The sequence below is a fragment of the Rousettus aegyptiacus genome, unplaced genomic scaffold, assembly GCF_014176215.1.
Source record: "Rousettus aegyptiacus isolate mRouAeg1 unplaced genomic scaffold, mRouAeg1.p scaffold_m13_p_12, whole genome shotgun sequence".
NCBI lineage: Eukaryota > Metazoa > Chordata > Mammalia > Chiroptera > Pteropodidae > Rousettus > Rousettus aegyptiacus.
Window position 1 is genome coordinate 5,200,472 of NW_023416287.1, and position 144,179 is coordinate 5,344,650.

The 144,179-nt window shown below is 46.0% G+C and overlaps 1 protein-coding gene, 4 long non-coding RNA genes and 1 pseudogene across 13 annotated transcripts in view; 3 read left to right on the top strand and 3 right to left on the bottom strand.

The window, feature by feature from the left end:
- Nucleotides 1-8,329: 8,329 nt before the first annotated feature.
- BCAS1 (brain enriched myelin associated protein 1) lies at nt 8,330-85,836 on the top strand. Of its 5 annotated transcripts, XM_016120827.2 has the most exons (15): nt 8,332-8,529; nt 16,760-16,836; nt 18,980-19,052; nt 31,609-32,180; nt 48,056-48,214; nt 49,176-49,220; nt 51,574-51,708; nt 57,490-57,666; nt 62,194-62,235; nt 63,478-63,537; nt 68,404-68,580; nt 74,761-74,826; nt 77,534-77,797; nt 82,305-82,375; nt 85,497-85,836. In XM_016120827.2, exons 2-15 carry the CDS (start codon nt 16,765-16,767, stop codon nt 85,567-85,569), a joined length of 1,986 nt encoding a protein of 661 aa, XP_015976313.2. In that variant the 5' UTR covers nt 8,332-8,529; nt 16,760-16,764; the 3' UTR covers nt 85,570-85,836. The 5 variants fall into 5 exon arrangements, with proteins under 5 accessions (XP_015976314.2, XP_015976313.2, XP_036085151.1 ...); XM_016120828.2 differs by lacking the exon at nt 51,574-51,708 and having other exon boundaries at nt 8,330-8,529; XM_036229258.1 differs by lacking the exons at nt 51,574-51,708; nt 63,478-63,537; nt 85,497-85,836 and having other exon boundaries at nt 8,333-8,529; nt 82,305-83,710.
- Nucleotides 30,833-30,950, bottom strand: LOC118610517 (annotated as a pseudogene).
- A 15,981-nt stretch (nt 85,837-101,817) lies between the features above and the next one.
- On the top strand, nt 101,818-106,050 carry LOC118609965. Of its 2 annotated transcripts, none has more exons than XR_004953535.1 (2): nt 101,818-102,180; nt 103,056-106,050. It is a non-coding gene; the product is annotated as an uncharacterized LOC118609965 (long non-coding RNA). The 2 variants fall into 2 exon arrangements; XR_004953536.1 differs by having other exon boundaries at nt 103,236-106,050.
- Nucleotides 103,561-110,404, bottom strand: LOC118609966. The gene is made up of 3 exons (XR_004953537.1): nt 109,605-110,404; nt 104,035-104,162; nt 103,561-103,671 (listed from the first exon to the last, which is right to left on the bottom strand). It is a non-coding gene; the product is annotated as an uncharacterized LOC118609966 (long non-coding RNA).
- Nucleotides 110,405-128,582: 18,178 nt separating this feature from the next.
- LOC118609938 lies at nt 128,583-130,587 on the bottom strand. 4 transcript variants are annotated; one of them, XR_004953499.1, is made up of 3 exons: nt 130,059-130,587; nt 128,758-128,921; nt 128,583-128,667 (listed from the first exon to the last, which is right to left on the bottom strand). It is a non-coding gene; the product is annotated as an uncharacterized LOC118609938 (long non-coding RNA). The 4 variants fall into 4 exon arrangements; XR_004953500.1 differs by lacking the exon at nt 128,583-128,667 and having other exon boundaries at nt 128,709-128,921; nt 130,288-130,587; XR_004953498.1 differs by lacking the exon at nt 128,583-128,667 and having other exon boundaries at nt 128,709-128,921.
- Nucleotides 130,588-143,618: 13,031 nt separating this feature from the next.
- The window catches only part of LOC118609967, a 1,077-nt gene continuing 516 nt past the window's right edge, over nt 143,619-144,179 (top strand). The window contains exon 1 of the long non-coding RNA XR_004953538.1: nt 143,619-143,839. This is a non-coding gene — a long non-coding RNA (uncharacterized LOC118609967). The remainder of the gene's footprint in view (nt 143,840-144,179) is intronic.

Here is a 144,179-nt window from a genome sequence, read left to right on the forward strand (position 1 = left end):
TGTAACAGAAACAGGCGGGCGCTGCTGACAGCCTGGGCGGCACTCACACCCCTGGGTGTCTACAGAGGTCAGAAAGGCCCAGGGCACCTGAGACACACCTCTCGGAATAAATGCCACATGTAAAAAGAGCTTGATGCCTAGACAGTTTTTCAGAGTTTATGTGTTTAAAAAGATAATAATTATGTATCGGATTTAAAAATATATATATATACACTCTGTTTTAAATGCAGACAGACACACTTTGCATACTCATGACATGCAACTGTAGATAATGTTAGATGTTACGTTAACAGCGAACACCTGCTTTTAAACACATTCTTCCCTCTAACAACATCATGGAAGATTCGTCACTAAAATTATGCCCCTCACACTATTCCCCCCCGCCACTCTCCCCTAGTTGAGTAATGAAAACGGATAGGTAAGGAGCCCACGTGCCGGAAGATGAAAGGAACTGGCTGTCAAGAGTCGACCATTTTTGCAGTTGACAAGGAATAAAGACAATGTCCAATAAACACGTGGCAACAATTTCAACCTCATGTCACTGAGGGGGAAAAAACTGCAAGATGGAATCCTGGTGAGGGGCTTTTCTTTTTCTTCTACTAAGCAAATACAATATAATTGTTTAGCTGCTAACACTCAATTTCAACCCGGATACCAAGAAACTGTTCCTCTCACACAATGATGCATTTATTCATTCATCTACCCATCTGTAGAAATTCGGATCAGACTGATAGAGACCCAGCCCCTGGCCTCACTTGGAGAGGAATGTGGCCGCATGTGACATGTGCATTTAAACCGCGATGTCCCTTTGATCCGGCACGTTAACATCTGGGCAACGCTTCTAGGAGAAAAATCTAGGAAGTAACTGCAGTAATATTCCTGCAAAGATGTTTATCCCCATCGTGGCGAAAATAGCAGAATGTGTCAGACACGTAAGTGTACACCTTGACCAGGTAGCTCATTCGTCTGGGGCACGGCCACTCGAAGGAACTCCCGGCCCTATTTTAAACGACATATTTGTCATTGCAAATAATGGTTAATAAAAAGATGTCTTCACTTCAAAACAGTATTTCAGAATCACTAATATATGCATGATATAGGAAATGGAAGGAAATGCCAAAAGACAGTATTTCTCAGTGATAGAATTATAGATTATTATTCCTTTTATATATTGGCTCTGTGTATATTTTATTACACACATCTATTTCTTCTGTAATGAGAATAAAAAAGAAGTAATTTTTGAGGTTTTATTCAATGGAGACACACTGTTAGAAATTACTGAGGACCTCGAAAATGTTTTTATTTATGTTGGTTCGAGTTACCAATATTTGCCTTATTAGAAATTCAAATGAAGAACTTTTTAAATGTTCATAAATTTATTTTATAATAATTACAAACCTATTCCACATTACCAAAAATAACATTTTTATGAAAAAAAAAAACTTTTTCCAATAGTTTTCGACTAAATTATTTGGTTTGTTCCAAAACAGAAAAAAAAAAAAATAGCAAAAATATGGTATGGTATTACATTTTTGCGAATCTAGTTTCTGCCCTAATGGAAGACCAGATTCTCACGTCTGCTTCTGCATTCAATTTGTTTCCAATACCTTGTTTTGGTTCAAGTAGATAAAGGAAATCCAGCCCCACAGAGTTACCTGGTGGGAAAGGAAGTATTTGAACAGCATTTTCAAATAATAAGGCGTGCCATGATACTACGCCCAAATGTGACCAGTGACAGTTCCTTAAAGTTAGTGGCAGTGTGAATTCTCAAGCTATATCAATGCAGCTTTTATTCTCTCTACACCTATGAGAGGATGAGAGAAGAAAAAGGCGACCAGCAAGTCGGTGTTCTTAGGGAGAAGTGCGACCCCTCAGACTCCCTGCCAGGGGCAGGGACATCTCTGGATTCCTAGACCTCACTCTGAGAATCATGGTCTTAACCACCACACAAGAAGGCGTGTGACTCTAGGCAGTGGTAGCCCAGGGAGGCGGGCGGGACTGCGGGGTTTGCATTTGTTTGGATAACCTTTTGAATCATTTACTTCGCTTTTTCCCATGTGCATTTCAATTTAAAATGTCAGCTTCCCTAAGGCCATGGTCCTGTTCTGGCTCCAGGGGAAGCAGCCTCTGGAGACAGAGATTTGCTCAGGGAGTTTATCAGGGTGTGTTCTGGCAAACCCCTTGTGCAGGAGGGAAGGAAGTCGCTCAGGGTGGAGGGAGAAGGTGGACCCTGAGACAGGGCCTGGCCCGAGGCCTCCGTCCGTCAGACGTCAGACGGAGCTCTAGAGCAGGGGTGGGCTCCACAGGTGTCCGCATGAAGCGAGGCGGCCAGGTCTTTACCTCTCTGTATCCAGCAGCCGTGGCATAGGGACTGGCCAGGAGCCAGGCTAGATCGGGGGCAATGGCAAGTGGTAGCAAAAAACAGAGCCAGAGACAGCCAGCCCGGCCGGACCCTGGGGGCTGAGCCCTCGGCCAGCCACCCTGGCCTCCACAGCAGCCACATGGTTAGCCCGTGCCAGAGCGGGGATTGTAAACCCTCCAAACGCTTCTTCATCTCACACGGGCTCTATTCGAGACGTGGTGGGTGACGGTCACACTGGATCGATTCTGAGCTGATGGCGACAAGCCGATGGTCCTCACGCCACCCAGAACTGCACGAACACAGAGGCCCCTCTACTCCTCTGGCTGCGAGAATCGCACCCGCTCGTCGTTCGCAAATATGAGCATCGGGCTCAGGGGCGGTTCACGCTGGGCTCTCACGGGGTGTATTCTGGGAAAGTGGAGGACTTCTGAAGATTCATATGCTTTGCCCATGTGGACGGGAATACGCTCATTGACCAGAAAGGGGACAGCAAACTGTAGAAACCATGCCTTGAAAAAACCACCCTGATTCTGAAGAGCTGATAGTAATAAAGCGAAACATTTGACATCGAAATACCCATGCCCATCACGTAAGACTGGACGGATGGAGCTACCGGGGTTGCGAATGCCTCCGACGCCCACAGCACCTTAGTAAATACACGAACTGCCATGTGCCTCTGACTCCGTAACCTCTTCTCTGTTCCGGAAGCGCCCACATGAAGAGACCCCCAGTCGACGTCTGTCTTGAGCTCATGTTTGCTCTGACACAAAGAGGAAGAACCGAAGCTGTTTCCTGACACCCTGCTTAGACCACCCCACCTGCCTTCCTGCAAGCAGAAAAGAAAACAAAGCAACCCCCTGTCTGCCCTTAGTCCATGTTTCCTGCCTCTTATTTCATTCGCTATGAGAGGAAAAAAAAAAAAAAAAAAAAACTCACGAGAATTCGCCCGAGGGAAAATTATTAGCACCTCATAAAGCCATATTTCCAACTCTATTTGCAGAACTATCTACAGATGCTTCTAATTTACAGTGGCCTTCTGACTAAAGGCTCCCCGTGGCAGGGCATATGGACAGCATTGTGGCATTTACACAATCTCGTTTTCCCCCGCGTTCGCCGTCCCGAAGTCTGGGACACGCTAGAAAAATGACGGAAAACGGGTTCCTCTCCGTTTGCCATCCCCAAGGACAGAGTTTAGCAGGGAAGCCGTTGAGTCTTGTGATTAGAAGAAAGCACCAAATGACTAACACTGTGGGAGTCGCACAGGGTGTTTGATTTCCACACCGGTCCCTGCGGAATCGTCCCCTGTCTCGGAGCCTCCTCCTGGCCACGGAGGTGGGGAGACCCCCATGAAGCTGGGGTTGGAGCCCAGCCTTGCAAAATCTGGGGCTTAGAGTAGGTAAGCTCCCTCACCCTGTCCATGCTCTAAAAAACCATCTCGATCCTGAAGTGCTGATCTTTGCCCCCAGATCTAGACTGGGGTCTAGGAGGCCAAGGTCTCTCCTTCCTCATCACTGCTGCTGTGTGAAAGTTAACGTGGTCTCGCTCTCTTTCCAAACCCAGAACCCAAAGTGGCAGGAATTCTCTCTCTCAAAAGTGTTGGATTACATCAAAGTGAGCCACTCCTAATAAAAAAATATCTAATATTTATTGAGACTTTTTTCTAAAAGTCCGACGACAGTGAGTCTCGCAGACACTGCGGAGAGGCTGCGCCAGCCACGGCAGCACCTGCCTGTGGCTTTTCTGTCTGTTACATACAAATGTCCTTACATCGAGGAGTCAGGTTTCTTGCTCCTCGTGGCTGGTTTGTCTGCCACCATTCCCTTCCCCTCCGGTCCATCACTCTCGGAAATAACCCCAAAACGCGGTTACCAGATTGAGCAAATAAGAATACAAGACATCCGGTGAAAGCTGAATTTCAGAGAAACAATAAATAATTGTTTAGCATAGTACGTACAAAACAGAGCGCGGACGTGCTATTCCCGCTGCGCCTACGAAACAGTCGGAACGTGCTTATCCTAAAAAAAAATTATCCATTTGTTTTATCTGTGATTCAAATTTAATAGGCATCCTGTGTTTTCTAATTGCAATGAAGTGCACGGAACCTAAAAACGTTCACTTTAACCATCTTAAGCGTACGGTTCAGTGGCATCGCGCACATCTATCTTGCTCTCAGCCACCACCGCCATTCGTCCCCGGAACTGGTTTATTTTTCCGAACTTAACTCAGGCCCCATTAATCTCCTCCTCCCCGCTCCTGGTAACCAGCATCCCGCTTCCCGTCGCTGTGAACGCGACTCTCCTTGGTGTCTCGTATGAGGGAAACCGCACAACATGTGTCCCGCGGTGTCCGACTTCTTTCACTTCCCATGGCGTCTTCGGGGCTCATCCGTGTCGTAGCGCGTGTCAGAATTGCGTTATTCTATCTGGCGACGTTACCGCGGATTCTCACACAGCCTGCACGCCTCAGGCGGTCCTGCCGGGGAGAGCCCAGGCTGCTGGCGCGACCGGCAAACCCTTTCCCCGCCTTACTGTCTGGTGTGAACAGTGATGACCTGGTAACCCCAGAGCCCCGCTACGCACTTCTCCGCCTCCTTCCCCTCCTGGGACTTCTGTCCTCCACCCGCCAAAGCTTTTATCCTCAGTTTTCAGCGTTTTGAGGCAGTGCGCACCCTGCAACGCGGTCACCAATGCTCACCCACGCTTCCACCCCAGCGGTTCTCCCCTGGGGCGCTTTTGCCGCCAATGGATCGTATGGCAAAGTCCAGGGACCTTTGGGGTGGTCACGATTGGCAGAGGGAGATGCTACTGGCACCCAGTGAGGCCAGAGGTGCCGCTCGATGCAAGGACAGTCACACCTCAGAGGCTGACTCGGCCCCAATGTCAACAGTGCCAACGTCATCAAAGCCTGTTCTACCTTCCCACACCACGCTGACGCTGATCGCAGCAAAGGCCAGGACCAGCACGGTCACGTGCCAGGCAGCGTGCGGAACTTCTCATGCTCATCGGCGCTGGGTCCGACGTGACAGTGAGAACACTCGGTCCCCGGGAGTTGAAGCAACTTGCTCACACTCCCATGGCGAGTCTGAGGCAGAACCAGGATCCAAACCCAAGTGAGGCCTGTACCACCTTGTACCCAACGCAGCACGAACCAGAATCCAAACCGGGGTGTCTGCCGGGGCCCCGCCCCCAAACGCTCTGCTAAACCAGCGGCCCCTCACAGAGGTCAATAAAGAGCATTAAATGCTGGAAACCGCGGTTTGGGAGTCGGGGAAAACGGCAGACGGGGCCTTCGCAGGGGACAGTGCCATCCCTCAGGGGCCGGGACTGAGGTGAGCAAGAGACTGCTCTGAACTGAAGTCGTGTTTCCCTGGCCGGTACTTTGCGAGGGGCACCCTCGCTTCATGGAGAGCCGGGGGGCGGGGGACTGTCTCTCAGGGGGCACGAGAACACCCCCAGCACACTGCGTCAGTTAAACATGAAACTCAAAGGACCAGAGACTGCAAACAGACGAGAAGCCAAGGCATCGACGTGCAGTGCGGCCTGCGTGTGGTTTTCAGGTGGGAGTGTTGTTGCTCTGTTTTTTTCCCTTGTGTTTTTGTTTATTTATGCGTGCACATATGTGTTAATTTTCACATATGTATACTGCAAATTTAGTTAAGAGCGTAAGTCGTAAAGTCGGATGGCGTGTGTTTAAACCCCCAACCTCACCCCTTCGTGGCTCCGTCATTTTATTAAGCATACTCTGAGCTAAAGCACTGTGCTAGGTAATTTCTGTGAATTATCTCGTTTAATTCCCACCGAAACTTTATGACTCGGGTGCTGCCAATAGCCCCATTTTACGGATGATAAAACCGAAGCACAGACAGAGAAAGCCGCTGCCCGAGGCCGCGCCGCTGAGCAGCTGCTGCAACCAGGATTCTTCTTCAGACCACGTGTCTCCAGAGCCTGGCGTCCTGACCTAGGCCGGGCCCTGGGTTTGGGATGCAGCGTCAGGCCAGGGTGTGATTCGGGGCACGACGTTTGCCTTCTCTGAGCCTCCGTTTCTTCTTGACCCAAACAGATGCTTCTTGCGTCATGTGGTTATAAGGAGCACACAGGTTAACGCACGAGAAAGCGATCGGGAAAATGCTGAGCGGCAGCCGGGCACAACAAGACAAAGGTGCGTGCTAGACCTCCTCTCCCGGCCGACGCGGACCGGGCGTGCACATCCACCCTGCGATGTCTGGGCTGTGCCCGCCTCTGGCTCAGCGATCACAAACACGGAGTGACTGAGAGGCCTGCGTGTAGGCGGACTGTCTGCCAGGCTGGCCAGGAAGTGGCCTGGGAAAAGGTGCTGGAAAGACTTCGGGTTTTCCAGTTTGCAGTGACGCTTCGGCTCGGCGACCAGCGCCAGGCTGGGTTCCAGGAGGACAGGTTGCTGACAGGAGCCGACGACTTCGACTTCGTGAGTCTGTCAATATTTGAAGAAGGGCGGAGACCGTAAAGCGAGAAGATTAGGAAGCAAAGCAAGTCAGGAGACGGGACAATGAACTCCACCTAAGGTACGCGTGGCCGAGAGAAACCATCTTGAGTGAGACTCAAGGAAGCAAATTCTTCCACCGAGAAGTTTGACCGCCTCGGGGCTCACTGCTGCTTCCCATCAGGGCGTTGGCTGGGCTTGGTTCAATGCTCTGTGGTCACCGTCTTGAAATTCTCAATAATTTTATCTTTGAACTTGTGTCGTAGAAATAAAATCTGACCGGAGAGCGTGTTAGAATGTCCACATGCCGAACGCCGACCACACCAAGCGCTGGCGAGGATGGGGAGCCCCGGGAACGCTCACTCACGCTGGTGGGGACGTGAAATGCTTTGGATGCTTGGCAAGACCGTTATCCCGCAGTCACGCTCCTCGGTACTTACCCAAAGGAGCTGAAAGCTGGGTCCACGCAAACCCTTGCACATTGACGTTTGTAGCAGCTTTGTTCACATTTGCCACAATTTGGAAGGAACGCAGATGTCCTCCCTCAGCAGCCTCGGCTTTTATTCCGCACGCTGTGGCTCCGTGTGCATCTGCGGGACTCTGTGTTCGATTAAGATGAGCCCAGGGAGGGTGAATCAGGGCCTCTTTTCCTCGCCTCTCGAAACCCGGGCCTGTACACAGCCTGGTGCTCCACAAGCAGTCATGATGGGTGCGCGAATGAGCATGCTAATGAATAAAGCCACGATAATTACCGGTTTGCATTTCTCCTAAATATTTTCTCAAGAACACACACGAGCATAATTTGCCGTGTTCCCCTTTTTGCCCTGGCTGTTAGGAAGCTCAAAGCCACGTCTTCAGAGCAAGTCTGCAGACCGACAAGCACACTGGTTTATGATGATCCTGGCCCCATTGATGGGACCCTTATTTTTCCATCTTCTTTTGCTATTTTTAATTTCTACCCCCAGACTGTGTTGCACATGACCTTTCAAGACACTTTAATAAATGTCCTTGCTGGACTGAAATGGTCTGTCTTAAATTTCTAGCCTGCAGTTAAAAGGAGTGCCCTTTCCAAAGCCATGCTGTCTCCAGGACAATGAGCCGCCCTGAGGCCACCTGCCTTCCAGCGACCAAAGCCCTCTGGAGCGAACTTTATGTGCGTGGGGGCTGTCCGAGGGTGAGATGCTATTCCCTTCCAGTTAGGTGGCTAGGTGGTGGAGGAGGCGGTGTTCTGGGCTACACAAAGGGGAAAGGCGGAGGCAACTGCAAAACCTTACAGAACGTGTTTGGCCTGCTCTGACCAGGACCCGTGGTTACTGGGGAAAGGAGTTAGCCACCCAGGTCAGCCTGAGCGGCCACAGTGGATGAGGGGCACTGGGCAGGACGTTTGGAGTGCCGGGGAGGCAGCAGCATGAAAGGGACCAAGTGCTTGGCGTTTACTGGGGAGAGGGGGACAGCCCCCCGAGTCTGGGAGGCTCGCCTGCCTCTACAGGGCGCTCGGGGGAGTGGAGGGCCCCGCCCAGACTTGTGTTGGCCCCGCCCTGTGTACTCAGCCGGCGGGCTCTGGGCGGGCGAGGGCGCAAAGGGCAGGGAGCCAGGCTCAGCCGACAGCCTGCTACGGGGCAGCACCAGCTGGAGGCGAGGTACTCTGCACAGGAACAGCTCCAGGTGACACCAGGGGACTGAAGACACTCCCGCCAGGAGCTCAGCAGGTAACCTCTTCCAGCTCCTTCAAGCCCGGAACGAGGGTTTATTGTTTGTGGCAAGCAGTGACATACAGAAACTGGGGGTCAGACCCCAGCTCTGCCGTTGATTCCCTGTGTGGCCTTGGGTGGGTATCTGTGAGCCTCAGTTTCACCATCTGTAAGAGGGGTCCAAAGACAGCCAGCCTCACCTGAAAGGCAACAGAGATAGCACCTATTTGCTCAGAACCACTGCAGGCCATTTAAAGCATCAAACCTGGGAGGGAGATTCAGCAGAAGCTATGCGATTTCGGCCCCACTGTCAGGACAGGAAGGTCCACGGCAAAGCTAACTCTGAGCCTGAGCCTCGGGGCCTGGTAAAGGCAGCGGAGACAGGGAGGCCTCCCTGCCTGCCTTTTGGGGATCGGGGTCTCCGTGAACGTTCAGCACCACCCTTTGAGGCCGTGCCAGATTCACACCCCAGCTGGACGACTCCGGAAATTCCCGCTGCCCTCTGAAATGCCTACGCCTGCCTTGCAGAGTCGCAGAGATTACAGGGTGGGTGCCCTGGAGCCCTGCTTTCCTCGTCCATAAAACAGGAATAATAATAGCACCAAGGTCAAAGAGGTCAAAGCGAAGTTCGTGAGGGCTGAGAGGGCCCGGCGCCCCGGGACACCTGTGCACGGCGTAAATGTCAGCTGCTGTTTCTGGGGCGGTCATTATCATCTCCAGTTTACCATTAGGGAGAGGAGGCTAGGGGTCTGGGGGCGGGAGGAGGACCGTCTTCCGGGTCTCACAGAAAGGAGGCCGTGGACCTGGGATCCGGTCGGGGTCCGGATTTGAGTGACATGAGTGAGACACTCACCTCCAGTGCAGAATTCACGAGACGCCCAGTCTCGTGACTCAGTCATCGAGATAAATTATATTTTCAGACAATATTTAAGAAATTGTGAAGCGATGCCAAATAGATCTGTGAACTTGACACCGAGTCCAGTAAAGACGGGATCACTAACCGCGCTCATTCGGGCGGCTTAAATGTTGTGTCAAAATGTTATTCATCTTGAAGGCTGATTTTTCTGGCTCCTCCTTAAACTTTGCATGGAGGTCGGGAGGGAGCGCATTGCTCACCCCACCCTCGTCCCAACCCTGCGGTGGTGATAGCGCTGGCTTTGGGCCTCGGGTGTGTACACCCTGCTTTCTCCCTAAATAAAAGCCAAGAGAGGGAGCATTCGAAGATAGTTTTCAAATTAAGCAGACCGGGTCAACAAGCCAATGACCCAAATCATGGAAGATTCTTTTTTCCCAAGAGTTCTGAAACTCGGGAGGGTCTTTTGAGGAAGAAGGCATGCACTTTGGGAGAGCCGTGGGCCCGCAGAGCCATCATGGCTGGTTTCTGATGACAGGAGATGCCCAGGGAGATGTCGGGAAGGCCCAGGGGGGCTAGAGGGCACCAGTCCACACAGGCACACCTGTCCCACTCGAGGGTCGAGCGTTACCCAGTGTCACAGTGTCCTCAGCCTCTTTCCCTCTGCCCAGAGCTGGGCCGGAAGTGGTTAAGGATTTGAGCGTCTAAGTCACACGGAAACTAGCTCTGCCCATTCATAGCTTCCTGACCTGGGGATGGACAGTCTCTCTGCTCTAGCCACTTAATCACAAATGTGAGTTGGGGGCACACTAGCTCAAGCAGGGCAAGCAAGGTGCCCGTCCTAGGGGTGACAGGATTACATCGCTGGCCTTGGTTTCTTTATCTGTGTAGTGGGGGCGTAATGGGCCACCATCAGGAGGACCAGAGACAAAGGAAGTCAGGTGCTTGGTCCCAAGGCCAGGACGAGTGTGAGGCAAGTGAGGCTCCTTGGGGGCCAGACGCAGGGGGATACTCACCCTCAGGTGTGGATTCGGCACCTGCCCACCCGCAGGAGGATACCTGCCTGCATGCTGCACCTGAGTACCTCTTCTGCCTTCCCCTAGTCCTGGCCCTTATAACCTGGCTCGGATAACCTTCACTTACTGCTACCTGCTGTCCTTCTCAGCTTTCAATGTTTGGTGCAACACTGAACATAAGACAGCGAGTTCTAAGCCTTCCACGAACATCCACTGTCGATATACTCTGAATTGAGCGTTTCTGCAGCAAGACATCAGTTACCGGGTGCTCCGAAAACACCCAGCTCGATCCTGACAAAGGCACCGCTTCCCCTGGGCCCACACAGTTCCATACCGGGGTGCAGAGCTTGGGGAGCACCATGAGGGGTGGATTTGAGTCCTCACTGGCCCCCCTGTGCAGGAGGCAGGCTGCAGCCCTCACAGTTTCTACCACGTCCCCAGCTCTGTGCTGGGGACAGGGGAGATGCAGGACCACGAGGCCTGGCAGAGCAGGTCCGCTGGTCATCCTCATTCACACTGACCTTGCCTTTGGAGCTGGGGCGGAGCGGAAGGCTGGTTCTGCTGGGCAGGCCGGCCTGGCCCTGTTGGCAAAGTCCTCAACTGGGCCGCAAGGAGGGCTCACAGTTTGCCTACATTCCACTGCACTGATCAAAGGTGTTTCTGTTCACCCGGTGACTAACTCTGCCACCATCCCACCCTTCGAGGGCCTCCCCCCTCCATTGGACAATCATTTAGCTGCCAGCTGGCAAGGCCACCTCGGGCCGGCTCTCCGTCCGGGGCAGCCCGTGGGGCTTGGTCTTTCATCTGTTTCCAGGAGGGGCTTATTATTAACCTATAAGTGAAACGAGATGATAAGAACACGGTCACTGGTGCGAAAGAGCCACCGGGCTGAACACCACTCGGACTGTACCCCGTCGTCCTCACGGGGGTCACGAGGATGGCTGTGGGCGGGGCCTCTCTCAGCCCCTCGCCTGACAGACCGCGAGTGGGGGCTTCTGCACACAGCTGGTGTGAGCTGGGGATGAGCCCGGGCCGGAGGGTTTGCTCTGTTCCGCCACCGTGGACTAGTTCTCTGACCACTGAGGGACCCTGGGGAAATTCACCAAGCTCATCCCCTGGAACAGGGTCCCTCATCCTCGGCACTAGTGGCATTTAGGGCCAGGCCATTCTCTGCTGGGGGCCTGTCCTGTGCAGGGTAGGATGATAAGCAGCATCTCAAGCCTCCACCCCCACAATGCCCCCCACCCTGAATCATGACAATCAAAAATGTCTCCAGACATTTCTAAATGACCCCCGAGGGTCAAAATCACCCCAGTCTGAGAAACACTGATTTTCAGTTGTCTGTCTGTCTGTCTGTCGGTCTATTGCTACCACTTGTCCAGTGCTCGGTCCATACCACACATACCCACCTCAGTCCACCTTCTCCGTAAACACTGTGATGTATGAAGACTCTTGGGTAAGTGCCACGACCTCTCTGTGCCTCAGTTTCTCATCAGCGCATTGGGAAAATAGGATCCAACCCAGAGGGTTGTCGCAAGGGCCGGGGAAGTCGACGCCTGCAAATCAGAACCCAGATGCGTGTTCTCGTCATCGTTATGAACACGGCCATTGTCCACAGGAAGCGTGCGTTCAGAGGGCTCACAGTGCCTGGCCCAAGGTCTTACAATCATGGGGTTCACAGGGGCCTGTCTCGCTCCAGAGCTCTTTTTCTCGGAGGAAAGAGGGATGCCCAGCCAAGGAGGGGAGGGTGATCTCTCCGATCCAAGTCGCCCCTCTGCCCTCCTCCCGTGGGGCACACAGTCTTGCATCTCCATAGCCAATGAGAAGGCGAGGCCGTCCACAAGCACACACACCCCACACACCCATTCTCAGGGCAAGAAGTTGGAGACCCAGGTTTCTCTTGAGTTGCCGACTGACAGAATGGAAGACCCACAAGCAGTCCCTGAAAGGGCTGGGAATCTTTTCGGATGCTAGGCCGACCATGATTTGTGGGCCCCAAAGGCCAAGGCCTGCCTAGCCTGTGCCTGAGAACTTCCAGCCTGGTCGTCTGTGTCAGAGCTTAAATCCTCACTGGTGACTCTAATGTGAAGCCTGGTGTGAAACCTGGCCTCAAGAACACAGCTGGGCAGCGGAGAAATAAAGAAATTTTCTCATCTGAATGACCCCCCGACACGGCGAAAGACATAACCCACGTTCTCAAAATGCTAGAACCACAAACACAAGTCTGACTTCACAAACAAAACCCTCTGCCACATGGCAGCTGGTGCTGAATGTCAGGTAAGGCCATAAAAACACAACGACTAACACCATCGGCTCATGAAAGAGAGGACACTTTGACATCGCCTTCGAACTTTGTCCCTTTCGACACGAAAGATGGCTTTTTCAAACGAATTGGGTTTTTTCGGATGAAAAAAACTCTATAGCTGATGTGTTTCTCTCATTCGCTGGAGGCTGGAGAAGACACCGCAGGAATTGTTGCCTGAGCCTCGGCTTTGCCATCCACGAAGTGGGCAGAAAGAGCTCTTGCCTGACTGAGCCATGGATCGGCCCGTCCCGGTTTGCTCAGGACTTGCGCTGTTTTCACACAGAAGTCAAGTCCTGCGCCCCGAACACCCTCATCCCAGGGCGGCCTGGACAGCAATAGCAATGACAATAATGACGATTATCCTAATCACACCTAACACTCACGTGCCAGGCCCTGCCCACGGCACCTTGCGTATGCTCATTTAATTCTCGAGACAACCTCTTAAGGTGGATGCGTCCTATGATTATCATCTCTGTTTTACAGAAGAGGAAACAGAGGCCCAGCGAAGCTCAGGAACTTGCCCAGTTCGAGACCCAGCGTGTGTCCCCAGAGCCCACACTCTTGTCCTACACGCCAGACTACTCCATCCTGCAATAGCTCAGCCCAGAGGTGGCACGTGGCCAGCTCTTCCTACACGTCAGATGTGACGATCGTTCCTGTTTTATTAGTTGTGCCGTCTTTGGGGCATTAAAAGACTTGCCTTCCTGTTGTTAACTTTTAATTGCTAAACGTTTAAGGTTTAATTAAGGTTTCATTCCTAAGCATTCCCTCGGACCCCAGACATTTCACCTCCCCCTGTAAGGGCTGGATGCATTCATTTCTGCCTATACCGATATCGGCCAGTAGGTGGCAGTAATCTTTGGGATTTTTTTTTTTTTTGGTTTTTTTTTTTTGGTCCCCTCTAAATCCTCCTGCTCTTCACAAAATCTGAAGGGCAGGAGCAATTTTACAACACATGTGTCATCACTCCGGCAGAAAGCAATGCTATCTGAATCCAGGTCGTCACAGCCAAAGATGCTCAAATGGCTTTTTCTTTATTTCAGTCCCCTCGGCCCTGGAGTCCTGAGAGGCGACTTAAAACGTGCGAAGGGCAGGGTCATGTAACCCCCACTGTGTGGGATAAAAAACTTGCTCTTACGCCTGCACACGGCCCACTTCTCCCAGCCCAAGGATTTTACAGAAATGCCGACACTTTTATTGGAAGCAGACCCCAACTTGGACTGATTTAAATGGAATAACGGGAGCTGTAAACGTTTGTAAACCCATCGGTAAATAAGTTTTAGCTGTGGAAAAAGCTGGCTGTAGGTAGAGACCTAGTCCAGAATGGGTACATTTGTGCATGTGGCCTTGGTCAAGGCATTTAACCTATGAACCTCAGTTTTACCATCTGTAAAATTAGGATGATGGTACCATTATCTTGTTGGTTTGCTCTAAGACATAAATTATACGACAAGCAAAACTTTCTGAAGTTTTTCCACATGTGGTAAGCACTCACCAAATTTGTTGTTGCGTTGTTGTTGTTGTTGTTGTTGTTATTTTATCATTACTATTAATATGAGTTATTTTTACACACAGAAGGTTCAACTCCTGGTCAGTCTTACTATGGGCAACATTTTATTCCTCAGCTCCCTCAGTCCTCTTACTGGCAAAATGGGTATATGTCACCCAGGGTGATCCTGAGCAGGGACTGATAAACTTCCTGGAAAGGGTCAGACAGTAAATCTCTCAGGCACTGTAGGCCATATGGTCTCTGCTGTAACTACTCGGCTTGGCCCCTGTAAATGAAAACAGCCATATGTAGACGATATAGAAACGAATGTCCAAGGCTGTCTCCTAATAAAACTTTATTCGTGGATACCAATATTTAAATTTTATAAAATGTTCATGTGTCACAATCCACGATTCTTCTGATTTTTTTATTGTTGTTGTTGCTGTTTCACTGCTCATACATGTGAAAGCCATTCTTAGCTCACCGGCCATCCTAAGGCAGGTGGCGGGCTGGATTTGCCCCGCGGCTCTCATTTGCTGACCTTGGTCTTGAAGATTCAGTATTACATTCATAATGTCCCATTGGTAGATGAAGTGAACAGAAAATATTGCAAACCATCTAGGGTCAGGTAGGTTTCCGCACTGCTCAGCTTTATTATGTAGTGTGGTTAGAAAACATGTAAAATTCCCAGATCCTGTTATCGACTAAATTCTTCCCAGAGAACAAGTGACCCTTTTTGACCTCCATAATTTCTGATTACTCAATGTGTCGATTACCAGAGCATAAAAACTCCTACTGTGGGCGAGAGGCCCAGGGGGATCCTTGGAGATGCACCGGCTGCTTTCAGCCGAAAGTCCTGGCTTTTATCCTGAAAGCCCCCAGAGCAGGGGAGCCAGCGGCCAGGTCTCTGGAGCGGGGTGACACTGGAATCGTCATGTGAGAGGCAGCAAGGCAGCAAGTCTTGGCATCGCCGAGAGAGCTTCTGGAACCAGATGGACCCTGGGTCAGGTCCTTGCTCGGCCACTTGCTGGATCTGTGTGTCCTGGGTGAGTGTGGGAGACGCGCATCCCTCCTGAGGGGAGGTAACAATATCTGGAACGTTCGAGTCATCGGGAGCACAGCAGCCTGTGTTTGAATCTTGCCTCTGCCATCACCACGTGGGTGACCTTGGGAAAGTGATCGAACACCCGTGACTCAGCTTCCTCACGTGCGGAACGGCATGATGATGACATGCATGTTACAGGGTGCCGTCGGGCTCCGTGAGATGACAGCGGTAACGCACCCGGAAGACAGTGCTTGGAAGGAGAACGTGCTACATAATTGCTTACTATCATCGTTATGATTGCAGCCAGGCTCTCGGGAGGGTCAGTGATGACGTGGGCACATGCCCAGCTCGGTGCCTGCCAGATGAAGGGTGCTTACCAATGGTTAGTCCCTCGGTTCGACCGATAAACATTAATTAGCACGTGATAAATGCACATGCAGCACTGAGAACAGGAGATGCAGCGGTGGACAAAGACAGTCCTGCCCTCGTGGTATTGGCAACTTCTCGGGTAAGGGAGACCGAAGTTAAATATTCTGTTTCTCCCTCCAAGTCTGGCCAATTGTTACTTCATTCCAAAACCATCTGCCTCGTGCTCCCTACCACGGCCCGCTCTTGTTATGCTACCAATTTACTTTTATTCACAGCATCGAACCCTATGTGTTTTGTTTAACAAACATTATGTGTCGCTTATTAGGAGCTAGACATGATTCTCATCACTCTACAAGCGTGAACTCATCGAGTCCCTGTAGGAGTCCTGGGAGGCACAGAGAGGCTAATGAACTCATCCGAGGGCACACGGCAATGAGAGGCAGAGAAGGTTCAAGTCCAGGTGGTCCCGCCCCATCCCGACTTTGTATTGATAACCACTGCATCGTACTGTCTTCGTTGGAAATGGCCTCGTTCATGGATTTCTTGTCTGTCTGTCTGTTTGCCCGCCCCCCAGACTGCAGCTCGGGGAGGTCAGGGGGCCTGGTCTCTTTCCTTCACAGTTGTGACCTGAGTACCTGGCCCAGCATGAGGTGCAGAGTTAGTGTTCAATATATAGTTGTTGAATCGATGAATGAATGAAAATATAGCCAAATAAAGTTATCGTTACAAGTAGTACTGAGTGTTTTGGGGGGGTGGGGAGCCAGTGCTATGAAAAGGTTTTAACAGACCTAATTCTGTCTGAGGCTCAGAGAATACTAAACACTGTGTTATTTTAATGATCCTCATTCTAATATCTCCTGGATATAATAGCTGTGACTGGCTGGGAGGGAAGAAAATGCTACACACACTGAATACTTTTCATGATGATAAATATTTACTCCCCAGCAATGAACTGCAGTTGAAAATTGGAGCTGTATTTGCCTTTAATTCTGTTGAATAATGAGTCCAAATTCTCCTCTCACTCCCCAAAATAAATCTAAGCAGTTGGTCTACCCTGGGCTTGTGATGACACATAGCAGTAACTTGTCGCCTTAGTTACACAGACAGGAGTATTTGTCTTGGGTTTTAATTTCTCTCTCTCTCTCTCTCTCTCATTTTTTCTCTATTGCAGGAACAATGGGTAACCAAATGAGTGTCCCACAGAGGGTTGAAGACCAAGAGAATGATTCGGAAAGAGACACTTACAAGGTAATGCGGTTAACGGCCTCTGGTAGGCAGAGTCGGGGACGACGGCAGAATAAATGGCCGGCTTAGTGCTCATCACACACACATGATTGACGATGAGGCGCCCTTCCCGGGGGTTGTTCACTTGTATTCACGCAGCCCGTTTAAAATGCAGGCTCCAGCTCCCCACCTAAGATGCGCTGAATCAGTAATTGCAGGGCTGGGAGCCTATGGATCCCGTGTCTTTAAAGACGTCTCAGGTGATTCCTCTGGAGCCGATTTGGTACCTGGACCCAGATGGGTTTGGACCAGTGGTTCTCAACTGTCGGTGATTTTGCCTGTCCCCTCCAGGGGACACCCTGCAATGTCTGGAAACATTTTTGGTTGTCACACCTCAGGTAGTGCTACTGGTCAAGTAGGTAGATACCAGAGTTACTGCTAAGCATCCCACAATGCACAGAACGGTCCCACGATAAAGAATGACCTGGCCCAAAAAGTGGGCATGGCAACGATGAGAAACCCAGATGTAGCTCGGTAGTTCACAGCCTCGGCTGTACACGAGAATCATCTAGGAAACGTTAGAATATTGCAATGCTAGAGTTGTACCCTAGACCAGTTATGTCAGACTCGGCGTGTGCAAAGGAGGGCAGGCATCCACATTTTCCAGGCTTCTCCTTGGATCGTCTACGACCAGGTAGCAGAAGGCCTGACTTTGCACCCTCAGCATTTCTGAGATCAATTCAGTTTAAAACCTGGAACCCAGTTAAACATGGAAATCCCTACAGGAGGAAGATAATACCCATGAACAAACATTGATCATGTCATGGAGGGAATTCCTGCTCCGAATGGAAGGCTGGATCTGATCAAATGGGCTTAAAACGCCTTGTGGGTTTCAAGCCTGAGTGCATGTTAGCATTATCCAGGCTACTTTTCAAACTCCTGCTGGCTAGCCTCCCAGACCAACACACACACACCTTCCGGGAAGGGGCCCAGGTGTCAGCAGTTCCTCATACTCGCCAGACGACTCCAGGTCTGGGAGCTGCTGGTCTCCAGGGGACAGACAGTCACAGCAACGAGCAGAGCAGTGGGGTGAAGCCCACTCCCAGGGACCGTCAAGCTGCTCCCAGGGTCTCCTAGTTCATCGGGAGGTGCAAAACAGCATTAACACTGGCGGTCGATTCCAAAACGCTTTTAAAAATCCTGTGAGCCAAACGGATCAAACGTGCACACCCAGGATCGGCTTGGGAAAGCCAGACAGCCGTAACCTCAGGACGGAGTGGTCACGTGCGTTCGATGTTTAGAGTCTGAGACTTCTTGGTAGAGTTCGTGATGATGCGAGAACACGGGCTTATTTCTAACAACGAAAACCGGCAAAAGAATAGAAAGAAAAGTCTTCTGTTCCCCGCCAAGAGGTCCCACCTTTAGGGAGTCGCTATTTAGTCTTTTAGTGTTTGTTTTTCTCTGTACTTATTAACGTATATTATACTACTAATAGAATTAGCAAAATAAGACAATATGCGAAGGCCTTAGCACATGATTAATATTCCATTCATGTCAACTATTAGTGGTCTAATTTAAAGTTTTATGTTAAAGAGGACATTATACGACATACACTCTTTGGCAACATTTTTCTTTCCGTGTGAGTGCGTGTGTATGTACATAATACATGTGTGTACATATATATATATCTTTTTTAATATCTGCAATAAATAACAGAAGAGAAAAAAAAGAACAGGATAGAGCTGGTAACAGCGAAGGCGGAGGGAGCAGGTGTGGAGCAGATGAAAAGCAACCGGGAACTTCCCGTGTGTGACCAGGTTGTTGACTAAAGGCGGGCTGCGGACGGTCCGTGCGCGGGACCGGGGAATGAGGTGACCCTCACAGGGTGGGAATGGGCGTGCTAAGTCCTTGCTCCCCACCGGTCAGACAGGTAGCCCGGGGTGGCGTCCCTACGGCGGGGAGATGAAGCCTAGACAAGGGAGTGTTCTCACGATCACAGGAATCCGGCCCTCGGGTGAGATTTCGTTTCTCTGCGGCGTGATAGAACACTGGGCAGTTTCTAAAAACGCAGCCTTTACATTAAGCTCAGTTTCGTGAGGCACCCGTGGGGCCTCGGCTTCTGATTTCCCCAAAGACTCGACTTTTATGGGCTCGTGCTCTGTTCCAGGCGGCATCCGGGAGTGAGTGCGCTCAGAACGGGATGATCGTGTCGACCCGCACGGCTCAGCACTGCGATCAAGGTCGGTGCCACGGGGGTGGCTGCTCCGCTCCGGGCGGGGAAGGGGCTGCTGACCCCGCCTGTGGTCAGACAACACGGAGGGACTCACTTTGAAAACACTTGCGTTAGTTTCCTGGGGCTGCCCTAACGACCTCTCACACACTGGGTGGCTTAAATAGCACACGTTCACTGACGCGCCGTGCGGGGGACCAGGAGTCTGACACGAAGACGGCAGCCGGGTTGGTGCCTTCCGAGAACCGTGAGGGGAACCCGTCAGAGCTTCCGGTGGCCTCGGGTGTTCCTCGGCTTCTAGATGGTTCTCCCTGTGTCCCACAGCGTCTTCCTTTCTACACATGTCTGTCTCTGTGTCCACGTTTCCCTTTCTAATAAGGACACGGCCTCACGGGATCGGGGCCCACCTCAATCGACCTCGTTTTAACTTGGTCGTCTGCAAAGACCTTATTTCCAACAGAGGGCACAGGCCCTGGGCATTAGGACTTCCCCTTCGGGACGGAGAGGGGACATAACTCAACTCTCGACAACACTCCTCTCTCCTGAGTAGCTATGACAGCTGGGAGAGGCCGAGGATTTACAGCTGATAAGATGAAAGCAACGGGTAAAAACACTCGGAGTTCGGCATCTGGCATCGGCATCTGGCGTCACACAAACCTAGGCGAAAGCCTGCGGCAGCTCACCAGCCGTGTGGCCTGGAGCAAGTCATTTTAGTTTCTAAGCCTCAGTTTTCTCGTCCCAATGCGAGGATGAGAATACTTCCCTCACAGAAATTGCTGAGAGGATTCAAGGAGATCCTTTAGGAAGCATTTTGCATATTACCCAGCACTCAGGGATTCCTCAGACACTGATAAACTAAACAAGAGAATTCTCCCTCTATGAGGGAAGTTTTAACACTGGACAATATACTTATTTGATTGTCCCCTGGAGGATGGGACTATAAATTCAACGCGTCAAATGTGGCTGGCCTCTATTAGGTGAAGAATATACATAAATTATAAGTTATATAAGCAGCAGCAGCATAGCCCAGGGGTTGAAGGTAAGAACTCCAGAATCTGACTGCTTGCTTCGCCACTACCAGCTGTGTGCCCTTGAGCAAGTAACTTAACCTCTCTGAGCCTCAGCCTTCTTATCTGTAAAGCGGGATCATAAAAGTACCTACGGCGTAGTATGAGGTGCGATAAACGCACAGATTTCAGCGCCTGGCGCATCGTAAGTGCTCTGAATGCATTAGCTTCGTTATTCTAGGACGGTTGCTGTCACTGACATGTAAGTTTCTGGGCGTCCGTTTCGAGTCCCCGAACGATGAGGAGCTGAATCACTTCAGAGATTTTAGAATTTCCTAGTGTAAGGAAAAGAGGCCTTTCTGTCTCCCTTCTCCACGCTCTCCCACTCACAGCGCTTCTGAGGCCAGACGTGTGGGTTTCCCACCGCACGCAGTTCTGCACCGCTGGCTGGAGTCCTACGGTCACCGGTTGCCGGGGGCGGGGGATGGAGCGGGGCTATTAAAAGAGGCACAAGGGAATTTGGGGGATAATGAAGAGGTTTTAGGTTTTTTTTTTTTCACTCAATAGAGAGGTTTTATATCTTGATTATGGCAGTGGTTACATGCCTATACCTTTGTCGAAACCCTTTAAACTGTGCTCTTAAAGTTGGTGAATTTTATTGTATGGAAATACCCCGACCAGATAAATCTGATTCGAAAGTACTATCAAGGTACGAAGGAGTCTTTTAAAAAATCAGCATCGTCAAAAGAAACATCAACGAAAGACAGGAAAAATTAAACTCGAAAATGTATCTTTTCAATGAAAAAAAAAATCAGCTGCTACTTCGGAGGGGTGTGTTTTGCTCACTCGGTTCCGTCGCGTCGTCTGAATTCAGTGCGGGTAGGAGGGGGAAGCCACAAGAAGGCATTCTGGGAAGACACGGCGTCGCTTAGCTATTGTCATCCTGTCCCCTGGCTTCCGTACCCAGCCCACGAGAGGGAGACCTCGGGAGACAGTCGCCCGGCACCCCCTGACCTCCCACCCGCCGTGGGACGTGTGACCACACTGCCTGTCATCGAATCGGACAACCTGTGAGGGGGACCAGGCCTCACAGCCTACTTCACGCCTCATCCCTCCAGCCGAAGGTCTGGACCCCTGAGCGTTTCGCGCACACGCATCACTGCAAAGCGCAAAAGAGAAACTGAACCTCCAGTGGTTCAGAGACCGTGAGGTTACGAGGGACAGGGCAGCGGTCCTGCACGCCACCCCCAGGCCAGACCAAACTGACCCTCCTAGAGAGAGAACTTGCTGTTCCCTGCGGCAGGACCCTGGCGGAGCTGAGGCCACGACCCCTGTTAGTGCTCAACAATCGCTTTTCCAACGCGTAAGGTGAGATTGTGGCGGCCGCCGCGCACCTTCTTCGCTCAAAAGCTGAAAGGAGAAGGTAAAATCTAAGCCTGGAGATTCTGGGAAGGAAGGACCTGGAAAGGCTTTTAACCACCAGGACCGAAATTGTTTCCTAAGTTTAGTTTTTCACCAAAGACCCTTAAGGAGACGTGTGGCAATGATTGACATAAAACTGAGCTCGTGAGAGCACAGATAATGCTGTGATGATTTAACTGATATTTTCTTCTTCTACAACAAAAACATGGTTAAAAGGACAGATCGGCCATTGAGGAAGACCCCAGAATCACCCCCCACTGAGGAAGGGCTGAGGCTCTGGAGTGAGGCCAGAGGAAAGGGCAAGCTACGGACACCTGGAGGCGCATTTTAACCAGATCTTGAAGTGGAGTAAACACTTCTCCCCACGGTTCTAATCCTAGAGTGCATTTATTTTTTAATTCCTGCTTTTCACATCTTTATACCAAACGTGGAAGAATTTAGCAACACTTCTCACTTAATGAAAAGTAATAAATCAACGAGACCAAACCCATGATAAGATGCCATCCGAATTTCTGGAAGTTTAACAATTAAAGCAACATATTAGTGAGCAAGATCTGATACATGCGAAACACACCTCAAATATCGTGTATTTCTGGGGACAAGAGAGAGAACACATAAGCCGACTCTGCCTCCATTTGTAGCTACAAAAGCTGCGGTGTGTACCGGTGATTCTGAGTAGTGCTGGACCAGCAGCACCCCATCACCAGGAACTAGTTACACCTACAGAGCCTAGGGCCCCAGCTGAAAGCTCCTCAATCAGAACTGGGGGCGAGGCCTGCCGTCTGCCCTTGTGAGTTCTCTAGGAGATCAGACTCTCTCTCTCAGGCATGAGGACCCCCAGTATGAGGTCCCCTGGGAGGCGTGGAGAATTGGAAAGTCTCTGTGTCTAGAAGCCTCCACACCCTCCAGGCATGGCTGCCCTGTGGGAATCCCTCAGGAGACAGGAAGACATTTCAATGAAAACCCAATTTAGAGCTTTCAAATGAAATTTTCCAATTTGAAAAATGTCTAAACACTTTATTGGCCAAACACCATGCTGGCTACGTCAGCAGACTACATGATCGCCAAACTCTGATACTGTGTTTTTCCTTACTTCACATCTCTTAACACAGATACCTTGATATATTGTTTTTTAGCATCATCATCACCATCAGGTTATCACAGCTCAAAGCAGGAAACGTGTAAATCCCAAAGCCAACGCGAAGTGTGCTCACGGGGCACCCCGCCCATGTGCCCGTGCGGGCGGGAGGCCACCAGTGGCCGGTCCCCTTTGCAGCCCCACCGTTTCCTCTCAAACCAATAAACTGCCCTTGTGGTCGATTTATGAATTCTTTAAAAATGACCCCTGAGAGGTACACTGACTCCAGGTGACTTCAAAATCTCAAGTTTCTGACTTCCGGTCAAGATGGCGGAGCAAGTAAACATGGTGTTCTCCTCCTCTCATGACTGTATGGAAATCACAACTAACCGACAGAGCAACCATCGCAAACCAGCCAAGATCTGGCTGAATGGAAGCCCTACAGCTGGGGACACACGGAAGAGGCCACAGCGAGACTGGACACGGGGCGGAGACGCGGAACCGGGAGGTCCCGCACCCGCGTGCGGCGGTTAAAAACCGGGAGGGGTTTCTCGGCTCGGGGTCCCGACCCCACACCGGGCTCCCAGCCCCGGGTTCCAGTGCCAGGGACAGAAGTCCCCGTGACTGGTGGCTGTGGAAACCAGCGGAGACGGTGGCCGAGCGGGACGCAGGGCAGCGGGAGTCCCAGGCCCCGTTTAGAAGCCCCGCGCGCAGACTCACCGCTGAGCGACTCGCCCGGCCGCTCCGGCGCCGAGGCCGCAGCTGCGGGTGCCAGGGACACACGGGAGGAGCCGAGGTGTCGGGCTGCAGGGCGAGGGCCGGGGGGCGGCTTCCTCCCAGGCAGAAGTGCTGGCAGAGGCCTCGTTCCTTCGTCGGGCCCTCCCCGCCCAGCGTGCAGGCCGGGCCCAGGCCGCCGCCATATCTGAGTCTCCGCCGCCGGGCTGACCCAGGGCGCCCCGCCCAGGCGGCTCCCTGAGGCCCCGCCCCCAGCGTGCGGCCGCCCAAGCCGCTGCCTGCGGCTTTCCCATACACGCTGCCTGTCTTGGCGCATGCTGCAGACTTTCCTAAAACCTCTCAAAGATGCACAAACCCCAAACGAGCATCATTGGCCTCGGCGTGTCCTGTACCTCTTGCTGAGCAGCCCCAACCCAGCTCCATTTGGGGCTTGGCCTCTCGACCCACCTCTAAATCCAGCAGAAGTAGCAGCCATCTGCATATTGCTTGGTGGCTCATGCCAGGTGGCCCCGGGCAGGACACAGACTGCAGCTGAACTTGGCCTGTGGCAGGGCCTCTCCCAGGAGGTCCCACGCTTAGCGGCTGGCTTCAGGCTAGAGTCAGAGCTGGAGCACACCCCACCTCATTCAAGGACAACATCCCACAGAGCAGACACGGCAGGCACCAGAGCCCTGCTAAAGTGAATCCTGCTCTATAGGGTCAGCCTCTGCACAGCAGCTCCTCCACTGTACTCAGAGCTGGTCCTGCTAATCCATCTGCCTGAGGCTCATCCCTCCCACTGATGTGCAAACAGCAACCAAAGCTCATCTACAGCAGGAGGGCACACACAACCATACAAGGGACACACCTGGAGCACCTGGCCCAGGTGACCAGAAAGACTGTGCCACTGTGTCCCACAGGACACTTACTACATAAAGCCTCCCTAACAAGACCAGGAGACATAGCAGCCCTGCCTAATACATAGAAACAAACACCGGGAGGCAGCCAAAACGGGGAGACAAAGAAACGTGTCCCAAATGAAGGAATAGAACAAAGCTCCAGAAAAGGAACAAGACAAAATGGAGACAAGCAATCTGCCAGATGCAGAATTCAAAACACTGGTTATAAGGATGCTCAATGAACTTAGGGGAAGAGTAGATGAACTCGGAACTTTCACAAAGAGATGGGAAACATAAAAATGGAGATAGAAAACATAAAGAACCAGTAAGAAATGAAGACTACGGTTACTGAAATGAAAAGTTCATTAGAGGAAATCAACAGTAGATTAGATGAAGCAGAGGATCGAATCAGTGATTCTAAAGATAAGGTACCAGAAAACACCCAATCAGAACAGCAACAAAAAAAAAGAATCCAAAAAAAAAAATGAGGATCGTTTAAGGGCCCTCTGGACAACAACAAGTGTACCAACATTCTCATTATAAGAATACCAGAAGAAAAGAGAGAGACCAGAGAAGTGAAAACCTATTTGAAGAAATAATGATGGAAAACTCCCCTAACCTGGGGAGAGAAATAAACATACGAGCCCAGGAAACCCAGAGAAGCCCACACCAAGACACATCGTAATTAAAATGCCGAAGGTTAAAGACAAAGAGAGAATCTTAAAAGCAGCAAGAGAAAAGCAGTTAGTTATCCACAAGGGAGCTTCCTCAAGACCATCAGCTGATTTCTCAACAGAAATGTTGTAGCCAGAGGCATTGACAGAACATATTCCAAGCTATGAAAAGCAAGGACCTACAACCAAGATGACTCTACCCAGCAAAGTTATCACTTAGGATTGAAGGACAGATAAAGAGCTTCCCAGACAAGAAAAAGGTAAAGGAATTCATCAACACCAAGTCATTATTACAATAAATGTTGGAGGGACTTCTTTAAAAAGAAGAAAAAGAAAAGAATAAGACCAAAAATATGAATAATAAAATGTCAATAACTACATATCTATCAACGGTTTAAATGTAAATGGATTGCATGCTCCAATCAAAAGATAGCGTGGCTGAATAGATAACAAAACAAGACCCTTACAAATGCTGCCTACAAGAGACTCACTTCAGATCGAAAAACACACCCAGACTGAAAGTAAAGGGATGGGAAAAGATATTTCATGGAAATGGAACGAAAAAAGAAAAGTTAGGGTGGCAATACTTAACGCCAGATAAAATAGACTTTAAAACAAAGGCTATAACAAGAGACAAAGAAGGACCCAGCAATCTCACTTCTGGGTATTTATCTGAAGAGACCCAAAACAGGACTTCGAAAGGACACGTGCCTCCATTTGTTCATTTATGACAGCCAAGATATAGGGGTGTTGTGGGTGTCCAACAGAGGAATGGATAAGGAAGAGGTGGTGCATATAGACAATGGAACATTACTCAGTCGTAAAAAAGAATGAAATCATGCTATCTACCACGACACGATAGACTTGGAGGGTGTTGTGCTGAGCGAAATACGTCAGAGAAAGACAAATGCCGTGCGATTTTACTTACATGTGGAATCTAAAGAACAAAACAAACAAAACAGAAACAAACTCATCGACACAGAGAACATTTCGATGGTTGCCAGATGGGAGGGTATTGTCGGGGGGAGGCAATTGGTGAAAACAGGGCAAGAAATCAGGAAGTAAGATTGTTACAAAATAGTCATGGGGATGTAAAGAATAGCATAAGAATATAGTCAATAATATTGTAATAACTATGTATGGTGTCAGGTGGGTACTAGATTGATTGGGGTGATCACTTTGTAAGTTATATAACTAATCACTATGTTGTACGCCTGAAACTGATATAATATTATATGCCAAGTGTAATTGAAAAAATAATTATTACTTTTAAAAAACTCAATCAAACAAAAAAAAAATGTGAGTTTCTGAATTTGCTGAGCAGAGGGTCAGACTCTGGAATACGGAGATGCCCCCAAGTCACACCATTCACTCCAGGATGCAGGGTCCACATGGCCTGGCGAACCCCTCCACTCGGAGCTGCACGCCCATTGGTTACAGAGGTTGCCATGGATGCTGGGCCCGCCCCCAGAGTAACAGGAAATAGGTCAAATGTTCCCTAAATCCCACCTCTCAGTTCTAAACCTCTCCTTTCTCTTTATTTTTTCTTTTCATTATGTGTGCATTTTTAAGTCACATAAGACAGGATGGGGCTGAGTACAACACAGTAAACAGTCTCAATGGTATATATAATAAGGCAGGGCAGGGCAAACAGACCCAGCTGACGCTCATGCTCCCCGACCCACATCCCCAAATTTCCTTCCTTAGAGGCAAGCTTTCTGGACAGTTTCTTGTGGCCAGAGATATCCCAAGTGTGGATATTTTTAAATCCTCTCTACCCCTTGACACCATTTTTTAAAAATAAATGGGAACATAGTATGCATACAGTTGGATGAATCTTTTGTTTGTTTGTTTGTCACTTCCTATATGTCTTGGAGAATGTTAACACCTGTGGAATATTTCATTGTATGGACAAATGATTATGTATTTCACCAGGCCCCTACTGATGAGAGGCGAGCTTGTGTCTAGTCTTTTGCCACAGTAACAGGTAGTCAAGAAAATGATGGGATTCATATGTATTTTTGTGCCCTTATGCAATTATATTTATAGAGTGACATTCTAGAAGTAGAAATTAGAGCTCACAGTTTGTTGATTTTAAGTGTATGTGCGTGTGCGTGCGCGCGTGTATGTGTGTGTGTAACTGAATTATCCTCCCAACTGCAGGTCACCAAATCTCTCTCTTTTTACCAGTTTGATAGGTAGAAAGCTAAGCCTCCTTGTAATTTTGTTTCGCTTGCGTTTTCCTATTCGTGAGATTGAACATCTTTTCACATGTTTAAGAGCCAGCCGTGTTTCTCTTTCCGTGAACTGTTCGTTCATGTTTAGTGTTCACTGTCCCCTCCCCGCCACCTCTAATATGTTGATGTTTGATTATATAATGTCTCCTTTTTCAAAATTGAGATATAATTCACATACCATAAAATTTACCTTTTAAAATGTACAATTCAGAGCTTTGACGTATATTCATTCACGAGGTGGTCCAATAATTCCCAATTATGACGATGGTCTCTCTTCTCGGAGCCTCAGTCTCCCCACCCGTAGAAGCAGAGTGATGGCGGTGCCCATAATACCTAAACGAAATGCTTCCTGCTACATACAGCACTTACGTAATGCTTAGCGCGTGGGAAGCACACAATGAGTATCAGGCATTGTCTGTACGGTGACACCGAGTGAAAATTTTAGCTTTGGCACATGACAGAAAACAAAAGATAATCCTTCCTCAGAAGTTCCGGATATTGTAATACAAACTCTGTGTGTGTGTTTTAACATATCATTAGAATTCTGACGAAGCGGCTTGCTTTGACTAATACTTGGTGCTTGGAAAATGGTAAGCATTCCTGAAACTTCCCTGGCCTAGATTCTTAGCTTCCTGAAGATAAATTCATTCATATCGTGACTATTTTTAAAGTCTTTCCAGAGCACTCGAGTTTGTGGGTTAAACCTCTGGAATAGTCCCCCATCTTAGGACTGATATTTAGAAATATAAAACAGTAATTGTAGTAATAATATAAATATTACAAAACAACTAATGTTTACTCAATACCACTTGCCAGCTGCTGTGTTAAACACCTTATAGGAAAAATATCACTTAATCCTCACAATCGCCCTTTGAAGAAAGGACCGTTATTTTCTTGCCCATTTTATCATCAGACTGAGGCGCACAGACGTGAAGAAACCTGACCGGTCACTCACTTAATAAATGAGGAGTTAGAGGTAAACCTAGGTCTTTCTGATCCACTAAGGGTTTTTTCTTTTTTTCTTTTTTTTCTCTTTCTTTCTTTTATTTATCAATTACACTGAGATGCCACTGGAAATAAGTTCTCAATCACATGTCTAGATAAAATGACTTTCTTAAAAAAGAAAAGCACACACTCAATATGAAATGTGTTTTCTGTACTCAAAATGTTCAGCTCCCCTCACTCTTTGGGAACTGCCATCTGTATTCTTACTCGATTTCTTTTTATCTTCCTTAAACTCTTACACATTTTTTTTTTTCATGGAAAGTAAAACTCTTTGAATATGTCATCTGTTTGTCTGCTTTATGAGAAAACATTTTATTGAAACCAGATTCAAGACAAGCTTCTTCCAAGAGTTTTTATAGGAACTGAAAGCTTAGTTCTGGTCATCTAGAAGGAACTTTTTAGTCTTTTCAAAACAACATGAGGAAAGCGTGTAAACTATCCCCATCTTTGCAAGAGTACAAAATCTATAATCGGTTTCTTTCCCACTCATTCAGACTAGACTTGTGTATGTGTGTGTGTGTGTGTGTGTGTGTGTGTGTTACTGTTTTAGAACATATTTTATTTGTTTTTAATGTTTATCTAAGTCCTCAACTATAATCTCTTTTCCCCAAGTAGATTTTTTTCCTTCTCTTTTAATGAAAAGATAAAGCCTTCGTGGGTGATTTTTTCTGTCCAGCTCCTTCCAACTCACTTCCTCCCATTTCATTCTCTTTACCTTCCTTCCTCAAATATCAAACGCCTACCAGAAGAGCCTGGAGACAACCTCCCAAGGAGAGGAGGGGTTGTTACTAATTGACAGGTGAAAAAGGCATCGATCCAGTCCCTGAAATTCTCTCCAAGTCGCTGAGTGTGCACTTAATTTAAACTGGCATAAGTGAAATAAATTGGAAATGTTGTGGGCTTCAGGCACAGCTTGATCCAGGTGTCCAAACACTACCATCAGGTATCTGCTCACTAGATGTCTCGGCTCTGCTTTCCTCTGTGTTGGTTCCCAGGCAAGCACTCCCAGACGTGATGGCGAAGGCCACCACCTCCAGACATGCCCCCTACTGGCTCGCGAACCCAAACACAGGGAGTACAACTCGGTCCTAACAGAGTCAGCGAAAGTCACAGGATTTCTTTTTATTAGTCTTGCTTCGGTCGTGTGCCCAGCTGGGAGGTGAGCAAGGGCAATAGAAGCTCCAGGTGATGGAGTGATGGACTTGGGTATGCACTCACCCAGGTTTGGGGGGGCAGAGTTTCGCTGTCACGGAATGCCCCATCTAAGAAGTCCTAGTTCGTCCAAGTTACCAAAAGCACTTCACCCATTCTCCAATACCAAGAACTGTGGTTTGCATCTGTCGTAACCTCTCCATGTAATGAAGTCCAATCTAGCTACGAGGATGTAAGGGATTTATCCTTTCTTAAAGCAATATGGTGGCACTTTTTGAAAAGTATGTCCACGGGAAGATTTTTGTCAAAGGTGTTTCCTGTGGCCGTACCTCTCTCAGTAACCACTGCTCCTTTGGTTTCCAGCCAGAAAGTAAAGAAAAGAGGAAAAAGTCTGAAAAAGATCGATCGGTGCTCTTGGCATTTCGAAAAGCTCTTCCCTGGTTCGACTCTTAGTCTCTCCCTTTTCGTCAACTGCGTCCTCTTCGCGCGGCCTGGGGCACACACGCAGTTCCTTCGTACTCGCTCAGACACTTCAGTTGTTCACGTGGCACCCCGACACGTCCGTCCACCCCATCGCTTCCTTATTCTCAGGCTCTCCCTCCTTCCTTTCCTACCCAAGCATAATATTTACTGCGATTGAGAATTCCTGGAACACAGAAAAAAGCTTCAGAAGAACTAGGCGATGCAGCTAATGTTTTGCAGGGCGATTTCCTTGTGGTCCGAGTTTCTGTGTGTCCCGTACGGTCAGTCTCTGCCCCTCAGCACGTGATGGGGAGCAATCAGCTCTCTCTCCCTTCCCGTTTGTTTGTTTGTTTGTATGTTTCTGACTCTAGACCCCGGGAGATACTCGAGTCTGGCAGAAACGATGGTTAATGGATGTGGCGAGTGTGTGTTTTTCTCATGACTAATATCAGCAGACCGAAAGAGTCTTCCCTTTCTCTTTCTGTCTTCCTGCAAACAGATATTTAGAAGTAGCTGTCTACCACTGTGTAAAGCAGGATGTGATATTGACAAAGGCATAGCGGAGAAACCTTAAAAATGATCACGGTATCTCTCAATTATTAATCACCTACCGTGGAAAGGTGGTACGCCAGATGCTCGGCAGGACCGTTCTGCACACAAAGCAACGCCCCTGCACGGAGCTGCCGTTATTCCCGTTTTACGTACGAAGAAATTCAGAGACTCTTAGTGACTTGCGCAAGGTCACACAGCTTATCCCTAGAAAATCTTGATCTTTAACTGTGATTCCAACATTAGTGGAATATCTTTTTTTTTTTTTTCCCTGAATCTCGTACCACTTTATAAAGGGGACCTAGAAAAGAAGGCAATTGAATGAGGTCGGTGCAGAGGTCAAGGCGAAACAAGGCGGGTGCTAGGGGCAGCGCCCACCCACAGCTCAGTCTCGGCCAGCTAAGCTCTGCTTCTGGCCCTAATCTGCGTTCTTGTGTGGGTATCTGCTTTTCAGCCTTCAAAAGGGAGACTTTCTGAGTATTTTTTTAAATTTAATTTAATTTATTTTTTTTTAGGCAAGGCAACCCTTGGTTGACCTCACAGATTACTAGGAGCTTGTCAGCTTACGATCCTTTATTTTTTTATTTTTTACGCCTACAGCACATGGTCTTCCTAGGCGGTCTCCCATCCAAGTACTAACCAGGCCCGACCCTGCTGAGCTTCGAGATCAGACAGGATCGGGCTCGTTCAGGGTGGCGTGGCCGCAGACTCTGAGTGTCACTTTTTAAAGTCTTTCAGTGTTCTCAACACATCAGCGACCACACCAGGCTGTGCCCCGTACCTCCTGGGCAGCTGTGGGAAGTCCCCAACCTGTCTGGCTGCCAGTTTCCTCGCTCGTGACTAATGACAGTTGCTAACGTTCATGACATTCGCTGAGCACCGACTACATTCAGACACTGTTTATGCGTCCTAGGAATATTAACTCACGTAATCGTAACAGAATGAGGTAGTTGGTTCTACAGTTTGCCTCATTTTACCAGACAAGTGGAGCACAGAAAAAATAAGTAACTTGCATTCCAACAGACATTCTGACTCAGTGGTTCTCAAATACGAGTGATTTTTGCACACAGCCTCCCCCTCCACCTCTCAAGGGGCAGGTGGCAATGTCCGGAGACATATTTGGTTGCCAGAACTCGGGGTTGCTACCGGTGTGTGCTTTCCAGTAACTGGCCTTCCCTTCCCCTCTCTCAAGAAGAGCAGGGTCAGGGGACAGGGAGGGGACCAACTTGTGCCCTGCAGGGTGACTGGAGCGCGGCCGAGCGCCAGTCTGCATCACGGCCTTTGTATATAAAGCATTCGGAGTCCATTATCCGTCCTCGAGTTTCCTGGCGCGGTTGAATAACTGCTGTTTGTGTTTGTGTTTACAGTCGATTTGGGAATGAGTGTCAAGGAGGATAATGTGGCCGCTTCTTCCCTCAAGACAGTGGAGACGAGCCCTGTGACAAATGCCAACGGAAAGGATCTTGGGAAAGAGGCCAAACCCGAGGCACCAGCTGCTAAATCCCGTTTTTTCTTGACACTCTCTCGGCCTGTACCAGGGCGTACCGAAGACTCAGCCACGGATTCATCCGCTGGATCAGTGAAGCTTGGTGTCACCTCCAGTAACGCTCCAGGGAACAAAGAACCGAGTGACAGTATGGCCCTTCCGGCAGCAGCTGCACCAGGGCACAACCCAGATAAAACCCCGGGCCAGACCCCGGCCCAACACGAAGGCTTCTCTGCCACTTGGGGACCAGCACTTCTGCCCCCTGAATCAGCGGGAGCAGCCCCCTCCAAGCCTAAGGACTCCAGCTTTTTCGACAAACTCTTCAAACTGGACAAGGGACAGGAAGAGGCGCCCGTCGACAGCCAGCAGGAAGCCAACGGCGTGGAGCATCAGCGCCAGGCTGACGAGATTCCCGGGTCGCCGAGGCCGTCTGATGATGTCCCTGCGGAGGGGGTAAGTGCCGGAAAAAGCGCAGTCCGTGTCGTGCTTCAGGCCAGCTCAGGGGGACCCGGCCACGGTAAGACGATGGCACGCATCTCGCTCTGCGATCACGGGGACCCTGACAAGCTAGCAGGCCCTCGACCCCTCTAGAACAAATGGTGCGCTGTAGCATAGTGTCTCCCCGCATTGGTGGGGCTGGAAGCATCTGGCTGCAGAGCAGTAACAGCTGTGGCGTCTGTTTTGCGTGAAAGGCGAGAGGAGGCGAGTTAACATGTAGATGAATCTGTCCTGCCGTTTATCAAAGGTGAAGCTGGACAGGTTGCCTCTGTGATCAGTGGCGTCTGGAGAGAAAGGCATTAGCAGAATGAAAATGGGTCCTGAAAGACTTCGGGACCCCGCCTGGCCTCGGGAGTTTGTTTCGCATACGGTGTGCGTTTCCAGGCTTTCTTTGGACTCCATTTCATGCCTTACCTTTAATAGCCTGAATTGATCTTTAACTATCTTTTGCACTGACGTGTGGGTTTAAATAAAGACCTTCTATAGCTCTGAGCAGACTCTTTGAATGCACTAATTACTTTCCAACAACCTAGAGTAATACCTTTGTAAGACCTAGATATATTTTATAGAGGTTGCCAGAATCAGTTGCTGCCCAAAAAAAAAAAAAAAATAGGCAAGTTCTTTTGATCTTAACAAGAGCATTTTCTTTTAACCTTGAAAGAGTGTGTTTGTATTCGAGGCAAAGAATAGAGCTCCTTGAATGAAGAAGGATATAAAAGTTAATACATTGTATTTTAAGGCCCTCATTTCCTTAGTTAATGGACTTTTAAATAAAAATATTTTTTTCAAAATTTGAGGATAAAATCGAGAGTCTCTAGTTGCGGTTAGAACCAGGAAAAAATTAGATAGCCCAGTCTTTTATTATATAGTTGTGTATCATGGCTGTCAATATATTTACCTTAATAACAACTAACTATCCTACAAAGTTGCTAATGACGACACTGACTGTCATTTACTGAGCTTTTACAACCTGCCTGGCTCTGTTCGAAATACTGCACATCCACTGTTTTCCCTAAAGAAAATGACTATCCCATTAATCTCTGGTTTTAATGCATCCAGGGTGGTGTCAAGAATTATATGGTAAATACTAGACGCCAGCTAAAAATTCTGGACAGTTAAAATTGGCTCATGTGTTTAGGCTCTTACCATCAGGATTCTGGCTGTTTTTGTAAGCGTTGACTCCAAGAACTGATTTTCAAATTTTCTTTCCAAAGTTTCAAAAATCTGCCCTTCGAACACCCACTTCTCCGAAGGAACCAGTTCAGGAGCCAGTTGAATGGCTTTCTGTATAATTCAAAGTCTTCAAAGGCATCCAGGCATCAAGTCTTTACTGAGTGTGGCACTGCCAGCCATAGGTAAGGCGAGGCCACCGTGGCGGGCAGCACAGAGCACCCCCATCCTCAGGGAGTTTGCGCTCCCGCAGAGGAGAGGTGCAAAACCCCACAATCATTATGCCAGGTGCCAGGTGTTCTGCTGAGGGAGACCAAGGGCTGGAGAGGGTCCCCGGGCCCGGGAGAATTAGCCTGGCTGGCCCAGGGAACGGTCCATCAGTGCCTAAACCTGGAGCAGAAAGTCGCTTGTCTTGGGGCTATAAAATGGTCATTGATATTTATGGATATTTGCGAAACTATGTACCACTTTACTCTGAGTGGAGAAACTCTGGTTGAGTCCTCATTATGGGTCATGGGCTCCTAAGGCTATTCTGAGGTTGTGACTTATTGAATAGTCGCAAGTTTTATTTACACAGGTAGCCAAAGCCCACCCATTGCCTGAGTCAGGGAGGGATCGAGTTATTTGCGTGAAGAGGATGAAGGACCGCCGTTTGCCCATCTTTGGATAGGTGTCTAGTGACTCATCCAAATCTCCACCTTAATTAAGAAAACCAGTTCAGCGTCCGATAACCATGTATTTAACAGGTATTTAACCATGAAACCCCGAAACGCTCAGTCTGATCCTATTTTAAGACAAGTGTAGAAAAATTTAAGTTGTGTTTTATCAACTTAGCTTTTTTTTTTTTTTTTTTTTTATGGAAGACTCTTAGGGAGAGCCCCTCAATTTCAGTGGAATGAGTTTCAAAATGAGATTGGGGTCAGTCAGATGAGGACTTATACGGGGAAACCGACAGTTATCTCACAGAGTCAAGCCCGTGGGCGATGTTTTCGTCACAGGACCCTCTCAGAAGACCCCAAACCGTGACTCGTCGTCCTTCCTAAGTTGGCTTCCTTGGGATTCCCTGTCGAAATTGGCACCTGCCCCTGTTCCAAGACCAGTTTCTGTTTTCCGTTGGCGGCGTCGTTGGAACTTGAAATGCCGAGTCTCCACTCGGCAATATCTATGTGTCGCACACGAACAAGTTATAAAATAGCCGTGCGTGTCCCCTCTCATCTGTGAATTTGTGGATATTCGAATACATATGTCTACGAAGATTATTGACAAAAAAAAAAAATGGCCAAATACATATGTCTATGAAGATTATTTACAAAAAAAAAAAAAAGAAAAAGAAAATGGCCTTCTGATTGTTAACGTTTCTCATCTGATTTCTGGCTACACAGCTCTGTAATTGGGGCAAAATATAAATATATATATATATATGTATGTATGTTAATTGTTCTATTAGTGTAATGGGACAATCCAGCCCTCAGAACGTAACAGGAATAAAACTTCCCGATCCCCGATCCATGGCCTTGCTGGTGAGAGTGGCGCATTATGCATAAATGGCCCCCAAAGTCTCGATTCGGAATTCTTAGGGTCAATGGTGCCTCGGGCTCAGCGGTGGCAGCTGCCCTTCTTGCCATCCACGCAAGCGCTTCCCCCCGGTTTCTCAGCGGGCTCCCGACTGGATTGGAATTCCAGCCACAAACCCACCGAGCTGTGAATTGGGAGAGAGATGCCACCATTTCATTCTGGGGGGGGAAACACACAAATCTTCTGTGTTTTCGGAACGACAATCTTATTTTTGTGCCTTATAAAACTGCATTCAGAGCATAGCATAATTAAAACAAGGCCAGAATTCACGAACAAATGAAGCCTTTACTACGTAGGCCAAAGAAAAGATAAATTATATGCCTGAAAGGTTTCACTGAGCTGTGTGATTCACACAAACCAACGCGTTGGCAAGGATAAGATTTTTTTTTTTTTTTTTAATTTTTCTCTTCTCTCAACAACTGAACCAGAGCTATAAGATATGCATTAAAGGTTCATCGGGGGGAAAAAAATGAGTCACATAATGAAAATTTGACCTTTACTGGTAAACAAAAAAACAAAACAAAACAAAACACGAGATTTCTGCCGTCAACCAGTACCTCAGAATTGTCTTTGTGTGGGGAAGACGAGGTGTGTAAAGAGTTGCTGGCATGGATTCGTGAGATCTAAACAGGAACGTTCCTTTTCTTTTAAAAGTTTAATTAAATTCTGCAATCGTGCAAGCCATTTAAAATATAAATCACGGTCTCAGTCCTTTAAAGATCACGTAGTTTAGTAAGAGACTTCACTTTTAAAAGGAAGGTTATGATAAGTGGGTTGATCTGCGAATTCCTTCAGGCTTCAGATATCAAGAAAAATAGTCAGCGTTTTTCACTTTCTCCTCCTCTCTGCTCTCCCGAGCGCGCTCCATTCAGCCCTTTGTCCTACACAAAAGCTGCTCTTGTCAAAGTTGCTAGGACGTCGTACCTCCCCCCACCCCTCGCCGCAGCTGCCAGGTCAGATATGACCGGGTCCTTATCCTCTTGGACTTGCCGGTCACATTGGACACAGTGGACCGTCCCCTTCCTTGTTGATGCATCCTCCTCACTTGGTCCCCAGGCCCTTCCGCCTTCATCCTGTTTGCCGGATCTTACCCTCTAAATGCTAGGGATCCCCAGAGTTTAGTTCTCGGACGTCTTCTCTCACCGTCCTTACTTCCTTGGAAAGCTTCTCCGGTCCCAAGGGTTGAAATAGAGCCACCTGCTGACAAGTCACAAGTTTATATCTCTAACCTAGATCAACCCCTGAAGTCCAGACTTAAACATGGGGCTGCCTCTTGCATACATCTACTGGAACAATGCGCCTCGCCATTTGAATGCCCACGGAGCATCTCCGCCTCAGTTATGTCCAAAGCTGAGCTCTTTTATTCACACCTAACAACAACAACAGCAACAAACACCTGCCTGTTTAGGGCGCAGGTTGCCTCATCTCAGAGCAACCACTGCCGTTTAGTGGTAGAATTGGAATCGAAGAATCGAGATCTTCAGAGGCCTTTTCTACATCATATAAGGTAGTCGGTTAAAACATAAGCAGTACCGTCAAGTAGCCTAGGTTTCAACTCTGCCTCTCTCAGTTACTGGCTGTGTGACCTTGTGCAATTTGCTTAACCTCTCTGGGCCTCAGTGTATTCATCTGAAAAATGGGGCTAATAATAGCAATAAGCACATTTACACATTATTCACGCTTGTGAAAATTGAATAAGATATGCCAAGTAAAGTTTGTAACAGAGAGATTGCACTTTGAGAAAAAAACAATGAGCTATTATTAGTATCATGGTTTTTTCCCTGTCTATAGCCACATTTTAGTCTTTTGTTTTTTCCCTTCAAGAGTCATCAACCAAAACTCATAGAGATAGAACAACTGAATCTAATTTAAAAGCTACATAACCAAAAGCATAAGTCCTAATTTGGGTTAAAAAAAAAAAAAGTATCGAGTTATAAAATAATTTTAGAAGCTATTGCATTTAAACGCCCTTGCATACCCACAAGCCCTAGTTTCTTAGTCTGACTTTTAATGGTCTCTACAAACTTCCCTCTATTTTTCCAACTGTATTTTCCACTACTCTCTTAAATTTCTCTGGTCAAAATGGCTGATATACGACCTGCGCAGATGCTGTTCGCTTCCCAGGATTTCCTCTGCCTGTATCTCTTTCTCTCTGTGTTTATTAAAAATTTACCTCACTTTCGAGGGCCAAGTTCATGAAGCTGACCAGGTGTCCTCGCTTCTGGTGGTTTCCGATGACACGAATCCCCCTAGTGTTTTCTGTGTGTTACACATTGAGTCAGATTCTGTGATAAAAAACACTTTGAAGAAATCATCTCATTGAAACATCAAAACGTTCAAGGGAATTCCTATACTTTTATCATTTTACAGATGACGAAGTCAAAGCTTCAGAGAAACCAAGGCACTTATTGTAAGTTTCACAGCTACGAAACAATGGTCTGTCCCCACAGCCCATACTTTACATGCTCAACGCTACGGTTTAACCAAGTATTTGAAACTTGTGCGACAAAGTTGCAACTATGCAAAATGGAGGCTGGTGATCTGACGAAGTGCTATTCAGAAATGTTAGTAGAAGATCGGCAAGGCCAAGTTAATCTCGAATTAAAAATTACAAAGAGAATCACCTAATTCCAACGTTCGAGGGCCAAGTGAATTATAATCTGTGTTTTTTAAATTTTATTTTGAATACTTTGGGGCCACAAAGCCATTACCATCTCAACCGGCAAAGACTTTGTCAGCACAAAGGGAAAATCCATCTTAAATGACGCAAGTTAAGGAGTAAGCAAAGTTTTCAGCTATACCGCTACAATTTTTATGAATCTCATGAATTTAGCACTAAAAAACGTTTGATATGAAGTGTTCGCAGCCGCAGAGGCGACATGCAAGTGTTAGCAGCCTGAGTGACTTGGGTACAAGTTCAAATTCTACCACTTACTAGCTTCATGGCAGAGTCAAATCTTAATAATTGCCCCCGCTTTTAAAATATTTATTATTCCTAGGCTGTGTAGTAAGCATTTTGCATACCGTAACTGCTCTGATTCTTATAACAGCAGAACAAGGCTGATATTTTCATTGCCATTTAACAGATGAGGAAACTAGGGCTCAGAGAAGTTCATTCATCTGCTCAAAGCCACACAGCTAAATCACCGATAGCAGCAGGATCAAGATCTATCAGTGGCCAAAACCTATTACACTCGGTCATTTCAAAACCTTGTGTTTTCATCCACAAAAGGACGATATTACCTGCCCAAGGAGCTATTATTAGAATAGAAGATGATGCAGGCCGTCGGTAGTAGTTGTACCAAATAAATATTTTCTAAATGGTCAGAAACTTAGAAATAAAGACTTAGGAAACAGATAAATGACCTTCCAGCACAATGAAGTTTGAGTAGTATATCATTTAGCGTGCCTTTGACTACAAGTAGGGGAAAAAAAACTAATCAACAGCAGCTTTGTTAATAAAGAGAACGTAGCATTTCTTGGACGTAACAAGAATTCCAGAGGTAGGACGATTTAGGTTGGTTCAGTACCTTCACAGCCCCACGTCCGTGTTGACATGGCAGGGGAGCTCGGAATTTCTTCAGTGGAAAGCAGGCTCCGCCGGCAGAGATGATGTGCCACAGATAAGAACCTGACACATTTTTTCCACCCAACTTCGTATCAGGAAGTCATTCAGTGAATGAAGCTAGCGGAGGCTGCTACAGTATAATTTATTTACATATATTCATTGCACGAGCTTTTTAACTTGACTATGACCCAAGTAAGAAATAGATGTTACATCTTGACCTGATACATATGTACGTACATAAAACAAAGAATTCACGAAATAACACTCTTCTTACAGCATGTATTGCAAGCTAATATTTTCTATTCTGTTTGATGTTTAATGCTGGTTTCGACCCACTAAATTACTTTCCAATCCAATAATAGTCACAATCCGAACTTTGAAAAACTCTATTCTAGCATAATCACCTTTTTCATATGCAGAGACAGTGCTCCTAGGGGATGTGGCAGTTTCTTATGCAGCTGGGTATTCACAATGCCTGGCACACGCTGGCATGCATGCACTGATGTTTCTCTGATGAACCTGGTAAAAATAAAGCTGGTACACATCATGCTATGACTTTCCAAAGAATGTTAGAAGGTATTATTGCAATCTCGTTACCAGCTCTGCCTAACACAACTTCAAAATAAAAAACGTCAAAACGTATGTCTAGATAAACTACATAGAATCATACTTACACATTTTATTTGGTATTTTTAAGTCAGACTTTTACATGCAGTGGCGCTAATCATGTTGGAATATCAAGCGACCTGCATTTTGCAATGAGTCTGCAGAATAAATTTCTATGTTACCCAATCCTTTGGTATTATTATCCAATCCGATCCACTCCTCCCTAGGTTACCATAACAGCCCTAATTTTATGAGAGTTTGCTAACTCACAGAGGAGTGAAGCAACTTGCATAAAATTATATGGCTAAAAAGCAACAGAGCTGGAATTCGTCACCAGGGTCCCCATGCTGAGCCACTCTGCCTGTAAGATCAAACAGAGGGAACACTCTGAACCTTTGGAGATATTTTATACTTCCCAAACTGCTGTGGAACATCTGCGCGATGAGATCAGCCTACGGACAGGGCTCCACTATCAAATGGTTTGGGAAAACACCACTCACTTTATACTGTGTCTTGAAGATTCCCAATGGACACCAGCCTGCTAAAGGTTCTGAGACGTCCGACCTACATACAGCAAGCGCGCCTGCTTCCCGGTGTTTAGCGGAATGTTTCTCAGGCGCCATTATTCAGATCACTATCAGCTGTCTAACTAGTTGGGCTTACCTGTCTCTTAAAGAACCATTCGTCCTCCTAAGAAATACCGAGGCAAGCGCGTAGGCCAAAGGCGAGCAATGGCTTCTCGTGGGACGCATCAAACCACAGATAGGTTTTATCTGACCTATGCCATGTTTTAAATATTATAATCAATGAATAATATTTTTACATTGACAATGTCAATGATATTTTAAAATCGTAAGATATAGAGACAACTCTGTATTTCAGACATTTCCGAAAAATAGGAAGTTTTGTCCTATACTCCCACGTGGAATGTGAGTGATGGGTGCTCTCGAAGACGGGGCACTCACCCCCCAGTTCGCCCAATCTCCACCCCAACATCGACTCCCGGAAGGGCACCCCTGTCAGCTGTCCTTCGTGATGACACTTGCATTGTACTTTTCCTGTGGCAGAGTTAAGAGGAAAGTCAATATTTCCATTACGGAGACTTAATTTCCTTCACAGCACTTATCAAAATTTGAAGCTACTTAGGTGGCGATCTGATTAATAAGCTGTAAATCCAGCCTGAGAGCCCATCTGTTGGCAGGTGTCGGACAAGACATAGGAGACATGAATACTTTCATTTATTCATTCGACAAACATCCAAGTGGTTTCTTTGTGCCGGGAAAGATTTTAGGTTCTAGGGTGGATGGAATGAGGTACCTCATGGGAACTTTCATTCTATAAATAATAAACAAGAAAATTAACAAACAGTTCTGGGGTATAGAAAAGGATATGCAAGAAATAAGCAGTTTTGAAATAGAAAGTGTAGATGAAACTGATCATGAAAATTGGGTAGAGAGTAAGATCATGAAGGAATTTGGTCTAATCAAAAAATTTAGGGAAAAGGATATATTTTGTTCTTTTTCCGCACAAGGCTAAACCATTCTTAGAAAGTCTGCAGCCTAATTTTGCCGGCATTCAAAACAGTTTTCTCACTGTTGAGACGTGTTTGTTAAACAAATAACAAACACATTCTAGGCTATGGTTTATTAGCTTTTGAATTTGAAGCCTTTTTTTTTTTTTAATGTTGGATAGTTTTCCTCTAATAAATGCGGAATGTCATTATCAATACACGTTGGAACTAGTCACAGACCAGAAGACTCTCCCACAAATCCCTTTGTCCTGATGTGACTAAACCTGAGAATCATTCTTTGCTCTCCGCGAATGAATTTTTCCATTTCCTATCGTACGTAGTGGCCTTGGTTTAAGAGTGTGCCAATTTGCGTGTCCTTAGGAATATCCCAAAAGTAACAACCGCTGCCAAAAAAAAAAAAAAAAAGGCAAGAAAAGAACATTTTGTTGCTTAATTCTCTACCCATGTTTCACTTGCCATTGGAAATCAAATTGACAAATTCACTTACCCCTCAAGTGGAAGTGTTGCTGAGAGAGAAAATGGAAACCCCTTATTTATAAGAAGCAAGTGCGAATTGCCTTCTTTGATAGATTCCTTCCCACCCTCCATCGATGGGAGCAATGAACAACTGGTTCATTTAATCTTATAAGTGCAACACCTCTGCATCGGTCAGTACCATAGATTGATGAGGCTCTACTGTGCAAAGGTGCTGTGTGAGACTCCTGCTGAGATGGGAGTTTGTAGCATCCTGAGATTACGTCTGCAGAGTATTGAAACAGGTGTTGATCTTACGGTTTACACCAAAGAGCATCATGCTAGATAACGGGTCCAGCCTAGCTTGACTCCATTAGGATAAGCACATAAAAGAACAATGATGACTCTTTCCTGAGAAGAGGCGCGAAAATGGGCAGGCGGAACATTTTTAGAACTGCGTCATGCGGCTCAAATTCCCCTCTGAGAAAATACGCCACAAGACAATGAAAATTTAGATTTCATGTTTCAATATGTTCACATTCTTTCGATTGCCTGCCCAAGTCTCTGATAATTTCTTAATCGACTACCTAGATCACTAGGAAGCTTGTTTCAAGCATGGCACTTGGGCAGTACACAATTTTAAAGTCCTAAAACATGCATGTTTTTGCACAATTCGACATATAGGAATTTATTGAGAAAATAAGCAAAATCGCGTAAATAAGACTTGGTGTTTTTTTTTTTTTTTTTGAATTCCAGCTTTGCAAGAGAAAAAGCTGGGAAGATCAAAAAGACCCAATAGGATGACTTTTGATACTGATTATGGTACACCTTGACACTGGCCATCAGAAGCAAAGACGACAAAGAAATAGAATCATTGACATGTGGATTGACAGTCATGATATAATATTATTCAAGAAGAGCAGGTGTTAAAATGGTATATACAGAATGATCTTTTTTGAGTAAAAGTGATACCCACCTGCCCACATGTATCCCTCCTTCTACCCAAAGGAGTACAGAAAGAAAAACTGCAAATCGTTGTCTATAGTTTCTTTCGGTAATGGGATAATGGATGCATTTTATATTTTTACTCTTTGCTCATCTATATTTTCTCTTTTTAATAAAAAAAAAAAAAGAAAGTACAGCATACCGCCTAGCTAAGTTAAAAAAAAAACTACTACAATCTAGGTTATTTCCTGCTTTGTCCACAAGGTTGTGCTACGAGGCTTGAGGCAACCTGATTTTTTTTTTTAGTAATGGCAACAGGCAGCTAGGAACAGCTTCGACAAGATGTTATTTTTTTGCTTACAATAATTCTCAACTGTGCAGTCCGGAGCGTGGGTGCCGATTCCTTGGTCCGAAATAACACGGACGTTTAAAAACACACTTATAGCTAGTGTGCAATAAGGAGCTAGAAAGAGAAATTTTGATATGCATGGGCAGTTTTGGGAGCCCTGTCGTAATTGGCATTTCTTACGCTATTGGTATTCATTCCCTGTTTTCGCCACGGGGTTGAAAGATGTGAGTGCATTTTTATCGGTTGATGTAAACTAGGCAGTAACAGTGGGGAAAGGAAAATACAAAATGAGCTACAGTGATAGACCCTCCTTAGGTGAATTTCAATTTGGTAGGAAAGCAACGTTTAAAAAATAAAAAAAAATTCCAATTTGTTTAGGAAATTTTCAAGTTCCACAAAATGTTTTTTGTAGACTTTGGTTTTAGAGTTCCTTCCTGCTTATTTATTAATTCGCTTTCCCTTCGAGGTAAACTGAAGGGAATTCTATCTTCGAGAATTAACCAAATGCCATTTTTCTTCCCAAATTTGACAATGGCTCTATGCAGAGGATGACGCTTCCGGAAGGAGAAAGTAAACACTTAATGATTGTCTGGAGACCACTGTTGCCTGGCAAATGATGCCCGTATGCTGTTGGGGCACCCAAGTAGGACAGGAAACAGCCTTCCTCTTTATTTCAGGCAGCATGTGGCTCAAATTTCTAACAGATGGAAAGGAGCAGAGTAATGGGTTTTCGTACCGTTCAATGTTTTTCAGACAAATTTTCCCGTGTTCAGCTGTACACTAGGCACTGATTCTCGGTGCAAAGATTCAAAATGAAACCAGTGATGTATGATCCGTGGGTACTCTAGATGATGTGACGTGCATCACAAATCATTCCAGACAAGGCTTTGTTAGCCTCGATCGTCCTGCCTTAACTTACATTTTCACTTTGACAATGTAGACTTTGCTTAAAGGGAGCTGGAATCCAGTTTGTCATTGAAGGAAGGTGCCAGAAGTCCCATATGGGTTTCATTGTAGACAATCAAATTATGCTAAGGTGGCATTATTTTTCATCATGACAAATTGTGATGACTAGTGCTCTTGTCTGTTTGCCCTTTGAAGCTAATAGAAAGGGAAAAATACAGGCTGCTTCTGCACGGATGAAAAACAACCTGACACCGTGAACACCTGTTTGCTTAAAAGAAGTTTCCTGGAGAATGTCTGTGTGTCTGTCTAAAATTTCTGCTTGCCGAGAATGATCTGGAGGCCTGATGAGAACAGCGAAAATGTAAAATGGCTTCCTTGTCTCCTGTCGTCTCCCCTGATAGATCATTGCCGTTGGCATTTTTAAATATATCCTTCTAGGGTTTCTTTGGGCATTCGAAATCAAATACAAGTATAAGTTCTTCTCTCTCTTTTTTTTTTTTTTACATGAAAATGATATAACATACACTCTGCTCTATTCTGTACTTTTTGGTCAGTGAACACTGCTTTTCATATCTGTATAGCTTCCTCATCTGTAACACTTGTGTAGTCTCCCACTGAACGGATGTACCATAATTTATTTACCCACACCCTATTAATGACATTTGGCTGGCTTCCAGATATTTGGTATCGCCTCATTTCAGTGAATAACCTCATGTATTTGTGATTTCGCACATGTGTGGATTGAGGTTTGGCATTAACTCTTAGACGTGAAATTACTGCGTAAAAGAATATATTCTTTTTTAAATGTTGGTAGATAATGCCAAAATTTCCGCGCTCTGTCAAAACTGAATTAATTTACACTCCGATCAGCAATGTCTGAGAGAGTGCCTGCTTCTTACCCTAGCCTCCCAACCAAATTTTCTTCAACGTTTGGATTTCTTCACTTTCAATCTGTCTTTTCACAACTTCTGCATTTTGAGTCAAAGTTACAAAAAAACCTCTCAATCCAAAATTATCAAATGTTGTTCTGTGTTTTCTTCTAGTATTCTTATCTATAAGGTTGAATTATGACAAGTTAATTTTTTTCCAGATAGTAACCCTGTTGTCCTACATCTTTTATGAAAAATTTCTTCTTCACTTTGATAGATCTGAGGCATTATCTTTATCACACACTAAATTTCCATATGTCTTTGTGTAAAATGCGTCATATGAAGATGGCGACAAAAATGGACTCTCTCTCTTTCTCTCTCTTTAGAGAGTCTACACACATACACACACCAGGGAACAAGAAAAGAGAGACAAGGGAAATTTAAAGAAGAAAATCTTTGGCGAGAAGATAATATTTGAGTAAACACCTGAAAAAAAAGGAAGATGATCAAGACAATGCAACACGGTGCTTCAAAAAAGCTTCTTTCCTCTGAAATCATTGGGGCCTGGGGTCAAATCCAAGCTCCACTCTATGACCATAAAGCAAGTTATTTATTCCTTTCACACATCAATTTATTCGTCAGTAAAAATTAGATCTTTTTAACCAGCTTAGCATTGAGCCTGACACATAAAGCTTAGTCATTTTTATTATTACCATGGTTATTTTTCCTTCTCATGACACATTCTCCAAAGAATTCATTTCATGGCTGTGAAATAGTCCATCATGCGGTCATAGATAAATGTTCCATGTTAATACCACATGCTGCTTTATTTATCTATTCCAGACTTTTTAATAATTATTCATTCTTACTCTTCCAGCACCACCCTATAATGCTTTTTTAGAACTTTTTAATCTTATAATTATTGTACATTCGCATAGTTGGCATTTGCTGAGAAGAGCAGTTATTGTCTGAAAGTTTCATATTGCCAGACTGGCTCTTTTTGGGTCCCTTGGTTGGGAAAACGGGCTTCATGAGAAGTTTGTTTTTTTTTTTTCCCCCCCGGCACCTGTTGGTATTTTCGGGTTGCCGGCCTTTTTAGCTCCAAGTCTAGGACATGTGTGATGAAAAAGAAAAGCCAGGAACTTTACCACCGTGTTTTCCTCTGGGCCCCCAGCTGGTCCGCCTCCTCCTCTCCTCCTTGCAGAGTCTTCTGCGTTTGCTTCCTACAGGATGTTGGGGATTTTCCATTGCGCTTAGTGAAGGAATAAAGAAGAGTATGTCTTTTCCATCTTCCTGGAAGTGGACATCTTATGTTGTAGTTGTTGTTTTTTAAAGCCAATCTAAGGACAAAAATGTATTTCCAGGAAAGGGTTCAAGTCCAAGCTGTGGATTTCAATTTGAAAAAAAATAATAAAACTCTCACTCAGACCACCTGCTTGCACGGGGCCAGCAGGTCTCATCATCCCTCATCAGCTGTCCAGGTCTTGAGACATTGCCACCTCTGCGAGATCGTGGAAGTGGAGGGCCCATCTTCACGTGGCTGGGCAAGGTGCCGCAGGGCAGAGGGGGAGGCTGGAGTCTGTCAGACCGTGTCTCCCCCAGTGAGAGTGCTCACCCCGGGCGAAGAAGGCCGCCTGGCCGGTTCGCTTTCCCCATCTACGTGGCCACGTGACGTTCTAGCAGCTCGTTTCCTTGTCAGTTGACGTCACCGTATTCCGTGTCATTCCCAGGAACTTCGATCAACGTGCTCTGTGTGTTTAGCCCCGGGATCTCAGAGGAGAGTCAGTGCCTCTCGCTCCCGTTAGGAAACACCCAGTCTGGGCACAGGGGGGCGTAGACGCAGACCCTTCCAGCCACTGCGGTGAGCGCTGGGGCTCCAGCCCACAGCCTGTGAGAGCAGACTGGCTCAGAGCAGCGGACGCAGCGTAGGGCTCAGGGGGCCCCCCAGAATAGATGCTGCCCTGCACCCCACTCCCACACACAGTCTTAGAGGACTTGGCCCACCGTCTGAAGCAGCAGCACCCTGGTCACCCTGTTTCGTTCCCTCATCTTCAGTGTCTCCCTTGCAGCCTTCACCGCCTGGGTCACATGTCGCGTTTACTGGTTTATTCGTATCTGAGGGGAGTGGGCAGATCGGCTCTCTCTCCTCTGCCTGCCCCCAGAGCAAGCTCTGCGCTGCGAACCCACAGCCCCCGGAGGTGTTCCGCGTATCACCTGCCACCCCGACCACTGAACCGAACAGCTTTTCAGATCCCAAGAGGGCCTTCCTAATGAGAGCTTCCATGTTTTTGCAGGGATATTTATGACGTTATAAAATTTGCCTACTTCTTGACCCAGAAATTTCACTTCAGGGAATCTACCCCAAGGAAATATAGAGACGCATAGTGGATTAAAAATATAAGTGTGGGGTGTCCATTTTATACCGCTTATAACATCCTAGATGTAAAACCGTAATCACTATAAATGCCCATCAATAAGGATATTAGATAATAAATAACGTTACACACGGACAACAGAATACTGCTTGAGACATGAAGAATGATGCAGATGTAGCTGTGTGGAGAGGAAAAGATGTCTGAGCTATTTTGTTATGTGAAAAAAAAAAATGAGTTGACACAGATATCGCCATCCCACTTGTATAAAATTTATTTACATCCATGCATCTTTTAAGCAGTCAAATGGTACATATTTATTGAATGGCTGCCGTGGGCCTCCCTGCCCTAGAGAAAAAGCAGTGAGCAAAGTCAAGGTAACCTCTGCCTTTGTCAAGCTTACAGTCCAGTGCAAGCATGAGGAAAGGAGCGGATACTGAGCATGTAAAGAAAAAGGATGTAATAGCAAAGATGGGAAAGGACAAGGGACAACGGCAGAGACGATAATGAGGGCGGGAGAGGTGACTCCTAAGACTCGAGTGATGAATGGAAATTACCTACGGGCAGACAGAGGGGAAGAATGTTCCAGACGAAGCCTCGAGGTTGAAACTGGCTTGTGGCGTGTGTTTGAGAGACTCAAAGAAAGCTGACCAGAGAGAACGGAGGGAAGGAGAGCGTGCCACGCAGAGGTTAGGGACGGAGACGTGTGCCTGACCCTGTATCAGAGTTTGGACCTGACCCCTCAGGCCATCATAGGAAGGTCTTTGGAGAGCGGAACAAATGGAAGAATGGAGTCTGCTGAGTAAGGAATGGCTCGAAGGGACCAAGGGCGCTGGCAGACAGGGCAAGGGGGACGTTGAAGTCACGAGGTGGAGAGATGGCCATGGCTGGTCCAGGGAGGTGGCAGTGGAGGTGGGAAAATGGAGACAGGTTCAGAATGCGTTCTACACCTGGGTCAGTGAGAGGAGAAAAATCAGTCCCTATACTGCCTTCTTTGTACTGATAAACAACCAGATCCTAACAAAACCATTATTATCTTAAAACATAAATGCGTTTTATTTAGTTGGTATGTGTCACCACTGTGGAGATTGTGGAGAATCTAATGGACACATCTCTGTGGACCACGTACGAACCATTATTAGCCTAGGAGACCACGAAGATGAAGACCCGCCGGCATTATAACACCCTCTTCGCAGAATTGGTAGAAAAGGGTTTTTGTTTGGCTTGCAACGCGCACTGCTGTGTTTGTTACCCTCCGGCTCCAAACAATGTCTCTCCAACTGACCGCAAATGCTGAATATGTTAGAAAGAGGGTGGAGGGGAGGAAGGCCGACTCTCATAAGCGCCTGGTTGTTCTACAGACCCGTGGGCAGAAGAAGTATGGCTGGAATGAAGGGGCAAGGGAGAAAGGGACGGGAAGCAAAAATATTGCTCCGAGAGTCTACATTCAACAAGTTGCAACTGTGAAAAACTCTTTTGCTCCTAGGACATAGTTGCAGGCAAGGGCGAAGAAGGACAGGAAGTCACACCCGTGAGTTGCTCCATCCCCGGGAACTCTGAAGAACTGGACAGTGCAAAGGAGGACTCCCAGACGACAGATATAACCGAGAACAATAACTCCATCATGAGCTTCTTTAAAACGCTGGTGAGTAGTTACCTTCGTGTTTTTCCTCGGTTCTATTGCTCAAATGTTTTGTTATTCTAAGAATAATGCGTACGTTAGTGTCGTTGTTCTGAATGGATGTCGTCGTGATGCAGCTGGGACACTGGAGGACAGCGACAAGATATGTTTGGTAAGGGGATTGCGGCACCCCAGGCTTTCGGTGAGGGCGACGCCAGAGATGGGAACTGTGAAATGAACGGTGTGGGCCCGAACCGTGTAACGTGAGCTGTGTCCTGACGGAGCTCTACTGCAATTGAATGGTCATTGATCACAAAGCTGATTGGACAACACCTCCTCTAGCTGTCGACCTATCGAAGCAGCTTTGCCATTCACGTGGCAAATGAAGCCGTAGCAGCCACTTTCTATCTGGTTGCATCGAAGTCTCCCATTTGAACTGGACGGAGGCCAAGACCCATGTCTTGCACGGCCCGTTCATCTCCGACTCCTCGGCACAGAGCCCGCGGCCGGGCACGTGCCAGACACTCGGAAAGGGGCTGGTGAAGGAACGTGTCATGAACCAGGTGGCTCCAAGTGCGTTCGGGCTTTTCCAAAGACCGAGACTAACTTCAAAAGATAAAACCGAAAAAGACCATAGAATGTGCCACAAAGAGCAAAGGTTTGTTCGTTTGTTTGGGTTAGCGGCAGAATTGACGGAAGGTCCGTGGCCTTCCAGGAGACAATTTTGAGTGTGGCGAAACTCTTGGTGAATATAAGATCTGAAGAATTTCATTATAAAATATTCATTTTTTGTTAACTTTTGTATACCTGAGTATACCAGAAGTCTGTGAGTTTCTACTGTACTAAACGGACTTCTCAAGATATTTTTTACATTTATAGTGAACTGGGCCACCCTAAAAAAAAAAAAAAAAAACTATGTATCTATGAAATAAAATCATCCTAAAGAGCTATGATTTTTAACATTTATTTTTCTCAAATTTTTAAGGTTTCACCTAACAAAGCTGAAACGAAAAAAGATCTGGAAGATACGGTAAGTAGTTTGAAGTGTGTTTATATTTGGGTTTATGTAGAGAATTGAATTTGGATTTGTGTCTGCTCCATTGTTTCTTGAATTTTTATGCATGTGTATATATATGTACACATATCCATATTTAGCAATTCGATCGTGCTGTTAGCTTGTCTTTAAAATGTGTCATTTATGTCAATGGTATTTTGGTGAAAATGTTAGAGGGAAGCTTAAAACATTTGCCAATGCTGGCTAAATAATGTCACGATAATCAATTTCATATGCAGAATAAGAACAGAACAGTAATAATTATATGTCATCCTAGTCTTTTTACTTGCATAGAGAGAGACGAGGGAATATAGTAAAAATTAGCTCCTGGAAATGAGGAAGAGGTAAGACTCAATTTAAAGTAGAAGTAAAGGCTGCTGTATTTTTGGTTTTTTAAAAATATGTTCTTTGTGTTTCACGTAATTTGAAAAAAAAATAAATAAACCTTCATTTCAAAGGCGATTATTTGATGAAGCGAAAGGGTCTCCCGTGGACACACGCCAAGTGGAGAAACATGTAGAGGAGTCAGGCTGCCCTAGAGAGAGAGCCTCATGCCTCCTCTGTCATCTTGGAAATTCGGCCAATTCCCTTCAAATTAAGTTTTGTTTGGAATGACTGATTTCTAGAGATGGTTTCCCTTTACACTTGACAGACTGATTGCCTCTGGTAGAACACATAGTTTAAGTTTCACAGGAATTGTGAGGGAAGTTTAACTTGCTGACAGATAAGTGTCTTGTGTTCTTCTTTCGTTAACTCAAAGTGCTTTGAAAGACGTGGGGACCAAATTAATGGCTTGGCCAGCCTCATGCACCTGCTACCCATATTTAAAGGGGCTAAGGTGTGAAAAGGATCCTGGAATTTGTCTCAGAAGACCTGCTCTTGAGCTCTGGTCCTACTACGTGATAGCCGTGTAATCCTAACCAGTCTGAAACCAACGTCCACATCTCTAATATTTGAACATAGAGCTCCCTATTCAGGGCTCCTTATTTCCATACGCACTGCAAGAAAGACTGAACACCATCATTACATTTGTATCGGGTTGATTGGTTCCCCTAGCATTTTTCTCTATTATTGAAGAAACCTATGTCTGAGGCATCTACGTGCATTTTCTTATAAATTATTTGTTTGCTACAAGGCAGTTAGGGTCAAGTTCAGTGAGTGGTCGGGTCCGGTGGTTTTTCGTTTTGGTGTTGTGTTTTGCATTGTTTGAGGCCAAATAGTCAGCACAATAGGTTATAAATAACGGAATAGGTGGGTGTGCTGGGCGGCCCCCCAAGTGACCTGATGCTCTCACGCCCTTCAGCTGCTCATACATCAGGACTCCACCCAGAATGTGGTCCCAGTTGAATGGGCCGAGGTGATAAAATCTCATTGCTCAGAGAGCTGAGGGGTCAGCGCTGGGGGAGCTAGGTCTCAGAGGAGGGTTTTGCGAATGTGGGTCGTGCATGATACCCACAAACAGACCCCTTTCTGCAAACGTGGTTCTCATACTTCACCGTTTAACATCTTTTCTGCCGAAGTTCTTAGAGTCACGCTTTTGAAACTTCTGTACCGTTTGTCCCTCTTCCCATTTGGCCCTGGGCAATTTTTAGCCACTACGCATTCCTCACAAAATTCCCTGCCATTTGTAACTTGAGTCAACAATTCTGAATGGCTGTGGCCGGGCTATTTCTGTTCCAATCTCGCCCTACTTTGGCTCAGTGGACTGGCTCATACTAGAAATTTCTTTTGCCTGGGAGATCTGCCCATCTAGAAGTCAGTTGAAATTTTTGTGGATGAAGTGAATAAATATTTGCTTCCCCGAAGTTTCTAAAATTGAATAAAAGGCGATCAGTTTGAGAATTAAAGTCACTCAGCGGCAGTATATGCTTTGACTCCAGGGTACAAAAATAAATCTTTTGTCTTCAGGTATTTTTTTCTTTCCCATGTGGCAATACCATTTAGGTATTTACAAGTATCAAGTAGGGACTGTGTTATCATTTTGATTGTTTTATATTTCTCACCTGGCTTTTTTGTGTCATATAGACAGAGTTCGAATGTTTTGTCATTGTCTTTACAAATGGATTTGTGTTAATCTGGGTGATTTAAATCGGTCGCCGTGTTGAAAATCCACGTGTACTTGAAATGGACCGTGAAAATGCTCCTTAGCAAATCATCTTTGAGAGTTTACAAAAGATAAACATTCATGTGCTGCCTTGTAGTTGGGGGATGGGGTGATATACCAACGGTTAATTGCCGAAGTGTTTTAAGGCACTTTAAAACAACTGGAAAAAAAAATGGATTTCGTTTAAAAACAACGTTCTAAGCTGTGACTGCTGTTGCCCGCAAGGCATCCAAAACAGAAAGTGTGTGTGATGGACAAGCTGGGCAGAAGACCTCCGAGGTCCAGAATAAAGGAACCAAGAAAAAGCCCCTGCATAGCCCCAGGCTAGGGCTCACCTTTAGGAAATTCTTTAGGCATAAGGTCTGTATCTTGCCAAACTAGGGGGCAGGGGAGTCGGGAAGAACCCTGGTCTTCACCACGTGATGTATGTATGGTTCCACACCCACCCAACTGAGCTTCTGTGAACACAGAGCCTTGGGTGGCGGGATCCTTAAATGGGCGTGAATGATTCTGTGACACATTTCAGTAATTTTTTAAAAAGCTCTTTATAGTTATAAACATCTCAGATTAGTTTCCTCCTAGTGTGGACCAGGGTTCTGAAATTACTCTTCTAACCCGGTGTTTCCCAAATGTTGAAAATATACATACCACCTTCATCATTTTTGTCATATATTTTGATTATTTGCTTGATATTCTTATATTGGAGTGAACCCATTTCCTACTTAAAATTATCTTTAATATCTTCAAAATAAATTTTAATATTACATCCTACATCGAAAATCAGAGTCGACATAAGAGGAAGGTAACTATTAATATGGCTAATAAAAAATATATATTACATTCTAGTTACCTATTTGTTAAGCTCTGAATCTAATGCCTTTTCTAGCTTTATGAAGAGGCAATTAGATAGCAGTAGAGAAATGTTAAAGATATACCAGAGGCTGACCAAGATTCCCCCCGAATATTCTTAGAAGGATGAAATGAGAGTTAAAAAAGAAAAAGGATTGTCACTATTTGATTGTGATTTAATGTCATATCTCTGTACAATGTGAAATCATCCCTGAATCCATCAATGGTATGCTTTCTACACTTTGGGAAATACTAGTCTAACCTCAAGATAACAATTTTATCTTTCTGTGGTCTGTTACATTCATTCCCAGTATTAACTAAGCTTATACTGAACCCATATAAAAACCCGTGCAGAACAAAACAATGAATAATGGCAGAGAGAGTCCTATCTCCATGTCTCTGGAGAAGAGAACACATTCTTCTAATTTCTAAGAAGACACCAGTGTTTGTCTGAAGCCATCAATTAAAAAGACCCCTGCCTTGGGCCAGTATGCTTGGAAATTTGTCTAAAATATCAACCATTCTTCACTAAGTTGAATGAACTTATTAAAAAGATTTCCCCAGCTGGATGTGATAGTCCCAGGATTGTGAATGCAAATAAAAGCTCCCTAGAAATCTCCCATTGGTGAATCTACATTTGCATAAACAAATTATGTTATGAAGCCACGCTTCAATTTCCATACAAGCTTCTTTTGTTCTGTAAAGAGAGAAAGGGGTCGATATTGCAATCGGGAGAGAGAACATTAAAAAGCGAAACCACTGTAGTGGAAGACAATTTGATAACTGCTCGTGAAACATGGCATGGACCTCATAGAAAGGAACCTCGCTGAACTCCCTCTTGGCGCTTCTGTGAGCAGGAGGCCTTGAGAGTTTAAGTAGTGCGTGACTCTCCGCAGCCCTGGATCTGCATTTCGTTACGACGTTCATTTCACGCACAGAATCTCTCCCCACCCCCACCTGAAGTGGACCACCCGAGTTCAATATTCCTAAGGCACCCCAAATCATTGGCCTCACGTCCTGCCACTGAGTTACATTTGGGGTAGGATAGGATTCTAGAACTACAGGGAAGATGGGGAGGATCTGTCTCTTTCTGGGGTTCTGTGATACAGACACAGGACTTGTGGGTTTTGCCCTGAGTTTCATTCAGTCTACTTTTCACACAAAAATAGAGTAAGGGGACAATTCCCATATGTTCTTGGTTCTCATTTATGCAACAGTTTGGACCTCGTTGGCTCTTACCCCTCTGCCTAAAACAGATGCTGTCAATGAACCTTGTGGCATGATTGTGGGAGGTGCGATTCTTCTCCTCTTTGGCTTCATTGTAACCTAGGACAGAGAAGAAATCCAAGCAAATATAAGGATAAAATATCATCTTCTAGTTTTACTCTAAAAAAAAAAAAAAAAGCACACGCACACAATGGTTATCGATTCTGGCTAATACCTAGATTTATTTCTCTACGTCTCAGGTTTCCTCCCTATAAAGAGAATTTTCTTAGTCTAAAGACGTGGAAAAGCCTGGAGTTAATAAACGAAATGAGTTAATTGTCGTAAATAATAAGGGTGTCAGCTTTCCTTGGCTGAATCCGAACCCTTTTTTCTTGGCTGCCTCACAGGCAATGCCTCTGAATCAAATTTTTTCACACGTGCTTCCAACATTGGCCATGATGACACATACACAAGGCAGGGCATTGTTTTTAGAACCTTTCCGCCATGCCCAGAAACGTCCCCTCCGCACGGAGGTTTTCCTGATGCCCACCCTCGCTGTAAGGCAGCCGAAGTGTTAGCAGCTGGCTCACGAGATTCATAAACCTGCCACACGTTCATTGTTTTTTGGTTCTTGGTGTGATGTTTGCATCTTACTAACACCTTTCCTCTCCCACATCCAAATGTGAAAACAAGATGAATGCGTATTGTGGAGAAGGTAAGGAAGGTCATTTGAAAGGCAATCTCCAAATCTAATACGTTAGACTCTCACAGGTAGGGTGGCCATATAAAATGCAGGCATGCCCAGTTAAATTCAAATTTCAGATAAATAGCAAATAATTTTTACTGTAACTATAACTATATCCCAGGCAATATTTAGGACCTATTTATGCTATATATATATGTGTGTATATATATATATATATATAAAATGTTATTCTTTGTTGATCTGAAATTCAAATTTAACAGAGCATCCTGTATTCTCATTGTTATTTGCTAAATCTAGCAACCCGATCCATGAGACAAACTCCAAAAGATACCAAGAGAATTTATATTTTTGGTTTCCTTGGTTATGCAGACGAAGAATATTAACTCAGTAGATGCTGGCAGAACACCTTGTGGAACACTTTGGGGAGAGAGGAGACAGGTAGGCAGAGAGAGAAAAGACTAATGGTCTACGACATTTAATACAGCAGATAGACCTGAGCATGTACCGTGGCCGTTTGGGAGGGTCATAAATCATGGTAATGTCTGATTCTTTTCCGTAACAGCCCCCGAATTCAGATCTCAGCTCTGCCCCCCTGTGAGTGTGACTGAGGGCAAGTTATTTAACCACCCGGGACCAAAATTTCCCTAACTGTAAAATGGACATGACAATTAGTTTCTTCCTCATAGGACTGTAATTAGAACGTACGGTTGCTCAGAACAGTGCCTGGCACTGCTACCTTTTACTGTTATTATTAAGTCAATAATTAAAAGTCAGAAATTATGTCTTGACGAGGTGACCGTGGTCCAAAGGGCTAAGCAGGGTGAGATGCGGCAGAGAGGGAACCAAGGGAAGTCACAAAATCAGCCAGGCCTGAGGTGCGTTAGGGATGAAGTAACCCGGATCTGTCCCAGAGAAATTCGAGAACTCCGGAATCTGGGGGGCTTTTCTTGTAACCCCGATGTGGCTTTGGCTGAGTAGGCTGAGCACGTGTGAAGGGACAGCCATGAGCTGAGCAGATGCACAGGCGTCTAACGTGTAGAAAGGCAAGCGACAGATTTTAAAGCAAAACGGCATGGGGTCGTTAAGCAAGGGAGCAGCTACAGGACTGACTCTGCAGGATCCATGATGGGCTCAAACCAGCCCCTTTCTTGGAAATGGAAATGAGGCCAGCCCCACTTCTCCAGGTTCCTCAGCTGAAATGGATCCCTGAGCAATGCGGGTTCTCCCAGGAAAGCAGGAGGGCAGGTCCATGCTGGGGAGGTGGCCACACCTGGCCAGCCCCTGATCTTTCTGCTTCCGACCCCTTCCTCACGAGCTTGCCCAGGGCCTTTAGAGCACGCTGTAGCCTGTGCGTGGAGCATCCTTCCTCCTTCTCCAACTAATTTCCGGTCACCCTCAGACGGTAACACATCACCTCTTTGTCAGTAAAGCCTTCCCCGATTGTCATGACCAGATCTAATTTTCTGGTCCAGCTTTTTCTTTTAAATACAATTCCTCCTCTCCTTCCCCCACACCCCATAGCACTTATCACAGTTTAAATTATACAATTTTTGTGGAATTATTTGTTTAGTATCTTTCTCTCCATGAGGACACATAACTTAGTCCTCATCAAGGAAGGGACTCGATGCATTTTTTATGAATAGATGAATAAATAATACTTTCTCATATTTTCTGAAGAAGAAAGCCAACTACTTGCTGGAGGCTACTTCCCCTTTAATTGGTCCTCTTTAATTTAATTACTATTTAAAGCTAAGACCCAAGACCAATTAAACACAGATCTTCATGAGCTCAGCTTTTTTGAGTTCACTGTTTATAAAATGCAGAGGTTATTTTAAATCAAGCCATTTGTACCCTTTTAAATGGAACCGGGGTTATCCCAGGATCGACTACCACAAAAGTAATTTCTATATTTTGGCCCTTTAGCTCACGATTTAAATGTAGAATATGTTTGATAAATGACTCCCCTTAGTATCAGAAAACTCAGCACAGAAAATATTGTTTCTTTCACCAAATAGTATAATAGCTTATGTTATTTGCCAGCACCCTTCGGAGAGGTGACACACTGTGTGGCAAGAACACTAGGTAGAAGCCGGAAGACCCGAGGCCACACTGTGGCCCTTGATTGACGTTAGGCCCCAGTTTCCCCATCTGAGAAAATTCAGGCGTTGGACTAGGTGGTTGCTAAGACGCTTTCCGACATAAAAAAAAAAAAATACTATGACACTTCCTATATTTTTTCACACCCCATTTTTACTGCTAGGTTTTTTGTTTTTTGTTTTTTGTTTTCAGAAAATGTAGTCAAAGATCTGATGTCCCTGGAACTTAAAGGGTTACTGTCATAAGTTCCTGGAGCAAAAACCATAACACGAAGACACTTCAGATGAAGGGGTTAGGTCAGATGAACCATGTGGAAAAATTTTAATACCAATATTCACTCATGTTGAGATAAATGTAGACTATAATTCTCCTGACTTCCCCTTCATCCCATGACTCAGGAGGTGGCAGAGCCAGGGAAGAAACGGCCCAGCCGTCGAAGAAGTCACCTATCCCAGAATGAGACCTCGAAGTGGCCACTCAGAAGGAAAGGGGAAGAGAGAGAGGAGGCAGGAGAGAGGGAAAGGGAGGGCGGAGAAAGAGAGCGTGAAAAAGAGAGCGGGAGAAAAGGGGGAGGGAGGAGGAGAGAGAGAGAAGGAGGGAAAGAGAAAGAGAATGAGGCCGAATGCACAACATTCGAACTTTTAAGTCAATGGCAATCTACCAATTACAGCTAAGTGAGATGTAGGGGCTGCTTCTAAAAGTAAAGGACGGGGCGTGTAGGGGCTCTTCTGACTAGATAGCCCCTCGCTGAACTCCAGCCTAGGTGAGCTTTATCGCCAAGGTAGAGCGTGGGAAGAAAGTGTGAGAACTCTGTTTTAACTTATGTTTCTTTTAACCCTTGTTTAATTTTGAATTTGGAGTAGTAACACAATACATCTTTATAACATAAGCAAATACACATATATTGGAGATTCGTATTCAAGATGTTTTACTGATGAGACCATGACCAAAATCATTGAAGACTAATGACCTTAGGATGAATTAACATTCTAATAGCAAAGTACCTCTCATGATCACCTTGATTCCTAATGAGTTACTTACATAAATATAAGTCATGGTTCTATAGATCTTTTCATTTTTCCAAAAGGAAAAATATCTTGATTTTTTTCCCCAAGATTTTAACACAAAGCTATATTTATAATAGAATATTTGGAAAGTACAGAAAATTATGAAGAAGAAAATTAACATGCATAACCCCAGCCCATGTTTATACATTTTTAAAAACTGAGAGAACTTTCGCTTCTGAAATCCAGAGATCATTTTGAATTTGTTTAACTCTGTAGGGTGCTGAAAAGTCACCTGTCACTTCAACAGACCTCAAGTCAGACAAAGGCAACTTCGTACCCCAGGAGACCCAAGGGGCAGCCAAGAATCCTGCGGCCACAGAAACAGCAAAAGAAGGAGCCAAGGAAAAGGGAGGACCCACCTCTCTGCCTCTGAGCAAACTATTCTGGAAGAAGGTAAGACAAGATATGGAGAGGATGGGGGGTGGGGCTAGATGGCTTAAGAAATGATCTCTACTAGGCCAACCGATGTACCCAACAATGTGTAGAGTTGTTTTCTTTTTTTCTTCTCCAAAATGACTCAACCAGCTATTGAGTGGAAGGCTTCTAATTTACTCCTGGGAAGAATGAAATGCCTAACATGTTACAAACATGTGTTTCGTGGGAAAGAAAAGGAAATGAACAGCTAGAATTTCTCATTCTTGGACTTGCTCCGGTCCATGACAGAGCCTTGTGGCATTTCGCGATTTCATTTTCTTTCCTAAATCATTTATTATTTATTCCTCCCAGTTTCCCTTGAGCGTCCTCACCCCGGAGTGATGACCCACCACCAGGCTATCTCTGTTTCCCCAGCCAGATATGATCAGTCACTAGAACTACTAAATTTCGCTCTCCTTTTGGAAAACCAAGGTATTCACCCCTTTGCCACCCCGGGCAAGCATATAACGTGCTCTACAATAGGAAAATTCAAACTGCCATCTGACTTTTTCCCCTCTAGAATTAAGGTGGGGTGCAAGGAAATGGTTTGGGTGGGGCTGAGTGTTTCTGAGAACCATTCCTTGATCATCATTGCTGAGTAAACCCCTGTTCGGCTGCCACCCATGTTCAAAACTCTCGCCTGTATTAAATGTGGCCAAAAAATGAACAAGGAGTCAGCGGTGAGGCAGCGCGGGGTCATTTTACAGAGCCGGAAAAAAACCAATGTAGAAATTTCATCGAAATCCATGCCACTTGGCACACAAAGCCAGGCAGGTGATAACTAACTGTTGCTGGATTTCTGGAACTCTTTCCCGTGTGTTTCTTGCTGTACGAAGATCTTCTCTCTGGATTCTACCCAGAGCCACAAACTCCAATACTTAATGAAAACTTTGGGTGATGTCATTTGACTTTCTGTCTGAATTCTCTTTTGTCGCCAACCACTGTTTACTTATCTTTAAAAAGTCTTTGCCAACGACATAATGTATAAAACAGTTCACTGTCAAGGGAGTGACATTCGTTTGTGGGTGATCGTGGAGATGATGAGTTAGGTGACCATGGAGATGAGTTAGGTGACTCATATTCAAACATCTTTATTTAAATCATCAAGTATATAAATTTTTTAAAAAGTATATTAGGAAAAATAGAACGGGCACATTAAATTCAGTTTAATATATGTTTTGCTCAAGGTGAGACTACATGCATTTAGTTGGAAAAATAATCTGATTGAAAGGAAAGTGTTACATCAATAACGGTACTGATGTTAAGTAAATAAGGGTAAATTTGGGTCCTCCCAGAAGCAGACGCCAGAGTGAATTGATGCGCAAGAGCTTTATTGGAGGAAAGTGAGCGTGAAGGATGCGGGGGAGGGGGCAAGAGGGGGAAAGAGCCCGCCCACCACAGGGAGGGCCTGACACCTGAGAGGGAAGGGAGGGGAGGACGGAGGGAGGGAGGAGAGGGTCAGAGGGCGGACCGAGCTCTGGGGAAGCCCAGAGCGGAGCCCCACTTTGGGCAGAAATGGCCTAGCGCTCAGCCATTAGCTCAGGGCAGCCAGGAGGAGCACGCCCTCAGCATGCACACCGCGGTGGGTGCCGGAGGAGGCGTGACCGTCGGGGACTGTCCCGGCAGGGAGCTCTGAGTGGCACGCCGCCGTGGCAGCCCCAGAGGGCGCACACCATATGGCAAAAGCCCTGTCGGAGGTCGGCCGATGGCTGCGGTTCGAGGGACACGTCCATGAGGGTTAACGGCTGGGCGTCAGAGCCGACTCTGAGCCCCAGTCCGCCTTGACGTGCCTCAGTTTCCCAATGTGTAAAGTGCAAATAATAACAGGACCTACGTCATGGTAAGCCTCCGCTACGGTGTCTCTTTTAACCTTTGGATCTCGTCAGGGTTACGTTGATTCCTCTTAGAAATTCAAGCTATTCCCATCGAAAATAAAGGGCGGGACCACTTGGCGCCTCCCTCTCCGATGACAGCATTTCATTTGTTTCATTTTCACTGTTTTATTTTGTCGTTGTTGTTGTTTTTACCATTATCCAGCTTTATTTCTTTAGTAGCATATAAAAAATAATGTAGCTAAGAGAATTTTAAAACCGAACCACTTGTAAATCGTGTTTTTCTTTCGCCTGATCAGAAAGAATAGGTCTATATGGAAGTAAAAATCACTTATTTGATACTGTTTTTAAATCACTTTCTTTGTACTGATTTTTTTTTTTTAATGCTGTATACTTCGTGTTAAGTACTAGGCATTGAAAGGACAGCAGTGACCTCTTGCAGTTCAAAATCTCATGGGGGAACTTACGTTCTGGTAGCAAACAAAACGGAAACCTTTGGGTTTTTTTTTTTTTTTAATTAGAATAAGTTTGGGTTATAAAATCATTCTCGTAAAAATTTTGAAAAATAGAAACAGTAGAACGGTCTGATATATTCACTAACTCGCTCACCATCCAAGATGCTCTGTACTCGCGTTCTGACCAGGTTTTCTCTTATACGTGCTAAAGGGGACAGGAGACTGGCCTCTCGTTATCCACTTTTAGGTCCTTAGACCAGCTGGTTTTTCAGCCACTGCTGACATAAAGGCTATACCCATAGGCCAGTGTGCAAATGTACAAAACCGTGCAAAACGGTTTTGCATGGTTCTCGAACACAGCCCTAAAAATGCAATCAGTCACGTAGTATAAAATTATCTCCTTTTCCATTCTATTCCAATTCCTCTGGTGACATTAAGAAGAGAGTCTCTTTCTGATTGTAATAGGCATTTCTCACTGTGCTAATACTTGCTGACCTTTTTAATAAAGACTGAAAATAATTAGGATCTAATGGGCATTTTCGTTTAATTCATTGCAGTCGTTTTAACACATCTATTTACAGCAAGGGTGTTGAGATTACATTCATTATAATGACAAGATGCTTTCTTTTAAAATATATCCACTTGAGTAAAAAAGGTGATCAATTGAAAGAAAAAATTCACGTAAATACAGGTGGTCCATGGACGGGTCAAGAATTGTGAAAATAGAAATAAATTTTTAAAAATTAAAACAAAAAGAATTGCACAGGTGGTGTGCGGATTGTAGAAGTTTGAGAAATGCTCAATCGGACCGATTCCCCAAACGAGGAATGTTTTACCGAGTGGGTTAACTTTAAAATATGAAACTGCAATTTCTCTCGAATGCCAATTTCTTAAACATCGGAAAGATCTGGAAGTTTAAAACCACAACGAAGATGACAGAAACACCAGTCTCCCTCTTTCTGCTCCTTGCTATCAGATCAAGTTCCCACTTTCCTCTGAAAAACAGTGAACCCATGGCCAAGAACTTTCCAGACACAGGAAACTAAAGACATAATCTAATCTTGTTATAACCAAATGGGACTTGGTTGTAAGAGGCTTTGAAAAACTAAAATTGCTGTTCTTCAATGGTGGGAGGGTTTTATCAGCCTAATGTAGACAGTAAATTGACCCTTGAAACTTTTGTGGGTCAGGTTTGAGAGGTCTGGCTTTTAAAAATATTGTTTAATTCTTTACCTGTTCATAACATTAAATAGCCTACAGCTGGTCTCAGGGAGAAGGGGTATCATCCCTTCCTAATGCTCTATGATTTCTTGACAATCTGAAGCTTCTAGAAAACTCACAATTCTTTTCAAGGTTATGTTTGTGCACAGGTGAGCTTCACTTTGATAAGAAGGTAAATAAACAATCCATGTTGGAAACCTCATCTAGAGAGACAGCAAGTCTAGTAGTAGAGAAGGAAGTTCACACAGTCACAAAAAAAAAAAAAAAAAAAAATGTGTTTCTGATCCTTGAAGTCATCATGGCAGGGGCTCTTGACAAATGGATGATGGCGGCCGCGGCACTGACTTCTGATAGAATTGGGGTAACTCCTCTCCCATTTGGGGCGCGACGGTAACAGTGTTTGAAGTGGGACATGTTGGACTCCAGCCATCCGGCCCTCCATAGACGCATCTGAACTGAACTGAACTTTGACACGATGAAATCGGTCCCTAGAGAGAACAGCTTCTGATGCCAGCTACCGCGCCACAGTCAGGAGAGGGCGACGGACCCTGCCAATCACAGAGCGCCTGCTCGCTTCCTCGGGACCACGGGGTGAATTTCTCCGGACCCGCGACCAGAATGTTCCTACGCAGCTCCTTTGTTTTTACCTAACGGTGTTTGCGTCCCGTGTGATCGATCACGCTTCCCTCTTTTCATCAGCTTCCTGAAGATGTCAAGGTAAAACGTGCTGCTTAGGACCAAGGCTGGTTCGTGTTTTCTGCAGTAACTCCTCCATTTCCATCCCGGCTGCATCTGTAGGTTAATTTTCCCTTCGCCGCATTTTCAACTGCACAATTTATATTGTCTCGCTGTGCCGTTTACCTTTGCGTGAGCCTCCTTCATGTTCTTTTTGGAAAAAGGTACTCGCGAGCACTATCCAGGGATTTCACGAGAAGGCTGTTGGCTCTAGGATTGGTAACATTCTGACTCTTGCTTTTGTTTTTTTATTTTTCCTTTAGTCAGTTAAAGAGGATTCGGTCCCCACAGGTGCAGAGGAGAATGTAAGTTACACATTAATCGACAGAATCCATTCTCGTCTTCTGCATGTTGGACCCCTGGGTATCTCCGCTCTGGAGTCCTGTGTTCTTGCATGCTCCGAGTGTTATTCACCTGCTGTAGACTCTTTCACCCTTATGCATGATTAGGGACCACTGGGGAATAACTTTGGATGAACGTTCGTGATGCCCATTGAATCAGGGCCAACAAAACGCAAAATCACAGCACACACTTTAATCATTTGTTTTCGTTTGGAGGCTGAAAGAGTCTACTAAACATAAGAACATCTCTGGATTTCCTTAAGGGACAAGGATGCTACACTCCTCCATCATTCTCCTTTGATTGCTTCCTTCACCTCTACTTCCATGACAACCCGGATTCTCTACTAACTGCGGGTGGTACCCAGGGCAGGTAGCTGCATCAGACATGGGAGCATCTTACTGCAATATATACTGAGATTGCCATTCTCAGGCCAGAGAGCTGACTCTGTGAGTCAACAAAAGCTGATAGAGATATGAAAGAAAGCAAATATTTCCTCAGAAAAATACAGAAGCATTATAAAAATTGATTTAAATTGCCTAGCCTTACAAAAAATGTTTTTATTTTTAAGCTTCTTCATTTCATCGTCTGCCAGCCTATTAGTTGGAGGGAATGAGGCTAAATAAAAAATTGTGGTCTTGGCCCCATCCTCCCCAGGCTGTGCGACATCTTGGACCCCAGTGCGCTCATCTCTTAAGTGGTCGTAATAATTTTACCTACCCCTTGGGTTTCTTGTGAGAATTAAACAGCTAATACATGTAATGTCCGCATTTCAGTGCCTGAAGCATAGGAAGAAAACGGTAATTTTGGGGGATCGGCAAATGACAGTTCATGAGACACTTCCAACCAATCACCTGCGTTTGTGTGGCCCGAGAGCTAAGGATAGTTTTTACATTTTTAAATGTTTTTTTAAAAAATCGAAAGAGGGATACTATTTCATGACGCATAAAAATTATACGAAATTCAAATTTCAGTGTTTATGAATGAAGTTTGATTAGAATACAGCCACACTCATTCTTTTATATATCGTCTAAGGCTAGGGTCATAGGGCTACGATGACAGAGTTGAGTAGGTGTGACAGGACCCTTTGCAGGAAAAATTTGCTGCCCCCTACAGTCACCGTTAGTGCACGGGAGTTGTAACAATATGGCTGAGGGCTTCCCAGTCGTCACTGATCATTTGTCTTTGTGAAATTACACATCTCACAGCTGACTCAGTGCCCACGTGGAGTGAACGCATATGGGACACAGGTGATTTCCTCCTCCCAGGTAAGAGAGACAGCAGCAGTCAAAACCTTCCAAACAGGACAATGAGCTGTTTTTAACAATATCACAAGGTTTCGTTAACTAACAACGTCTGGCTGAAATATGGTTGAGTTTGTTTCGTTAGATTTTTCTACCACAGGTTTCCAAAACCAATCTATCAACCAATGCCCAGCAAAGGACAGAGAGATTTTGGTATTTTTCCATGTTTTTTTGTGAAAAGAAAAGTAAGGCTTTTGAAGCCAATGGGAGTTTAGTGCTTTCTAGAATGAGCTTCTGGTTTCATCAAAGGCAAAATCTGTCTCTTTTGACTATAGAAGTTTCAGATCATCAGTTGTAATCTGAAAATGTTTCATCTGTTGGTAAATTGAGTTAATATTCTAACTAATGAAAAAAAAAATCATTCTCTCCTCATGACCTATAAGACCCAGGAAACAGGTACTTTTGTTGTTAGCCTCTCTTAGTAAGTAACCTCTAGATTGCAAGCGAAAGAGAACCCAACTCAACCTGGATTAAAAAGAAAATAATATTTATTGGCCACCATTACTAGGAAGTAGAATTGGTTTCAAATAAATCTTTATTCAGGCCCCCGGATTTGGCTGTATGTTCAGCTTTCCAGCATTGCTTCTCCCGGTGCAGAACAAAGGGGAGATTTGTTGAGTAGCCCCCTAGATGTCCTGGAATTTGTTCTCTTTCATTGGCCTCACTGGAGCCACATGTTCCGTTAGTCAGCTTTCACCAGGTTATGCTGCGGTAACAACCAAGCCCCAAGTTTCACTGGCTTTCGACAACAAAGATTCTTTTTGGTCCTCACTCATGCTGCCTGTCAGCTGTAAGTTGGCAATGGGTGATCCTAATAGCCTCTTTCAGCTGAGACCTAGACTGAGATCTTTGACAAGGACGTGCAGTTGGAGTGGCGGAGAGAAAATATCGCCATAGGCGAATAGCGCAAAGGCTCCAAAAACGTTCACTCGATCATAGTTTCCATCATGTCTACTCACATTCCATTTGCCAAAGCAAGCCACGCAGCGGTGGGCGTGGATGTTTAATTCTTTTACAGGAAGGTAGAGTGAATAATCAGGAAGATAATATAATCCACCACATACTGCCACCCCCCAAACCCATATGGTCAAGGAGTTAGGTCATGTTAATTGGCTTCTACCCACTCAACTGGCTTCATCCAAATACATAATCTGAAAATTAGGGAGAGAAACTGGGGTGCTGTGAAGAGAATAGGGGAGAGGAGCCACTGGGTAGAAAAATAAAACCTCTGTAAGGTCTTTGTAAGTAAATAACCATATTATAAGTGAATTCAGAAAGAATATAAAATATTAAAATGATTTTTAAATAAAAACTTTTAATATCATTATTATGTGTTTGTGAAGTTTAAGCGGAGGAAATCTATCTTACTGTAAGTCAATTGGCAAGCTCACAGCTCTAGTGAAAACTGTAGAAACCAAATTTCAAAAGTCAGTATGGTATAATATTTGAGGCAAAAAGTGAAAATACCTTTTGCCAAAACGTGTATCTTCCTGCAGTATCTAATATCCCCTACTGAAATCAAGCGAGGGGAATTTAATTCTAAGTTATAGCACAAATCTGATTTTAATTATGTCCATTAAAATGTGCAGATGCAATCATGTATTCTAAATAAGGAACGACTTTTTCCAAAGCTATAGCCTGGAAGGAAATTGGAAAACTGTCCAAATAAAAATCAAATTCTTATGTCTGTATATGCAAATCAGCTCCTAACTTAGCTCAGTTCCTCCGGGTTTACATACTAGAGTCCATGCGTTTTCCTTGGCTTCTGAAAGCCAGCTTCATGGCCTGACTGCATGGAGGGGAGTGTATGGGAGTCTCTGGGAGTCCTTTTTTATTCTGAAGAGTGAACTCTGGCCTAGAATTTATGAGTTGACACCTGTCCACATTTGGAAGGGCCCAGCAGGAGAACCAGTGGCAATCAAATAAAGTTGATTTACAAAGGTATTACCATATAACCTGATCATTTCATTATGTGAGTAATTTTCCCTCCTGACCCTTACACACACACACAAAAAGAACTTGCTGCTTGGAAGACAGAATAATTCTAAGCCCAAGAGTCATTGATTCAGACTCCGTTCATTACCTACCTAAGGGCTATGTCTCATTTCTCCACCTTTCTTCCCGTGATCTTAGGCAAGATCGGCAACTAATACTCTCCCAAAGTATTTGATCATAATCAGTCTAAACCAGTAATCCCATTTTATTTGCCAACAATTAGTCTAGGGGTAAGAATGTAACCTACTTTGGCCAATGAAATGTACCCTGAGGTAGAGGATCGAAATACAAAAGTTCATTTGGAGCAAATCTTTTGCTATGACCTTCCTTCTTTAAGACATGGGTTTGAGGATATGATGCCTGGACCTGTGGCAGCTACTTTATATCCATGAGGTAGCAAATAAAAGGATGAAAATCAAGCATGCCCTGGAAGGCAGAGCCAAAGGACAGAAAGAGCCTGACTTCTTAGAGCCACTGAACCAATCCCAGAACTTCCTCCTTCCAACCCTTTGATTCTACATCAATCACTATTGGTTGAGTCACCATCAGCCATTCAGTTATGGATGGACAACTCCAACCTCATAGCAACAGCTACTTACCTGCACTGTACTGTTGGCCAAGCATTCAATCGTTCAGACTCTTCCTCTGCAGATAGGGACAACGGTGTCTCCCCTGAGCTGTCTCGGAAACTATTTACTGAGGTACTATATTTAAATAAACACCTCGCACAATGTCAGGCATAGAAAGAGGTAGTTATCTTTGTCATCTCTCAATAGTGGACGTGTGCACGGTGGCTGATCCCACATAATCCATGCCCGTGAAGTAAAGAGCTCTTGACGTGCCTGGCCTGGTTTGGTTCTGATGTGTGTGCTGTTCCCATTGAGAAAGAATGAAACCCAGGCACAGAGGTGTCGCATGGGGACCTTGATTGACAGTCCCCGTTAGAGGCAGAGTCGAGAGTGAGACCCAGGCAGGGCTGGTGCCACAAGCTGCACTCACAGTCACTCTGTGGTGGACTGCCCACAGTTCAAGCTGAGCCCAGGGTGCTGGTGGCAGAAGCTTATTCTCTCAGAAGTGCCATCGAATTAAATCAGGCCTCGATGTGGAAACCCATCCACACTGGTCGGCTAATCTCAGTCTCTTATTTGGCTCCAGTCACATCCTGGTTCCCTAAGGACAGGCCTGAGTCACACAGCCCAGCAGCAGAAGCTGGGCTAGTTCTTCTACTCTTTGAGAGTCTTTGGATGGGACAACTTGACTTTTGTCCCCGCAGTCCCCATCACTCCTTTTCGTTGGTCAATTCATGCTGGTATTACCTGCCTTGGCTCCTGGGAGCTTTGAGTTTGCCACGCCCCAACCCAGTTCTTTGTTTGCAGAGGGAAAGGGCTAGAGGTCATGTCAATATTTTAAGAAAGGGAAGGTAGGGAGAGACAACTTAGATGGAATTGCCTTACTGGAGGGGGAGGGGGTTTCCCGCAGGCTGATCTGTTGATGGGCAGGTACCTTCCTGCTTCGGCTGACAATAGAGAGATTAAGGGTCCTTCTCAATTCGGATCATTTGGCTCATTTGCAAACCAATGGTTTGTTCTGTTTGAAAGAAAGGCAAATGGCTTCTCCGCAAGCATACTGTGTTTTTGGAAATAAGTAAGTTCCCTCGAACTTCTGAAGAAGTTGGGTCTGGCACCAGGAAAAAGGCATGCAGACACGCCTTTGGCCCCGGCCTGCTTTTCTCTGAGGCGGAGGACCGCAAGCTCGTGACGTCACTGTCAGCCTCTGATGGATATTTTTCGTCTTTTAAAACCTTTTTTGTATAACGCTTGAAATACGTTAAATCCATTCTTAGCTCAGGGGCCACACCTAAACAGATTGCGGGATGGATTTGGTTGCGGCTTGCCAGTCTCTGCCCGAGGAAATGAAAAGGAAACTATAAAACCCTCCCCAGGCCAGTTAACTCCTACCCGTTGCAGGGACCGAGAAACTGTCCCAGAAGTGACTGGGACACAGCACAGATTCAGGGAGGCAATAAAAAAAAGAACAGGTTTGGGAATCATAACGAGGATGGATCAGATTTTACATCTGTGCCCACACAGCTGGCCTTCCTTACCCACCACAGACATTCGGGGACACTGAGGTCACTAGTTGCCTTGCTGGGGGCCGTAGCAACTTAGCTAGAGTTCCCCCTCCCAAGTTCATTTTTCTTCTGAAAGCGTAAAACTTCAGTTAAGCAGCGATAGCAAATGACCGGAGCGGAGTGAGTTGGAAAGAAAATGACTTAACGGGGAAGTGGAGTCTATTAAATCAAGTGACTTTCATTTCACCCTGTCCTTTCAGCATAGAGGACAATTTCTCCACAGTTGCAGGGGAACGAGGGTGTGGATTGGAAGGCGTCATGGTTACCATCTCCAAAGCTGGCATCTTGAGGGAGTGATTACTCCTTATTTTTAACCCAGGCCAGGTGTAATCCGCCTTTATGGCAGACCAAAGAGGTGGGCCTGCTAGAATGGAGTGGGTTTGGGGTGTACTCTGAGGGGCAGTCCCCAAAAGGGACTTCCTGCCTAAGCATTGTACCTTCACGGCACAGAAACTTTGCCACGTGCAAGTCCATCTATTTGACAGTTGTTCAGAAACGGGCTGTTTGAGAGCAAGCACATCACAGAACACCAATGTTCCTTCTTGAAGATGCGCCTATGTGGAAATTGTCATAGATTCAAACCTACAGCTCCGAGGTGGTCTAAGGAAGAATCAGGACCCCGCTTTATAAAACACGGTTTGGGGAATGTTTTTTTTTTCTTCTTCTTCTTCTTCGCTGTCTTATAACCTGGCCAAATAATCCAGGTGGTGTGCGAATCACCAGTAGAGATGACAAAGCCCGAGGAAGCAGACTCGGCCTTGCAAACGGTGGATCTCAGCGACGAAGGGGATGCTACCACCCCAGAAGCCGCAGAAGTAAAACTCAGAAGAGAAGAACGCAAACCACCGAGAGCCTCCCTGATGGCCTTTCTCAGACAAATGGTAAGCCGCTCGCATCCAGCAGGAGAACACGGCCAAACCCAGATCAGCTCCCGAGAATAGAGACGCAGGTCACGGGTGGCATGACATGTAGTTGCGGGTGGTGCAGATGGCATGTGCACTGTGCGGTGGGGAAAGTCCCTTTCATGCTTCTGATTCGAGCACAGAGAACGTCTTGGTCCATTGCTGATGTTCCTTAACCTTTCCTTAACCCTGACTAATGCCCTTTTTAACAAAGAAAGAGCTGGCCTTGGGTCCTGAGTTTTTGGAGACAACTGTATCTACCTAGAAGTTAGTATTATTGTTTACTTTTAATTTTATTCATTTTTTAAGGTTCCTTATATTTATGACAACTGATGTTGCTTTTCTTATTATAGTAATTATATGCAGTTTCCTTGAAAATACATTTATTTACATAATGAGCATAGGCATTTATTAAAGAATTAAGTAATAGTCGGTCCTATATTGATGATGGAAAAATTCCGAAGGTGACACGTGAGTGTCACAAACTTGAACGAAGCTGATTTGTAAATAATTCAAATAAGGAAATGAAAACATAATATTCTAATAATGAATATGTATAACTTAGTTGGTGAATTTGCCATCCCTTTAGTTTGTACAGAATGGAAAAAAATATGGGTAGACATCTTTTGTTATCTATGAAGAGTCATGTGCATTTAATATCTAAACATCCAGGAACTTAAGTAATAGAACAAAATAAAACCCAAATCAGTTGGAAGACAAAAAACAAAAACTCATGCGAAAGGTCATCGGTTTAATTCTCTTTTAATGAACGACAGGAATTTCATTATAGTGTGCCTTTATTTTCAGAAGTATTTGGGAATTTAATCCTTTAAGAAAGAAACCCTGTTTGCACAGGCCCAACCTGTTAAGGAATTCTTTCTAGTTCACAAAACAAAACAAAACCCTTACCAGTGGGAGCTGAGGCATATTACAAACAACTCTGTCAGAAATTGTTGACAGGCATCATTTTCTTTTTGTGGCTGGGTTCTCATGGACTGAGACGCATAGCGTAGGTAGTGGGCAGCCGGCGTGGCTGGGACCCCCCTCTATAATCCTCGGCATTTACTCTGCAGTTTGGTGTAAAAAATGGAGATCAAGATTTGAGATTTTTAAACTAATTTTTGACACAATGTCAGGAAAGAAAAGAACATTTGGCCCGTTGCTGGCAAACCATCTTCACTACAAATGGGACCCCCAAATAGTTCGTCATAACATTGAGGGTGATCCAGCTCCCCTGTTTTTGAACACAGTTGAGAGATTTTAAAAAAACAAAAACAAAAAACAAAAAAGCAAACAGAATGACTTTCCTTTTCAAATAAATGACATCAGACTTCTCCGTTTAAAAGAGAGGAAATATGAGACTCCAAATAAAGAAAGAAAGACATCTAAACCACCCAATGCATTCATTCAAAACAAAGCCTTAAATTCTGATGAGGTCCCATATGATAAACTCATCCTCCAGAGCTATCCATTAGATGTTTCTTGGGAATGTTTTCTAAGAGTAAAAACTGGGCAAGTCCAAACTCTTAGGGGCATAAACTTGGAAAGAAAAGAATCCTTTGGAATCGGTTTTCCATAAGATAGGGATAGAGGTGGGAGGGGACTCATTTCCTAAGCAATCCTCTGGACGCATAGCATCAGTATTTTCTTTTTACCTATTGGAAGGGTGATGCCCAGCAGCTTGACCATTTTTCCTTTTCATATTTAAATTCTAAAGCTTCCATGATTGTTGGCATTTCTCCTAAAATTCCAGATATTTTAATAATTATTGTCTTGTATCCTGTTTTGTTTCCCTTAGAACATAACAGTACCGTTGTGATTAATTCAAATACACAAAAGGCATGGGTTTCCAGTTTACCGCAATCCCCAACACTCCCTATTGTCATACCCAGCCCAGATCACTCATTTATGTTGTTGGCTCTATCCCTGTGGGTATCTGAGTTTGCAACCCCTGGTATAGAGCCTCCTCCTCATTCTTTGTAATGACTTTATGGTATCACATTGCCTGGATTTATCACACTCTGCTTAATCATTGCTCTGTTGGTGGACATCTGGCGTGTTTCCAACCTGTTGCCTGTCATTCATTCACGTCGTCAACAAATAATTAGTGAGCACCCACTGCGTTCCAGGCACGGGGGGTAAAACAGTGAGCAGAAATAGACATGGTTCTTGTCTTCATGGAGCGTGAAGCCCAAAGAGGAAAACGGACATTAAAGTTCAACTCTGTGCCGTATTCAGTGGGCGCACACCAATGTCTTACACATGTGATCTCGGCTGCTCCGCTAACCTGTGTGGGCATTCTTGTACCCTACGTTTATGCAAGTGCGTTAGTACCCCATGGCGCAGGCTCCTGGACTTTAGCGTCAGTGATTATTTTCAGGAAACGATTTTAGGTAACATTTCATGGCTTCTCTACGAATTTAAAGTCTTTGTGTATTTATGCAGGAAGAAAAAAAGCAAAAAGCAAAACTCTGTTCTAAGGGCTTGAAAATAGAGAGGACATCTGGCCCATCACTATAGGATTTTTTTTTTTTTTTGAGCCAAATAAAGAATGTTACAACTGAGTTTAGATGTTCTTAGCAAAATATAGTTTTTATAAAAAATAATTGATGAAATAGAAGAGAAAACTCGATTTCAAATGTGTCATCTTTGTTTTGTGACCTATGCCTCTGTCCCTCAGATTATAGATTTTCTACCTTCTCGTGTCTGCCTCTCTGAAGTTTCCCCCAGACTGTGTATTTACTGTCCCACAGCAAAGTAACTCCTGGTTGAGGTTTTGTTTTGTTTTGTTTTGTTTTGTTTTGTTTTGTTTTAAGAAACGGATTGTCCAGTTTACTTCTAAGAGATCTTTTTATTTCCAGAAATTAAAACAGTAAAAATAGAAAGAGTATTGTTTTTTGAATAATTTCAGAGAGATCTTTTTATCTCCAGAAATCAAAATACTAAAAATAGAAAGAATATTGTTTTTCGAATCATTTCAGAGGAAATAAAATAGAGTCGTGTAAGTCCTTACATTGCATCCTGCACGTGTAGATATGTTACTTCACAAAAACTCTATGGGCACCTACAGATTTTTAAAATAAGTACAAGAAACAGCTAAGACATCTGTCATGCCCTAAATAAAAAAAAAAAAATGTTTTTAAAGATTCTTCTATGCATTAATTCAACTGTATGTCAAGAAATTGGGTAGTTGAAATGCTAGCGTATTTTTATGAAGTGAGTGGGTAGAGAGCTATATTCATGTACCCACAAGCCAGGTAGGCAGATAGGACCATAAAGGTGGAAAATAGAAATATAGGTTTATGATTTGTCAATATTAATAACACCTTGTACTTGAAAAGTACTTTCCTCCTCCAAACTATTGTCACCTACATTGTTTCATTTAACCGTCCTCTAGTCTCTTTAGACTGTTAGTTTCATAAGAAACTGTTAGAATGACATTCTCAAGCTTAGAGGAGAAAGACTGTGAGCTCCAATACTGAACAAATTAAAGACCCAAATGAGGAGGCAGCCAAGAAACCGGAGTTTTTTTTATTGATTACATTCAATCTAATAAGTCTAAGAAAACATATTAAAATTTACTCTCTGAAGGGGGGGCTTATAGACAGTGGTTTGTAATGGTAATTTAAAAAATAAATAAGCAAACAAACAGAAACAGTAGTTTTCTAGCCAAAGTTCCTGATCTCAAATTCTTCCCTGGGTATTTAAACATGAATACTGAACTACTCTTTAAGGAAAGGTGGCATTTGTTGGGGTGATTGCTGTCTTCACCAATGACTTACATTTTTTTCCTACCCTTAAAGGGGATTCTGTGGAAACACCATTTTTATTTGTTGGGCTTACCTGAAATTACAAGGCAAAAGAGCGGAGAATTAGTACATGAGTTACATAAAGCTGGGACGTAGTTTTATGAATACTTATCACAAAAGTGAAATTGACCTCTGTTATGGCATTTTGTGTGACTTGAGTTCAAGTCCATTTCAAATGAGCATCCTGATAAAACACAAAGCTCTGACTCAAAGGCTTTGTCTGTCCTGGAAATTTCTAGCAGGTCCTGTTCCTCGAATAGCGATGAGGCTGATCTAGTAAACGATCTCGCTGATACACACACACTAAATGTCATCCCAATTCTTCTTTTAAATCTCAACTTCGGTTGGATTTAGATCCCCATCAAAATACCTTGCATTTCTTTCAAAGGCATGTGCCCTGACCAGCAAACGTTTCCACTAAAGCTTTGAGTATCTAAGAAATATATATTGGAGATGGTTTAAACATTCCTCAGAGTATAAGTTATAGGATTGCAGACACAACAAAAGAAATAGGCAATGACTTTATCAATGTGCAAGGTGTGGCTGTCACAACCTGATCCTATCTCCGCACTGCAGGCTGATGTCCTGACGCGCTTCCCCTGTGCCTCTCGTAAATAAAAATAAACTCCGTGGAGAAAGATGCTCAGTATCACACTGGGAAAATCTCTGAAATGGCTTAATAGTCTTCAGATTGTTCTTTAAAATATTAAATAGCCTCTGAAAGAATTTTAGTCTCCTTAACAGTAATCCTGCTATTTTTCACAGCTGGAAAAAATAAGCCTTTGTGGTTATGGTCCTTTGAATACAGACCGAGCCCAACACGAACTACCCTAATTTGTTTCTGAAAGAGGACTCTGCCAAGAGGAACGGAGAGGGATGCAGAGAACACACAGTGGGCAGGGAGGAAGAAGGGAGTTGGGGAGAGATTATTAATAGCCTCCATCGCTGAAGAGACCTCAGAGGGACTTAATAAAACCCTTAGTCTCACCTCGGCATGCAGTCACCTTTGCATAAATGCAGCTTAATATGCCTCAAAATGAACAGCAGAGAAAAGTCATAGACAAGCTTGAGATATTCCTCCTTTCTTTTTTTTTTTAAGAGGTTGAACTTTTTGCAATGATCTCTCTATAGCCCCAGTGTCTGTTTTCAGGATGCTAACCTAGGACCATTCACGATGAGAGCGCCTTCCGATTTGATCCCAACTCTCCTCCCAGGGCGAGCAAAGAAAGGGACGGGGAAGAAATGAATGTACCGTTGGTCCGCATTCGCCCGTGGCCAGTCAGCTTACAGCAGTGACACTTCAACTCACGTGTGCCTCGGCATTGCGAACTCGAGCCGTACCCCACAGGGTGTCTGATTCAGCAGATCTAGAACCCTTCTGCTAACAAGTTCCCAGGGGATGCTCCAGATGCTGCTCCCCGCCCCGCCCCTCGCCACCTCCCACCCGCCGTAGAACTGTTTTGAGGGTGGGTTTAAGGAGCCAAAGTTGTGAATTCAACCCCATCCAGCCCTGTCACTGATGCCACTGGCCACAGGGGGCATTAAAGGATGGAAACGAAGTGCTGAACATAACTCATTCCTCTACTGGGGGAAAACGTACAATAAAACAGTCGCCACTGAATGTCACCAATGGAAGGCTACCAATGGTTTAATCGTTCGTTCATCTATTTTACTTTTCTCCAGCTTTATTGAGAGGTAACTGGCATATTTCATTGTATGAGTTTCAGGTGTACAGCGTAAAGGTTTGATTTACATATATCGCAAAATGATAACCACACCTACGTTTAGTTAACGTGCACCTTCTCGGACAGACGCAGTAACAAGAAATGAAAGGGAAAAAAAATTCTCCTTGTAATGAGAACCTTGGTAATGACTCTCTTAACTACTTTCACATTTGTCATGTGACCACAGTAACTACAGTCACCTTGCTGTATATTACATGCCTGGTACTTACTTATCTTACAGCTGGAGGTTTGTACCTTTCGACCCCCCGTTCATGCATTGATTCATTCATTCAACGTGTTCAATGACTTTCTGGTTCCAACATTACTATTTTCATCGTCATTGATTTATCCCAGAATCATCTAACCTCAGGGTTTTGGACTTTTGTTGTTGTTATTGTTAGTTTTGGAGGTCAACACTTGTGTTTGTTTAACTAGACGCTGGGTACAGACCACATGGACATGGGAGATCTCACGAGTAATATGATTTCGGTTGGTCTTCCATTGGTCGTGATCCCAAATCTCAGTAACGAATGACTGCGTGGCCATCCATTTCAGACCTTCTTTCGCGTTCTCCATTTCGTTGTGCTCACGGTAGCTGAAAGGCCGTTGTCTGTTTGTTATTTTAGTCAGTGAAAGGGAATGGAGGGATCACCCACTCGGAAGAAATAAATGGGAAAGACTCCAGCAGCCAAGTAAGTGACCCGTGAACTCGGTTCGGTGGCGGGTTTAGCTGGTGTGTTCTCGCTTCTTTCCAGCCTCATTTCCAATGCAGTTCTAAACCACAGCCAATTCGTTGAACATCTGTAGGTTAAGCACCTACTTACTGTTCATTGGGCATGAACTTGGGCTCTACAGAGACGAGCACGAACAAGCCAGAACTCTGCAGCCAGTTCCTATTGCAAGGCTTTTTACGTTCCCTCTTCTTCACATGGGAAATTCCTTTTTTATCCTACAAGTCTTGACTGTAATGTCACTGGGCAGGAGGGACGGTGGGGGGGGGCGGAGTGGGGGGACTCAATTCAGCAAGTATTTCCAGAGCACCTCATCTGCACCCAGCGCTAGAATCGAACCTCTCACAATCTCTCAGAAAGCGTCAGCTCTGGATGTGTTAAACCAGGATGATCGGCACGCCCAGGACTTTTCCAGTTTTCAAACTGTAAGTCCCATGTCCTAGAACCCCCTCATTCGCAGACAAACCAAGATGACTGGTCCCCTTATGTTTGGCATTTCACATGGGCCAGACCGCGTCACACAGGTGTTCCAATTACTATCTAATTTAATCCCCCCAATGCCATGGGGTATGATTTTTTTATTACCCCCATCCAGGTAAGGATGCTGAGAGAGTAAACAATTTATTTCAGACCCCACAGCAAAGATGGGATGGAACTAGACCCACACCAGGTCCCTTTGACTCCAGATGTTAAGCCACTCACTCTATCTTAAAATCTGTGTGGCAAAGACAGTTCGTGGGGTGTGTAAATGGAGACACTGGTTTCTGGCCTTCTAAAGAGCATCATGGTGGGAGTATCTGGCTCATCCTAAGGCAAATATCTGCTTGGGGCCTTCTCTTAGAGTCAGACATCTATATCTCAGTATTCACTACAACTTTGGCAGCTGGGATGTTATTCAGGGCGTGTGGTGACAGAATGGCTTTGTGGGGCTCACTGGATGTCAAACGCTTCTTTCTCCGAGGAAGTCAGCCCCCCCAGGTGCTGCGACCTGGGGAGACCCTGCACCTGTGATTCTTCTCACGTGTTTCTAGGGGGTAGGCTTCATCCACCGGTGCAGAATGACAGTTCTCTGGTTGCTGCTTTCTCAATCAGACTGCCACTTGGTCATAAAATTTCTGGACCTGGGGACAGTACAAAACTTGATGAATCGGAAATGGTAAACGTGTCTCCAGGAGGTCGAATGTGGCCCTCAGGGGTACTTGGGTGGTAGTTATTTGCCGTGAATAGGGCTTTAAAACTTTCGAAGTCAACCTCTAAAAATGGACATATGTTGCATTTTAAAAATTCCATTTTAAATGTCCATTGGAAAACCAGCAGATCTGGCAGCGCTGGGGCTGTAATCCTGTCCACGATGGCTCGCCTGGGTCTGAGCGGCCGTTGCCTCGTTCGACGGGGCATTCCGTCCACCACGGCGCCCCCGGCCCCACGCTCCGACTTGTGTCCCCGACATCGAAAACAGCATCGCTGGAACTGCCGCTCTTCTGACACCAGAGAAACGGTCCGCTGTCCTTACGTTGGCTTCACGACCGGAGACACAAAGTCTCCACGCGATTTTTCGTTCTCTCTGTCTGGGCCCCAGAGGCATTGCAGTTCAAGTGAATCACGGGGAAAAGCTTTTCACTTTCTCATAGATTCTTTCATTGTGGTGAGCTGTAATTCGCCCAGCGTTTTCTAGAATTTTGGATTTTATAGGCTCGTCCCTCCAAATCGCAGGACCCGAGTATTATGCCGAACATTTTGCTTTAGCAAGAAAGGGTATAAGTTCGACACCAAAAAATAAAAATAATAATAATAAAAAAAAACAGTTGTTTTTTTAAAATCACTGTTTCATGAAGCAACGGGGAAGTTTCACGCCAGAAATCAAGACAGACATAAAGAAAATAGGCATCCCCAAGGAACGTGTCACATGCAGTCATAAGCAGAGAAGCTCTCTCGAAGGAGCCTGCACATGAGAGGACTTCAGGAACGGCTGGATCCAGGGGCACACACAGAGCCAGCAGTATGCGGCCTCCTCCTGCCTCTCTCTCTTCCTCTCTCAGCTCTGCTGTCCTCTGTGTCGGCTTCCTTTTCAAGCACTTTTTGTTGAAAATGACGGTGGCTCTGAAAACTCCAGGCTTTTATCTTCAAACCCAACGAAAAGAGAGCAGGACTCTCTCTCTCTCTCTCTCTCTCTCTCTCTCTCAGTCGTTTTAGCAAAGCCCTGAGCTCAGCTCGGTGTTGATCTGTTTGGTCATCCTGAACCAATCGTAGCAGCCCAGTCACGTGCAATGCTCTGATTGGCCAGGCCTGAGTCACATGCCCTTGTCCAGGTATGGACTTAGTTTGCCTAAATCCCAAGGAATACACAAGAGAAAAAAGAGGTTTCCCAAGGCAAACCCAGGTTCCCGTACCAGAGGAAGAAGGAATGCTTGCCGGGAAAGCATAGCATTAATTAACGAATTATCAGATAAATAAGCAAATGTCCCTAACTGTGACCTTGCACCATAATTAGGTATTGGTGCATTTTTCCTTTTCTTTCTTTCTTTTTTTTTTTTTTGTTTTGCCTAGGACTCACGAAAACGTAGACACCATCCAACATTTGCCCATCTCCGCTTTAACATATTTATTCCCCTGCCACTGAGAGGCGTCCCGCGGCCTCTAACATGCACTTTGTGTGACCTCTCTGTAGATATCGGACTCCACGGACAAGGCCCCCACGCCGCCGGAGCCGGAGCCGGCGGGAGCCGCCCAGAAGTGCAAAGAGGGCCCCTCGAAGGACAAGAAGGCCACAGCCGAGGTGGACAAGCAGAAGAGCAGCAAGCAGGACACCAGGGAACCGGCCCCGTGCGCGGAGCCGGCCGCGGCGGAGGCCACCTCGCCACCCAGCACGGACAAGCCCCAGAAGAGACCCGAGCGGGGGCGGCAGTCCCTCGGCGGCTTCTTCAAGGGCCTGGTGAGTGGACCCTTCACCTCTCCCTCCTGGGGTCTCCGGCCGGGGGCACGGTTCCCGCCTTCGAAGGGCACCGATTGGCCGGCCGGACATTTGTCAAACAGTATTTACTGATCACCTGCTGGGTGCCAGGCGCTGTGCTAGGTGGACGATGGCCTTGCTGTCTGGGGCTGGCGGTCAGGTTCAAGATTGACACGTGGGGCTGCAGAGTCTGGGAAGGGCCAGGAGGCAGAAGGCCGGCATGTGAGGGGCCCCTGAGGGCCAGGAGGTGGCCTGGCCTTGCGTTTGCGGGGAGCCTCCGGGAAGGCTTCTCAGAGGAGACGTGGGACCTCCAATTAGCTGCTGGTGGAAGGGGGTGACCAGGCGGGGGCCGATGACAGAGCGTGTCCCAGGCGGTGAGACAGAGGTTTGAAGGTATGCCAGAGAGGCAGCCCGGGGCTGAAGTCCGGCCCGGCTGGAGGAGAGAATGGAGCCAGGGACAGGTGGTGACAGGAAGCACTGATGCTCGCTGGTGGCCAAAGGGAGCCTCGAAGAATGTAAATCCGGGAAATTGCTCTAAGCTCAACCCCGGGGTCTGGGAATACAGGGGTGACTAAACTTTACCTCTTCCCTCCCAGAGAAGCTCGGGAGCCTATAGAGGCCGGACATTAAATAATTAATCATTCTTTTACGTTCATTTGCCCGTTTGGTCCTTCTTTGTCTCTTCTACACGGTTGGCTTTGGGAGGACAGTGACCCTCCCTGCCACAGGCAGATGTGCCGTCCTCCCTAGCGTGGTGACCAGGACATAGTAGACACTCCCTAATTGTTTGCTGAGTGGATGAATAGATAGATGCATGGTGTAGAATAGGACACTAGAAAATGTTTATTATAGTTGAGATCATGTGACTCCTGGCAAGCGAGGAGTACCTGCCGGGTCGTTACTCAGATGATAAATCAGCAAGGTGACCGAGCACAAACCAGGAGTCGGGACACGTGAAATCGGCCCTGGACCCAGGGAATGTGGCCGGAGCCAAGAGAGCCAGCCCGGCCGATAACGCCGATGCCCGTCGCAGGGCCAGGAAACCGAACCTAACCTCCACGTTGCACTCGAGACGGGGTGCTGCGCGGGGCACCCTGCCCCGGGCCTCCTTGGTCAGCCGTCATGTTCCGTCCCATGGCCTTCTGTAGGTTTTGGTGGCCTGATAGACGGAGGTAGGTGAGGGCAGTGGTTCCTCGGCCTGTGTTGGGTCTTTGGAGCGGTGTCTTACACTCCTAAGTTTAAAGTCTTGGGATAAATGTCTCACACTACTATCTGGTCTGTGTCCTTGAGTAAGAGCGTAGAACCTCAATTTAAGATAGTATTGAAGGTCACGATTTGAGGCTGTTCGCAAACGTGAAGCCATCTTGGTTCCCTCCGGTGAAAGGCCCTTCTCCAGTTCCAAAGAGGTGAAAAAGGAAAGAGAGTGAGCCTCGGCAGGGAGGATGTGTAAAGATGGGTCACCCTTCGGGAGGTGTCATTGGGGTATTTTTCTCCGTTCTCAGCTCTAGCTCCTTGGAGAGGACTGAGAACCCTCATCACACTTTCCTCGGTCAGTTTTAAGCCAACTACACATTCTTCTGCCCAAAGTTCCGGTCGAAACGTTACCTGCCACGCGGCGTGTGCTGGGTGGTGTATGGTACAGAGGGGGTTGTGTTCTGGAAGGGTCCCGAGCTTGTGGCCCTGGCGCCTCTCGTCCTTGGTGGCTCTTGGTTTCTTTTGCCAGAGGGTGTTCTCTGCGGATTCCTTGCCCACGACATCCGGGGATCTGGTGGGCTGGGTCTGACCAGTGGTTCCAAACTGGGGGAGATCTCAGACACAGGGGACATTTGGCGACGTCCAAAACAACTTTGATTGCCACGACTTTGGGGCATTGAGAGTAGAGACCCAGGAAGTCGCTAAATGTCCTGCAGTGAACAGGACAGCCCTCCATGAAGACGAGGGATCCAGCCCTAAGTGTCCATAGTGTCGAGGCTGGACCCGGGCTTTGCAAACTGAAACCCGTGGGCCAAATTGGCTCGCTGCGTGTTTTTGTAAATACAGTTTGGAACACAATCACGTACGTTCATTTACATATCATCTGTGGGGCCTTTCCTAGTAAAACAGCAGCCTGAGTCCAAGCCCTAGAAACTCGGAAGCTTGTTCCTGGGTTTGAACCCAGCTTTGCCACGTAATGGTTGTGTGATCTTGGACGAGTCACCTCTCTGCGTTTCAAGTATTGTGTCAATGGGGCGAATAGTACTGAGGTCACAGGGTTAGCCCGAAGATGAGAGGGGGTCCCTGGGATCGCGAGAGTTTCCTGGGCACAAAGCCTGGCTCGTTTTAATTCATCCGGAAGGAATTACTATTGTGTGAGCACTTCAGTCGGCCCCTCCCTAGGTTGTAAGGCACAGAGATGAGTAAGGCACTGTCCTGCGTGGAGGAGTTTGTGGTCCAATCGCCGCATCGGGTATTTACGATGCAATGTGAACGGGTGGCTGGGAATCGCGTAGCGCCAGAGACAGCAGCTCAGGACCCAGGCACGTGGGAGAAGCAGCCGGATCCGCCACTTACCAGTGGGGAGCTGGACCTTAGTGACTGGCCCGCACGGAGCCTCCTCCTCTGCCGTGCGAGTGAGAATGGGGTCAGCTTCACGGCGTGCGGTGAGGACCAGGTGTGAGTGAGCACAGCTGGAGGCCCCCAGGGCAAGGCACTGATCAGAGGTCACGATGTCCGACCGGGACGGAGCGGTCCTCCAACCCAGCTGCGGCTGACCCCTGAGCCCGGGCTTTCGATACACCACGTTGTCCCAGCCATGTTCGTGCTCCCAAAGACTGACACAGCACATTGCGTACAGTCTGTGCTTGATATATGTGCGTGCTATACTACGTATTAGCCTGTGCTCTACCGTATGCATGCTGCTACATCACATCACATGACACTGTGTGTGTATACCATACCATACATCCTTCGCCATAGTAGAGTCTGTCTGCCACCCTGCTCACACCGTACACTACTGCGTATACCACGCACTACACTACATTCACTACACCGTGCTACCCTATATATGAGGTATGCTATATGATATATCCTGCGGTGCCCTGTACTGTACTTACTACATACTATGCTATATTTACCATACTAGACCTCATTATATATGTATATATAATATACTATACAATATACACTAGTCTACATTCTACCATTTTATACCACGTTAGACTATACTCTATTATCTATATAAACTATATATTATACCACTCTGTACTGTATGAATAGTACTTTAGTATATATACTTCATGATATATACAGTAAAGTACACTATACTATAATTTATACTTTAGTGTACTGTATATACTATCTCGTATTATACTAGATTATATTTACTATATACTATACTATGTTTACTATGCTAGACTTTGCTATATATGTAGATCCGTGATATACTATGTAATATATACTATCCTATATTAAACTATCCTATACTACGTTACACTACACTATACTATCTGTATAAACTGTAGTTCTTTACTATAGTACTTTACATATACTATCTACACTATATATGTGCTGTACTATATGTACCATCTTGCATTACGTTATACTGTACTTACCATGCTGTGAAATAGGGCCGACGGTAACAGTACGCCCTGATACGTTCAGCAAGGTGGATGAATCCATTACGCTACCTGAATGCAGCTAGACTCAAAAGCTACAAGCCCTGTGATTCCATGATACCACATCCCGGAAAAGACAGCAGTCTAGGGATGGAGAACAGATCAGTGGCTGTCAGGGTCTGGGGGTGGGGGGTAGGGGGATTGAGTGCATAGGGGCACAAGGGGGATTTGGGGTGATCGAAGAGCCCTGTATTCTGATTTTGGTGGTGGTTACAGGACTATTTGTGTTGGTCAAAGATCATAGAACTGTACACAGGAAGGGTTAATTTTATTGTATGTAAATCATACTCGACAGCAAATGTAAACTAATAACAACAGGTATAATAGGACTCGACTCACAGAGTTTATTCGACTGCAGTCGGTCAGTGCAAAGGACCACCTACTATGTGCCAGGCACAGCAGACAACCGCAGAGCTTCCATTCCGGGGGAGACAGACAGTAGACAAATAGCTTCACCTCAGATGGTGACGCGCTTTGTCAGAAAATTAAACAGGGCAGTTAGAAAGTGATTAGAGAGGGTGACAGAAGTGACCCGTAATTGTCGAGCGCCCCCTACTCCCCAGGGACTACGTGCATGCGTTACAAGTACGAACTCCCTTTCTCTCAGAACGACTCCCTGAGACACGTCGATCACCCCCATTTCAAAGGTGAAGGAACCAAAGCACAGAGTTAAGCTACTTGTCGCAGGTTTCAGAGATCTGGAAAGTCATATATAACTGAGCACTGAACGGGGGTGCGTGATCAGAGACCGCTCTCTCATCCAGGATACCTGGTAGTGGTCACTGTGGACACGACAGACCTTCATTAGGCTACAATGTCTTTGTATTTTTCTCCAGGGACCAAAGCGGATGTTGGATGCTCAAGTGCAAACAGACCCTGTGTCCATCGGACCCGTTGGCAAACCCAAGTAAACAAATCGCCACAGTTCCCACCGAGTTCTCCTGACACCGAGATGCCTCCTCCCTACTCCATTTCCTCCCCTAAACCACTCCATGTATATATATTTTTTTTCTTCTGATGGCCATCAAATGAAATTCTGCCTACGAATTAAGCCTGAGCTGTTGTATATTGAGGTGTATTATTTACGTCTCTGGTCCAGTCTTTCCTGGTAAATAACTGTGAGGATGGTTTTTAGCAGGTTAACTGGTCAGGTCAGAAGAGCTGATGCTTGTGGGTTGGTGGGGGGTGGGGGAGGAAAAATACATTCTGGTTAAGTTATGAAAAATGACAGAAACAAGTAAGCTGCAGGAGAGAAATGCCCGCTGGAAGGAATTAGGCATTGCAGTAAATACAGGCTCATCCTCCCAGCTCTTAAGAGGAAAGACGAAAATCCGTTGGTTTAACTTCGCAGTTCTAGGAGGGAGGGCACAGGCCCTGTGTTGGCAGGATGCCAATTTCCTGGCATGGAAACAAAATGGATAAGAGTTGTTTTTCAAATGGGGTCCTTGAGCGTTATTGACGAGAAGGATAAGACTGACTGGAGAGGGCTTGAAACAATTTGGGAAAACAATTGCTTTTCGAGGAGGCTCCCGTGACCAGGGCAAGGATTACAACTTACAAAACAAAACAGAACAAATAAATGAAGTTGCGAGTTTATTTTGCAACACCAGGGGGCGCCCAGGGCTCCATTTGCATCCCGCATCCTGCACCCCTAACAAAGACCTGGTCCCGGCAATCTCACATTATTAACGTTTCTCAGATGGCGGAGGGGCGGGCTTCATCTGTTCTGTCTGACACTTATCTCAAGTCTGTCTGTAACTTCCTAATGTTCCCAGGATGCATTCTCATAAAGCCCTCCCCATGACCCCAGTTAATAAAAATTTACAGATTTTGCAAATATCTGAGTTTTCCTTAATACGTGTACAGAGCAGTAAATAGGACCATGATGAGTCTATTAAGATGTAATTCAAAAGTAGCAGATGATCGGCTGATATCATGTACACTGTATCTTTCTTTTTCTGATTTAATAAAAAAAATACATTTCCACCTAAAGCATCTTTTAATTTTCCACTTTAAAAGCAGTTTTCTCATCCTCTGTGTCTGAGATGCCTTGCTTTTCCCCAGGGCTTTTCCTCTGGCTTGTCTTCTCTCTCAGATCCTCCTAGACGTCCTTGTACACGGGCACACACACGCACCCGCGCACACACACACACACACATCTGAATATACAAACACACGCGTGTAAAAGTGCCGTCTCATGCCGGGCTTGCCTAGGGCAGAGCCTGAGACAGGGATTCGGATGCATGGGACATACTGAGAGAGGGCCCCCCGGGGAAAGGGAGGACGAGTCGGGCAGGTCAGGGCGGGAGCTGAGGAAGGACTGGACTCAGCTGCAGTGGACGTTCTTGATCTGCAGGGGGCTCTGCAGCGTGCATCGCACCACGCAGTGCTGCCTGGAGGAGAGGGAGCCTGCCTTCGGACCCTTGTTGGTGTCAGGGGCCCCCTGGGGGGCGGTGGGAAGGGCAAACAGCTCCCATTGCTCTGAGAAGCCGGGACCCCTTAGCAGCCGGAGGAGGAGTGTTTGGGTAGTGTCCGCTACGGGTACACACTTCCAGATTCAGTATGTATGTATGCCACACAGGCGCACATTCACGCATGCAAACATGAATGCACGGACATGTTCACACAAACATAGATTGCACACAGGAACAGATAAATGCACCTACACGTTCATACTGACACTCATACAAGCAGACGCATGTAGCTAACGCCGATCCACACATACACACCGGCTCATACAAATCCATCACATGTGTGATCCACCACACACTAATTGGAAATAGAATTAAATATACTCTCCTAGGTCTGCACTTTAGACAAATAAAACCATGGCTTCAGCAACAAGGCTTTTAGAAAATGCATTTGCGGGGCGGCAGGACGATATCTCTAAAAATGTCAGGTTACGGGGGTCCTTTGCTGCTGGGGTCCTCCAGCTACCAGCCTTGACGGGCTGAGTGCTGGGTTTCAGATAAAGCCCAGAGGTCTTTTCCTTGCAGCTGAGTTAGCTTCTTCAGACCTGCCCAAACCTGGAGATTACTCAGTGCCTGTGACTCACCCAGTTAAGAATGACCTCATGCCACTTCGTGTCCGAATGTTTAACTTGGCACAAATCAGGAAAAAGCCCTTTGGGGAAGCCCACGGTGGGGGTGACGTTCCCTCTGCCATCTCAGTCAGAGAGTCCAAAAGTCAATTCAAGAAGACAAAACAGCTGGTTATTCTTCTGTCTCCAAACACCAGGGGATTTGCCAGGTGCGACCTTTGGTGAGCTCCGGGCCACACCAGTCCATTGCGAAAGGTGACAGTATCATTTGCAAGTTTCACCTCACTGGGCACAGGGGGTTTTTGCCCTGCTGAGAAACGTGACCAGGCAGGACGGGCTGACTAATGCAGAAGGCGCCCCCCCCCAGCCCCCACCTCCGCAGAAAAAAAGAAGTTAAAAAAAATTTTTTTTTAAAGAGGTGTTTTGCTGAGAATTTCCCTGCAAAGCATGCCAACGGTTTCTGTAACTGGCTTCCCAACCCCTTGGCAAAAAAAAAAAAAAAAGAGAGAGAGAGAGCCATTTTTTAATGAAATTGCTTGTTTTTTAAAGGCGAGAAAATTTAAGCCAGAACAGACTCGAAAAACGACTTATTTGGGGGATTCTAAATCCAGTTGTAGCCTAAGGAGCAAGTTAAAATTCCATTTTTGAGATTTGTGTGGTTTTGGATTTATGGGGTTTTGGGCGCTTTTTTTTTGAGTTGCGACCCTATTCCTGAGCATGTACAATAAATACTAATTTCCATGGCTCCTGCTGAGCTAGAGTGAAAAAGAGCAGAAACTCCCCCAAGTGAGCTCCAGAAAGCTCTTGGAATCACAGTTCCTCAAAACATGGAGCCCAGAGCTGCCACTCAAACAGCAAAGCTGCACTCAGCACGCATTTAAAAAAAAACACCTCGAAACTGAAAGAAAAATTAAGACCGGGGGGGAGGGGCAAAGGCGCCTTTTAAAAATGTGCGTACTCATTTATGTATTTACTTATTTGTTTTTAGGTGCACAGGGAAGTATGTCTTCTCCAATGTCAAGAAGAAGTGGCCTTTCCCAAGAATTGAGCTATTGAGCTGAAATGGCTATCCCACTGAGAAAACAAAAGACACACACAAAACTCCACTTTCCAGGTCCGGCCAGCAAAGGTGACTTTTGACTGATACGCATACGAGAGTTCATTCAAACAGCACAGTTGTTCTCAGCAGCTCTTGCTTAGGTCCCTCGTGAATTCAATCCTTTGGGGTAAGGGGGCAGACACATCCCCCCGAAAATGCCAAAAGTGAAGTTCCTGTATTTTTGTTGTACCCCCTGCTCTTTAAAAAATTATCAGGGATTTAAACACACACACACACACACACACACACACACACACACACACTGTAGCTAGATTGTCCTTGTTTGTTTGCAAACAGTCTGGATTTAAATTAGATTCCAAGAGGCTAGAATCGTCTGCTGACTCTTTAAAGGATTCCTGCTGGCTGCTTCTCAAAGAGCCTGGAAAGGAGATTTCTACACACTGGAGCCGACAAATGTTATTTCAAACGTCAAACGATCCCAAATTAAGCTTTAAAAAAAAAAAACGCAATCGGCTAGCCTAACTCCCTTGAAGAGCAGGAAAGGAAAACGATTTTAATTATTAACTCACCCAAGTTGCAAACGCAGAGAATGCGCTTTGCAGAAACGTGAGACGATGAGGGTTCACGTCAACCACCCTCTCAATGTCCCTTTTTAAGTCTTTTTAGAAAGCCGTTCCCACGGCGAGTAGAATCAGACTTCTCTGCAGTCTAGATCTTGTTCGCCCTATCAGCTAAAATAAAACAGCCTTGTCCCGCTGGAAAGTACAGGCTCCATTAGGAAGAAAATAAATTATTTACTGAACAGCAACTTCTGTACATTTGTAATTCAGACCTTTAGTGCTGGCCTGAAGCGGGTCAAGATCCAACCCTCTGCATAAATTGGCTTTCTGGGGACTTTAACCCTTTCACCCCTCTTTCCCTTCCCCAGAAAGCCACTCATTCGAGCCTCGCCATCCTTTGGCTCTTTAACCAGCCACAGCAGATTTCTGCGCCATACAACAGCGCAGAAATAAGGGTAATACTGATAAAGGCTTATGTTATCGCATTTCGCAGTTTCTAGAATGCGTTTTGAATGCATTATCTAATGTAAAGCTGTATACCCCTAACCGAACTTAACTGCTTCCTTTATGACCTCTCATGATGAGGGGACTGGCGTGCCCCTGTATGGCTTCGCTCCCACAAAGGACCACTCCTTGACAAAATGGCCCCAGCCGCGTTTCTGACAAGGCTGGCCGTCGAAGGCGCTCCTTGCTTACGATTTACTCTCACGAAGGACGTTTTTGTTTAAATCTGGCCACCTGGGGGCGTTCCAAGACCTGGGGTCCTACAGCCTCTAGCCCGGCCCTTTCTCTGATTACCTAAGCGGGAGATTGGGCCAAGACAGCTCTTAAAGGAAGTTTTTGTTGATTAACTTCTAGACAGCGATCGAGTTTAATAAGGAGAACAAGAACGAGGGGGCCAAACCGGGGATACCCTCTCTCCCTCCATGCTCACAGCGGCTTCACAGAGTCGGCTCTATTATTACCTGATTGTTTAGGAAGGAAACTGGGAGTTTAAGTCACTTGTCGTTTAGTTGACTGTGGAGATCTGAGAGGTAAGGCCACTTTGCGGAGCATGATGAGCTGGTCAGCAAGACTTAAGTGCTTAGCAAGGACACCAGCTTAAATTTTTGCGGCCACATCACCCTTCCTTAAGCTTCTTCCAAGACCGAGCTGATAGGAATGGAAAAACAAACCAACCAACTTGATCTTTGTTTGGGGAGGCTAAGAATCACAGGCGGCCTGGACACAGTAGATACTCAATGAATATCAGCTGAATGGATAAGGTGATAGATAAATCGTTTATGGCCACATCCGCTAGGAAGCGAGTTACCTGTAGTGCGAGTCTGATCACTTGAACCGGGCATCTCCCCATCCCCAGGTGGCCAGCCCAGCTGTTCTCGAACTACAGTTCCATAACAATCAGTATCAGCATCACCTGAGAACTAGGTAGAAATGCAAAATCTTGGGCCCTGATACAGACCCACCAGATTAAAAACTCTTAGGGTGGGGCCCAGCAAGCGGTATTTTAGCGAGTCCTCCAGGTGGTTCTGACTCACGAGAAAATTTAAAAACCACTGGTATCGGTAGAGCGACCGCCTCGCTGAGCATCAACTACAAAAGGTCAGCCCTGAGGATGCAAAGACGGCAACTAACAGCAGACCCGGCAGTGTGCCGGGTGCTGCATGTCACCTAAATTATCTTGTTTTCTGCCCATTTTACAGATGAGGAAACTAAGGCTCAGAGAGGGAAAGCGACTTTGCCCCAAAGGCACGGATGGCAGAGCTGAGGTTGAAATCCAAGCTAAGCTCTTACAGATGTGTTCATGTTTTTGGTGGGAGAGACAGGAAGGCAAAAAGACAATAATGCTATAATGTAAGAGAGGCGAATGCAGGGAGCGGTGAGCCTCACAGGACGGCACAGGGGATGGACTTTGGCTGTTCGAGGAGGCGACAGTTGAGCTGACTCACAAAGAATGAATGAGAGTTTGCCAAAGGGGTTCTTGGCAGGAGAGGAATGCAAAGGCAAGTCGTTTAGCATGGCTGGAGTGAGGCCGCAGGGCAGGTAGATGAGTGGTGGAGGCCGGGCGGAGACTGGAGCCCATAGTAAGAAGTATAAACATTTTCCCGAGGGCAATAGGGAGCCATGGGAGAGATGGGAGCAGGAGCGTGACAGTCAGATTTGTATTCTGGTTGCAGGTAGGATTTGATACTGACTCAACTCAGCTCATATTCATCAAGTGACCTGAACTACCTACTAGATATGACAAAGCGTAATCGTTTTTTAAGCCTCTTTAAAGAGGTTTACATAAAGTTACGTGACTTCTCAATGGCTTTGGCCCTTAAAAGGATCCTTAAATGCTCGTTTCCGAGGGGTCACAAATGTGGATTTGGTATTTGGCTCCATCCACTCAGATGATTCACACTCATGACCCAGGACTTGTAAGATCTTGAGCAATATGCTTCGTTTCTCAGAGCTTCAGTTTGCTCCTCTGTAGAATGGGAATAATATTGGTACTTGTCTCAGAGAGTCACTATGATGAGAGTCACAAGTGCCCACTAAACTTCACTGATGAGATACAGGCGACATCTGCCCAAGGTAGAAGGCACGTATTTCCTGTCATGGGCCGAAAGACTACACAATCTCCGAAACACTCTTAAACTGTGTCTCGGTCTCTCCCCATCCTGGTAACCAGTTGGTTGGCTGGCTCATCCAGAGGAAGAGAAAAGAGGGAGGAGAGAAGAAAAAAAATGTTGGTTCCCCCTGGTGCCCACCCCTTTTCAAGTAAAGCTGAATTTCTAAGAAGGAGACTGACTGCCTTTGGCTTTTCTTGGTTGTATCTATTTATAATATTAGCCGGGTTGCCATAGTAGCAGATGCTGTGGATACCCGCCCCATTTCTCTTCAGCCCACCTCTGAGTTCATCTGCAGCGCTAAGAGCTTCTCACCTCAAAGTCCCTCCAGTTATTTGCTTCCTTTCTTGGTGGCTTCGAGAACTTGTACAGCCCATATGCAGGACGTTCTGGAAATGCCTGGAATTTTATGCCCCGGGGCGATCCCCAATGAAAGATGAAGATGCCAGGTAAATGTCTCAGTTTCCCCATATCTCACTGGGACAATTTTGAGGGGTTTCCTACATGTCGCCACAAGGGTCTCCAGCAAGACAGAAACTCCAGCTGCCCATAGCAATAACAGACTCATGGACACGCTCTCCCTCGAATGTACTTCCGGGCTCACTTCCCCAATAAACGACCTGCATCTGCGTTCTGATCTCAGGGTCTGTTTCTAAGGCACAAATGTCCGTGTCTTGCTGAGGCAGAAGAACCCGGCTCAGGCCAAGGAGTTGAATGGGGGGAAATTCGCAGGGGCCCTCGTTTGAAAGGTGCTGGAAGAGCTGACAAGGCAGGCGTGTGACGAGGAAGCCATGCAGAGATGAGACACAGAAGGAAGCCACAGCCACCATTAGGGCCAGGCAGACGAGGAAGAAACAGCAGAGCCAGGGAACCCGCTGCCCTGTGAGACTCGCCGTGCGGGGCCGGGGCCAGAGGGGCCTCTCCTGACGAAGCGCTGCCTCTCTGCTAACGAGAGGATGCGGGGAACATCCTGCTGCCAGAGCCTTCCCTGGCTGAACCTAACCAGAAGCCAGTCGGCAAAGGGCACCTGGGTAATGCAGTTTGGAGGAAAATGTGGAAAGAGGAGCTAAGAGCAGATAGGCAGATGCCTGGCGCATTCTGAAGCCCGCTTCGAGAGAAAAGGAAATCGGGGGGCTCCTTGAGGAGGGTCCCACCCCTACCCTGGGGCCAAACAAATGAGCATGTATGTCATGGTACCAGCGACAACATTGTCACCTCCTGGATCTTCAGAACAGAGTCGTGAAGAAGACAGGCTCTCGGTTGAAGGGGCCTTGGCTGGAATCCCAAATCACTTAACATCTTCAGGCTTTGCTGTTACATCCATGAAACGGAGATGGTCGCGGCATCCACCGCCCGGGGTTGCTATGGAGACTTAATGATATGTTCCACACGAGGTGGTTAGCACCGTGCCGGGCACACAGTAAGTGCCTAATAAATGTTCACGCTTATCGGAACATTTGGAGATTGAACTGCTGCTCTTTGACTAGCTGGCGGCCCATGAAAATTCCTGTTCAGACTTGTGTCTTCTCCTCTCCACCACCCAAACCCCCAACTTCGATGTGTAGAACCTGCCTTCGGGGGAAAAAAAAAAATTCTTTCCACTTCCACAGAAGTTCTGCCAGAGGAGAAGGAGGAACAGCCTTCTCCTCCCTTCTTGGCTCCCAACCCTCTCTCCACGGCTCCCACCCCCGCCCTCTTCTGGCCGGCCAGGGTGGTTCGCAAGTAGCTTAGCAGTTTTGAGGATACAAAAACAGGAAATTATGCACCACCAGTCCTGACTAAGGCTAAAAACTCATGTGCAAACCCTTCATCATACAGATTTCTTCAGCTCTCAAAATCCAGGGCCTTGAAGAATCAGGTCCCCTCGCCAAGATTGCTGGGTTTGCTTAATCATTTCCTTTGCAAATGTTTAACCTCTTTAACCACGGGGAAGAAATGGTGAGAAAGAGGGAGGCGGGAGTTGAAAATGTTTTATGTCGACCACAAGACAGGACAGGAAATCATGGAAATGAGAGGGGGGAGACATTTTTCTTTAATTCTTCAGTGTCACAGCGGCCTAAGAGAGCAATTCTGGAAGAAATGACCATTCTAGGATATTCTTCTGTTGATACTGACCCAGAAGGAAATTCATAGCCTTATTCATTCTGTGGCTTAACAAGGAATATTAGAGCAGAGAAGACTCTGAAAGGGTCAGTTCTCAGCTGACCCTTTATTTGACTCAGGCGGCAAACATTTGCTGAGTCCCTACTCTGCCCCCGTACTAAGATGGGCCCCCAAACAGGCGAAATGACTTTCCTGCTTTTTCAATGCCAAGTTAAAGTCCCTGCAGGAGGCTGCCTACCCTGAGACTCCTAAGTGGGTGAGCTTAAGTTGTATCGTTAAATTCCCTGAAAGACAATTAGTGGCTTCATTTGCCCTTCTCTCTCACTTTCTGAGCTTTCTCTGGCAAATTAGACCCATGTGCTTGATTAATCCTTAGGGCAGATCATTGTCGTTAGCAGATATTGACATCTAAAACTGGGACCAACCCATTAATTTAACATATAAAATGGGATGGGGCGGGATGGAATCTCATGATGTAGTATAGATAATATGGTTAATATTAATTACTGAAAGGCTAGTTTTGATTATGAATATGTGTATGTAGATTCAAGATTTAACCCTTCTTATGTTTTATAATCAGAGAAGTTTGAATACTCTGGATTTGAGTAAAGTTCAGTGGTTAAAAGTGTGAGCTCTGGAGTCTACGCGTGTGAATTCAAACCTCAGTAAGTGCGCTAACTGTGTGAGGCCGGACAAGTCGATTAACCTCTCTGAATCTCGGTTTCTTCAGGGAACCACAGCTCAATGAAGAGAGAGATAAAATGCGATATTGGCGATTGGTTCGGGGCCACTTATTTTCAGAAAGCGCCATTCTATCCGCTATTGCTTTTCCTTGGCCCTAGACCACGTTAAGCTTGTGGAGCAAACCAAAACCCATTTAATATGTAAATCTTTTCTCTGGAAAACTGGCCACAGAGCTATGGTTTCAGACCATCTTGCCCACTGGGAACAACAGCCGAAGCGAGAGGAGACGAATGGGTCTTAAGGCCTCCGGGAGCAGAGACACGACGCTTCAGCTCACTGCAGAGCAGGGAGAGAGCGGCAGCGGACTTTTCAGCAGAACTGATGAAATCCAGAAAAAAAAAAAAAAGGGAGGGAAATGAAAGAAAATCACGCCCAACCTGTAATTCCACACTCAGTGAAAATTATCTATCAAAATTGAAGATGAAATAAACACATGTTAGACAACTGAAAACATTACTAGCAGACTCTAACTAAACGAAACGCTAAAGAACATTCTTTAGAGAGGACGAAAATGATCTCGGATGGAACGATAAAAAAATTAGGAAAGAGTGAAGAGCAGCAGAAGGGTAAATGTGTTAGGAAATCTCAATAAATACCGACTGTATTAAAAGATAATAATAATGGCTCGTGGGGTTTAAAATATATGTGTCGTTAAACTATGCGACAGCAATACCACAAAATGTAGGCAAGAAGAAAAGGAAGTTAGCCATGTCCTAAGTTCCTTGCATTGCTGAGCAGTCGTAAAAACACTCTACGAGGTAATTCTAAAAGGAAAGAAAAGAAATGTGAAAATAATAAGCTAATAGAAAGGACAATAGACTGACCTAAAAAAATCACAAAGGAAAGAAAAGAGCTCATAACAGATGAAACTGATTGAAAACAGCTAATAATGTATTAGTATTGTGTTAGTAATTGGTTAGTAATTACACTAAATATAAATGGACAGAATACTCCAACTAAAAGATGGATTGTCATTTATATGACAAAAAAAAAAACAACACCAATTATATTCTTACAAGAGGCAGACCCTAAATATAAGCATACAAAAAGAATGAAAATAAAAGAATGGGAAAAGATATTGCGTGCGCACACTAATCAAAGGAAAGTTGATTAGTTATTCTAGTGCCAAATAAAGCCGATTTTAAGGTAAGAAACAATATAATAGATGAGATATTTTATAATAACAAAAGGGGTCAGTCCCACTAGAAAAATAGAACAATTCTAAATCTACAAACACTTTCTAATATAGCCTCAATATATATAAAGCAGATACTACCAAATCTTAAAGGAGAAATAAAGGCATCTACCATCATAGTGATGAGCAGCAACATTTCTCTATCAGTAATTAATCAACAAACCAATGAAAATAAATCAGCAGGACTAGAAAAATTTTGCCAACACTCTTGACGCCCTTGACTTAGTTGATCTTTATGGAACAAAGCAACCAAAAACTGCAGAATATATATTCTTTCTCAGGGGTACTTGGAACATTTACCAAAATTGGCGTGTGCTAGCCTATAGAGAGTGTTTCAAATTTAGAAGATGGGGCGGGCAGGGTTTGCTGTCAGATTGAATGTGAAGATGAGAGAAAGAAGGGTCAAGGTTGATGACGAAGGATTCAGTGCTCTGGAGTCAGGAGCGGCTGGTTCATGCTGCACGGTTAGCATTTCGGAGAGACAGGTGTGAGCGTGTGTGTGTGTGTGTGTGAGAGAGAGAAAGAGAGGTAAGGTAGTGAGGAGTGTTTACATGTGTGAGCCAGCCAAGGAGTGAACCTGTGCCCAAATGAACACCATGAAGTAATAATTCAAACTCGGTTTCTGAAATATTCCCAGTGTGAAACAATTTACATAACATGATACAGTATTATCGTATAATTAGGTCACCTACCTTCCCCCATGTGTCTTGTAAGCTACGGGATTATAATTTGTATGGCTTCAGGGTCACCTCGGGTGTCGGGGTGCGCACCTTGGCTAAGCTACCTCTCTCGCTGCACCACTATACGTAGAACGACTACAGATGCCACCACGTGAGACACCCCCATAGCGAGCCGTCCCATACACAGCATTTTGCCTTCTTTGCAAAATTTAAGACAACCGTAGAATACAAAATTAAACATTCCAGGCTGACCCTTTAAGTTAGCTGGGAAGGAACCTCAAAAAGGTGTCTCCAAAGTGGGATTCCTTCCTTAAGATCAGCTTGTGATAAAATGAACCCCACAAGAGGATGGAATCGTGGAGTGACCTTATTTGCATTTGAAACATTGTTTTTCACTTAAAAAAAAAACTATTAAAACCCAAAACTCCCCCAACACAGGTCAATAAAAGATAAGACGATTTTGATATGTTCGTGAACAAAAACAACAAATTTACCCTGAGTGTGTATATACACACACACACACACACACACACAAAGAAAGATCTCACCGGATCTCTGGTTAATTCAAAGATTAGCTTTAAAAAGCTGCAGAAAAAGAGCTTCAGCATTACGTTCTCCATTTCCTGACATGGCTCCCCGAAAGTCTCGTGAGGTGTTGGGTGGGATATATTTCCTTTTCGTGGTGCTGGGCGAGCCAGAAGGGAGGGTGACATGACAGTGTAGATGAGCGAGAACCGCCTGCCTGTACGGTGGGGACGCCGGCCGCCCGCCCACCACTGCCCGGTCTCCTAGCAGTGATGGGGACCTGCGAGCCTGCTGCTGCAGAGTCTGGTCTCCAGAGCCAGGCACCTGTGGCCATGTGATGCGGCCTTGCCTCTGGCTACCTTGTGACCGCCGGTAAGTCGTAACAGACTGAGGCAGGGTTCAGGCCCAAGTGCCCCCGCCTCCAGAGTCCCCAGGTTGCCACACATAGTGCTACTCCCTCCACATGGGTTCGTCTCCTATTTCAGTGACTCCAATGTCCCCCAGGAAGAATAGCCCGGGAGAAGGTTGTCGCCGTCACTTCTTGAGAGATGGGAGCTTAGAGCAGCATGGTTGTTTAAGAGGTGGCGGGAAGCGCTTGTTTTCAGGACTGGTTTGAATTAAACATGACAGAATAATATAATCTATCTGAAATTCAGTCACCTACCTGTAGGGGGCTTAAGCACGCTGCCAGGAAAACCACGGTGCTCAACAAACTGGATCATGGACCCCAGTGGACGCCAACGTGGTATTGGGTGGCTTTGCTTTTCACGGAAAAATCTGCAGGCTGACAAGAGTATCTTTCTCCACAAACTGTCCTTTCTTATTTCATCCCGTGCATCATGGCCCCTACGTGGGATGAGAAGCAAATAAAATTTGGTCACCTACGAACAAAGCCACCGATTCGACGACTATCACTTGTCCACTCTATGTATTTTATTCCGTTTCATCTTCAAAGGACCCCAATGAGGTGGGGATCTTCGTCCCCTTTCACACACGAGAAACCCGAAGTACAAAGAAGTTACAGAATTCTCCGGAAGCCACAGAGCCGTTAAGTCAAAGAGCAAGGATTCCATACGAGTGTGTTTGATTCTAAAGTTTGCAGGCTTAATCACGAGGCTGCATAGCTTCCTGCCATATTGGCATAAAGAAGGGGGGTTCAGCATGGGGGAGAGAAACAGAAAGTCTTCTCTCTACATGTTACATAACACTTTCGGGGTCGGCCTAAGGGAACGGGGCCAAAATTGTCGCAGGCTTGTGGCTCCAGCGCACTTGAGTTTTGTGTTTCCTCTTGTAAATTTAAGAACATGCGATGGCCCTTGAGTTGAGAGGGGGAAGGAGTTAGCATTTGTCACTCGGCGTTGGGGACGCTGATCATAGCTCTGAGTCCTTTTAACTGTGTGGAAGCCTGACATTTGACATCTGGGTAAAAGGCAAAAAAAAAAAAAAAAAAAAAATCTCTGAGAGGGCTGTTTAGGGCCGGCCTGCCTGCCTGATCCGTGGCCAAACAGAAATCCTTCCTGGCTCTCTTCCCTTATAAATGATTTTCAAACTTACAGTTTTAAAAACAGTTCCTTTGTGGAATTATAGAAGCAATAATGTTTTCCATCGAAAATTGTTGTGTCAACAGAAATGCACAAAAAAAATCAAGTCACCAATTTCCCCATCACCCAGAGAAACGCTGCTAATAATTGAGTGCTGCTTTCTTTCCTTATTTTTGTAAGTGCAATTGGACTCAACTTCATAAAAATTCTTGTGGCATGCATTTTTTAATCAAACATTTTACTACCAGCATTTCCCTATGTTTTAAATGTTTAAACTTGGGGTGGGGGGGCGGATCTTGGAAAACATGATCTTTGATAACTACCTAATAATCCGGCCCAGCGGTCATGATAATATATTTGATCATTTTGCCACTGGTAGACATTCTGTTTATCCTGCTTCAAGCAACATTTTCCCCATAGGAATGTTTCACCTTTACGCAGGTATTACGCTCCTATCCCACCAATCAAACCGTTTTAACTTCACATCCAAATCCTTCTAGATTTTTCTGCATCAAAAGAGTCAAGATGTGAGATACAGACGTGATACAGAAGCAAACCCCACACTCTACTGTGAAAGCCATCGGAAAGGAGAAGCCAAAATGCCCTTAGATGGAGCTTTCCTGTCACTCAGTAAAAAGAAAGCCAACGAAGAACTTTCCCTGGGCTCTCGCCATGCCCCCCTTTCCCTTAGCCTGGGTTCCCCACTCCTCCCCACCTCCCGGTTCCCCCTCAGGACGTAGGAATCCGTGTTCCACCACCACGCCCTGCTGAGACAGCCCTGCAGAATGCCAAAGGTGGCGACCTGAGCTTTCAGCTAACTTTTAACAGCACGAGTGAGACCCAAATGCACGTTTGCAGTTACAATAGGTAACAACTTAAATCTAAAGGCATCATCTCTGTTTCCGCTTCTCCCTCATCTTGGAAACTTTGAACAGGGACATCCGGTGTCCTCAGTGTGGTGGGGGTCCCCCAGGTCCGGGGTGGGGCGAGAATCCCGCTCTGCATCGCTGGTTTTGTTTGCAAGTGTTTCTGGGCCTCATATCTTTTAACCGACCCTCGGATTTCCACACCACCGATGTACATACTGAGGACGTGGTTTATTTGTCTGGAACTCCTGATGACGGGCACTTGGAGTGTTTCTAGTTCGTCGCCATGACGGACAAGGGTACGACGGGGAGCCCCGTCCCCCGACCCTCCAGCCGCTCCTGTGGGAATCACACTTCCCCAGCTGCGCTGCAGCGCCCTGGGCCTCCGGCGGCCGCCGCGGAGTGTGTGCCTTTTCCTTTTATCCTTAGCAGGCGCCGGCGAATCCGCCTCCGCGGGGCCAGCACAGGATGAACAGCCTGTTCCCAACGCCCCCTGAGCTCCCCGGGGAGCATCGGGCTGCAGGCCCCGCTGCCGCTGCTGCCTCCCAGCTCACGTCTCCCTCCTGTGGCCTCGCCATTGTCCCGGCCTCTCCTTCCCAAGTCCCCTGCGCCACGTCCCCCTGCTCCCTCCTGAAATGTGGGCGTGGCCTCCGTTCTTCACGCCTCGCTCTGAATGTGTGACCTCGTGTGTTTCCCCCGCGGCTTGCACAGCGGGCTCCCTCAGGGGTCACAGACTCAGATACTTAAGCCGGGAGGGTGAAAAAAAAAAAAAAAAAGATCCTGCGAGTCCGGGCACCAGTCTCTGCCCTCCGTCTGAGCTCCAGCTGCTGTCGCTGAGCGTATATCTGAGAGGATCCAATATTTTTATTTCCAAAAGGAGCTGGAAATCTAGATTTGTTCGGTGAGGCTCACATTTTTTAAGAGGCGGAAATAAATTTAAAAGGAATATTAATCCCATGTGATCCGTAAAACACCCCTATGAGACAGATTCAGCTGATAAAATGCCAGATGGTAAATTCTTCGCCCAACAAAATCACTCCCTTCCTCAAAAGTCCCTTGTCCTAAATTGGGCGTGTCCCGTATCCAATCAGTCACTCATCCTCCGATTCCATCTGAGAAATTGTTTCAGAATTCATCTCTCGGTGCCATGTTTCAATTCCAACACTCACCAAGTCCCACCCTGGCTGTGACTAGAGCATCCTAACCGGCCTTCCTGCCCTAGGCCGTGACCTTGGGGAGCTGGGCGCTTTGCTCCCTTCTGCATTTCCTTGCCCCGGACAGCCTCAAGCACCCGCATTACTGCCTGGCCCCAAGGAGTTTGCAGCCTCTGAACCACAGGGTAAAATCCGACCTGTCGATGTGCGAGCCCGTTAAGACCTCGCATCATGGGGCCTTCCCTTCCGTTCACTCCAGCCCTTCCCTTTACCCCCTTCCTTTTTTCCACCACTAATAACAGCTGACTCACAAATAAATTGTTTCAGACCCGAACCTAACCACCACTCAAACGCCGAGACTGTTTTAGTTACTTAAATCGAGGGAGACACGCTCCGTTCAGAGAGGCCTTTCCTTTGGCTCAATAAATCTCTCTTCCAATCGCTAATGAAGTTGAACTCACTCTAGACAGTGTGTTTCAGGTTTAAGAAACTCCTGCCAAAGCTCTTTATTTAGTTCTCAGGAGTCTCCTACTCCGCTCCGATGCTAATAGGAGGAGGCGGAGCTGCTGACGGACAATGGCCCCTAATTCATTCAAAACCCCGGGAGAAAGGTACTAAGGGTCATCCAGGAAGAACCGTCGCTGCTCAGCTTAATGGAGAACAGACACACACAGACACACACGCACACGCACACACACACGCGCGCACACACACAGACACACACAGAGACACACACGCACACACACAGACACACACGCACGCGCACACAGACACACTCCTCTTAACTTAATACATTTTGAAGAATATGTGTTCGATCATTAAGAATAGCGTGATGATCATCCGAAAAGTTATATGCACCCCGATGTTCATAGCAACACCATTCACAGTGGCCAGGACATGGAAGCGACCGAAGTGTCCCACGATAGATGACTGGCTAAAGAAGCTGTGGTGCATATATACAATGGAGTATTACTCAGCCGTAAGAAGAGATGAAATGCTGCTATTTGTGACAACATGGATGGACCTTGAGATCATCACACTAAGCAAAATAAGCCAGACAGAAAAAGTTGAAAATCACATGACATCACTTATACCTAGGATATAAACCTAAAAACAACAAATGAACAGGACGAACAGAGATTCATGGACATGGGCAATAGACTAGTGGTTACCAGAGGGTAAAGGGGAGCAGGGAGAAAAAAGAAAAAAGAAACATTTAAAAATAAATAAACAAACAAACAAACAAATAAATTCCTGGTTTATCAGTGGTGAAAAGAAATAAACCTAAAATTTCAAAGTCTCCAAAAAAAAAAAAGTATATGATGATCGTTGTTTTATTACATGGTAGTTATTATTAGAAGTTGTTCATAAAGGCTATTGAGTTAGAATTATGTTTGCAAAACTAGATTTTTAAATGTTTTTCATTTGTTCGGTTTTTAGATTTAAGATCCTTTGAAGGGGTAACGTCTACTCGGTGCCACCCCCACACCCAGTCTCCCTTCTTTCTTACTAACAGAGTATCAGCTTCAGTGGGGGGCAGGGAGGTGGCTTTGAAACCACCTGCTTTTAAAACTACATTTCCCAGGCCCCTTTGCAAGCAGAGGTAGCCATTTACCCTGGCTCTGGCCAACGAGCTGTCAGAAGTCATTGAGTGGCCTTCCCACAAATCTCCTTAAAGGCGGTTGGGGGTGGGGCGGGCGGGGAGTAAACACTCAGGTGACCTCTTTTCCCCTTCTCCTTTTCTGCTACCTGAAGGGCCATGTGACTGTGAGAAAAAGGCCAAAAAATCTGGCCTTAAAAGTCCATACAGCATCAATACTGGCAGCCACGTGCCTCTGGATCTCTTGCTGAGTGGGAAAACTAGATCTTCTGTAAGCTGCTGGTATTTGGGGTTTCTCTCATAGGCCTTTAGACCGTATTCTATTCAAAGCTACTTTAAACAATTGGGTTGGGGGTGGGGGAGCAGTTCCCCACCAAAAATCACAACGGGGGAGACTAATTACGGGACAGCTGTAAATAGCATTACTTTATTCATAGCATTTCAAAAAAAGTTGTTTTCCGCATCCTCGCCTCCTCTGCCAACTTCCACGTCATCCTTCCACTTTTTCATCCGAGTCCCCTGGGTTCCTTCCCATCAGTCACAAATGTGCCGTTTTAACATCTTCTGTCTTTCGGCCCAAGCGCAATCCGATGCGGAATTTATCAACTGTGCATTTAATAAACAGTGATGTGGAGGCCCGAACCATCTGAATAATTTAAACCCGAATCTTTATTTCCATTTTGGCCAGAAGCAAGACCTTCCTCTTGGTGGTGAAAAGCCCTCAATTCCTCACTTTACTGCGTTCGCATGACTCAACCCGAATGCACTTCCATTGACATTTTGCATTTCTCTGTAATCTCCTTTCCTTAATAAATTCAAGATAGCTCCACAAATGGCAAACAGCTTATAATAGTGTTACTGTTTCTGGGCTACATTGTGGATGCAACCCTGGCCAGTAGCTATGTCTGTGGCTATCTGAATAATTGTTTCAATTCCTCACTTGTTACTGAGTGAGTGTCGGCCTGACCTCTGGGCACGGCCGAACATTACTCATAATCAAACTGAGAGTTCCAGCGCTAAATATGAGTGTGCGCGGTATCTGTTTTCTCTCTGGCAGATTATTCAAATACCATCGAATTGAAGTCAAACTGTCCCAGAGCCCACTGACTCTCTGCCCCAAAGTTCCCTGTGGAAGACCTTTTTTTTTTTTTTTTTTAAAGAGCTTCCTTTGCCCTATGGTAATCTGTTTCTCAGTGACTATGTGATGAGAGCATGTTTTCAGGCTGATTCTTTTCTCCTGCCTCATGTCCCCTGGAGATCCGCTGCCCCCATAAAAGCCATGTGTGTCTTATCTCTCTGAGTGCAGTTGCTAACATCAGAATGCAGGCTGAAAACATTTCCCCAAAATGTACTGTTTTTCATCATTTCTTTCTGACACCGCGAGATAACGTGTTAGCATATTGTCTCTCCCTATTTGGGATAGCCCCGCTGGGTGTTTGGGGACAGAACGACATCACCGAGGACCTTAGAATTAGAAACAAAAATGCCTCTTTCTAAATTCATAGCACCAAGAAATAACTGGAGAAATTTTGAACGTTGCCGGTGAAGCCCCAAATGAAAGAGGTCTTTCCTGACCAGGCAAACAGTCTGCCGGCTTTCAGGACACGACCAGAAAGTATTGGAGGCTATGGCAAATAATCCCACAAACGGTCCCAGAGCCACGTGCCAGGGTTAACACTCAAGCCCTGGAATTAGGCTTAGATGTGAGCTGGGACATGTCACTGGGCTCCTGGCTCTCCCCAAGCGAGGCTGTGTTTCTCAGAATTCCTGGAAGCCACTGAGAAATGGCCTGAATTTCTGCCACTGTGGAGACAGATCAGTAACTTTCAAGTATTGAGTTATTTGTCCAACCAATTCTTATTGGGGGCCTCTCTCAGCAACGCCTATGCCTGGGGCCTAAGCTGCTGTCATCCAGAGTTCTGGTCCTTTCTTGCGAATAATATAAGCCGAGAGCTCTACTGTCGAATACACAAGGCACTATACACATGCAGCTCTCAAAATGTAAATTTAGATGAACAGAAATTGACGGAAGCTACGAGTTTGCCCGCTCGGTCTCATCAGCCACATCTCAGATGCTCGCTGTGGCTAGGAGCTACTCCGTTGGACAGCACAGATTTAGAATATTTTTATCATCGTGGAAGGTCCTTTTGAGACAGCGCTGCACTGAGAGTCACACTTCCTTGGGACACTCCTGGGTTCCACCTGCTGACCTGGTGTAATCATTAAAGAGAGTGGCCTCTTTCACTCTCAAAATGTCCCTGTTGGGAAATACAATTTAGTAATGAAAATGAACTTGACCCCCCGTCTTTGTGCAGCCCGCTGAGCCTCAGTCTTGGCTGGGACTTCCCTGAGGCCCAACGCCCTTCGACTTGAGGAACAAGCTGGCGATGTCGGCCATCTCCCCGCCTTCCGCCCTCTCCCCCACCCCCATCCTCTCCCACGTAGGTAACAGGAAAAAAAAAAGAAATCCAGGTGAAGAAATGGTCACGTCTCCCAAAATGCGTAATTTACATATAAGTGGTTTCAGTTTTGTTCCGATCTCCCCTTGCCTGAGAGAGCTCCCATGGGCGCCTGGGTGATGCCCGTGGGGCGTGGAAGGGGGCAGACCCCCCGGGGGCCTTTCCTTTGCGCTGCCAGGCACAGCCTCTACTCCGGTACACCATGGCTCAGGCCCCGGCCACCAGCCCTGGCCCTGTCCGGCCTTCGCCACTCCCTGGCTTGCCCAGCAGAGGGCGCCTGAGTTTAATATTCTTGGTAAAGAACATTTACACAATCATTAGGGATTTTTTTTTTCTTCCAGTGATACCTTTTTTTTTTTTTTTGGTAAGCAGCAGTCCAAGGTACCAGATATTATAGGTCACCTTAAGAACGTGTCGTCAAAACTGGTCGGTGAGAGTCGTTCAGGCCGGCAGGCGGCTCGTGGGGGAACGGGGCCCGGCCAGCCGGCTCCAGCTCCGCCTGGGGAGGCGGCCTCCAGTGGAAATGCCGGCAGACACCATTTGGCAGCACTGAGGAAATGAGGTCTCAACCGGGTTAGTACAATCAGTGCGGCCCGGCAAGGCCGGCCTGGGGTGCCAGGGGCTGCCCCAGAGGGGGACCCCCCCCCCCCGACAGCGGGCGCAAAATGATGGTGACCCGAAAAGGGTGGCTTCGGGAACCAGAGGTGGACTCCTGTTCAACTCGCCCGCTGCCCGGCTCCACGCCGCCGGTCGGCATGCACCGTCTGTCTGCAGGTCCACCGTATGTCACCTACCATCTGTCCATCGATCTATCTATCATCTATCCATCATCCGTCTATCATCTGTCACCTATAGATCATCTATATATATATCTATAGATCATCTATCTATATATACATCATCATCTATTATCTATCATCTACTATCTCTAGCTTGCCATATCTATCTGTCATCTATCTATCATCTATCGATCATCCACCTATCTATCAATCATCTATCTATCTATCGCCTATCTAGCCTCTCTCTCTCTCTCTCTGTTTCCCTTCCTCCCTCACTCTGTCTTTTTCAATCTTGATCTCTCTCCCTCCCTCTCTCTCCATTTCTTTCTGTTCCTCTATCTGTCTCGCCCGCCCTCCCCACTTCTCCATCTCTCTCCACCCCTTCACTCCCTCTCCCTCCCCCCCTTCTCACCCCCCCCAGCAGTGGTCCTCCCCTCCCCCCACAGAAAGGGCTGACGTCCCAGCTGACCTGACTTCTGCTCTCAGCTGCTCGGTGCGGTGCGGCTAAATCATTACTGAGCACAGTTTGCGGCTGGTTTTTATGTATGGAAGGTGTTAAGGCAAGCTATGAGTTTGGCTTATTTTGTTTGCCTGTTTCGGTGCATTGGATACATTGATGAGATTTAAAAACACGACTTCTAAAAATGTATGTTCACTGCTCTTTCAAAGACTCCCAGAAACGCTTCGGAGGGGCGTCTGCGTGGCCCACGCCCAGCGCTAGCCCGCCACCCCTTCCTGGCCGAGGACAGCCCGTGGCCGGTCTCTTGGGCTCTGGCGGCCGTGCACCAGCGGGCGATCTGTCTGCTGCACCCCCGTTTCCTTTTCTGTACTAATCGCACCTTCCTTAAGGAATCAATAAGACGATGCACGCTGAGGGCTCAGCGAAGTCACGTGGTGGGGGTTCGGCGAACAGCAGCTCTTTTCCCGGAGTCCTGGAGATGAGCTTCTGTGGACACACGCTGGACGGAGGAAGCTTTGTACCACCTGAACCTGGCGGGAGAGGTATGGCCCCCACCTCACCTGTGACTTCCTGTCTGTGATTTCGTTAAGTCGTGGCCGTGCGATGTAGTTTGCTTCGCTGACCATCTCTTCTGAGGCTGCCCAAAAACCACACTCGACACGACTTTATGGAGCTCTTGCGATGAGCTAAAGACTGGGGAGAAATACATACCTGGCCACTCCCCACGCACACCCCGGGATCCCGCGGTAGCCGGGGTTTGCGGTACGAACGGTGCCTCCTTTCACTCCTCAGAGTGTCCTCGATTGGACGATAAATAAGGTCGCTCTGCGGAAAACATAACACCAGACCTGGGTAAGTTCAAAGTCAGAAGTAAGAGACAACGACACAGAGACTGATGATCAATAGATGGGAGAGAGAGAGAGAGAGAGACTGACAGATAGACTGACATAGATAATTCATAGATGATTGATAGGTAGGTAGATAGATTGACAAATGAGTAGACAGAAGATCGATAGGTAGATGATTGATTGATAGGTAGGTAGGTAGGTAGATGGGGGTCGGGGAGGCAGGACGTTAGGACCTGGCACCAAATCCGGCCTCCGGAGCTGAGCAGCCACGCGACCATGGACAAGTCGCTCTCCCCCTCTCTAGTTCTTCATCTGTAAAACAGGGCTCAGTGAGTAGTACCTGCTTCCGGGGCTGCGGAGCTGACCGGTGGCAGGTGCTGGGCGCAGAGTCATCGCAGGGCTTCTCAATGGACAACTAACAGGTCGCACGGCAGAGGCCCAGCGCTGGCAAAGAAGGGGTTCCGCTGCCTGAGAAAGAGAGAGACCGTCCCAGAAGGAAAACGACTTAGTTGCAGCGTATAATGTTGTATGCTGTTCCCCAAAAAGACGTAATTTGGTTTTATGCTTTAATTCATTTTTTCTTTGGAACCTCATTTGGGGCTCGAGAGAGGACCCCATCAGGTCCTCACTAAGTCCTCCAAGATGGCCTGGCAGGTGGTTAGGGCTCAACCTGCCATCAACTCTTAGATTATACACCACCTAGAATGACAGCTACACAGCAGGCCAGGAAGGCGAGGGCTGGGCAGAGGGAACGCCACTCCGCAGAGGCAGAGATGGGGGCCCAGGACGGGGTCAGGGGACAGAGAACACAGGAAAGAGCCTTGCGGATAAGAGCCCAGACCTCCTGCCGTGTCCTGCTCACGCACGCCCCAAACAGAGCAGATGCAACAGTGGCCGAAGGAGGCAGAGTTTTCATTTTAGAAACACCCACATCTCCCGCTCCATCAACTTCCCAAACGCCTTCCTGCATCTTACGCAGGCTCCTAAAAGTGGCATCTGACGGCACCCACCGCGAAGGGCCATACGGGGCCGTGCAATTGAATCCCAACCCCTAGCCCGCACCAGACGGGACGCTGGAGCCCGGCGAGACCAAATGACTGTGATGTCCCACAGCCACAGGCCAGAGAACCAGTGTCTGAACTCTCCTCCTTCTCTAAGGTTTTGCTGTCCCTGATAACATCCCACCTTAGGTCAAATGATCAGGCCTTTGGGTAAGACTGGTCCTACTTGCTTCTTAAACCTCACTTCAAACTGACTCATGCAAAACAGGAATGTAGTGGCTCGTGTAAAGATCTAGAAGTGGACACCTTCAGGCACGGCTGGATCCAGGACTAGGGCACAAACCGTAGCTGCCGAGTTCATCTCCTTCTCCGCTTCCCTCTTGGTGGACTTCACGCCCGGATAGGTCTTCTCTTCGTAGCAGCCCCCGCTGACCTCATTCCCATTTACATTCTCTCAGGTTTAAGCCCCAGCAGAAATAAAACACCTCTTTCTCAATAAATCCAGCAAAAGTCTTGGCTTGAGTCTCATCTGAATAACTTAGACCATCAATTTGCCAAGCCGAGGATCGACGCCCATCCCGGATGTCAGGGCTCCGACTTAGCCCCCCAAAACCACAGGAGCTGCGGGCGGGGTGGTAGTTAGTTAGCTAAAGGGACTCCAGGGAGCTTTTTACCCACAGATGACAAAGTGCATTCTGCACGAACAAAATCTATGAATTCCTTTTTTGTCTATGACACACCGTAAGTGCTCGATACACTTTAGCTATTAAAGGGAGCACTTGACTGGAAAAAAAAACGCTGAAGGGTACCTTGAAGGGGGCAGTTCTTTACCCTGGCAGGACACTAGAGATTCCCGCGGAGCTTTTGAAGTTCCTCCATCCCAAGCCCCACCCTCAGGAGGTTCCGATTCAGTTGAGCTGGGGTGGGGTCTGCGCAGCACCGCGTGGTGAACGCATCCGGCCAAATTTAACTCACTACAAGGGCTGACACCCATTGCTTTACGCGAATTCGTTCACTGGGCTGGTGCCTGCAAACCCCCTCACCATAGCACCGAATCCTTTAAGACGTAAGGAAGTGTCAGGAAGGAATGATTATATTGAAGCCGTAACGCAGTATTTGAAAACCTCTCCAAATGATTTCTTCCAGTGCTCCATGCACTAAAAGAGGACTTGGGTGGTGGCTCTAAAAACATCCAAAGTGGAACTGAGCTCGCGTCTGTGTGTGTGTGTGTGTGTGTGTGTATGTGTGTGTGCATGTGTGTGCGCACATGTATGTGCATGTGTGCGTGTGTTCTCCCACTTCTTTATAATCGTACAAACACTTGCTTTGGGTGATTAAAGCTGCAACACAGATGACTCGGGACCTTAACTGATGCTGAGTCATGATGCTGAGTCATATGCCTCCTGGTGTCTTTCCAACTTTCTTCCTCCCTCCCCCACCTCGTGTTGTCCACAAACATTGGGTAAGAGGTTGGGAGCACTTAACATCACCGACGACAGACAGAGAGACATCAGGTGCCTGCAGAGGTGACATCCAGAGAAGGATGCAGCATCTTTCATGCCCCGCATTCCAGCCGAGAATGCAAACCCTATAGCCAACGATGAGGAGCCATCAGAAAAACAGGAAAGGAGAAACGCTCTATGATATGGGGCGGGAGGCGGGGAGGAACTGTAGTCTTCAACGATGCTAACACCACGAAAGAAAAGTGGCGGAAGTGTCCCAGGTTCAAGGAAGCTAAAAAGGCATAAGAATTAAACGCAAATCCTTCCCGCAGGCCGGACCCGGTACTCCACGGAGCATGCCAGAAAGAACAGCATAAGGTTAATTGGCGAAATTGGAACATAGGCGGAAAATTAGCTCGAAGGGTTGCATTAGTGTAAATGCATGAAGTGTGTAACTCTACCGGGGCTATGTAAGAGATTATTTTTATTCTTAGCAAATACGAACTTGGAGAATTTAGGAATAAAGGGCCTTGATGAATATAACAACTATAGATAGTTCAGAAAAAATCATTCCTGCATGAGAGAGAGAGAGAGAGAGAAAGAGAGAGAGAGAATTCAAACAATCATGTAAATGGAGTAAATTATTAATAGGCAACCTGATAAAAGGTATACAGGTATTTTTATATTATTTCTATATTTGCAACGTTTTGGGTACATTTAAAATTATTTTCAAGCATGAAATGTTTTTTAAAGCTGGGGTCGGAGAAAGACTATAAACAATATACAGAATGTTCGTTTAGTCGAGATGTGGAAATACACTTCGAGATTAAGAATTTCAAACACACACGCACGCACACCCCCTATATCAAAACTCACCCCTCATTCTAATAAAACAAACGATTCCTGTTTGCACCCAAGACAATCCGACCGTCAAAACGTGCGGTACGTCTAACCCCGACCATTTTTGTACATTTTCCCAAGTTAGGTTTACGGGAAGCAGCCAGATGGCGCCGCCACATGCCAGCGCTCGCTCAGGACTCCAGAAGCTTCTGAAATGCAGACCACCAAGTTGCACTGAAGCACACACAGCCTTTGCAAAACAGAAAACGATCTCGCCGCCCCTCCGTGAAGCTTCTCAGAGGTGCCCATTGGCCCTTAGAATAGAATCCAAACTTCTGCCCGGGCTCACAGAACCCCGTGGGACTTCAGCTCAAGGACTCTCCCCTATCAGCCTGCTTTTTCGGCTCTTGAACACGTCACACCCTTTCGTTCCTCAGGGCCTTTGCACCTGCCGTCTCCGCCTGGAACGCTCTCGATAAGTGCCTTCATCTCGCCATTTAGGTCTCACCTCATGTCGTCCAGCTCTCTTTATTGTGTTCACGGAAATGACCGCTAAGTGGAAACTTCTAAACCTCAGATGGTTTCCTCCATACGAACGTGATGCAGAAAGCCCAGCTGACCATTCGCCATCCTGCTCGGGCTCTGAGCACAGCTTTTCCCTTCCACCCGGAAGAGACTAGGTGGCGTGGCTCACCCTCTCGCTCTTTGGGTTGTGCTTGACCTTGACCCCCTCCGGGCGCCCTTCTCGCACCATGCTCCTCCTTCTGTTGCTCTGTTTTTCTTCATAGCACTTACTATCTGAGCGCGCGCGCACACACACACACATACACACACACGCACGGCCTTTATCTGACAAATGGAATATATTACATGTTTCTGAGTATCATTCCGGCTCCCCACCCCAACCCCCAATAGTTGTAAACTCCACGAGGGCAAGGAATTATTTGTAAATTTTTATCACCCCCTCCAGCACCTAAAGCTAAGCCTGGCGCCTAACAGATGCTCTAGAAATGTCTGTTGAATGAACCAGTGAACAATGAGCAGGACCGAACACAGAGTCGGCACCCTATAAATGAATGTTAAAAAGAACAAAATTAGAAAACTTCAGTGACATGTGTTCAAGATTTACCATGAAGTTACTGAGACCAAGACAGTGTGTTCAACCGATGTAAGGATAGATATACAGGTCAATGGAACATCCAGAAATATACCCACACGAATACGGTCAGCTGATTTTATTAAAAGGCGCCAAGTTCATTTAATGAGAAAATGGTAGTCTTTTCAACAACGATGCTGGGAGAATTTGATATCCATATGCAAAAATAATGAAACTTGACCCTTTCTTCACAGTATACATAAAATACTAATTTGAAATGGACTACAGAGCTAATAGACCTAAATGAGAAAGATAAACTTACAAAACTCCTAGAAGAACTTAGGAGAAACATCTTTGTGACCTTGGGTTAGACAAATATTTCTTAGGATATAAGATCAACCATATAAAAGAAAAAAATGAATACATTAGTCCACATAATGATTTTAAACTTTTGATCTTCAAAAGATACTATTAAGAAAATAGAAAAGCAAGTCACAAACTGGCCAAATATTTACCAAACTATAAGCATCAGATGAAAGTCCAGAATATGTAAAGAACTCCTTACAACTCAATAAGAAGACAAATAATTTTTTAATCGGCAAAATATTTAAACAGATACTTCAAGGAAAAAGACATAATGTCAAGCAAGCACACATACAGGTGCACAGTAGCATCAGATGTTAGGAGAGGGCACATCAAAGCCACGTTGAGATATTGCCAAATACTCACTAGAATGACTAAAATTTAAAAGATTGATGATGCCAGCTGTTGGCAAGGAGGTAGGACCACTGGAACTCCCATACAATGCTCATGGGGATGCAAAGGTGAGCGCCATCTTGTCAAACGGTCTGGAGTCTCTTGTGAAGTGAAATATGCCCTCAGCACACAATCCAGCAATCCTACCTCAAGGCATTGCCGGGAGAAATGGAAGCATATGTCTGCACGAAACCTTGTACTCACTCATTTATGACAGTTCCATCCACAAAAACCAAAAACTAGAAATAATCCAATGTCCATCAACCAGTGAGTGAATGAAGAAATTGTGGTACATGCTTATGATGGGCTATTACTCAACCATACAGAGGAAGAAATTATTAATATGCTCAAGAGCATGGGCGGATCTCCAAAACACGTTCAGTGGAAGAAGTGTACAATTACATTTATATGAAATTCTAGAAAAGGCAAAAGTATAGAGACAGAAAGCAAATCAGCAATGGATACGGTTGTAGTGATGATCACGTGTCTGTTTATATCTGTCAGAACTCAAAACAAGACAACATGGGTGAATGCTCTTGTACGTAAATTATACCTCAATAAAATCCATGCATGTTGTTGGATTTAAAAACTGCATTTCTGTCAAAGACGGTATTTCTTCCCTTTTCCACCTCCAGAAAAGCATCAGCCTCAGCAACTGTTGCCTGTCTTTGATGGCAGTCTGGTTAAGCTGTCGGGTCACCATGACCGCCTCTGATGTTGCCAGGGGACAAATAATAATGATGACTAACATTCGTGCCGTGACCCAATCACTTACCTCAGCCACGGCCCCTGTGAAATGGGATCATAACAGTGCCCGCCTCCTGGGCTGGTTCCGGGGAGGGTGAGAAGAAGTCGTACAGGTGAAGCAGGACTTGGCAGATGCTCAGAAGACATGGGCGAGCACGATGCTAATTACAGGTTGGATGTTCATTAATGTGCCCAGCCCGGTGCTTGGTCTTTGGAGACATTCTTCCATCTCCCCCTCACGAGGCGGGGCCTCTTAATCCCCTCTTCAGAGAAGGATGATAAAGATCAGACTGGTGGGGCATGTAAGGTCACACAGCTGGTAAGTGTTTAGAGTCAAGATTCAAATCCAGACCTGCCCGGCTCATGCATGCTCAGAAGCGCTGCAGAAATCCAGTTCTGATCATCGCCGTTCCCTCCTTTTTCTTCTTTCCTCCCTACCATTCCTGACTCACCGGGGAGTCACTTCCTGTATCTACAGATCCTTCGACGGCCCTTCTGCCCACTGAGTCTTCCACCCACCTCTCCGGCGCATCCTGTATTAGCGTCTTGCTAAAACAGTGTCTGATCAGTTGGGAAACATTAATGGTCATCTCTCCAGAGAGGCCCTCCCTGACCACTCTCTGTTGTTCTTCACGGCATTCACTCTCTCTAACGTTGTGTAGTTATCATTTTTGCTGACTGTCAACACACACACACACACACACACACACACACACACACACACACACACGTCCCCGTCCTCACCCCATCCTCATGTAGAAGGTAAGCTCCCTCTAGGCGAGGACTGGATCTGCATGGAGTGTTGTATCGTGTTGTTATTTTTACCCACCACTGTACTTCCACTACTTAGACCATTCACATGGAACTGATATAATCATAAAGTTTGAAAAGGGACTTACAAGACCATTATCCAACACCTGCGTTTTTACAGACGGGGAAATCCGGAGAGGTTAGGTGACTTCCCCAAGGTCACACAGCTGGTTAGAGCAGAGAACAAGCATTGATCCCTTTGAGTCTCCGACAAATGTTGGGTTCACATCGCCCTTCATTTCCAGGTATTAGAACAGGAGCCACGAGCCATAACTTAATCATCACTTTGATCTTAATTTTTAAAATAATTTTATTGTCATATAGGGAGACTGGCAGTGAGGAGTCTGGGGGCATTTGTTTTAGGCCTCATGTTAACCTCATGAGGTCATCTTCAAAAAGGTCACAGGCTTTCAAAGGCGCGATAATAGGACAACTTTACACTTGCATCCCAAAGATCCAGGGATCATGCTGCCTCCAGTTCATTGTAGGATAATCTTGAATACAGCACAATGCTTTACAGTCAACAGTAGCTTGCGTGCGTATTCAAGCTCTTATTTTGGTCAATGTGAACAGTGAAAATATTACATAATTTTTGGTAACCCTGGTTTTGGCAATTCTTCATTTTTACTTCTTGAGATGCCAGCAGCCTCATTGATTAGGCAAGGCTTGGGCCTCTCCCTGCCTCTGTGTGCTCCTGGGCCCTGGACCTGTTTAGTGTCCACATTCTTCAAGATAGATCCCCGTCACACTCACTCCCTGGGGGCACACAGCTCTCTGAAGGCTGAGAGAGGAAGACAGTCTTCTTAGACGCAAGTTCCAACAGGAGCTGACGGTTATGCAACCGGCTTACAAAATTTTTCTTTTGCATCTCTAGACAACTCGGCTCAGTCACAGGTCACAGGCTATTCTGTGCATAATTGGGCATGGAAAACTATCTCTACCAGAAAAAAAACAAGTCCAAGGCTTATATCCCTGATGGCAAAATCACCCCTCGCTCAGTGGGCAGCCACAGGAAATGGATTCTTAGTTACGGCCAAGCCATAGGATTACGAGGCAACATCCCACACACCAGAGGCTCATTAAGAACAGAGATTTGGGAGTGTGTGTTTGTCATGAACTTAAAATGTGGGTGAATAGCCATTATGAAGGGGAGGAAAGAACTATTAGCCAACCAGTCACTTGCGGGGTGAGTTTACGCTTCTGCGATGGTAAAAGAAATCTTTTACACCCATCGTAGGTGTCAACATTCCGTAGCGTTGACTGATCCTAATTATGCATAAACGATTATTCGGTAGAAATCAGAATACCTGTTTGTTTCTCCTTGGACAAACCGTCTGCCATTGAAACAGGCCGTATCCTTAAAATGAATGTCCAACCTTGAGCATAGATGATCCTAAACACTTGATTCTTGGATTAGTGGATTTTTCTCTCTTGCAAAGTTTAGTCCTTAACCAAGATAAGTATTTACCTATCCATTTAGAGTACACCTCAGAAGGAGGAGGGTGTGATAGCCAAGACTACTTTAGTAACAAGTGATAGCAACATCGCTCAATCTGGTCTAAGAGCAAAAAGGAATTTATCATCTTACATCACGGAAGCATCCAACTTTACTGCTGACTTCAGGCATAGATGGATCCAGGTGTCGAATACGATTAACAGGGCCATGTCATTCTCAAATTCCTTGGCTCTCTTTTTCTCTATGTTGGCATTATTTTCAGGTAGACTTTCCATGTGACCAAAAAGCAATCGTCTATAGTTTTGGGCCTAGATGATTTTCATGGATTTTAAGTCCTAAGGAAACACACACACACACACACACACACACACACACACACACACGTACGCACACACCTTTCACACACCTTTTCCCAATAACTCTAACAACAGTCCCAGGTGAGATTCTCACTGACTATTCCTGGGGCATAAACCCAATTTAGAATACATTCTCTTTGTTGGTCATTCTGCGTATATCCAAATGTTTATCATTACAAACCAGCCTGCCCTGGCTACTCTTTTCCAAGTTTCCTTGGGAATTCATGTAAGTTTACTCTATAACACAGAAGTGACCATTTCTTTGAATACCAGGATCCAATAGTTGGCTTACATTTAGCTACCCTGGTCTAAGAAAAAGACATATAAATTTGTAAGCCATGTTTATATACTAAGGAGTAACGGGCTCCCCCTTCCTAAGGGCGAAGCAGGCAAGTCCTCCCAGCTCAGGGCCCCTTGAGAATTGGCAGACACCATCGCCAGCATCACAAACATTATTATTTTTTTTCTCTCCTCTGTTCTTACCTCTGGCCAAGCTTGCAGAGTTGGAGGGGTATACATTCAATGGGCAAAATGATGCGATTCCTCAGAATCGGTAAGAGGAGAGAGAAAAAGGGGAAAGTCTCGCGTGAGCTCTGAAGTCTCTCTTACAACTCCAGTGAACCCCAGAATCCTCAGGCCTCTGTGAGTGGATGGAACGGAACCCCGCCCCAAGCACGTCCCCAGAAACCTGGGGAAGGGGCAGGCCCTCCACGTGGAAAAGGGAGTCAAAGTGACCTGTACGCTCTGCCTTCTCCCTTTAGAGAGACATTTTCACTGACCTGCGTGCTCCGTCTTAGCACATCAGAAGCAGTAAATTTCAGTTCTGGAGGAAAATCCTAACGCTGGCTGATGTGACCAGCAATAGCAAAATTTCTTAGAGCCTAAAAAAATTTTAAAAATAAAACAATTTATGGCTTTTCATTTTTATTCCTGCTCCCCCTTTCCTCTTAGCTTTGAATAAGTTTTTATAAATAATAATAAAAATTTTAGAATACAGAGAGCGAAGCATATCTGGAGATTTTGCCCAGTCTTTTTTTTTTTTTTTAATTTATGAGAGTCAGAATAACATTTTAGTGTTAAGATATTGATCCAAACTGAATCTCAGATGTTTTCTCTTTTTTTTTCGGTATTTTTCGAATTAAATTTATTGGGGCGACATGGTTAATAAAAGCATATAGGTTTCAAGAGCACGATTCGGTAACACGTTGTCTGTACATTGCGTCCTCTGTTCACCACCCAAAGTCAAATCTTCCGTCACCATCTATTTGACTCCCTTTATCCTCCCCCACCCCCCTCCCCGGATCTTTTCATCGTGAGTCGGACACAGGCTGGACACCTGCCCTTGTTCTAATTATAGATTTTCTGGCCCAGCTCAAGGCGTGGGGTTAAAAACCGCTGTGGAATTTGAACTCGCAGACATTTGTCCCGAGGTGGCCACTCGGAACTTCGCTGCACAGTAAGGATCTGGATGGACATCCCCTGCTCTCTCTCTCTCATTTCCTCAAAATCTGCCCGGGAGTGTCCGGCAGAAGGTTGTCACAAACAGGCTGGCAATAACAATCACCAAACATAAAATACATGGAAAGCATGTCCATTGCCAGAATTAGATCTTTGTGACAGCAAAGGAGCCAAATGAGGTAAAGGGCAGGGAGGAGTCAGGTGACCCCCACATTACCGTGCCCACTTACTTAAAAGTACCCACCCCCCCACCGCCTGGGGATGCCCCGTTACTAACAATGGCCCTTTCAGCTGTGGAGTGCAGAATGACTAACCCTTTTCTAGACCGTCAGTGAGAACCAGCACCATATACCGGTAAGTATTTCCGTACGAAATTCACTTGGAAAGGATATCATTTCCAGCCTGGACAAAGCTCATATTGTCGCGCTCCGGTCCCAGTTATTTTAGGCAGGGGAGGGGATTTCCACGGCTCCCTGTCCTCAGCTGCCGAGCACTCCGCCCGGAGTAACCACTTCCTTGTCATCTGTCAGAGCCCGAGTTAGTTAACAGAAAAAAAAAAAAAAAAAAAATCCCTTGACATAATGCAGAAAATTCCTAGCCAAGCAAGAACACATCAATGAGCTCATGCGGGAGCGAGGAGGTGACCTCATTTGGTGGAGGAGATGCAAGAGGCTTGATTCTAAAAGGAAGGAATGGAAGCGAGATCAGTGCGAGGTCTCAGGTAGAATGCAAAACTGACGGCCATTCAACATCGGTGCTGGCGTGGTTCCCACTGATGGCAAACTTACCACGTGCCGGGCGCTGGTTCGCCTGCACTGTGATCGCGCTGGTCTGTGCAAGTTTATGGTGTTTCAGGTTCTTTTTTTTTTGAGGGGGGGGGTGTCAATTAATATATATTAAGCAAATAATGGGACAGGTATTAACATATATGAAAAAAATCCAAAGTCATATATAAATGACAATTGAGATACAGTGCACTAGACAATACTGTTTCTCAAAAATATATATATAATAAAATAAAAACAAAAAAACACTACCCTAACAGAAAAAGGAAAAAGAAAAAGAAAAAACTACCACATTTTAAACCTTAATTAGGTGTCAGGCACTGTACTAAACATTGTATAAGTATTGACTCTAATCCTCACACACACACCACGAATTAGGAAATATTGCTATTTCCATTTTACAGACGAGGAAACTGAGGCTTAGTAATGCTGAGTCATTGGCTCAGGGTCACATGGCTAAAATGCAGAGCTAGGATTCGACTCCATTCCCGCTAGATGTCAGAACCCCAGTCAGGTGTTAACTGTGGCCTTCTTGCCACTTGTGCCAAGCACAGTGTTGGATCATCTGGAGATTGCCACTCACTCCCCTGTGCAAAGGAAATGCCTCAGGCGACTGGGAAAGAAACCACTTCCTGTTCCCACAGAATGACAGCATCACCTCCAAGATCCTCACCATTCCTGAGTTCAGCCTCCACGCTCAACGATTTATCTTCGGAGTGACAGATGATGACTTAGTCACCCTGGACCTGCCCTCGTCCCTTCTGCTCCAAGCCAGCTGTGTTTCACGGTGGCTTAGAGCATAACCTCAGACACATGGGCTTTTATGTAACCAGCAGTCACTGGGCGCTGTGTGGCAGGCTGTCGCGTCCCCCACATCTCCGTGATGGGCAGGGCACCCACCCGGGCTGCTGCCTCGTTGATGGGCCCAGCTGCTCATTCTCAGAGCTGCTCTCAGCTCTAAGTCTCCTGGGAGATTGTCCATCGCCCTTAATGGGGACAGCCCAGTGACCATCCCAGGGTGTGCAAGGCCAGCCAATGTACTTCCAGGTACTTTCATGCTGGGCTGCGACGTATGCCCCAGGCACCTGCTAGGATCAGCCTGGAGGCTCCAGCGGAGAAGAATTTCTGCTCAGCTTCCTCCCCCACCCTGCCTGCTTCCCTCACTCCCCTTCCCCGGCTGCCTTCCCTGGCTAAACCACAGCCCCCCTATTTCTGCTTTTAAAGACCCTGCAAGACCATCACCCACTTGAGCTGAGGCATAGGCACCTCCACACGTGTTACCTATGATATGGCCCTTGAACTGCATGAGTGTGTGCTGGCGGAGGAAACAGCGACCCGAACTCACATACGATGCGAGAAGAACCAGCCCAAAACCTCCATCCTTTTCTTTCGCCCTTCTCTTACGACAGTAGGTCTACGTGCCCAGGACTGTGCTAAACATTATTCAGGCACTGTTCTATTTGAGGACAAATTCATAAGGTAAGTACTCTGATTCACCCCTTTTGTAAAGTCAAGAAAAATGTTGTTCAAAAGTTTAACTAACCTGCCCGGGGTTCCACTGCCAGTAAGTGGTAAAGATGGGATTTGAACCCGGACCTCTCAGAACCTCCTCACGCTTTCACATGGCCTCTTCCCTACTTCTCTAGCAAGGTCCGCAAACCACACTCCCCGGGCACTGTCTGATTTTGTAAATAAAGTTTTATTAAAACACGGCCATGTGCATCATGTACATATGGCCTAGGACCGCTTTCAGCCTACAAGGGCAGAGTTGAGCAGTTGACAAAGAGCCAGAAGACCTACACAGCCAAAACACTTCCGATCCACCTCTTTGCAGAACAAGTACATCCACTCCTACTCTAAATGATGAGCTTTTCTCGTTATTGTCCTCTGGCCTCAGACGAGGAGAATTTGTGAATTCCCTTCCCTTCAGGTTAAGCTTCTCCACTCAAGCACCCTGGAGAGCAGAGAGGCTCGCGCTGGCTCGCCCTCTGGGGAAGGGAGTCTCTTGCCCATTCTATTACCTTCTCCCGCAGCACCTGCTGGGGAGCGAAGCCGCGTTATCTGATTGGCCGGCCTTTGCCTCTGCTGCTTCACCTACTAACTGTCCGAAGAGCGATTCTTCCATCTCCTCGACAGATTAATCTTACGGAGAGCCACGCAGAAGCTTCCTCTTGAGATTTCGTTCTGGAATCCTCATTGTTCAACGACATCCCGTTAACTTTTGAACCACCACCAGCCTCGCGCCAGCAAGAAGTTCCTCCTCCAGCCTTTTATTCACTGAATTGCAACGCTTGGAGAGGCCGTTACCTCTTTCCAGGGTTTTCTGTCCCACGGCTTTCAGACTGGAGGCTCTTTTTATCTTTTCCCATGAGTCGGTCGCTTCTTTTTTTTTTCTTTCTTTCTTTTTTTTTTCTTTCTTTCTTTTTTTTAGGTCGCTCCTTAATTATGTTTTGTTGCCCAGTCTTTGAACTGTATTCAATCTGTTTGCATTCTGGGATAATTAAAGCGCAATGAGAGCCATGGGACTGACTGAAGGGCACATGCCCAATTTATCCGGGTTCAGACAAGAACTTGAATTTGTACCCACATACTCCTCTCCTCTTCCGAAGGCTTCTTCCGGGCACCAGAATTTTCTAGATGTGTTATTAGTAGCTTGAACTAGCCACGTTTGTTATTCAATACCAGAAGATTCCCGGTTTTTAAAAGTCAACCCCTATACCAAGTAAAACTTGGGACGGCCTTTTTGCAAAACACAACTTTTCATCAAGTACCTCAAGGATTCTTTTAAGTTTGTTCTCTTTGTTTCAGTCATCTCACTTCTGGAATGATCCCCGAGCCTTAGACTCTAATGAAATAATCAAATGCCACCCACGAGGTGGATGCAAGAATGTTCATCACAGTATTATTTTAAATAGCAGGAAAAAAGGGGGGGGGGAGTTAACAGAAAGGAACTGCAAAAAAAAAAAAAAACACACATCTTCTGAAGAAAGATTTTATAGACATAAAAATTATGTCTTTGAAGAATTTTTGATAATATTGTAAAATGTTCATGAAGCAATGTTAAGTTAAAAAAATTAAATACTGAATAATACCAAATTTGTAAAACATGTATATTTGTGTTTATATAACACATATTTTATAAATGCATAGGAAGCGAATTAATTTTTTGTTGGTTTGTTCATTGTTATACGCCAGAACCTAGACCTGGGTTTCTCAGCCGCGGCATCATCGACATTTGGGACCGGATCATTCTTTGTGGCAGGGCTATCCTGTGCATCCTGAGATGTTCAGCAGCCACCCTGGCCCCTGCTCACGGGGTGCCAGTCGCGCCCCTCCCCCCACCCAGTTGTGACAACCAAAACGGCTCCAGATGTTACCAAATGTCCCTTAGGGTGCAAAATTGCCCCCAGTTAAGAAACACTGGTCTAGGACATATAATAGGAGTTTGATAATATTGTTAAATAATTTAATAAATTAGAAAAGATACATGGAAATTTCATCCCATGTTAATATGATTTTTTTTTTTAATGTTCACTGTATTTTTCCAAACTTTCCACCATAGCCATGTGCAGGTCCCATCTATAATTCTTCACCCATAATTCCAAAATCCACAAAATTTACCTGACGGCAAATCCGGACTCCTCCAAGTTTACATGAGTGTTTTCATGATCACAGTGGTGTGAATATTTATGTATTTCTCTGAAAAAAATGCGAACGTGTTATTCAATATTCAATGTAAAACGAACGCATCTCAAATCTGAAAAAGTCTAGCTTACAAAACACATCTGGCCCCTCGGTTTTGGGGACGTAGGGTTGTGGACCTGTTTTACAATCCGCAAACGAAACAAACGAAAACCCCATGAAAGGCATCATGAAAGCTCCTCTCCTCAACGGACTAAAATGAATTGAAGTCGAATCAGTAAGTAAACACCCCAAAAAATTCTCTGCAAAAAGCAAATTATGGGGGGGAAAAAGTACAAGTTATGGGCAGTTGTAGGAATCTTATTTTGCGAATGAGCAAGCAGGTGCCTGGAGGGTTTGGAGCCCAAAGTCGCACAGCTGGCAAACCTCGGTGCCGGGGGTGGGTCTCCGATCTACAGGACAGCAGTGTCCCCACGGGAGCCGTCACACAGGACTGCCTTCTTGTTTCTGCGACGCGGAGCACAGGGCCTGGTGTAGAGTGGACGTCCACGATGCCAGTTCGATGAATGAATGGATGTGCACCTTCCTGGCGTCGGGTTAACTTCTGAGAAGGTCAAGGTCACCTGAATTCCATCTTAAGCGGGAAATAAAGCATTGGTAAGGCTTGGCGGGGGCTAGCTACGACCCAGGGCTGACTGATAAATGTTTAGCTGCAGAGTTGAACCTGCCACAGACAATGACATAAACAGTGGTGGCATCTGTCCACAATGCCTTGGTCGGCTGTGGGTACATAGGCTCCAGAGGCAGACCCCTCGGGGTCCAATCCAGGTTCGCCATTTACTAGTTGCGAGTCAATTAAAGGTTCTGTGTCTCAAACACTCTTATCTGTAAAGTGAGAATCATATTAAGTAATAAGACCTCCATCACAGGCTGTGATGCGGATGAGATAATACAGAAAAAGTGCTTTAAAGAGTGTTTGGCCCCCATTAAATATCCTTTCCTATTTTCTTCCGGTTCATCTTAGGCTCTAGCTAATTTGATTGCTCTCAGCCCCCATGAAGTGGCCAGCACAGAGAGACAGTCTTCCACAATATGCTGACCACCACTGGGGTACACAATGACATTAGGCAGCAGATGGACAAAATTATTCGTTACTTTTAATAGTCGTGCATTTATTTCTACAGTTTGCTTGCTGTGGCAAGCAAATCAGTCTCCCATTTACCGTAGTGACCTAAAGTTTTCTTTTCTATAAATGCAGTTAAGTGGAAAGAGTGAGTCTTTTTAAAGAAAAGTATTAAGGAAATGCTAGACAAGGGAGCGACAGAGATGGCGAAAATTGTGAACTCCACGTGTGAACGTCTATGGGTCGAGTCGCTGTGGCTGACCACATCTGGTGACTAAAATAGGCCGGCAGAGCGGTCAAGGGGCCTGCAGACAGTGACGGTGTGTGTGATTCACCCGATGCTCTTTATTGGTGAACCTTCCTTTCTCTGAGTACGCGTTTACCTCATCCTTCATGGATTTCCTAACCCCAAATTAGAACCATGCCATCGACTCTCCCGGTCTCCCATTTCCAGTCCTTCCCAAATTTCCCATTTTACGTCATGAACTGGTGTGCGTGTTTGTGTGGGTGGGTGTGTGAAAGAGAGAGATCCTTGTGAACAAAGGTCATACTGTCTCTCCTTACTCACACGACCTGCTTCAGGTGTGCACCGATGGAAGCGGCTAAATCGCGACAGTTTGCCGTGTGTCATGTGCCTGCCTGAGTGTTTCTGATCCTTCCAAGAGCTTGGTAAGGTAAATGCAATCACAGGCTGATTAAATAAACGGGGAAGAGTGTGAGGCTTGCAGAGATAACATGGGCCTGAGCCAAAGCAGGTAAAACTAGAAGTTGAAGCCAGGTAGCCTGAACTTCGAGCGGAGATCTTAACTGTTATCCCACATTGCGCCCACTTTAAAAGGTGTAATACGTGAAAGGAGGGAGGGAAGGAAGGAAAGAAGGGAAGGAGAGAGAGAGGAACGAGACAGGCATAAAGAAGCAACAAGATTATCTTCGAGCTACCTGTAAAAGTTCCATGTCTCCTACGTGCTAAGCATTAGACATTAGCTTTCCTCTGCGTGTAAAATCTCTGCTCAGAGAAAGGGCAGCAGGTTATGTAGCAGAGGTTTGTTATTAAGACATTTTCTGTTGACATAGGGAATGTAATCAATAATACTGTAATAAGTCTGTAGGGTGTCCGATGGGCACCCTAGACTTAGCATGATTACTTCGTAAGTTGTAGAAATGTCTAATCACTCTGTCATGCAGCTAAAACGAATATAATATTGCACGTGAAGTGTAATTGACACATTAAAAATATAAATTAAAAAAAAAAGACATCTGTTGTTAAGACTAAAGACTTCAAAGTCAGACAAACTGAATTCCCATCTTAGATCTGTCATTTAAGAGCTGGGCAACCTTGGGCTGTTATTTATACTGCCTGGGCCTCAGTTTCCCCACTTGTAACAGGGATGACGATAGCTACTCCAGAGGGGTCCTAGAAGGATCAAGGAGACACGCGTCCCGTCTGCCTGCTTTATCTTATGTACTCAACGTGCGATTATTATAATTGTTGCTGTTGCTATTGTTGCTGTCATGGTCCGTACAACTCGTAAATCTCAGAACCAAACAATCAATCCAGGTCCGTTCTCAGGGAGTGAGGAGGTGGCGAGCTGACATCAGACTTGAACATCAGGGAGGGTATTTGACAGAATAATGGCTCCCCAAAGAGGTCTATATCCCACCTCCAGAACTTGTGAATACGTCGCCTCGAATGGCAATGGGGAATAAGGGCTGCAGATACAGCCAAGATCGCTCGCCAGCTGACTTAAATTAGGGAGATGATCCTGGATTATCCGGGTCGGCCCGGCGTACTCACAAGCGGAAGAGATTGACGAAAGAGGAGTCAGGGGAAACGTGCCCCCAGGAGAAAGGCACAGAGACCCGACGTTGCTGGCTTCGAGCCGGAGGAAGGGACCACAGGCTAAGGACTGCAGGGGGCCTGTGAAGCTGGAAAAGGCAAGGAAATGGATTCTCCCCCAGAAGACCCAGGAGGGACCATCCCTGCCGACATCTTGATTTTAGCCCAGTGAGGCCTGTGTTGGACGTCTGCCCTTCAGAACTGTAAGCTAATACGTTTATTCCATTATTTTAAGCCACTCAGTGCGGGGCGATTTGTGACAGCAGCCATCAGAAACTCATACCGCAAGGAAAGATTCAGACTCTGGCTTCAGAGGTATAAGGAACTCAGAGGTCTTGACTGTTTGCCTCACGGAGGCAGCTTTGTTTTTTTTTACTCGCCCTCTGAAAAATAAAGCTAGAGACACTCACTGCTTCTCCCCCCGCGTGCCGGACCGGTGTGCTCACTCGGGGGTCTATGCAGCCTGCTAGGCGGGGTGGGCGTCTGGCTAGTCAGACACAGAGCAGTGATGATGACCCTCAGGTGGGCCGCAGCCACCAGCCGCTCCCACGAGGGCACAGGTGGAAGCCGATCCAGCTGAGTGGAGGGTGCTGTCGATCCGCAAGGCCAGGAAGTGGCTTTCTAGTCTCCAAGCTCCAGGGCTCGGAGGAGTGATTGCTGTTAGTGCCTTCGCAGGAGGGCTCTGGTTAAAACAGGAAATGAGTTTTCGGGCCATTTGCAGCTGACAGACATCAGGGCACCGTGGTTTCTCCTTTTCCTTCGCGAATCTGACTGAGTTTATCAAGGGCAGAAGGAGAGGCTGACACTGGAGTCTGGGCCATCCATTAAGGGACGGCGCCTCACCTTTCAGGGTCGGCCGTCCCCCTCCCATTATTTAAATGGCGGTCTAATTTATGTACAGTACCACGCACAGGCCCTAAGTGCTTAGTTCCCAGATTTGATAATTATACACAACCCCGTAATTAATGTCCCCCCAAAACAAATTACAGAATGAGTTCGTTACCTCCAGAAAGTTCCCCATGCCCTTTTCAGCAACACCAGCCGCCACCCCCCGCCCCCACCAGAGGCCACTACCAATCTGCTTTTCAGTCGCAATAGATAAGATGAGTCTTTTCTAGAATTTCATGCCAATGGCATCATTCGCCACGTGCTCCTTCAGGTCTGTTTTCCCTCGCTCTGCGCGATTCTGAGATTCGTCCACGCTGTCGTGTGTGTCGGTGGCTTAGTCCATTTCGTTACCGAGTGGTATTCCGCCGTGCGGATGGACTTTACCTTTACAAGCCCATTTCGTGGTGGGGCTGTTTCCAGTTTGTGGCCGTCGCGAATACACCTGCCGCGAACGTTCGCGTGTGAGTCCTTGTGGGGACATTTGTTTTCATTTCTCTCGGATGATCCCTAGGAGTAGAATTTATACGAATCCGCCAAACCACCTTCTAAAGCCACTGCAGTTCCTTCGCCAGTAAATGACAGATCTGAAGTAAACAGTTGGCTGGGCCTCCCTTCTCCAACAGTACTGTGGGGGTTTTTTGTTTTGTTTTTGTGTGTTTTCGTGTTTTCGTTTTCGTTTTTGTTTTTGTTTTACAATTCTGATGTATGTAAAATTTGATCTCCCGGTGGTTTTAAATTGCATTTCCCCGATGACTAATAATGTTAAAGACTGTTTCATGTATGTATTGGCCGTTCCTACATTTGTGAAACATCTGAGTCTTTTGCCCATTTTCCAAATGTGTGTGCTTGTCTTTTAATTGTTATTTGTAGGAGGTCTCTGGATATTTAGATACAAGTTTCTTTATCATATATATGTGTAACAAAAATTTTCTCCCAATCTGTGGCTTGTTCATTTTCTTAATCCTATCTTTGGGTGAGCAGAAATTTAATATTTTAATGTAAACCAATGTATTTACTTTATGGTTAGTGCTTTTTGTATTCTAAGATATCTTTGTGTAGCCCAAGTTTACAAAAATAGTCTTTAATGTTTTCTTTTAGAAGATGTCTAGTTCTAGCTGTTATATTTAGTCCTCTGATCTATTTCTGTGTCTGGAGTTAGTGTAGGAGAGTAGACCAATGAATTCCAAGGCCATTACTGGAGAGATACCAGGATACTTGCTCCTAAGCTCAGGGTCTCATGCAGGATTCAGCAAGTCTTCTCTTTATGTACAAACAGATAGGGCCAGATAGTGAATATTTTCGACTTGACAGACTACACTTTGCCTTTGTAGTGCAAAAGCGCCCAGAGATAACTTGCAAACAAACACTAGGGCACGGCCCTGTGCCGATAATGAAATTCGAATTTCATATAATTTCTCCATTTCACAAAATATTATTCTTCTCTTGTTGTTGTTGTTTATTTTTAACCAGTTAAAAATGTAAAACTCGTTTTTAGCTTGTGGGCTCTGCGAAAACAAAACGGCAGCCAGATCTGACCTGCAGCCTCAGGCCAGAGCTTGCCAAACCCTGGGCGACTCAGCAAGACAAACATTCAACAAACAGAAGGACATGCTGTGATAACAGCGTGAAAATAAAGAGCCTGCGTTCTGCAGGAGAGAGAATAATAGGCAGTGGATAATCTACTTTGGGCGAGATCAAAAGGAATTATAACTACAGTACAATGGGATACCACTTCACACCCATTAGGACGGCTACTATTTTAAGAAAAGAACAAGTGTTGGTGAAAGAGAAATTGGAACCTTCGTGCATTGCCGGGGGGAGTGTTAAACGTGCAAGGCACTGTGGGGAAAAAAAGATGGTTAAACACAGAATTACCGTACGATTCAGCATTTTACTTCTAGGTACGTGACTCAGATATGTCCAATGCTCACAGCAGGACTATTCACAGTCGCCAAAACGTGGAGCCAACCCAAACGTCCACCAACAGATGAATGAATGCACGGGGACACACACACACACACACACACACACATGCACGCACGCACGCACGCACACACTGGAATATTATTCAGCCATAAAAAAGAATGAAATTCTGATACATGCTTCAACATAGATAAAACATTACGCTAAGTGAAATGAGCCGGACACAAAGGATAAATGCTGTCTGATTCCACTTCTATGAAGTACATAGCATAGACAAATTCATAGAGACAGAGAGTACGGAGATTGCCAGTGGCTTGGAGGAGGAGGGGGGATGGGGAGTTATTAATGAGTTTTTGTCGGGAATGATGAAAAAGTTCTGGAAATTGATAAAAGTGATGGTTGTGTAGCAATGGAAGTCTACGGAATACCACTGAACTGTACACTTATAAATGGTTGAAACAATGATTTTATGTATAGTTTGCCACAATAACAAAAATAAAGACTAGAAAAGGAATTATAACTGCGGGTCTTACTATGAGTCTGCCAGGCACTGCGCTAAGTGTATCACACATCAATTCATTTACTCTTCACGACACGATGAGGTAGGTTCTGTTATCATTATGCCCGTTTGATAGATGAGGAAACTGAGGCGCTAAGAGTTTTGATAACTTGCCCAAAGTCACACAGCTAGCGGGTCACAGAACCAGGGTTCAGACCCGGTGGTCTGGCTGCAGGGCCTGCAGCTCCAGTTAGCACTCAGCACCGGCACGAGAAGCAGTGATTCTCGGCCCAGGCCGAACACTAGAATTCCCTGGGAGCGTGTTCGAATCCGCACATCCAGGCAGCGCGTAGCTAATCCAGGACCTCTGGGGATGGGAGCAGGCGTCCGTGGTTGGAAGCTCCCTGGGTGCTTCCAACAGGCAGCTGAGGCAGGCTCCTCTCGGGAGATGACATGTCACCCATGACCTCCAAAATGATCAGGAGTCAGCCATGGGGTTCGGGGAGAAGGGAGAAGGAATATTCCAGGCCACACATGTTCCCAGTCATGTATTTTTATCAAACCACATTGGTCTCTTCCCTGTGGGAGAATAATGACGTGCATCCTAATGGTCATAGGAAGCTAATATTTATTGAACAATTATGGCCCCAGGCATGACACTAAATGCTCCCCATACTTCATGCCCATTAACCTTCGCGAGGATCTTAGGAAGTAAATACCATCATCCTCATTTTACGGATGAGGTAACTGAGGCCCAGAGAGAGTGAGTCGCTTGCCCAAGGCCACAGTGATGCTCGGTGGCAGTGTGGGGGCGTCCAGGCACGTGGGGTCCCAGCTCAGCCCTGCATCCTCCCCGCCCTCCCCCGTGAAGCATGCCGAGGGCATCCCAGACAGAAATGGAGAGGGGCCTCACCCTTCTCGGCTCATGCCGAGGCCCCTCTGTGATCCCAGCCTCTTGGTGGCTTGACTCAGAACCTTGGTGCTCCTGTAACCCCGTATGGTTCAGAGGGTGCTCCCCGGAAGAGGCTCGTGAATACTTCTGGGTAACGTCGCTCTGGGGTGATGAGGAGGCCTGAGGCAGAGAGAACTTCGACAAGCACATTAAGTGAATTATCAGGGAGAACCCAATAAGTGGATTTACAAGGCCTGTGTGTGTGTGTCTGTGTGTGTTTCTAGGTCCGGATTATGTCCACGACCTAAAGCAGGCCTGAGCGAGGAGACGGGCCACCCACGAGGGACACGGGATGATAGGGCGGTCTCTTGACTTTTCCTTCCAATTCCGAAAGCCCGAGACCATGTTTGGCTTAGTCGTCACCATGACGCTAAAACAGTGTCGGGCAGGCAGAGTAGCTGCTCATTTAAGTGTGTGGAGCAAATGGATGCAGAATTGGCCGGCGGGCAGGGGTGGGGGGCGGCGCCCTGCAGGAGGGGCGCGTGAACGAGACCCCCGGCTGAACACGTGTCAGCAGATGAAGGCATGAAGGAGAGAACGTTCCAGGGAAAGGAGAAATCCACGCTTCGAGTTCAAATTAAGCTTTTCTGTGATTCCTTGCCACCCAAAACTGACAAGGAAACTAGGCTCGAAGAAGTTTAGTGATTTCGTCAATCATCGTGTGGTTAGAAGGTGCCAGAATTTGAACCCGGGCCCCGAGACGCCTCTCCCACTGCTGTTTCTACTGCACATTGGCAAACAGACCGCTAGGGGATGAGGCAAACGAATAGATCTGCGCGTCATGGCAACGCAAGGACCCTGCCCGTCACCGCCAAGGCCACGAATCATAATTACGGCATCAACGAACGTCGATTAAGAGTTTACAACGTGCCAGGTGCTGCTCTGTGTGTTCGAAGTGCGTTATCGCAATAGCTCTTCACCAGAAAAACCTGCGGCACGGATGCCAGCGTCATCCTGATTCGATGATGGCGGAAACGAGGTTCAGGAGCGTTAACAAACCGCAGTTTGCACCGCTCATAAGGGACAGAGAGAGCAGACGTTCAAGCTCAGGAGCGTCACACTCCAAAGCTTGGTCGCCGTTCCCCTGGCCTGTCAGTCAAACCAGCCCTGGCATCGCAAACGAGCCTTCGGCCGCCACCGAGTTAATGATAACAATTACTATTACGCCTTCCTCTCTGGGGCTTTTTAATCTTCCTATTTTCAGAGAACTTGCACAGTCCTCTGACAAAATGTTCCACGTTTCAAAACCAGGCGTCTCTAGTGACGGAAATTTTTCTAGTCACAAGTGATAAAAACGTAATCAGTAGAAAGCCACGAAAACTGTGACCATGACTGCAGAGGACATCGTTATGAGTTCAGGGTCGGCACCTGCTGCGCACCTTCCTCAGACGCCCTGGTGCCCGGTCAGGAAGCTGGGAAGGAAAGCTTCTCCCCACACCTTGGTGCCTCTCCCCACCCTGATGGAGAGAGACCCTCCACATGGAGAGAGCCCAGCTTCTACAATCCCTGGCCTCTCTCTGCCCTTTGCCCACTATGCCCCAGAAGAGGGAAAATAATCTATTGAGTAGGTACACCTGGGAAAACCGAAACTAGCATCCTTGGGGAGGAGGAAGCAGCTCTCGGTGCTCATGTCCTCTGTGCCCGTGATGGAATTGGAGGGGCCATTTAATTCCGAGGTCAGTGTTGGGAAGCCTCTCTCTGCCTCTCTCTCTCTCTCTCTCTCTCTCTCTCTCTCTCTCTCTCTCTCTCTCTCTCTCTCTCTTTCTCCCTCCCTCCCTCCCTCCTCCCCTTTCTTTCCCTCTCTATTTCTCTTTCTTTCTTAGTCCTCAATTCAGTCTATTAAACTTTTCTCAGCACAAGTTAGCCAGGGGCTGTAAAATACCCACACGACTGTCTGTACATGGACCGGCAGAATCAGAACGGTGGCTTCGACGCTTTCATCTCACAGCTGGGCACACTGAAGAGGAGGCTTTCAAAGGTGGGGTCGAGGAGCCCTTGTGGCTTGATGAGTAAGAGCACGGGCTCTTGACTCAGACCGTCCTGGACATAAAACCCACCTCTGCCTTCTGTTGGTTACTGATTGATGGGTGCCACATTGCCAAACTCCTCAAGCCTCAGGTCCCCGTCTGTGAATCTAAGAAAAGAATAGGGTGCATAATGACCCTTGGCTGTTATTTTAGTTATTATTCTTCTAGATTTCTCCCGAGAAGTCATGCAAAACGAGAACGTAAATTGCCAAATAGAGGCTGAGCAGAAAGGCGCCGAAGTCCTCTCTCCAAAGGAGATGTCGATTTCAGAGGCACAGAGCGGGAAAGTTCAGCCGGCTGTTTTCCAGGAAATCATCCCCTGACCCAGGGCGAGCTCTAAATTTTAATGACTAGGCAGTGTCGGAAGGACTAGCAAGAGAAGAAAACAAACAAGGGTCATGGCAAGATCCAACCACACTGCGTAAACTCTGAGGTCTCGAGGATGTAACCGGAACCCTGAGTTTGGAGGTGATTCCCACCTCCGCTCGGGAGAGGATCAAAACCATTGCCAATATTCTCCCGATGGCGAAAAACCGAAGTCGATGGCGAGTATCAGACAGCTCAGCCTTTGGCGTTTACACATTCGAGAGGAGATGCTGACTCCTGCCAGGCACAGCCTCGCCCTCTGGGCGACCACATTCTAGTTAGGGAAAAACCCAACCAGTGGCCAAAGTAAGAGGTAACGTGACATGTCTAACAGGGGCAGGTACAGCGAAGGTGCTGAGTGGTGACCCCCATCGTAGGTGGCCTTCGTGAGAAGGCGGCGTGACAGCGGAGACCCAAGACAGGGGACAGCAAACCAAGTCCCTAAGGCAGGGATGAGCGGAGGGAGTTTGAGGGACGGAAGGCAAGCCACGCCGTGGCTGGGACGGGGCGAGAGAGGACACGGGAAGAGGGAGGGAGAGAGGGCCGAGGCGTTTCTCATGGGGCGCCGGACGCTTCTCGACAGCCCGGGCGTTACTTTAAGCGAGAGGGGAGGTTTTTTCAGAGGGAGACTGCTGTCGCTCGATTTCTGTTTTCAAAAAAATGTCACTTTTAGAATGGACTAGCGTAAGCGGGAGGCGAGTGTAGACTCGGGGGGAAAACAAATTGGGAGTCCGTTTCGGGTGTCCAGCCAAAACAGGACATTGACTTAGAGGGTCCGTGGGGACGGAGTAAATCGAGAGAGGTTTGGGACCTCTATTAGAGGTAGAAGCGACAGGACGCAGGGACTGGTTAAGGGGACCAGGGGGAAGATAAGCCAGTCGGATGCAGAAGTCGCTGGGGTGAATGCCTCGGCGAAGGCGGCCGTGAGCGAAGGAAGAGAAGAATCTGCATCCTCTCTGGTCACATGAACTTTGAAATGAATGAGAAAGTGGGAAGCAGGAGATGAGTAGTGGGTTTGTTGTTGTTTTATTCAATATTAATGAAATATGACATACATACAGAAGAACGGGCAAATCGGGAGTATCTACTGGCTGAGGTTTCTCACATTGGCACATTTGAGTAAGCAGCACCCCGAAAGTCATCCGTGCCCCATCCTGGTCATTACTCCCTCTCTCAGGGAATAATTCCTTTCAAGGGAAGTAAGTTTTATCGGCATTTTTAACCTATAATTAAGAGAAAAGAATCAGAAGTAAGTGTGGGGTGCTTGCTCATGTCATTCTTAGAAAAATACCTCGTTGGTTTTTCCTTTCAGATGGACTAAGTTTTTTTTTGTTGTGTTTCATTGTTTGGAATGGTGAGGTTGGCTTGTCTTTTTCTCCTTTTTTCCCCCGTGATGAGGTGCTAACGCAGAGCACACGTGAACTCTCACCTGACCCTGGGCTGGCAGGTAGCTGGCAGGTAGCCTCACCTCTCCTTGAGTCAGAGGGTCACCAGACCACCAGGTGAGTTGAGGTATTCAAGCACATCCTGCTACCTGCAGCGAGCAAGTCCCCCTCGCCCAACCCCCTCACTTTTGAGATTCCTTTCACTGGTCCAACGGGGACAGGTGGCTCTTCTTAAGCCACCCCTGCCACTTTAATGTTTTAATGAAAATACAGCCAACCTTATCGTCCCGAAAATTAATCTCACCCTCACTCTTTTTCTTTCTGTCTGTTTCTCTCTCTTCTCTCTCTTTCTCCCCCTCCCTCCCTCTCACTATTCCCGTGGTCATTTCTTCTGCGAATAATCCCTCTGGCGCTCTGCCCGCTCGGGCTCTGCCTCCGTGAATCTCTGAATCCCAGCAGCCGGGGCAAGGCCACTGTGATGAGGGAGTCGGCGGACAGGCCGCGAGTGGGGAGCAGCTTCACCCTGGCGGGAAGCCGCGGCCACACCCCCGGGCAAAAGCTTCATCTGTCTCACCCTGTTTCCACTTCTCAGGGGACCCTGGACTTTTTCTTAGAAAACGGTTTTCGCCTCCCGGGCTCTGTGCACATGGCTTCCTACATCACATTAAACAGTAACCTGCTAACATCCCACACTCTGGTTTGCTCCAGACTCACAAAGCACGTTTTCAAACACACACACACACACACACACACACACACACACACACACAGATTCATACACAATTACACACACACACACACACAGATTCATACACAATTACACACACACACACACACACACACAAGGTTAGGGGTGAGAGAGAGAGATGCTAATCTCTCTGCTGGCAAAATAAAACAACTTTTAACTTTTAATTTATCTCTTTCTTCTTCTTTTTTTTTTTTTTGGACAGCTTAATTGAGATATAATTTACATACCATAAAATTCTACCGTTTAAGTGTGTAATTCAATGGTTTCCAATTTATTTACCAAGCCGTGTGTTGGCCGTTTCTTTTTGAAAACGGAGCCGCGGGGTGCATGTCCTGACCCCTGGCACACCCTCCACGCTCTGAAAGGTGACCTCGAAATAGCAGAGAGCAGATTCTGTTTCACCCCACCCCACCCCCCAAAATAGTTATCTTATTCATTACGCCATTTACAACTTACTTCCTGTGTTTTCATTCTGAGCTGCCCAGGGCCTGCTTCTTAGAAGCTACCTTGTTGATTAGTTTTTGCCGCTGTCAAGAAGTTGCTTCTTTGTTGGAGGGGTTTTCTGTTTGTTTGCTTTTCTTAGTGTTTAGTTAGGGCTCTCAAGTCTTTGCTTTAGCTGCCGAGCTAATTATAGAGGCTTGAAATGTATCTTTGTGGCATGAAGACTATACAGGAGTATTTGGTTTTTAGAACTAAGCTTGAACGTTCACAGCATTCTGACTTTTGAGATTGATAAGAAGGAAGATACTTCGAAATTTCAATAGGGCACAGAGCTCTAGAACCTTTTCCCGATATTAAAATCTTAATATGTGTCTTGGCTGTGACTTCTCTGAGTCTCTGTTTCCTCTTTTGAGGAGCAGGAATTGAAATAACCACCCCTGGAGATTTGCTTGAGGATTGCATGAGATAATTCATGTGAGAACACCTAAGACACAATCAAATCTTTTTAAATGTATAAATGTGCATTGAATATGCATCTTAAAGAAATTCACTAATGGTATAAGAATTCTATTTCTGGCAAGGTACATTAAAAAAAAAAAAGCAGAGTGGAGGCTGTTAGAGAAATATGTACTGGTTTAACCATTCGGTTACCAATAAGTAATGAGGCTTGCTGTGTGCCAGGCACTGGGGATTGAATGGTAGATATAGTTGTACAAATAAATATCTAAGTATAAACTGTACAAAGGTGGTGGCAGAAACTCTTCTGGGTGTGTGTGTGTGTGTGTGTAAAACAATTTAAAACAATGTATATTTTGCTAATAAATATATGTGTATAGGCATATAACTGGTTACAAGGGTTTCTTTTTGTGAAAGAAATCAGAAAAGTCCACAGGAGAATGTCTTCTACTTTTTGTTCCATAATATTCTACAGCATTTGAAGTTCCCAACAATAAGCATGTACTTTTATTATTTGTTTATTTGTTTAAATATCAGTAGGGTTTCTCTGAGAGTCCATTTGTATTTTCTTCACTAGACTTTTCTCTATTAAAAAACACACCCCATTATTTAAGATGAATACAGTATTAATGGCTTGCAATATTTAACTCGTCATGCCAAACCAGTTAAACAGTAAATATAAGATTATTACACTTAAAAAGAAAAGGTCATTTATATAAGTGCAAGAATTCATCGGCCCACACCAAATTATTACCAGCCAACTGGTGCCCACAGAATTTGCCCAGACAATAACACTTTCATTCATCAGATATTTATTGAGCTCCTACTGTAGATCACGCATTGTTCTGAGTGCTTGTAGATAAAACGAAGCCTTCAGGAGTCACGGCATAAATTCTAGTTGGAGGAAACAGACAATAAATAAGTAAACCAAATATATAATACATATTCTATAGTAATATATAGTAACCTAAGGCTATGAAGAAGAATTAAAGCCCAGCTGGGAGCTGAGTGACCAGGGGAAATGGATGTGCTTTTTCTTTGTTATATAGGATACATTTTCTAGTGGCATCCACTATAGAAGGCAATCAGGGGGCCTGCCTGAGGAGGTGTCATTTCAGCAGCGACCTAGATAAAGGGAAGGATGGAATGAGCCATGTAGATAGATGAGGGAAGAATGTTCTCTGCCAGAAAGACCAGTAAAGTCTTTGAAATAGGAGAGCTGGAAACCAGTAAAGCTTAGCAGTGAGCCCACGACCGTTATACCAGTCTGTCCGCTTGTCATAGTGTGCAAACATTTCATAATTTAAAACTTACTTTTAGAGAAGTAAAAATTAAACGCCGATAGCTTTATTATCTGTGTGTATTCAGGATTCAGATTGCTTGGTTCTGGGCATTGTTTCTCTTTTTTAATAAAAACAGTCAATGTGAGCAATATATACTAGAAAAACAAAGATACATATAGCAAAATAGTTTTAAACTTCTGATAGCCATATTCATTCCCAGGCGTTACAATCCACTTCTTCCCATTATCCTGAGAGTGTCACATGGAATATATATGTATTTTATTATGACCATTTTTGGATGCATATTATTCATGCCCACTTTTATGCATCGAAAATTAAAATGGTAAATATGATTCCAAAGTTGTAAGGAAAAAGGAGTCTGGGATATATTGTCTGCAGCCTACTCTCGCTGCTTACCAGGAGGACTGTGATAAGGGAATGTGATCAGGTATTACTTAAAAGTCACAAGAAAAAACTAATAAAAACAAAAAGCAATAATGAACCTTTGCTCACCATCTAATCGCGCGTCTTGGAAGTCACTCCCCACGGCAGCGCTCAGCTGTGACACGAAGGGCCGGCTAATAAGTTATCTGTAAGTTCTCTGATGCGTTCTCTCTCTCTCTCTCTCTCTCTCTCTCTCTCTCTCTCTCTCTCTCTCTCTCTCTCTCTCTCTCTCTCTCTCTCTTAGTTTCAGTCCTAACTTCGAATTCTGATTAAAACGACTGCTTCGTAACCAGTCATTTTCACTACAACTGGCTGAGCGCTAATTTAATCTTCTCTTCCCTCTTCAAATCGGACTCTGCGGGTGATTGATCTGGGACATAGTTCCCAGCCAGAGGTGGTCCAGCCTCCTAGCCCCCACCTTCCAGGGGACAGTTAATAGCACTGGACACAATTTTGCTTGTCACGACTGTGGCGGAAGTGCTGCTGGCATCTAGTGGGTAGGGGTCGGGGATGCTGGTGAACACCCTGCAGGGCACAGGACAGCCCCCCACAACGAAGAATGATGCGGTCCAAACATCAACAGTGCCGAAGATGAGAAACTAGAATCTAGAGGGTCCGGAAGCGATGAAGAAGGGAGAAAATGCGTGAAGGGCATTGTTTGCTTACGATGTCTGTGTGGTGTGTCCCACCCAAGCAATGACACGGCGACTTTTGTTTTTGTTAATGCGGTTTCTCTTCCATTGGTTACTCTTTATCATCTGTGGAGTCTTGGGTGTGGGGCTTAAATAACCCCATGTCGGACCCAAACACAATGGGACGAATGAAGACTTGAGGGCAAATGAAACCATGTGCCATAACTATAAGAATATTCTTTGGTGCAAGACTTAGAAAAAGTCTTTAGATCCTTGGTTGAAGTTAATCAACAATTCGGTCATCTGTATATGACATCGAGCAGCAAAGTAAACTGTTTTTTCCCCCTGAGCCTTTTGTTTCCAGATCAATGGGCAACAAAAGTTATCCCTGCTCCATTCGGTTTCAGTGATTCTCAGATAAACGTGGGAGCAGTGGTTGAGCCATTTAAAACATACAGTGATAAAAAAAAAAAAAAAAAAAGCATACTTATTAACCTTGTAAACAAGCCATAAAAGTACAAGGGAAACTTTATGAAGACTATCCAAGTGTCCTTTTTATACAATAATAGTCTTTGTCCTTTGAAATGTTCACATGTCTATAAAATTGAACTGAACAGAACATCCTAGAAGAATGTTATTTCCAAGTCTTCTAGCAATGGTGCTGTTAAAACAGTACTTTTCAGTTTCTTAACATTCAGAAAATCGTTTCCTCACACCAAGATCAGCGCGGCTTACAAAAAGCACTTTGAACCCATATATAACCAACCGTCAAAAGAGATTCAAAAGAAGGCTAATTGAACACTGTGTTTTTGAAGTTCTCGAATGACGGTCCCAGGTTTTTTGTTTTTTTTTTCTTGAAAACACTGACAGCGAAAGCTTGGCAGGAAGCGGGAATTAGACAAGAGAATTGATTGAGACCCACCTCCAAATTGGAGGAAAAATGTCCAATAAGAGACTGAGGTTTGGAATCACTGTACGTTGTATTATCCATCATCCAGATGGCCTCCGGCATGACTGCGTGGCGTGTGAGCTGCCGGCTGCTCACCGAGACATATACCTGAGCCAGGGGAACGCGGCTTTTCCCAGGAAAGGCGAGCCCCTCATCTCTCCATCCATCTCTCCTTCCGTCTCTCCGTTCAGTCTGTGTGATTTGCAATCCGCTTCTGTGTTCCCGAGGCCAGTGACACTGGGGTCTCCACTAAGGGGACTGAGGCCAAATACAGTCACTGCCTCGCTGTATCCTTCTCTTTCTGAACCCTTTGAACCACTGATTTCCAATTTCTCTTCAATATCCCAGCCGTGGCGCGCTCCCACCAAGTGCAAGGAGGCGAAGGCAAGCTGGAAAACCACGGGGGAGACTTTGCCAAGAAAAGAGCAGTCGGACGTTTTCCACCGGAATCCTTAGGCCTCACTCCAGCCTACAAAGACTGAGTAGCAGGGAACTACCAGAGATAATCGAATGAGCTCAGAGCTGGGTTTTTTTTATTATTATTATTATTATTATTATTATTATTATTATTTTATTTTTTTCAAAGGTGGGGGTGAGTAGGAATCTGGGAATTCTGCCCAGGAAAACCCAGTGAGAGAGAGAACTTCACCCCTAAAATCCCTGACGTTTGTTGCCAGTGATTCAGTACATACCCGACCAAAAAAAAAAAAAAAAAAAGTCGTCTAGCTGGTTCTGCTGCTTCTGCTGGCTACTACGGAAAGAAGTCAACAGGACCTTATCGGGTTCAGTTACGGGGCCGACTTGGACATTATTTTCAAGTAAATATTTATAACTTCAATGCTATTCCGTTGCTGCCTCTGCTGGCTTTGTATTGGATTGATTGACACATTGTCTTGGAGGAAGCTGACTCCATAGCAACAAGCCGGAGAGGCTTGTGCTGTCCCTTTCTGTAGCCGCCGGGTGGGGGGCGGGGGAGTATCTGGCGACTGTGGCCCGTTGGGACTTTGCAGTTATCCTGTCGCATCGCAGCTAGATTGAGAAACGTCCCTCCTTTGCCCACCGGGCTCCTCCAGGGGCTCTGGGCTTCTCCTGACCGCTGCACATCTCAGTGAATTCGACACACACTCGCATTTGGCTTCTTTCTCTCTTCATTCAGGAAGTGGCCAGCCAAGCCCTGAGATTCTTTCTGCTCGGCTGATATAAACAAATTGCAGAGGAAGTCAAGTCAAACTTTCCCTTGCTTCTTTTGTTCTCCCAACTAGTAATTCAGAAAACGGAGCCAACTTTTTTTTTTTTTTTTTGGATGCCTTTTAAAGATTGCTCTTAACGGGAAAGGCAGAAACCTTCCTATTTATTTGGTTTTTTTTCCCCTTAAACACAGATATTCCTAAACTGAGTTTTTTCCAAACCTGCAGAAATGCTCTGGAAAGTTGTTTTTTTTTTTTTTTAAGGTTGCTATTTAAGACTTTTCAAACCAGATTGCTGCCTTGACATTGCACAGTTACCTGATTGTTTATTCCTTTGAATTTCAACCAGGAGCTTTGCAGGGACAGTGCTTGAAGCCCTAAGCCACAGCCAAGGAGAGCTAACAGTCCCAATTCAATAAGGGTCACAGTTCAAGGTGTGCAGCAGGGAGGAGACATCATATCTGTGTAATCTGCAGATACTGCTTGAAAAATCATACATGATTAAGGCCTTCTCACAGTGGAGGCTACTTGAAGCTTTATCACGAGCTGGTAAGATTTCATCTCTGGATTCCACCGCTGGCCTTGAGAGGGAACGTTTTCAACCAGAGGCACCTGATAATCTGGGTGACATGCTTACCTCACCTGTTCTAGTCATCTAATAAAAGGCACTCAGCACTGACTAGGGAAAGGAAAACAGAATGGAGACGTATCACAGGTATTTGTAGGGTGTCCCCGAGGTGGCTTCCCAGATGAGATGTTCTTCTGTTCTATTAATCCTGGTGCAACAAATAAAGAACATGTGACGGCCACATGGGGGTCTGTGCGCCTCCCTTGTCTTCAGGTGGCCCTCTCTGGAGGCAGGTGGCTACTGCTTTGAACACAGCCCTATTTCCTAGTGAGGCCTGTTAGGGTTCAAGTATAGCCTCAAGCCACTTACTGAGTCTCTGTATTCCCTTCCATAAAATGGGGATGCATTGGAACATGGCATATGTCGGGTTCTCAATTAAAAGGCAGTTGTTACTAAAATACAAGATACTGTGTGACTTCTGGGTCAGGAAAAACTAACATTGGTAGAATGTGAACTTCATAGTGTTTGCATAGTGACTCCATGTCAGAACAGGTTTGCTCAGCCTGATCGTCTCCCCCTTATCTATAAATACATATCTACTGTAGATATTTATAAACCAATAGGTTTATAAGATCATTTATGCAAGTCGTAATTGTGTATTACTGAATAAACAGTGGATGAAAGGAATCCACGTTTTATCTTATGTTCCTTAAACTGTTAATTTACTTGTCTTCATTCTCCTCGCTGTTGACTATTTTCCAGGCGTGTATTTCTCTCGAACAACAGCAGATGAGAAAATGGTTTAAGGCGCACTGCGGCAGAGACAGAGAGACACACGGAAAGGCCAGGGGCAGCGACTTGCTTGGAGGCCTCCGAGGCAGGCACGTCAGTGTTGGACGCTGTGTGCACCTCCACACCCCATCACTGCGCTTGACGCTTTAACATCAGAAACGTGCGATACCTACGATGCTCCTGAATTTGTGGCAAGCAAATTAAGCTATCACGCATCGATGCAAATTATAGTACATTTCTAGAACTCAACGATCCCATTCGATAAACTTTAGCAAATACCGACCGAGTGCCAGGTGCTAGGATACAAAAAAAGATTAGTCATCAGAGCCGGCTTGCCCAGTATGAAAACCAGACCCACACTCGAAGGACCAGAAAAGCAGGGACATCACCACAACCCCTTCTTGCCTACCAAAGAAACCAGCCAGAAAACTCGGAAGAGTTATTTTTAATTTCAAAGTACACATATGGTTTTGTGTCTTTAAAAAAAAAAATTATATTTCATTTTAGTTTGCTTTTGATTTTATTTTTTCATTGGGTACAGACCTAGAGATGGTGTGTATTATAGTTCAGAAAATACTCCTCCCCTGCTCCTACTTTGGGTGGAATACACTCCCCACCCCGACTGATGTTGGGCCGGGTCATGTGCCTTTGTCGGCTAAGAGGCCGTTGCCAATCACCATGCCTGCCGAGCTTAGAAACGTGTTTGCGCAGTGGGTCCTGGTCTTCTGCACTTTCAATATTTCTGTGAGAAGCACATACCCGCTCATCCAAGGAGGATGAAAGACACCTAGAATGGACCTGGGCGCAACCCACGACTTGAAGCCCAGCCCAGCACAGTCTAGATCGTCGGAAAACCAGCCAATGTGCAGATGCTTTTGTGAGATTAAATAATTACTGTTTTAAGCCACTGAGCTTTGGGCGATTTGTTACAAGGCAATTATGACAGTAGCTGCCTGATGTAGCCCCCATAATATTTATAGGTCTTAATCTGGCCATGGGCCTACTAATGCAGATACTAAAATAAGGGAAAAAGCAAATTTAATTTTTAAAAAATGCTTCAAACTCTTGTGTTACTGATTTGACTTTGTTATGTAAATCAAGGTCAATTATAGCCTTTCATGCGCTACATGAAACTTGAGTCCCCTATTTAAATAAAGCAGCATATGTTTAAAGAATAAGAGAGGTATAAGGCACTCGTCTACTTATTCAGCACTAGAAAAAGCTTTCATTCCACAGAATGACTCATTCCAAAAACGCGTTCACTTAAAGAGATACTAGTCAGGCTCTTTTGAGTAAGACCTTGAAGATACGCTATTGAGTGTTAATAACTAACTTTTATCAATCGTTCATTACCAGAGACCAGGTGCTGTTCTTAGTGTTTTATCGACACCGACTTATTTAATCCTCAGAACTTAATGTGCTAGTGTCTATGACTGTCCCCATTTTACAGATGAGAAAAGTGAGGAACCAAGAGGCTCAGTGACCCACCCGAGCTTCCACAATTTGTAAGGGACACAGCTGGGATCTGAGCCTACCTAGGTCGTCTGGTTTCAAAGCTCACTCTCTCAACCCACCATGCTAAGAGGGAGACAGGCTGAGTCTTTCTTGACAGGAAATTTACAAAGCAAAAAGGGGCAGCAGCTTTGAATAAGAAGACAAATTCAATCGTTTCAAACCATGGGCAGGGCCATGATCGAATAGCACAGGAAATAATGGTTAAGAATAATAGAGAGGACCTGGACTTGTTTGAGACAGAGAAGCCTTCTCTAGTTAGGTGAAATTGTCTCAAGGATAAATATTATCAGACAAAAAAAAAAAAAAAAAAATGGCTGGGAGAGAGAAAAATGGCCTGCCCAGAAAGAACAGCAGAGAGAATGATCTCGAAGAGATCATTGAGGGACTGAAAAATGGCCATCGCTTCAGTGAAGCCGAAAGGGTCCCTTGCCCATTGCCTCAGGACAGCGGTTGGTCGACAGATTTTCTGGAAAGTGTCAAACGGTAAATATTTCAGGCTTTGTAGGCCATGTAGTCTCTGTCACAATTTGCTCAAGTCTGACACTGTACGGCGAAAGCAGCCACGCACAGTAAGTAAACAGATGAGTATGCTAAAGTTCCGATAAAATGGCACGTATGGACGCTGAAACTTAAAATCTCAGTGTGACGGTTTCACAAATAGCAAGTGCACGTGTGAAGACACACGGGCTGTTCACATTCAGTGCATTCCCAACATATCAGGTAAACTACGTACGTTCGATGCATCTTGATCTTGGGACACCGGTGAGTTCTCTGTTGAAACACAGCACGGGTCACGCCAATAAAAGCAAGAAAGAATTCTGAATGAAAGTAATGACCAAGCGTCTGGGTTATTTAATCATTATATTAATCAGGATTCCCTAGGAAAAATAAATAAATAGAACGAATAGGATATTTATGTATGGAAAGAGATTTACTGTAAGGGAATTGGCTCGTGCAATTATGGATGCCGACGAGTTCCACGATCTACCGTCTGTGAGCTGGAGGGAGACCCTGGGGAACCGGTGGTGTCATTCAGTCTAAGTTCAAAGGTTTGAGAACCAGGAGAGCGGAGGGCAGGGAAAGGTCCGTGTTCTAGCTCGGTCAAGCCGGAAGGGCCAGATTCTACCTTCCTCTGCCTTTTTGTTCTGTTTAGGCCCTCGACAGACCGGACAGTGCCCGCTCACACCAGGGATCAGAGTCTGCTGATCTGCAACGTGAATCTCGTTTGGAAACGTCCTCACAGACACGGCCAGAAATAACATCTAACCAATTTCTGGTCAACCGCGATTTAGCCAAGTGGACACATAAAATTAACCGTCGCGATTAATCTAATCTGATCGATGAGGAGAAGTAAATAATATGACCGCCCAGGAAAGAGAAGTAATGTTCTTGCTCAAGTGTTGGCATTGGTGAAAATTACATAAAACGCACGCGTCATCTTTACAAAGAGGAAAAGAGTGCCGATATGGTTGATGGGTGTCATCATTCAAAGCATATTTACGGTTCATCACCGTCCAAGAAAACTGGAATTGCCTGAAATCTCAGAGGTCCTACATGAAAAAATTCGACAGATGTTTTCTCAAATTTGACACAACAATCCTAAAAATTTACACCTCCTAACGAGTGGTGGAGTCAAAAGAAACTATTCTAAATTGACAGTAATAAACTTATTTATCAATCCTCATGGCAGGGAGACTAAATTCTCTTTCTAGGAGACTCTCTAGAGAAAATGCTAATCCAAAATCATTGTCATATTAACAGGCGATCAAAAAGGACATGGCCAAAATACATAGTAAAAGTGGATTATAGGAAAAGTCAGGTAGTTAGTTAATTTTATAAAAAGAGATGTTATTTGGGGGATTTTTTGATGTTAGTGATATTTTTCAGCTTTCAAAATTGTATAATTCATAGTACTTTTTCTTTTATTCTATATAAATATTTGTTTTCATAATTTATCTTGTATTATTTTTCTTAAAGAAAACCCCCAAATTGTAAAACCTTCAAGGCCTAATAACCTGGAAGCATTTTGGATTAGGTACCTACTATATGAGCCAAGCACATCCAGATGCTAGAAACGTAACATTGAACGGAAAAGAACAGTAGTGGTTTTAAAGTATATCCACACAGCCTTTGACACTCCCCCTTCCAAAGGCAGAGGCTGTCATTTCCTCTCCCTCCAAGTGCAGGCTGGACCTAGTGCCTCGTTTCTAAGGAGTAGAATGTTATGCCAATGACACTGGGTGACATCCAAGACTCGTCATAGAACAAACCGCCCTTTCCCTCTTATTCTTTTGCTTCTGGAAGCCAGCTGCCAGTTCCTGAGAACATTCAAGGAGCATTCTGGAAAGATCTACGTGGTGAGGAACGGAGGCCTCCAGCCAAGAGCCACGTGAGCACACCATCCCGGAAGCACAGCCTCGAGTCAAGCCTTGAAGGGGTCGACAGCCTCCGTCCCCATCTCGACTCTATCGCGACTACTTAGGAGAGAATGACACGGAGCCAGAACCGTCCATTCAAACTGCAGTCGGTGACGCTTGACCCCGGAAACTGTCGTGAGATAAGATATGTTTATTTTAAGCTGCTCTGCTTTGGGGTAATTTGTACACAGCAAGAGATAAATGACGTACCAACAAAATTCCTGGCTTTGTGACTCTGACTTTCTGATATCTGTTTCCTAGGAATTTAGTAAAGGTTTTCTAGAGAAACTGATAAATGAGTCGATGAAAGAAGTGTATCAATTATTATTATCCATTCACTCATTTATCAAATACTTACAAAATGGATGTATGAACATTTCAACTTTTACTCTGTGAAAGACACTGTTAAGAGGAACCAGACAAGCCACAAACCAGAAGGAAATATTTGCAAACACATATCCGACAAAGGATTTGTGTACAGAACATGACTTTTTAAAAAACTTTTAAAATTCAGTAAGAAACCGAGCCACCTAATATTTTTAAATGAGCAAAAGAATTGAACAGACACAAATAAGAAAATACACATCGATGACAAATAAGCAAATGAGATGTTCAAAATCTTTAGCCACCACAGTGAAATACCACTACAAACCTATGAGAATGGCCACAGGTTTTAAAAAACTGACATATCGAGTGCTAGCTCTCATAGAGTTCTCGCGAGAATTAAATAAAATTGTGTGTGATACTGGATGCATAATTTGTCCACAGTGTGTGTATAATCAGAAATTTCAGATGACACGCTAGAGAAAAAGAGGGACTACAATTTTAATAAAATATCAACATGTAGGAGTTTGCCTCAAAAGAACTGATTTCTTTTTCTAGAAATGTCAACCATTCCTGAGTCATCTGCCTCTTTACAGGACCAGGAGGATGGGGTAAAAATGCCGTCGTATGTACACGGACTCTCACGTGACTCGCCCGGTCACACGTGTGGCTCAGAGGGCTCAGTCGCTCACCCAAGGCCTCACGGCGAGTGAATGGCAGAGCCAGCAGTCGGTCCCAAGCCTTTTGTCTCTTCCTACGAAATACAACTTTCCAAACTCGGAAGCAGCAGCCAAGAGGGTGATGTTGCTACCTCAGGGGAAACGTCCCAGCGTGACCTGCTGACGGCAGGCATGACCCCCGTCCCCAACACCACCACCTCCCGCCCTCTGAGGCCCCTCCAGTGCTTCAGCCTTATATCAGGCACCCGCCCTCTCCCACCCCATGACGTTAGTGTCAGCCAACATGTTTTTCATTTGCCTCCCTAAGGAACATTTTCAGACTTTTTTTTCCTAATTACCCACCCCGCCATGAAATGTTCTTACCGTGAATATACTGGAATTCCGTTTATGTGCTACGCACATATGTGTGCCTTGTCTATAAAAAGACTAAGGGTTTTTTTTTTTTCCGCCCCTTCCCTCCCACCAAGAACCAGTTCGACGCCCTCGAGGGCAGTTCTGTGCCCCTTGGGAACAGTGTCAAGGGGCGTGGCGAACGCAGCTGCGTGGTGTGAACGCGAACTGGGCTCAGCCGGGCCGAGGGCGGTGTGAGGGGGGAGGGGGGCACCCGCCCGGGCTCGCCTCGCCCTGACCGTCGGCTCGGTCCCAGGTTCCGTCCAGAATCGGGAAGCTGCGGAACCCCACGGGCCCCTTCTCGGATAGAACACTCTCGCCCACCTCCGCCTTGCCCTTCCCCAATCTCCTGCCACCCCGACCCCTTGCCGGCCCAATGCAGAAGTGATTCTAGGAAAGCGAAAGCCACGGGATGCTGTTGGCCTCTCTTCCAGGGGGCAAGATTCCTCCCGAATTCTCCTTCCCCAGTTTCTTCAACTTGTTCTGAATTGTCTCTTTAATGTCATCACGGTCTTTCTCAGCCTCTGTTTCCAGAGTTAAATTTGGACTTCCAAAATGTGCTAAACCGGCCTTTTTCTAGAAATTAGTTACAGCTGGCCTTCCTCAAGAACTGAGCTGGGTTCTTTTTGAGCATTATCCATATTTCATTTGGGGAACAGCTGTCACGTGACAGGTGAGAACATGGAGGCTCGAAGAACGTAGTGAATTTGCCTCAGGTTACACCAGGATAAGGGGTGGGGGGCCCCGCCGGGGCTGCCGATCCTGGACAGACCGGCTCCAAGGGTCTGTTGGAAACCACAGCGAGAAGCCACCTCTTAATTTTAGTGTCTCTCATCCCTCAGAGTGGGAGGAAACAGAAGTTGGAGGTTTTCAAAGGGGGCAGGGCTCTCTTTGTGCTTTATATAACTTTATTCTCCCAGCCACAAAAGGTGCCGAGTCGTATACAGGCTTTTTTTTTATATATATATATATATATATAGATTTATTTTTAGTGGTGCATCTGATGACCGATGACGATTTATTGCCCCGCCATGGACTCTCCTGCTTTTCATGATTCTACTCCTCAATGACTACATTTTAAAATGGTCCCTTCAAGGGGAAAAACTTCCCAGGGAAGACAAGGCTCCGAGGAGGAAAACGTGTGCATTTTGCCAGAGGGGCCCAGAACCTCTGGAGGGACTTGGAGAGAGGGCAGCGTCTTCTCCATCGCCCCAATTTTCGTCCCTCAGCGCGGCTCGCATGGCGTGGACCGTGAGCAGCTTCCTGTGTTTCTGCAGAGTCAAGGGCGCCTTCTTTCAGTTTCTTTTCATAGTGAAGGAAAGAGAGAACGTGGCTTCTTCGATGATCTAGAAGGTTGACTTTTTCCTATTATGCATAAAATCACTGGGAATATGTCTCCTGCTCTGCGCTTCATCCGAATTGCCTCGAATTCCTGACGCAGCCTCTGGCACATGTCCCAACGTCCAGTTTCTGGATAAGAAAAGGAAGCTCAGAGACGTGAAGTCCCCAGCCCGGGCACACACGACTGGGCATTGATTGAAGCAGGATCCAAGCCTGCCTTTTGCTTTTCAGTAAAACCATTTTTTCACACGTGGCCAACACATCGGTCAAAAAATTTCCCCTTTTAAGCATCTTTTAGACTTCCAACAGAAGCCTAAACTTTCCATTGCTAACTCAATAAATGCAAAAAAAAAAAAAAAAAAAAATTCCTTTACTTGACATTTCCGGTTGATTGCTTTTTTGGTTCTCAAAACTGGCGGGCAGACTTCCGGTTTCTAGCCTTGCCTGTAAGGAGCTTAGAAGCCTCCACTTCATCCCAGCAGCAAGGAAAAAGCCGAACAAACTGGAAAAATTAACGGCTCTTCTTAGATCTGTGAGAGATGTGACGTCCAGGGCAAAGCTCCGGCCCCCAAATCAGAGAGACAGGCAGGTAAATAAGAGGGCATCACAACTTTCCAGAACATCAGCCTCTGTGGGAACCAGTGCCCGGGGCAGAAAAGCCTGAAATTGATGAATCGGTTGAGGGTCAGTGTGGGCAGATTTGAGAGTCAAAAACTCCAGAGGGGCCCAGGCGTCCAGGGTCCCCACACTTTTTGAGTTTTACCTCCAGGAGCCTGACCAGGTCCTCACAGCATCAGAGAAAAGTCCCCTGTGCTGCCAGCAGGGGGCAGAGAAAAGGCACCATTTCAGAACAGGCCAGAGCACTCTCTTTTTCCTAAAAAGGTCTGCCCTTAGGGGAAGCCAGAGCCTAACCTGCTGGGTTATTGGAG

Bases quoted from the DNA above. Each gene is read 5' to 3' on its own strand.
- BCAS1 (XM_016120827.2), top strand. From the start codon at position 16,765: ATGGGTAACCAAATGAGTGTCCCACAGAGGGTTGAAGACCAAGAGAAT. The intron at 63,538-68,403 runs GTAAGAGAGACA...CAAATAATCCAG, and splicing joins AGGTGATTTCCTCCTCCCAG to GTGGTGTGCGAATCACCAGT. The intron at 82,376-85,496 runs GTAAACAAATCG...ATTTGTTTTTAG, and splicing joins GGACCCGTTGGCAAACCCAA to GTGCACAGGGAAGTATGTCT.